We start from the raw sequence: 144179 nt of genomic DNA, 5'->3' as shown, positions 1-144179 counted from the left end.
GGCACAGGGTTCCTTAGAACAGCTGATTCAGTTATCCGTGCCTGTGAGAGTCAAAGTCAGAAACTAGCTTGAGGTTGTGGATATACTCTGCAGCTCAGAACGGGGCTCCTCTGTCTCACCAGACATACCCCAAGCCCTGTTCCAGCTCTGCCCTAGCCACTCCTGGTGGGCAGGAGCTAGAGGCTCACTGGGTGCCAGAGACGGGCATTCCTGAGATTCTGGGGGAATGGAGAGCTTCAGCATGAAGAGTTCTGGGAGAATAAAGAACAAAGACATGGCGAAGCCCTCCATTCCAAAACTAGCCCTATACTCTGCCCCAGCTCTGGCATCCACTTGACTACACCTAACCTCTTTTTCTTTCCTTGTCTACTGAAAATACTGCCTTGTTTTTCCTCTTCAATGGCTAGAAGGGCTTTTTAGCCCCTGGTTGACAATGTAGAGGACAAAGTTGGACTTGCAAGGAAGTGTTTGTGTGCTTGTATGCAGGACTATGCAGCAGGAAGCAGGCAGCTGGATAATGGGGACCCTGTGGGAGGAAAGCCAGGCCCCTGTTTTTCTGCACCTTGGTCCTTTTGGGCCATACCACTAATTGGAACTTGCAGTCCCATTAATGAGCATTCCCTCCAGAGATCCTTATGACCATTTTGCCTCTGAGTCCCTGCCTAATGGACTATTGAACAACAGAGAACCTCATGGCTTTTGTCCCTATTGGACATGCAACAGTCCCCAATTAACCCAGGGCTTAAAACCAGGGCAGTGCAGCAACCCCAGACCAGCCCTGGGGAAAGGCATGATGTCATTCCTTTCCATCCCAGAAAAAGGCCAGCGTGGTTACCATCTGAGCAGTGGACACCAGGCTCCTTGGTGACCAAGAATCAATTTCTACCCTCACAGTGTTGTGGCTCCATTTGAAGTCATTAGGAGTCTGTCCTTGACCCCAGTGGGTTAGGCCCTTGGGACCCACTCTTCCCCTTGACTGACTGAAAAATGGGGTCCATCATAAAATCCAGCCCATAGAAAAGGTTAGCCCCTGGGAATAGCCCAAAGGGAAAGGCAAGAATGGATCATTCCCACCTGGATTACAGCCACCAAGATTCAGAACATGTGACAGTTTAATTAAAGGCAGATTAAAAAAAAAAAAAAAAAAACCCGCAGTCCATCCCTGCTCACAATCCCTTAGTGGCTCTCTATTGCCCTGGAGTAAAATAAGCTCCTGGAGTGGGACACGAGGCCTCAGTGTGCATCTGGGTCCCTCTCCTCACATGTCTTCCCAAATGATATCTCTGGAAATCCCATCACATGTGGTGTCCAGACAGTCTTGTCTTTTCACACCCCAGGCCTTGGCTCCCACTGAGTCCACTCCCCAATGTCCTGATCAGTTCTGTCTTTCTTCCAAGTCTCACTGCAAGTTCGTGCCCTTGAGGACAATGTCCATTGAGGCCTTCCTTATCTGACTCACCGCTCTTCAGGTCTGTCTCTCACTTGCTGTTCCCACAACAGCCTCTACCAACTAGAGGCCCCATACTCACTGCTGACTCGTAAAACCAGGCGCTGTAGTGTCCTTCTCTGACTAGACCAGCACTCCCCAACTCAGCTCTAGTGACATGTGGGGGCTACTGTGCCTCGTGACAATGAAGAAGGTCTCCAGGTATCACCAGACATCCTGTGGGGAGAGAACAGCTCCCCTAGTTGACCACTGAGACAGAAGAGGAAGCTTTAGGGATACAGAGAACAGCATGGAGGGAAGTGTCTCCTCTCCCTGGATGGGGACAACAACACACAGCTTGCAGGCTATAGAGATTAAGTGCATGGTTGATGCAGGCAAGTAACAGGCATTCCTCTCCTGCTCACCACTGTCAGTGTTAGGCTGAGAGTCACCTGACCATGCTGCATTTGCCAAGCAGATAGACACCTTCACACATGCCACCCACTGTGTTCCCACCTTGACTACGATTTGGGGCCAGAGGCTCACCCCAGAACTGAGTCTTTACCTTGCCAGTGGACCATTGGAGCCACCCTCTGCCTCTAGGTCAGCTGGTGTTTCTTTCCAGAACCTGACAGGTATCCTCCCCACTGCTACCCATCCTCAATTCCCAGCTCATGCCAGTTTCTTGGCACCTGTGTTCCCCATTACAGCTCCATCCCACAACCCCAGTGAGCTAGAACCCCTGGGAGAGCTGAGAGGAGCAGAAAGGTCACCTCTTTCTCCAGCGTCTGGCTTAGCACTGACACTCACTCTATGGTGGGGGGTGGGATGGATGGATAGAATACGGACATATGGATGGATAGAATTTGGACATATAGATGGATAGAATTCGGACATATGGATGGATGAATGATGGATGGATGGATGGATGGATGGATGGATGGATGGATGGACAGATGGACGGAAGATAGATAAATGCATGTGAGGTGCTCAGTAGAAGTGTAGAAGCGGGGAAGGGAAGGAACACTATTTGCATCAGGGCTTGTGTTGGAATGTCCCAGCACGGAGTTTGGGAACTGGCTACGAGTTTCTCTAAGTCCCCTCACATGGCTCTACAATCATCCAGCTGCCTCTTCAGATAGCTCTGCATCTCTCCCCAAGTTTCCCCAGAGAGAGAACACTCCCAGGAATTCTGAGCAGCTCACCCAGTCACAATCCTCTCCATCAAGCCAACAAACAGATTCCAGTCCCAATCACACCAAGCTCCAGCAGGGCACTCCCTGACAGAGCTAGTCTACATCCACTTGCCCCAGACCATCCTTTCTCCCAGGATAAATGCAGGCTCAGCTAGCACCTTGTCTCCTCTCATCCCCAAGAGAAGCAGAGAAGAGGGATGAGTGGATCCATGGGAACCTTGCACCTTGCGTCTCGGGTTCATCTTCACAAAAAGAAGCTGTGTTTGCTAGGAAATATTGTACAAAAGGATCTCTTCCCACAGGCGGAAAAAAATGTAATCATCTCTTTAGTGGGAAAAAAAATGCAGTTCCTTAAAAACACAGCCATCGCCTGCATATGGCCTGTTTAAATGCATTTTATTAAGATTTATACCACTTAATGGTGGCTCAAAGAATGGTTACATAAACAATATCATTTCGGTGTGGGAGGACTGGAAATAACTCCTCAATGGAGCCAGTAAAAACTCAGAACTTGAGCATGCTGGTGTGGTAGCGTTCAATTAATGTCAGGCCTTATGGGTTTCAATCTGGCTGGAAATATATTTAAACAAATGAATAGATACAAATGTTGGCTCTTTGGCCAGCCAGAGCTTTAAAAAAAATCCATTTTCCATCCCATTTATAATAAGAACTAATTTGAATGTAATTTATCTAAAGCACGACATTCCCTAATTTTTACACACAACCATTACTTACAGCTTAAGTAATAGTTATATCCGTGGATCTCAGTGCACTTAATTGAAAATAGATGCTATTAAAATGCAAGACTTAATCCGTCAAAAAATAAAAAGCATTATCCTAAAGAATAATTGAATACTCAGGCTCAGACCAAGAGGGAAGACGGGGAAAAGGGCTTTTTTTTTTTTTAAGAGAAAAAAAATACCTCCCCTTTAAATACAGTACTTCTCTCTCTTTACATGGTATTAGAATTATGTCAGAGTGAAATTAGCCACTCTCGACCCGCTATTTCAATTCCGATTACAGTCGCCTCTCATCCGAGCGTCAGACTTGGCACAGGAGTCAAATCCGTCTGCCGAGAAGTGACATGTCAAGGGTGACAGTGACAAATTGTCACTAAGTGAGGAAGAACACATGACAGGGCATGTGTCCGTAATGAGGCATATGCACGCCAGCCAGCCCCGGGACGCGCAAGGCTGAGGGCGGAATGCTGGAAGCGTTCTGGGTGCCGCGGGTTCTCATTAGGGCTCTGTGCCTCCCTGGATGGGGGGCTTCCATCATTAAAATAAATAAATAATAAATGTGTGCCTAAATGAACAACACACAGACAAAGCCCGATTCTGCACTGCTAGTGGATCTCGTTTTGGAGGGAAACGCATATGGATAAAATGAAGCCCTTCTTGCAGACCTCTCCCTCCAGCCTCATGATGGTTTTTTTCATGTCCCCCTTCCACATCACCAAGATCAAGGAAAGGGGAAGGGCGGGAAGAAATGCCCCCACGTGCATTCACAATATCCCTGTGAGCACCTGGAGGAGCATCCCGTCTACTACATGGATCTGCTTCACAGAAGCAAGGAAGGGGGTTTCTAGCTGTCCTCGGGTGTAAATAACCTTGTTTTCACCCCCAAACAGATCGCAAACAAGGGGAGGGGACAGCCAAAGCAGGTAGGAGATGTCATCATAAAAAATTAACTCAAGAGACTACAAAAGCAGGAAAAAGTGAGAATGGTTGCTAGGTCTCTGCTGCTTTGTTTCATTTCATTCTGTTGTCTTTAATTTCCCACAGGAGCTCTCTGAGGCTGTGGACTCTCCCCATAAAAGGCATTTTTATATGCTAGCCATGTGGATGGATAAAGGTCTGCTGGATTTTATTGGATGGGTGGATGGATGGATGGATGGGTGGGTGGGTGGGTGGGTGGATGGATGGATGGATGGATGGATGGATGGATGGATGGATGGACAGATGGACAAATGGATGATAGGTAGATGGGGAAGTGAGAGGGGATAGGTAGTTGGGTGGGAGAAGGAAAAGAAGATGAACACAGAATGGATAGCTGAATGGGCAGGTGAGGGATAGGTAGATGGACAAGGAATGGATAAGGGATAGATAGGTGGATGGATGGGAGATGTATAAGGGATGAATGGGTTGTAGATAAGGGATAGATGGATGGCTGATAGATGGACAGGTGGATGGGTAGATGGACAGGTGAATGGATGAGGAAGGGGTAAGTGGATAGAATAAGGGATGGATAGGTGGATGGATGGGAGATGGATGGATAGAGCATGGATAAGTAGATGGGTGAGGATGGATAAGGGGATGGAAGATGGATAGGTAGATGAATGGAAGATAGATTAGGCCTGGACAGGTGTGTGGATGGGAGAAAAGTAAGTGTGTGGACATGGGATGGGTAGGTGGACGAGTAGGAAACAGATAGAGGGATGAAGGAAGGATAGAAGGAAAGGATCTGGATAAGTGAATGAATGGGGACTATATTAGTAGATGAGTGGTGGGAAGATGGATGTGTGTTTGGATGGATGGATGAACTCAGGGATATGTCAGGAAATGGCTGACAAGTATGGCTGGGACCCATCCTTAGGGAGCCAGCTATCACATCAAGAACTTAGACTGTCAAGGTTAGGGGTCTGAAGTCAGAAGTGGCATAGTCCGACCTGTGTGCAGAAAGATGGCCTAGCTTCAGTGTGGTTGTGAGTGGACAGATGAGGCAGAAGCTGGGTGACCAGAGAGAAGTCTTCAACCAGTGACCAGTGGCAACTTGTTAGCTGGCTGGCTTACCAAGGGGAAGGAGCTCTGCTTCGGTCTCAGGTTTCCTAGCCAACAGGTCAAGGCAGCAGAGCAGATGGAAGTGGGTAAAAGGGGACAATGCACTGAGCACACAACGGTGTTGAAATCCTAGGAGGACTCTGGATTTGGGAGCACTTGGGTAGAATTGGAACCAAAAGGGCAGAAGTAAACTGTGATCAGGGCAAAACTGGAGAGGATGCAAGGGGCCGTGTCTGTCCATCACACAGCAGACACATCCTGCCTGACCATCTCTGGTGTAAAGGGGGTCATGCTTTAAACATCACTTCATATAGCTGCATTTCCCTCCTAAGAAAAATGTCATGGGCATTTTCTTTTGTCCTTTTTCCCATGATATCATTGGAGACACCCTCAGTTTCCACTGATGGGAACTTAATAACACCATGCCCACCAATAGGACACATTTTAATTAAGCAATGATACTACTTATTAAGAGGTCTGGGGTTCATATCCTGTTGCCCCCTGACATGCTTACCTAGCTAAAACCTTTGAGCTCAATCCAGGTTCTATATGGTGGAGAAGAAAAATGCCTCCCAAAGTTGTCTTCTGACTTCCTCATGCATGTTGTGGAGTGTGCGTGCACACACACTCATCACATACTCTGGGAGTACACCCCAGTATGTCTGCTAGGTACCATATTTAAAACGCCATCATCTCTGTGCCACCAGGAGCCTGAAAAGGTGGCACTCCTGCAAAGAGCCTTTCTGAAGATGCCCCCTGCTCACAGCATTTGCCACTGCTTTGGGTTCCAGTGGGAAAAGCAAAGGATGGCTTTAAGATGATGTGCAGCCCCTCAGGGGAGCATCCAGTACAACACAGTGCTTACCCACCTGCTGCTGGACTCTGAAATCTTGGAAGCTAATGGATCCTACAGAACATTACCTGTGCCACACAGCCCCAGCTGGGAAAGCACATCCAAGTCCAAGCCCACTACTGTCCTGGGAGCCCAGAGAGCAGTGAAGTTAATGGGAAGAAGCAGCTTCTTTGCTGGCACTTCCTGTCTCCCTGCAGGATGGCTTGGCAGAGGCACTTCCCACCCCCTGTGGTTGTAACCTTGACCTCTGGTCCCAGACAGCCAGAAGCACCAGAATGGCTGGTTCAACATGGTGGGTGTGCAAGGACATAAAAATGTCTGTGCAGTGTGCCAGCAAACTCCCTGAAAAGGCCAAGGTGGGAGGGAGATCCTGTGCCAAGCTCAGTGCTGGCAGGGGTGAGCCTCCAGCAGAGAGGGAGGCACAGGAAGGCTTCGGTCCACCTAATTAATTTCAAGTGTTTGGGGAAATCAGAGAAAATTTGCTGAAGACAAATCCCAGGCCTCCAATTGGACCATGGCTCCCCTTGCTCTTCCCCCCATCAAGTCTAGTTCTCATGCAAATGTGTCCCCAGCCAACCCCTCTTCTGTCATGGTCCCTCCCTGCCACCAGATTTTGCAAGCGGGGGCTACCCCTCCCTCACAGGGGTCCTCAGACTTTACAATCCTGGCAACCAGGCTACCAGCCCTCGCCTAGGCAACAAGTGAGACCTTCATGCTTACAGATTTGGGCCTGTGACTGGTCACTGGCTGTAGGGGTCCCCCACCTGGGGATGCCCTCTCAGGGACACAGGCAAACACTCACTACACCCTGACTGTTGTTCTGGATGGTCTCTGTGTCTTGGAACTAAAGGAACTCATGAAGCAGGCAAACTCATACATCACAGAAAATGCCTGAGGGAGGCTGTCGGAGCTGGAGAGGGCAGTAGGAACACTCTCCTGAGGCAATGATGGAGGGCAGAGGGCAGGAGAGGAGGAGGAACGTGAGTAGGGGTGGGTAACATCTGGGCCAAGACAGCAAGCAGCGTGGTTTACATGAGCCACACAGGAAAGTGAGCTAGCTATGTTCTAGAAACTGGAAAAGGGCAGACTGCCAGCAAAAGAGGAATCCACAGAGGAAAGGGGCTGATCGACAGCCTAGGGGTATCCAGGGTGCAATTATGTCGGAAGCTGTGGGAGGGGTCTCCAAGTGTGGAGAGAAGGGGCACACAGGCGCTTAGATCTGCCACTGCTCATCCTCAATCGGAAAGGACGAACCCCAGGGCTCAGCAGGGCTCAGCAGTCCTCTGCATCCACAGGCTCCACGTGGGTGGGTTCACCTTGCTGAGGATGGACAATACTGGTTTTCTTTCATCATTTCCCCTTAGATCTACCTCATGGTTACTATAGTTCTAGAGGTGAGTTAGGATGCAGACAGATGTGAGGAGTGACATGCAAACACCATACATACACCCTTTTACAAAGAGTCTCAGCAGCCATGGACTACAATTCACTTAAATCCTAGGACCACTCTTCACCGGATAGTGTATGTGGCTTCTTTAAAAAAAAAAAAAATATTTACTTAATTTGTATGAGTGTTTTGCCTGGGTGTATGTATACCATGTGCATGCACTTCCCATGAAGGCCAAAAGAGGGCAATGTATTCCCTGGAACTGGAGTTATAGAGTCACCATGTGGATGCTGGGAACTAAACCGGAGTCCTCTGAAAGATACCCACAAGCAATAACTCCAACCCATAGCTTTTCTTAAAAATATTTATTTCTTAATTATGTGTGAGTGCTATGTGGATATGGGCATGTGAGTGCAGGTGTCCATGGAGGGCAGGGGCATCGGATTCCTCCAGAGATGGAGTTTAAAGCAGTTGGGAGCCTTTTAATATGGGTGCTGGAAACCAAACTCAAGTCCTCTGTAGGAGTAGAATGTGCACTTAACCCCAGAGCCATCTCTCCAGGCCATTAGCCTCTTATAGAGCTGCTGGGAAAGAAAACCAGCAGACATGGAAACAACATGAAGCAATGAGGAGGAGACAGGAGGTAGTCGGCAGGACAGGCAGGAAAGACATCTATCAGGCTTTTCGTAGAAGGAGCACCAATAAGCTCATGGGTACAAAAAGACGCTCGTGAAAATAGCTGGGATTCTGGAGGCACAGCTCAGTGATAAAATGTCTGCTTAGCACGTGCAAGGCCTTGGGTTCAATCCCTAACACAAACACACACACACACACACACACACACACACACACACACACACACACACACATACACACACAGAGAGAGAGAGAGAGAGAGAGAGAGAGAGAGAGAGAGAAACGAATTTGTGTCTTGTGGGTTTGAGGCAGTGTAGAGGCTCAGTGGGGTCTCTCAGTCCACTATGAACCAATTGTGGTTACTGGGGAATAAAATGAAAATATATTTCAATATATAAGGGGGGACCTTTCAAATGGCTACTAAGTCACCACAATACAACAGAGTATATTTGGGGTTCTGATATTTAGTAAACACAGCTGTTGGCTACTTTTTTTTATTGGAAGTACATGAGAAAGCTTGGACACATTAAGGAGCCAGACCTGAGGACATTTAGGGAACTAACTACTTATAGGTCACAGAAGGTAGGACAGTCCCGGGGTGAAGCCATGAGACTACTGAACGTAACTACAGAGCTCTGGAGAGGGCAGAACCAGGTAAGCCAGGAGCAGCGCTCTGCTGGGAACAGTGACAGAATGGGCTGTCCCCTGAGGCTGTCAAGACTCTCACCCTCACTGGCTTCTGTGTCAGGAGAGGCTCAACACGGCTGGTAGCTGGTGAGGTTCAGAGGAAACGGCCCAGACAATGTACAGTGAGTGGATTGAATTGCTCTCGAAAGGGTATGTCTAAGCCGGAGCCCTACAGCTTGCTATAGAAATTTCTGGGAAATGAGGAATCTGTTCACGCTGTTCTAGAGAGAATTGCCACATAAGGTCCTGCTGGATTGAGAGTAAGCTCTGACCCATGACCATGAGCCTTCTGGAAAAGTGGACAGTTGAAGATTTGAGACGGAGAGAGAACCAAGGAGAAGCCTGTGAGGTGAAGACAGAATTAGAAACAGAGAGCTGCTACTGTGAGCAGGGGCTGGGCCCTGTCAGAATTCCATTTGTAGCTGCCCCAGCTGGGCTGAAAGCCAGAGTGAGTTCTGCCATGAGCGTGGGCCTTGAGACAGCAGCGTCCTGGTGAGGGGTCAGCGTCTTCTCCGGGACCAGAGGTTTACCTGAGGGAAGTGACAGACGCTTGCATGCCCTTTAGTCAGGCAGGACAACAAGACAGGAGAGATAGCTGCATTGGGGTCTGGCTCCGGCTCCCCTGCTTGAGGCTGTGTGCTTTGGGGCCTGTCATTCCCCTCTCTGGGAAGCCAGGGCCCATGTGTAACTGGCCTTGTTGAGAAATGTGTCAGCAGTTGGACCTTAGGAACCATGAGTGGGGGACCCTACCGTGTGATTACTGACCTGAGATGGCTCAGAGGCAGTCACCACAGTGGTGTCATTTTATCCTTTGGGGGGCCTGGGACAGAGTAGCTTCCAGGATGCACTGGGAAGAAGAAATAGTACAGTAAAAACAACCCAAATCCATGCTCTCCCAGCTCTGGAGCTGCAAGAGAAAAACAAGATCTCAAGCAGGCTGGTTTCCTGGTTTCTTCCGGGAGTCAGAGGCAGGACCTGTGGGCCCCCATTTCTCCGTATCTCCATATCACACCCCAGTCCTGATAGATGAGCCCCCTCTATGTCCTCATTTTATCACCTGTGAAGTCTGTGAAGATGCATCTCTAAACAAAAGTCATGTTCCTAGAAACTGGGGGATTTAACCATACCTTTGGGCAGAGGATGGGGGTCTGTAATGCAACACTCAAAGCTGGAACCCAAACATATGACAAACAGCTCTTTGTTCTATTTTACCCAGGGGAGTGCCTAGACCTTTCTAGAACTCAGCCCACCTCCATTTCCTGGGGAGGTGAATAAAAAGACCCAAGGGTGGAGACGTGTGGTAAGAAGGTGAAAGGGTGGGGAAGGCAGACGCACAAGCCTGTGAGCTCACAAAGCTTTTACAGGCTCTGAAAGCCCACTTGTTACGGTTTGAACAGAAAACGTCCCCCACAGGCTCACTTGTTTGCACACTCCGTTTCCAGGTGGCGGTGCTGCTCCAGGAAGTCACAGAAGTTTTAGGAAGTGGAGATTTGCTGAAAGAAATGGACACTTAAGGTTGACTGAATGGCCTGGCCTCACTGGCAGTCCTCTCTCTGCTTCCTGACTGCAGAGGCAATGTGATCCACTCCCTCACACCCCACGATGGACGCTGTCCCCTGAAACTGGGACCCCAAACAAAGCCTTCTTCCCTTAGCTGACTTCTTGTCAGGTGTCTGGACACAAGCAAGAGACCACTGAACCCTCGCTGCACTTGCTCATGGAGAAACAGATGCCCCTGGTGATGTGGAAAGGTTGCCAGTGCTGTGGTTGGTTCCCATCAGCAAATCCTCCACAGGAAAAGGTGGGTTCGCGGCTGCTCCCACCCACCGACTGGCAAACGTTTTATACTTATTTACAAGGCAGCGCAATTATGTGTAATTATTCCATAATGCAAACACATTACGAATACTTACAGCGCCATTTCCCCCTCCTCCTAAGGAATCTGGCTGAACTCGGGGTTAAAGATATTTTGTGTGATTGAAATTTGGAGCAGGTGTGAGAAGGGAAAGAGAGCCTTCCTGACTGAGGTTAAGGAAATTGCAATGAGTGTTCTTTTTTAAAACCGGAAAGCTATTTATTCCAAAAGAACATTCTTCGGGGGCGAACACAGCGCACTGATAAACCAGGAACTCTACTGGAGACACACCACAGCCACAGCCCTACAGTGGCGCTCTTGTCCATTTTTATAACCGTGTGTGTGTGTGTGTGTGTGTGTGTGTGTGTGTGTGTGTGTGCGTGTGCACACGTGCGCCACAGCACAAGGATAACTAGTGGGCAGACATTTTCTCCTTCCACCATGTGAGTTCCAGGCATGGAACCCAGGTCTCCAGCCCTGGTGGCAAGTCCCTTTACCTGGGTAGTAAGTTCTTTTGCTTGTACCCCCACCCCACCCCCACGCCTGGTGCCCAGCACTCCTGACATTTTTATTATCCTGCCTCCCTGACTCAAAGGAGAGGCCTGACACCCATAGCACACAGCAGAGTGCCGAGGACACGGTGGGCATGCGGCGAATGCCTATTTAATAAGCAGGTATGGGCCAGTGAGATGGCACAGTGGGTGGAAGCATTTGCCGGGCGAGCTTGAGGATCTGAGTGCAAGGCCCCAAACGCACGTCTGAACAGCCAGATACGGCGGCTTGCACTTTGCGCCTACTCGGAGACCAGAGGAGGACACAGGAGAATCAGCAGCAGCTCATACACTCGGTACAGCGTAACAAACTACACGAGAGACCCTGCCTCTGAAACGGGGTAGGCAGAAAAAAGCCTTGGAGAGAGTTCCTCTGACCTCACAACGCCTGCTGTGTCATACGTGTACCGTGTCCCACGTGTGCCTGTGTGCATGCACACACATACACAGATGAATAAATAAGCTTTAAAAATAAGCAAGTATATAAATATTCAAGTCCTTCCTGAGGGGAAGGGGGGGGATTAACATTTATGTGAGCACTTGCTGATCTATGCCAGTCACACAATTCTGTGTAATCCTCGAATATACTCTCAGGGTGTGCAGTTTCATCCCTAGTGCGCAGAGGAGGAAACTGAGGCTCCAAATGTCATGCAGTTTGTCCAGGATCCCAGAGATGCAACACTGTAGTGGTAAGTGTTTTCCCCGGGGTTCAGCCCTCTCACCCTGCAAGCCTTCTGTGTTCAACCTAGAGTATCCTCGGAGCATGGTTCTGTTCCTGCACTCTGCCATCGCCTTGAAGTAATCACACAGCTGAGCGGCCCCACTGTCACCAAGGAGCCACCAGACACAAGCAGTGTTTACAAGGAGGATGGAGTGGCAGAGGGAGGCTATTGTTGGGGAGCTCATTTTCCTGACATCTGGATGGAAACTCCAACTACAGTCTCCCAGTCTGAACTTGCCCTTGGCCCGACGCCATATCAAGTCACAACAGACAGACAGCCATCTGCCCTGGGCCGAGCCCTCTGAGGGCCTCAGAGATCTGATCTCCCTCACCTTGGCCTCAGCACATGCCTTAGCCTGTTCTTACTTGAGAAACAATAACTCCCTGTGTTCCACTGCCCTCACAGACAGCTGGACAGCAGCCTGCCTGTCACTGCCGCTCTGTCAATGGAAGGCAGGCAGTGATGCCCTGACTGTCAAGATGAAGCTGATCGGCCTTCATGGACAGAATACTTTCCTTAGAAAGCCGACACCTAGGTGTCTTTGTCCTTAGTGATCACCTGCAGGAGCACAGAGGTGAGGGTCAGGGGGAACAGGCTGTGATTAGGTCCTGGCTACATATTTTTCTTTCTTAGACCAGCTTCCTAGTATACATCCGGAAGGCTCCACACAGAGGCTGAAAGACTTAAGGAATGAAATGGGAAAGTAGGCCAAAACCAGTCAGGGAGGCAGTGATAAAAGTCGGGGGGAAGGCAGAGCCCCAAATCCTGAGGCTCTCCTCCTGAGTTCCCCATTGCTAAACACGCTGTATCAGTGACTACCACTGTGTAACAAGTAACTCTGAGGCACAACAGCTTGGGGCCTGGAGAGATGGCTCAGCTGGGAAAGTGCTTGCCTTGCAAGCATGAGAACTGAGTTCATTACCCAGAACCCACATAAAAAAGCCAAGCATGTTAGCCACATGCTTTGCAATCCTGATGCTGGGGGGGGGGGGGGAAGAACTAGGCAGATCCCTGGAGCAAGCTGGCCAGCCAGAGTACCATGTTCAGTGAGAGACTGTGTGTCAAAAAGCAAGGTGGGTGGATCCCGAGAAATGACTCCGGAGGCTGACTTCCAAGTTCCATACTAAGCCAGTCTCCCTGCCACGCCACATGCTCTTGCTCCCTCTGTGGGCTTCCCTGGTGCCCCGTGCCCCAGGGACGCCAGTACTACTGGGTTAGAGCCACCCTGTGCCAAAGTCTCCAAACCCAGGCCACCATTCTCAGCCCAGCTCCAGTGAATCATACTCCAGAAGTCATGGGGAAGTTCTGGAAACGGCCTTCTGCAAAGCAAGCATCACAGGTTCAGCTCCAGCACTTTCTACAGAGATAGGAAAGAGACAGGGGTTTAGACGTTTGGCTGTGGGCAGCCACCCTTGCTGATAAGCCTGCCCTTCTGCAGGGAGTCTGGTGCCCTGGAGTCACCCATACAGGGCAGAAAACTGAGGCACCATCCCACCATATCCACCTGGACTTGTTCCCTTTCTCTTTAACATACCCCCCTCATCACGCGTGCGCATGTGCGCGTGTACACACACACACACACACACACACACACACACACTTACTTTGCCACTTGATGAAACACAACCCACTACTTTCCCCCAGAAAGAAAGCTATGGTATCAGTATTACACGGCGCTCCAGTCTGAACTCAACTTGTGACCACAGCCAAGGACCACTCTGCTTGGAGTCAGTATTCTATGGGCTGTTCTTCATTCCCAGTTACATGGTGTCCATCAACATGCATTTTCTGTGACTCTTTAATATGAATGAATTTCTGACTTGAGCATACAGCACACACACTGAACTCAGGCAGACCCTTGACTTGGGAAAGGAAAAACAAAATGAAATTAAATTGACTTTTTTACCTGGGCCTGACCACAGGATGGGGGGTGGCAATTTGTCCCACTCCTCACCTGGTAAGGAGACTCCACAGGCCTGAACAGCAAGGAATGTCTGTGGATGCCCCCAGCTTCTGCATATTTGGGTTTGGGAAGCAGGGGGTTTGTGACTCTGGACCCAGCCCCAGCAATTTCATGCTCTGTCTTGACACCATTAGAACCTATCGGTCGAGAGCTTACGTGCTGGAAACTTGGTTCTTGGTTAGAGATGGTAGGAGATGGAGAGATCTTTAAGGGACTGGGCCCAGTAGGAGGTAACTGGGTCCTGGGGGCTGCTGTACCAAGAAGGGATTAAGGATCTTAGGACCTGCATTGGTTCTTACCAGAGTGAGTAGTAAAGATGTGTGTCTGCACCACCACGCCAGCCCTGCCCACCACCCCAGCCCTGCCTACTTTCCTGTCTCACCATGTGATCTCTAACTTCTGGTGCCACCACTATAACACCATCCACATTACAGAAGTCCTTTGATGGGACTGCCCACTTAATACTCAGCTTCCTAAACTGTGAATTAAATAACTCTCTTTTCTTTGTAAGTTGTCCAGCCTCAGGCACTCCATTGTAGTAATAGAAAATGGATATATACTCACCTCTTAGCCCACTTAGCCAAGAGGCAGCTGCCAGGGGTAAAGGGGGAGGTACTCTAGGTGCAGAGTCAGGGACAGGGAGGGTCATTTCTTGACCTCAGGAGCTCCATTGAGCCTTGGGGAGCCCCAGTGAGTCTCATGACTTCCCTCCTACCAGCAAAGTTCTGCCCCTGCCATTTTCTTCAGGAAGCCTTCGTCACCCTCCATGGCCCATGCCTGGAGTGGCCCTCTGTTGCTTCCCCACAATGAGCATGTGTTAGTCACCAGTGTGTGGGTCTGTGTGCTTCTGCTGTGCTTGGGCGCCCCCATTTACTCAGAGCTTAATGTCTCTTCCAAGCCTAGAGAGTACTAACAGGCATGATGGAGACACCAGAATCAGCAGGGGCCGGACAAACCACAACTCTAAGTTAAACAGCCCTGGCCTCCAGGTCAGCAACTGTGAGTTGAAAGCAAGTCCCCGTCCCCACACAGTGTGAGCATTCTCAATATGCACCTCTGTGATGAACTGCTTTAGAGGAAGGCGAGGATCGCTGAGGGGCCAGGTCGTGGCAGAGAGACCGCCCGGCAATGTTAAACTTGAGAAATTAAATTAACAAGCTAAGAGGCACATGGCAAACAAACAGCTCTAGGGGACGGAACTCCAGAGGACAGCAAGCACAGAGTTGAAACGTCGAAGGCCCGGTAATGGCTTAGTCGGTAAGTGCCTGCCATGAAATCCTAAGGACCTGAGTTCAATGTCCATGGAAGAAAGCCAGGCATGGCAGGGCATGCTTGTAACCCCAGCACTAGGAGGCAGAAACAAGGAGATCCCTGGAGCTTGCTGGCCAGCCACTGAGCCTAACAAACAAGTTCCAGAAGAGTGAGAGGTCCTGTCTCAAGAAAAGAAAGTGGATGGTGCCTGAATGTAAGTTCATCCTCTAACCGACTCTCTCTCTCTCTCTCTCTCTCTCTCTCTCTCTCTCTCTCTCTCTCTCTCTCAGCCGGCAATGGATTATATCTAGAATGTTCAAGAAACTCCCACAAGTGGAAAAGAAAGAGTCCAGACCTAATAGAAAAACTGGCAAAAAAAAAAAAAAGTACAAGTAACAGAAGAACTAAGAGCCGCATATAAATGCTCATGTGTCATTAATCAGAAAACAAGCATCATGAAGCAATGACCAGCAAACATCAGCAGAGTACCATGGTTAGCTTTATCAACTTGACACAACCCAGGACCATGGAGAAGAGTCTCAGTGAGGGAGTGTCTACATTGGTTTAGACTGTGTGCATGTTTGCAAGGGATTGTCTTAATTGATGTGGGAAGACCCAGCCTACTGTGGGTGGCACTATTCCCTAGGCAGGGATCCCAAACTGTTTGAGAGGAGAAACCGAGCTGAGCACTAGCAAGTGAAGCCCACATGCATCCATTTCTCTCTGCTCTTGACAGTGGATGTCATGTGACCAGCTGTTTGATATCAATGCCTCAACTTCCCCACAATGATAGAATGTAACCTGTAGTTGCAAGCCAAATAAATCCTTTCTCTCCTAAGCTGCTTTTTGTATTTGATCATGGGAGTGTTAGTGAAATTAAAACATAGAACCATGCTGTATTGGTGACCACTTGGTCACTGTAGACACCTTCTGCCACGAGCAAGCTTACGAGTGGGCTCATAGCCAAAAGAATTCCCACACTGGCCCAGAGGGAACGCGTATGCACTACCAACTCAGCATTATTATATTCTATTGATACCACAGCTCATTCCACCATAACTCCTACCTGTATTTTATAATTTATACTAAGAAAGGAATTAAGGGCCAAAAGTTTCACATCATTTTGAGTTTTTTATCTTCATTAAAGGACTCTCTCATCCTGGTTTAATCTTTGGATCTACTCTGGAGCAGATATAAAGGCAGACACAGGTACTAGACTCCATTCTGTCATTGCCACCTCAGAGCTTTCTGAGTCACCTTCTGACACAGAGTTGTGTCTCAGACACTCAGAGTCACAGAGAATCTGGTGTCCCTTTAATGCATAGTTTATTGTTCACACATCACGCTTCAGTGAAAGAGAGACACAGAAAAAGCGTCTAACAACTGAACAATCCAACTCTGAGTGACGCCGCTGACATCTGGAGACAGGACTTTACTCATGGATAGTGGGTAGGGCTGGCACAAGCAGGTCTGACTGCCTAGTGCACAGTAAGCCACCATGCCCATGTCCACATCCATGGGCGGGAAAGGAACAGTGAAAGGAAGGATGCTGTCTCTGCAGCAGATGCTCTTTGGGAGGGAGGTTCCTGGTGGGTGATGGAGGCTAGCTGGCCATGGCCTCAGTTGTACTTAGCCAGGCCAGAGACAGGAGATCCTGGTTGGAGATGTGGTTACTGGAAGGGTCCCTTGTTGCCAACATATGTGCTCATGTATGTTGGAGACCATGTATGCTGAGCCGCCTGGAGCCTGGGATTATATGACCCTTCCGAGTCCTTCAAAGGTTTATCTTGGTCTTGAAGACTTTTTGGTTCCTGCTCCTCCTGGATGCAGGCAGCCGCCTCCCAGGATTTTCCTGGTTACACCCAAGTGCTCACTTCCAATGTCGGCACATTCTGATGTAAGGACACTGGGTAGGAGTGCCTCCATCTTTGTTTTTGTTTCCAAGTTTGTGTTCTAAGTGTTCATGTCCAAACTGTCAATGCCATCTTGTTCCACACAGCAGCAGCATTACAAGTATGAATCATAAAGAGTGTGAACAACCTTGTAATCCCAGCTCCATAGTGGACACACACACACACACACACACACACACACACACACACACTTGAATCGTCCTCCACTACCATCCTCCAATCCCCCAACACTCTCCTAAGCTACAGTTGCCATTTGCTGCCCTTCTGGCCCTGGAGAGATGAGGCAGTGCTTTTGTGGAGGTCAGAGGGGTAATGCATCATAACCCACACAGCAAGCATAAGAGGTTGAGCAGATGCAGTTGTTAAGATACCCCAAAGGTACATCGTGAGCTCTCCAAGGCATACTATTTGTGGGTGGAACTGGTGGGCATCTGGGCACAATGAAGGAGCTGACACAGAAATGCGCCACAGATCACCATGCCGGAGATGCTAACCACACATGGGCAAGCCAAGGCAATGTGGCCCAGGAAACATTAGAACCTTCCTTTGCGGGGAGAGCAATGAGGGAGAGGAGTAACAGACTGAGCCCGCACTTAACCAAGAAAACCACAGTGGAGGCTTCTCAAAAACCTTGAGAGGTCAACTGTTCACTCGATGCAATCCTCCTGATTCCTCCCCAACACTGGAGAAACTGAGGCTCTGAAAGAGTGAGATGCGAGGCAGGCACATATCCACAATTAAAATAGTTAAAAATGATCAATTTAATCAATAACTAAAAATACAAACTTTAAAGCCTCATCAGGAGCTGGAGAGATGGCTCAGTAAGTGAGAAAACTGGCTCCTTGAGCATAAGATCCTGAGTTCAAGTCCCCAGTACTGACATAGGACAAGCTGGGCCTGGCTGTATGCAGCCCTGAGGGGAACAGACATGAGGGTCTCGGGAGGTCTCTGGCCAGCCAGCCTAAGGGAAACGGTGAGTTTCAGGTTCGGTGACAAAGGTCAGGGGACTAAGGCAGAGAGGCCATGGAAGACAACCGGCATACAAACACATAAACAAATGAGAGTCAACAAGGGCAAACGAAAGGGAAGCCTGATCCTCAATTACTCAGTACGGCAAGTCTGGGGAGAACGGCAAAGCACTGTCAGTTAAAAATAATCCCAGAAGTGTCTTCAACAGAGAAGCACAATTTGGAAGCTAGACTGGTGACAGTGACTAAGAGCCCATTCCTAAGCCAGCTAGTCACAGGCTTCTCCTTCCATGCACAGCGCACCTGTCTTCATGCAGAAGGAAACCCACCACCCCGCCACACTGCCACCCCCACCTGCCCAGAGGCATCACCCAAGGAGGAAACTAGTTCTCAGAATTACACGCTGTGAACTATTGAGAGGAAAGTCGCAGAGCCACCCAGGGCATCCCAGTAGAGCCCTGGCATTTCTGGGCTGGGAATCGCAGATTGAGTTGCCTTGGTGAGGTCCTGGGCCTCTGCTCCCAAGGGCACCTGGGGTAGCAGGAGCTGGCGAACAGTGTGACACCGTCACTCACCAGGAAAAGTCACTTCCCAAAATACCACATGCTGCAGGTAAGTGGGAAAAAGGTCAGAGTGGTGGAGGTGTGCATGTTCTCACCCACCTCGTACATAAGAATTGCCTAATTACTGGGAAGATACTGGAAAGCGGAGAGCATTCCTCTGAGCAGCTCACCCTCAAGGCTGGGTATGGCAGAGCAATCTCAGAGCAGGCTAAACTCATCAGAGCCCAGGCTGCCCCCAGCCCTGCCCACACTTACATATAAATCAGCCTTAGGAATCAGTAGGAACATGCTGTAAGTATCTAAATCTTTGTGTTCATTTCATACTTAACTGACGTGACTAATCTTGGGTTTTTTCCCTTGCCCTTGAATTTTCATGACAGAGCCTCAAAAGGCATACATTCTACCCATTAGCTTCAGAGGCATATAACACGTACTACTTGGATAAATTAAATTTTGTTGACTTCTCACTATTCAGCCAAATTTTAAAATATAATAGAACGGTACTGTGTCCTCCATCCATAGTTAAAAGATCAAACCCGTTTTAAAGCAATACAATTCTTTTAAAAAACACTTTAGAATTCCTTCACCCAGTTCTATTGTGTTCTAGGCACTGGGCATCAGGGATGAAGGTGGGAAACAATGCTTTCCCCGGTTTCTGAAACAATGCTTTCTCGTGTTTCCACAGACCTGCTGAAAAGGAAGATGCATAGTTCCAAAAAGAAGCTGTTGGCACAAGCAAAGCAGGAGCTGGATTGGTGAGCTCAGGGAAGGCTTCCCAGACTGAAAGAAGCAGGACACTTAGAGAATAACAGAAACTGGGCAGGGATCAAAGAAAGGCTTTGGGGTCATGAGGAGGCCCCTGCAAAGACAGGGGGCAACTCTAGGGAAGGGCGGTTTATTTGGGATGCCTGGGAAGTATCTGCTTCTCCAGCAAGCCCTCTGCTTCTCACTGGGTGTTTGTGCAGCAGAGGGGGGAGTTCCTTCCATCATCCCTTTCCAGAACCTTCAGGGTACAGTTGTGAATGAGGTCACCGAATGTCCCCATCTGCTCTAGAAAATAGGCAATCGTGGGGTGGGGGGGAGCTACAGCCAAGGAGGCAAGTTTCTAAATGTAAAACTCCTGAGGGAGTGAGGAGGCTCTGTGATAAAGAGGAGGATTCTCTCTAGAGGTCAGAGGTCACGGGAAGTGACTTTGATCATCACAAGAGAAGGTTGTGCTAGTTTCCAGTTCAAGCAGCATTTTTTAAAGTTTATTTATTTATTATGTACACAGAAGAGGGCGCCAGATCTCATTACAGATGGTTGTGAGCCACCATGTGGTTGCTGGGAATTGAACTCAGGACCTCTGGAAGAATAGTCGGTGCTCTTAACATCTGAGCCATCTCTCCAGCCCCTCAAGCAGCATTTGTAATGTGTCACAGCAGAGCTTTATGGGGGGGGGTCCCCAAACATAGGGTGCTTGGGCTCAAGGACAAACCTCAGAGTCCCACTGGAGAATGGAGATCGCACAGAAAAAGAGTGCAAAGCAGCAAGTGGCCAGGAGGCTGAGCCACACACACCGGACAGAACCCAGTCATGCACTGGCTGGCAGAAGTGACTGTGTGCACTGACCGACATAGAGGTCATGATGGAACACCGCAACAGAGCAAGGGGCAAACTCTACACACCAAAACCCCACACCCACTCTGAGGAGTGGCTAAGCATTGGCCAGCACACCCATCTGCAGCTGTCCATCCGAAGGGCCTCCTCAGCAATTTCCTGACTGCCAGACACACCTTTCTAAGTCAGGGTCAGGGAGAATCCCAGGGACCTAACTTAAAAGTACAAGGTGACATTAGGTGGGGTACTTCTGCAAACAACATCCACTGTGACCTTGGACATTTCAGCTGCCACTCATCCCATTTCCTCAGGTCAAAGCGTGAGGCCTCACCCAGATCTAGTAAGGATAAGGAAACTTTTAGTTCCAGGAGGGAAAAGGAGGAGTTTTATTTTTAAAATAGCAAACAGTATCACAGTCCACCAAAGTAGCAGAGGTCCCTGATGGAAACAAGGTAGCCACAGAGACTCCATTCATCTAAAGACACACAGCTGCTGAGAAGTGGACATGGGAAAGCCAATAGCTCATTGACCACAAGAAAGAACTCAACATCTAAGTTTATAAAACAACAGATACAATAAATATCTAGGATGCAACATCAACCCATGGATGCACACATTAACCCCACAGAGACATACACATATAGACCAAATACATACACACACAATACATTTAGACACGGATCGCAGATCTCTCTCACACACCCCTCAGTTTTTACTTTATTTCATACTGAGGTACACTATTACCAGGCTAGCCTTGAACTCACGATCTTCCTGCCTCAGCCTCTAGAACACTAGGACTGCAGACATGAGCCACCATATTCAGCTGCAATTACGCATATATATTATTTATTCTTTATGTAACAATGATCTGTGGAAGTTGAATTTTTTTTTGAAATACTACTTATAAAAATTAAGAAAATGAAATAATTAAGTGTATACTTAATAAAGCGCAAGATTGGTTACTTAAATTTTAAAAATACAAGTGAAAGAAATCAAAGAAGCTGTAACTAAATGGACAGATATATTAGGTGGTCAGGCATATCTGAGAAGACTCAACCCCTCCTTCATGGGCCAGTTAATTTTTATGCCGTTCCTATCACAATCTCCGGGGCTTTGTAGACACAATCAAACCTAGTCTAAAACATGAAAAGCAAACATTCTCAAGCAGCTATCGCCAGCTTAAAAAGGACAGAATGGGAGGAATGCTAAAGTATACTGCTTAGGAAATGTGTGCTGTACATGTGTGTGTGTGCATGTGCACACATGAGGATCAAGCGTCATTCCTCGGAAGCTGCCCACTTTTTTTTTTTTTTTTTTTTTGAGACAGGATCTCTCATGAGGCTCACCCATTAGGCTGGATTGGCTGGCCAGAAAGCTCCACAGATCCACCTGTCCACCTCAGTGCTAGAATCCTAAGTGTACACCACCACACCTGGCCTTTTACAGTTATTGGGGGTCAAATGCAGGTTCTAATGATGGAGCAGCAAATACTTCACTGACTGGCATACTACCCCAGCCCCAGATAAAGTGATTTTTAAATAACAGTAGCAGAGGAAGGATACAGAATTCAGTAAAAGCAAAGAGAAATCCCAGAACAGGCTCATTCATGTCAAAATGATTTTGAGTCAGCAGCAGAAGTTCCTTGCAAACTGTCCTGCAGAGACCTCCCACCCACAAGCAGAGAGCTGAGCTCTGCTAGAAAGCCAGGAAGTCTTCTCCAGGGAAATGACTGGGTTCACTGTCCCAGGAGACAAGGGGAGGGAGGCAGCCCTTCAAACCTTGCCATCCCTGCCCGGGTGCAAGGACCAAGCCCATAGTTTCCCTGACGTCCTGAGTCTGGCTGCCAGCCCTCTCCTTCCTTCTCTCAGGGTGGCTGGCACACCTGCCAGGAACCGTGTGCCTCCCTTGGTGCAGCTCACAGTGGAGGGCTACCGGTCCCCAAGGCTAGCTCGTGAGATGCACTTTGGAGAAGCCCAAGAGCCAGCCAGGTGCTCTCAGCTGTGGTCTGCTGAGTGACTGGCCTTTGCCCATCCTCACAGTAGCCCTCTCTTTGCACTGAGACCACATGCAGAAGCCATCTGCACTGCATGGAGACCTGCATGTCAGGCTCAGCTTCCTGGAGACCGCCGGCTGGATGAAGAAAATGACAGCTCCAAACACCACCCCTCACAGAGACTCCAGATCCCAGTCACGTGACCCGGCTGAAGGCTCACTCCTGCATAGCCACGGAGCACCTGAGAAAGCCACCCAGTGAAAGACAAGCGAGGTAAATGACATCCCTGGAAGAAGCACATTCGGGACTGGAGAGATGGCTCAGTGTGTAAAGGGACTTGTCACTAAGGCCTGAGAACTTAAAGTCCATCACTAGGGTCTACATGCTGTAGGGAAAGAACCAACACCTGCAAGCATACACACACACACACACACACACACACACACACACACACACACACACAAACAAAAAAAAAACATAAAATAATAATAACAATAATAATAATAATAAAAGAACTATGTGGAGGGGCTGGAGAAAAGGCTCAGCAGTTAAGAGCACTCACCGACTGCTCTTCCAGAGGACCTGGGTTCAATTCCCAGCACCCACATGGTAGCTCACAACTGTCTGTAACTCCAGTTCCAGGGAGATCTGACACCCATGGCAAAACACCAATGCACATAAATAAAAATTAAAAAAAAAAAAAAGAACAATGTGGAGACAGGAAGCATTTATGTACTATAATTAGTATCTTTGGAGATGTAAAAGCCTGCAGCTTCAAACTAAGACCAGGACCACATTTTTGAAATTAATTAAGAAAACACAGAAGAACTCCTGGAAATTAGGAACATAATAGATTTTTCCCCCATTCTGAAGATTTGGAAGAGAACACTAAGATCTCCCTGGCAATACAGCAAATGAGAGGAGACAATGAATGTTCTGGAACTTCACGAGAGAACAGAGGAAGTGGAAAGGAGAAACTGTCAAAAGATATTTCAACAAAAGTTCCAGGACACACCCAGGAAACAGACCCACACCATCTCATTTTATGAAAATGAAGACAATTAGGGAAAGAAAGCCCTCTGTAAGGTAGGGTGGGAAATGTCACACCCAGAAGAGAAATTAGAGCCATTCTGAGTGTGCCAAACAACAGTCATGGAGCCAGCAAAGTTCTGAAGAAAAATTAACTCCTATCTATAATCCGCAATGAGTCAGACTATCAGTCAAGAGGAAAGGTAGAACAAAGACATCTTACATCAGCAAGTCGTTTACCTCCCACATATCCGTTCCTCAGGCAACTGTGCCGTGCCCCACGGGATGACAGGTAAGCCGAGGCAGATCACACTGCTCAGGAAACGGGACCCAACGGTGGAGGCCTGGGCAGGCTCGGGTTGGGTTGAGCCCAGCAGCCTGGGGCACTGTGGCCACTGGAGCAGGTCACTGGGGGCCTGAGTGGACTCCAGGAGGCCAATGGCCACCTTCCTCTGGTGAGAGGCTAAGTCACAGGCGAGGGTGGGCAACTTGGCAGTGACCACCCCCAGGCGCACAGTCCACTGATCTGCTGTCAGGCTCGTGCGGCCACAGCATGGACATAGTTACATGTGGTTTGGGTCAGGAATTCTCCCCCTTTCTTAGGGCAATAAGCAGCATCTTCCTCTATCTGGGTTCTTACAGGTTTGGAATTCCTGCTGCTCACCTTAGTCCTCCATCTTTCCACCATGCACCCCTGGGAGAAAAAGCTCCCAAGGTTAGGTGAGGTGAGGGCTATGGCATGCTGAGCCCACCAGGGGCCAGTCAACAGGAACCCTGTCTTGTTTGGCATAGGAGCCATCCCACCTGACCTCCCAGGAGAGGGTGGCCTGATTTTTTGTTTGTATTTTAGAGACAAGGCCTCTATTATGTAGCTCTGGCTATCCTGGAACTCACTATGCAGGCCAGGCTAGCCTTGAGATCCACCTGCCTATGCCTCCTAAAAGCTGGGACTAAAGGCATGCACCATATGCCTGGCAAGAGAGAGAGAGAGAGAGAGAGAGAGAGAGAGAGAGAGAGAGAGAGAGAGAGGGAGGAGGGGGAGGGGGAGGGAGAGGGGGAGGGAGAGGGGGGGAGAGAGGGGGAGGGAGAGGGGGGGAGAGAGAGGAGGAGGAGGAGGAAAGGAAGAGAGGAAGAGAGGGAGGGAGGGAGGGTGGGAGGGAGGGAGGGAGGAAAGGAGGGAGGGAGGAAGAACATCCCACATTCTTGTTTTTATCCAGGGTACTTTCAAAATGAAAAGAATTTGTTTTTGTTTTGTAACCATGGCTCCATTGGGGCTCAAACCCAGGACCTTTTGCATGTAAAGCAGACAGGATAACTGCTACACTCTACACCCTTCACTAGCCTCACTTTCCAAGCCAGTTCTACTTTATTCAAGGCCGATTCATGTTTCACACACATTCTCATTGTGCTGGCTTCGCTGCATTGCTCTGTATGAATGAAACAGCCCCCTTCCCCTTTTCTACCAGCTTCTGGTACAGTGCAAAGGTCGGCAGAGAGCCCTGCAGCGCTGGCGGTCCCGTACTAACAGGGAGACATCTCTTACCCACTTGCCTCAGCCCTCAGGCAAAGGCTGTGAAAGGGGATGGATGAAAACACAGGGACCCCAGCACCACATGGAGGGGCGGGCATGAAAACGCACTGGGGACTTCTCTAGAGCCATCCCATGGCTGTCTGTCAAGTGGCCTCCACACCACAGAAGTGGACCCGGGGCAGGGACAGCAGTGCTAACTTTAGGAGTACAGAGATGGAAGCACTCTGAGCAAACCCGTCTGCTTCAAAAGCAGTGTGGCACAGCCCCTAGAACCTTCTGCGTGGAGGATAATGCTTGCACTTAGAGTTGGGTTTTTCATTTGTCTATTTTTGAGGCAGAAAACATGACCGTGGCAAAATGGGGCAGCTTGAGGGGGGAATGCATCTGTTCCTGGCTTCTCCCTGAATCTTCATTCCCAGGGTCACAGTGATTAAGAAATGTAAACCCAACACACTCCAGTTCGTTTAATTTCTTTTGATAGTCTGTAGCACAAGTGATAAAAATCTGTGAAACTAAGTGTCTTTGAGAGGGGAAACTAAAGGAAGGTTACACATTGGAGGAAGGACTCATGGAGCGAGGTGCCGGGTGGGAATGCTCGACCAGCCTTCTGACTCTAACCAGGGCAACAACGGGTCTGTCGATTAGGCACTGGTGCTCTGTGCCTATGTGCTGGCTCCACTACAGGTCTTTTTTCTTTTTTCAGTGTCTGCCAGAATGTTTCACAAAGCGAACCCAGCAAGACTACACTCCTACCAGAAGGTGCCTCAGATGGTTTTGTTAATCATTTTGATCAGCTGAAAGGAGAAAAAAAAAAACATCATTTCAATTATTCACTTTTCAAAAACTGTCCATTTCAATTTGGAGGATTCAGTGTGTCTTTCTTTCTCCCTCCTTCACTTCCCAGCAAACAACCCAAACCTGAAAAGCAGCCTCGCCCAGAAGAAAAGGGACTAGGCAGGGCATACCCACACACGAAACATCTTGTTGACCATCTTCTTCCCTGGGGAGGCAGAGTCCAGCCCACACAGAACTTTGTTGGAAGGGAGCACATTCCTTTAGGCTGCAACTGCTACTGTGAAGATACAAGCATGAGCCACCACACATTGGCTTTGGTTTTAATAGCCTTTTAACCAACTTTGTTAATGGACTTGAATGCAATTTAGATATGGAACTTGGCTAAAACACAGCTTCAATTGGCTATTAAAATTTAAGAGCCAACTAAGATAGCTAATTACAAAATTTAAAAAAAAAAAAAAAAAAACGCCCCAGTGATGATGCTAAGCAGAATTAGGAACAGCAAATGACAGTCTGTCTAGTCGTATCCCATAGGGAAAGAGAGAGACTCTTAACTGAGAAGTCAACCAGACACCGCACAGCAAACCTAATTGCATTCCTGGTATTACGGCATACAAATCTGGCAGCTCGCTGCCATCAGACAGGGAGGAAGGCCTGTGGAACTTCAGTCTGAAGGCAGCTGACCTCTCTCAAAACAGGTTACAGCCCATTTCAGGAAAGCTTCCTTTTGTGGAGCAAATGCTGTGCCTGAGGAAAGAGCCTGCAAAACTCAAGGGGGCGAAGGAATGAGAAACTGAAACAGCCCCTCCAAAGTGCTTGGTGCAAAAGGAAGAATTCCTTCACCTGCACAGAGTATTAGGTCCAAATAAAGGCAACAATAAATACTTGACTGCTCCTTTGCTTCATTACAGAACCCCTCGTTAAGGCATCAGCGGAGCACCGCCCAGCTCTCCTATGAAGATTTATCATGTATGTGGTGGCCACTTTGAATGGAGGCACTGGAGTCTTTAACATTCCCTAGTCAAGTGTCTCCCTGCTGTGCCTGTAAATGTCAGTCCAGTTTTTTCACGGCTGTGCGCACAGATTAGAAACAGCGGGAGAGCCGGGTAGTATGACTACAGTGCCAGGAAGGACACTTGTCTTGTGGCACAGCTCAAGTGATTCTTGGGATGCAGGACCCTGCTGTTTTCTAATATTTACACACAACTGGAGTCATCAAGAGCAGTAAATGCAGCCCAACCAAGACAGCTCGCTTCTTTTGTGCTCACAACTTTACATTCAAATAGGACTATCAACAATAACACCAAAAAAGACACCCATCTTAAAGTTTCCTATTTCCCCTCCATTTTGCTACACTAACAGACAACTGGGTATTCCTGCAGCTGCTCACTTAGCCTGACCCCTCCAATACTGTGTGTATTGCACGGTTCCCTGGGAAGAGCAGGTATTAGGATTCCTGACCTCAAATTGTGTTTCTGCAGACTGGAGTTTCTCTGACCTCTACAGGGACAGGGCCCTGGTTGCCATTTTGATGTAATTTCAGCCACCTGATTTTTTTTTTTTTTAAATGCTTTGCACTGCATATTGAAGGCACATCTTTGGGACTGCAGTACCTGGATCACATGAGCTTTTCAAAACCCCAGTTTGGGAATTTATGGAAGTGGGGGCAGGGGTCCTGAACCAAAACTATGTACATCTTAAGAAGTGTTTTAATGGCTCTTCAAATAATGCTGTATTTTCATAAGCTTCTACTACCTGCCAAGGATTTCTGTACTCACAATGCGCATGTGCTGGGAGGCACACAGGAGCCAGATCATACACCCTGGAACTACAATACCAACTGGTCTAGGTTATGTACCTCTCCAGCTGAATGGAATCCATATTCTGTTAGTCACTGAAGACAGAACATCAGAGTGTTTTGTTTTACACTCTTGGAAGGGAAGGATGTTGTAAAGTGCTCAGAACACATCAAGTATTTAAAAACGCTTTATTGTTGGTATGCATGTGTATGAGGGCACATTCACATGGGTGCATTTGTGCAAGAGGGTGTGTGTTCACATGTGTGTACAAGTCAACGGGCAACTTTAAAGTTCAGCTCTCTCCTTCCACCATGAGTTCTAGTACAAATTTCAGTTGTCAGGCATCCATGGCCAAATGCCTTTAACCTGCCTAGCCACCTTGTTTTCCCAGCTTGCTACCTTACAAACACAGTCCTCAGGCATGTAATGGAGGTAGCAGATAGACAGCTCTCTGGAGCTGCTGCACACCAATGCTAGAATGCACTCCTCCCAGGCAAGTCCTCCACTCCTCCCAGGCAAGTCCTCCACTCCTCCCAGACTAGTCCTCCTCTCCTCCCAGACTAGTCCTCCACTCCTCCCAGGCAAGTCCTCCTCTCCTCCTAGGCAGTGCTCCACTCCTCCCAGGCATGGTCCTCCTCTCTTCCCAGGCAGTCGAACAGAACCACTGTGCATTTCTCAGCGGCACCCCCTGCCAACAGACTGCTCCAAGACCTTGCAGTCCTCAGATTAGCAGTGCTCAGGTGCCCTGACACTTTAGGCCTACAGGGCACTGGCCCGAGATGGGGAAAGTATAAGGACACCTGCAGATTTGAGAATTATGAGATGGGCCACCCTAAATTCTGTACTGACTTTCACCAAGGTCAGAAAGTTAAACTGTGCATTTTTCTAAGTTCCTATTTTCATATTTATGAATGTTTTGCCTGTATGTATGTCTATGCACTACGTATGTCGGGTAGCCAAGGAGACCAGAAGAGGGCATCGGATCCCCTGGAACTGGAGTTAAAGCACACAACACTACAAAGTTAATGCTGTCAAAAGGCGTTGACACACACATCCGGTCCGGCCTACCGGTGGCAGTACATGAGGCACACCTTGACTTTGCTATGTCTGCCACACTTAGCAGCGCTTGAGCATCCCTAAATTTGGAGTGTAGCTTGAGAAGTAGTAGCACCTCTGCTCCGAGCAAACTCAGCTGTTAGCAATCACTGAAAATAACCACAGACAATTCTTCCCTCTGTGCGCACGCACGCGTGCATGTGTGGGGCGCAGGTCTCAGTCAGCCAGGCATCCTCCTAAGCTGGAGTCTCTCGCTGGACCTGGAGCTGTGCCTGGACTTGACAGGCAGGAGAGCCCCAGAGATATCTCCAGCCCCCACACTGGGGGACGAACTCAACCACTACAGCTGGCTTTGACTGAGTGTTGAGGGACAAACTCAGGCTTGCACACACAGCTCTTTCCCTCTTTCCTCTTCCCAACTTAGCAAAGTGGAGTGTCTGCTGGAACTTTGTTCTGCAGTCTCAGAGGTGTATAAGGTAAAGTTCCTGCCTAGGCTTGAGGCAGCCACAGCTTTGGGTGGGAAGATGCAAACAGGAACTTGGGGTCTGCTTCCATTCTTGGATGAAAGCCCATATAAGGGATCACTTTCATACAACAAATGCCTACATCACCGGGGTAACAGTTTCTTTAAAAATAATAAAATTGTGGGCTAGAGAGATGGCTCAGCAATGCCAACTGCTCTTCCAAGGAACCCAAGGAGAGCAGCAGAGGAGAGAGAGAGGGGGGCGGGGGAGGGAGTTAGTTACACAATGACCCTGTCAACCTTTAAACGCTAAAACCCAGTCTCCACGTGACTGTTGTATTTAAGTGGTACACCTGCATGAAACAGACGAAGAATGGCCCAGTCAAAGGTAAGAGTTGGAGATTTAAGACTTTACCATTGGGGGAGGGGTAGATGTGCCAGGTATGCGTGTGTGGCAATGAGAAGACAATTTTGTGGAGTCAGTTCTCTCCATGAGTTCTGGGCATCAAACGCAGGTCACCAGGCTTGCTCAGGAAGAAACTCAACCACTGAGCTATATCTCACTGGCCCAAGAGTTTGGCTCTTTCTCCAAGTGGTGGTAAAAATAAGCTAATGTTTCTCCACTTTTATCTCTGTTAACATAATTTGGACACTGAATAAGAACCCGCATGCCGGGGGCACTCACCATCGGTGTGATGCTGGCCTCAGAACCCACCTGTGGAAGCAAACCGAGTCAGAGACAGACCTGAGATGAGAACTTGATCCGGAGGACGAGGAAAGCAGGAGGGGCTACTACACAGACACTCCGAGAGTACCAGTGAGCCTCCTCACCCAACGGCACGCGTGCACACAACAAACCCACTTCCGCTGCAAAGTCAGAAACGTTACAACCAGAGTCATGCTGAGTATTTCTGATTTCCGGTTACAAGGTATTTTTATATAGTGGCGGAAATGACAATGGGGTGCAACAGACTAACGCCATACAAATACATCCTTACGGAAATCCGAAAGTAATTAGAAACAAACAACAAAACCCACGGCGAATGGCTCTGCTCATTCTTCTATTAGCAATATACACAAACACCACACGGAACAGAAGACACAACAGCCAGTTTACAAAAGAACTCCTGAGCTAGCAACAACTCCATCTGACCAAGAACAACAAGCACGTCTTGGCTGAGGCTTAAACAACAGGCATCAGGTCAAAGGCCAAGGTGTAGATGCTGTTCCTGGGAAGCTATCCACAGGAAAGAGACCACATCTTCTGCCTCCTCTCACAGGCAACAGTACTTATATCACTCAGCAGACCCCACCCTGGTGACCCCATTACTTTCCTAAATCCCCTTTCCAACGCTCACACCTGAGATCAGACCACAACGTATGGTAGGGGATAGAGTGGCTAAGGCAGAAGGCAGATGGGACACAAACATTCTGCCCACAGCATTAGATGCCATCAAGATGGAGACCAGGCAAACCAGGGCAATGTGCTAACGGACAGGCCTTGACAAAACAACATGAGAGCACACACCAGTTCAGCAACTCTCACAGTCTTCGGCCTGGTGTTCACTTTTTAAATCTAGGAAATTGGTCACAGATGTTGACAACGATTTCCACCCAATTTTGTTCAAGAACATTGTTTATAATGTGAAACGCTGGCAAGAATTTAAAGTCCAATATTAAAGTTATAAAAAGTCAAAATAAAGTGTGACTATGGACGGTGAGTGTCTGAGAGTGGTAGTTAAGACATTTTTCTGTATATTTTAAATCTTCTACAATGGCTGAGTAGTATTAAAACCCTCCAATAACTGCAAAATACAACATAAAAAAGACATATAATACTCTATAGCACATACCCAGATACACAAAGACAAACCACACCCCCACACTGAGGCAGTGCTGTACAACTCTGTATAGGCACAGGCAATGATCCTCAAGGGCCAGACACTACCCCATCACCGAGGACAGGACAAAGTGTAATAAAAACAGCACATACCAAGTGCACAGGGTAAGAGTGTGGATGTTGGGCTGTGAGGGGAAAAGAGAGACTGTAAAACCCACTCCCTCAGGAACTAGCAAGTTGATAAAACTCAAGGAATCAACATGGGCAGATAAAAGCAACAACTGTAGGCGCTGACGTGACTCAGCCTGCGGAGAAGAACCGTACTCCATAGGGAGTGAAGACGCGGAAGGGCAAGGGACCCAGCTAGCTGATGACAATCAATCGGGCTACTGCTGGCTAGTAGCTCTTCACTAATTTATGTAGCCCTGCCAATATAGTAACATTTGAGAAAATGTCAGCACTTGTTTAAAACAATATGTGAGGAAATATTTGTTTTCTTAATATTTAACCAACAGGTTGTGTTTTGTGTTTAAAAAAAAAAAAAGACCACGGCACACAGACAAAAACACATCACACACATTTTATCCTATTTTAAGCATCAATGTGTTTAAAACAGAACTTGGGAGTCAATTTAGGTGTTACAAATAGACTTAGGACCAACACACTGCTCGGTATTACAATCCTATGTTCTAAGGAAAGCAGCAGTCTCTGCCCCAAATGAATTCCTTTCTCCTAGACCTGCAGCTCTAACTTCAGAGCACTGAGTTACAAGCCTCTGGGAGCTGCAGCTCCCCTCTGCACCTTTGACAACACCTGTCCCAATGATGACCATGTCATGTTACAACCCAACAGTCCACGGAGCCAGTCACAGTTTACTCAGTACTGTCTTCAAGGTAATTCAGTCTTAACTGAGATAACGACTTTAGGATTGTTCTAGGTTGTACCAGTTATACCGAGCATACACCACAGCTGCCCCCACTACCAAACACACTACACATGTGTAAATAAGCCAACTGATTTACCCATTACAATTTTTGAAGAATGTCTCTTGAAATTGTTCATAAATATGCTAAATTTTCCAGCTTTATTCCTCTAAGAACTTGGAAAACTCTACATTTTAAATTTTCCAATCACAAAAATCTTGCATTTTATGGGAGTACACACCTATAATCCCTGCAGCTAGTGTGGGGTGCACAGCTGTAACCCCTGCAGCTAGTGTGAGCTGCACAGCTGTAACCCCTGCAGCTAGAGTGGGCTGCACAACTGTAACCTCTGCAGCTATCATGGGGTGCACAGCTGTAATCCCTGCAGCTAGTGTGAGGTGCACAGCTGTAATCCCTGCAGCTAGTTGGGGTACACAGCTGTAATCCCTGCAGCTAGTGTGAGGTGCACAGCTGTAATCCCTGCAGCTAGTGTGGGCTGCACAGCTGTAACCCCTGCAGCTATCATGGGGTGCACACTGTAATCCCTGCAGCTAGCTAGTGTGAGATGCACAGCCGTAACCCCTGTAGCTAGAGTGGGCTGTACAGCCGTAATCCTTGCAACTAGTGTGAGGTACACAGCCGTTATCCCTGCAGCTAGTATGGGCTGCACAGCCATAATCCCTGCAGCTAGTGTGGGCTGCACAGCTGTAACCCCTGCAACTATTGTGAGGTACATGACTGCATTCTTTGCAACTACTGTAGGGCAGGCGCACACCAATATATCTAGCTTTTGGGAGGTAGAGTTTGAGGCAGGTCAGGAGTTTGAGGACAAATGGACTATGTAAGTCAGACTCAGAAAACCAGAAAAACAAATCCACAAAAACCTCTAGAGAACTTGGTTTATTTCTACAAAAATGAAACTTGTAAGAAAAACAATCTAAGTGGGGGAGTCAGGGTTTCTATTGCTGTGAAGAGACACTATGACCATAGCCACTCATAAAGGAAACATTTCATTGAGGCTGGCTTATAGTTTCAGAGGTTCAGCCCATCATCTTCATGGCAGCAGACATGCAGACATGTGCAGGCAGACATGGTGCTGCAGAAAGCTGAGAGTTCTCCATCTTGATCTGCAGGCAGCAACAGGAGTCTGTTTCCCACGCTGGGCGCAGCTTGAGCATCTGAGACCTCAAAGCCCATTTCCACACATACACACTTTCCCAACAAGGCCACATCTCCTAACAATGCCATTCCCTATGGGCCAAGCATTCAAACACACGAGTCTATGGGGACCATAACTATTCAGACCAAAACTGGGAGGTTCTAACACCCTGCTCACAGGACTTTCTTGAAGGGCGCCAGATGCTTACCATCTTTGGTCCTGCCACCACTGGGTGACTGATTACTATCCGCTGTTCTCCTACCACTTATCTTCCATTTTATCCTTACAGGATCTGACTTTACCATCTGTGTGTTTCTCACAGATACATTGTATTTACTGCACTTTCTTTGTGCATACAGCAGGTATTCAATTAATGCTTGTGGAAAATTCATGTAGACCAAACTTTATTATGATAACAAACTACATGCTTACATCGAGCAAAAGAGACCTTTATTTGGAGTTCCGCACCTTCCTAAAAGCAAGGAGCCTGCCAAGCACTCCACCCACTCCGGGGAGTGCATGGCAGGCAGAGCCACACACACTCCCAAGCCCCAAAACCACATAGGCTGTAATGACTAAAGACTCGGGGATTTTAGAAATTATCCTTCAATAAAGTACACAAAACATTCATTTTAATAAAGTTTGTTTTTCAAAAAATAGCCATTTAATTATTACTACAACACCACAAGACTCACATGACAATAAAACATAAAATAAAAAAAGAGAAAAATGTCAAATGAATAGGCAGAAAAGTTGGATCCTGGCATCTCATTTACTTCTGGGCTTTCTTTCTGGTTCTTGAACCTTGAAAAGGAATCAGAGAAAGTCACATCAGTAATCATTACCTCACAAAAGCAAGGGGTCAGAAACACAAATCTCTTCTTCATGTGTGACTGACTGAGCTCTGTGGAGATGAACTCGACCCACAAGGGCCTAACTATAGCTGGGAAGTCTAGGAATTGTCAGTTTACTTTCTGTCTTAGCCACCAGTGAACACATCCCAGTATTTCTCCCCACCATGCACCATATACAATCCGAAACATTCACTTCCGAGTCTCCCTTGGGGGGGGGGGGGGGCGCGGGTATCCTGGGGTTACACAGGGCACACAAAAGAAGAGGGTTTGCCTTTTACAACCTACTCCCCATGCTCAGGGCTGGAGGACATGAGCTGGGCTAACGGGACAGTCCTCCCTGCTGGCACTCACAGCGAATCCTGCTCTAAGGCCCAGAACGGCTCCTATCCACCTCCCAGAGGGTTCTTCTCCCAGCCTGACCACACTGCCCAGCACTGGCCTTGTGTTCTTCCCCAGCCTCAAGCTCTCTGGGCCAGAATGACCTACAACACTGGAATGAGGACATCCTGGTAGTCAATAGTTAATCAACTTCTTTTTGGAGAAGAACAGAATTTTCTTTGAATTTGAGACAAAATCTCTAATCCCACACAAGTAATTATAGTTTCTAAAGGTATTCTGATTATGGGCGGTTTTAGTGACTTAGCTGGAAAACCAGTTTTAAAATTAAATTTTTTCTGTTAGTTTCTGTTCACCCGTCGTTCAGTTCAGTCACAGCAAACTTTAATAAGACTTTTGTGAGCACCATCCCATCACTCACACAGCCGGGACACTAAGCTGACTAACAATCTGGGTGATTCTTAACTGTAATACAGTGGTAGCTAGAGGGGCTCACAAAGCCCAGCCCCTCTGAGTATACACAGGCAGTAATGGTCGCTGGGGTGGTGGTAAGGACCCCTGCTCCTCTAAGTAACCCCACTACCAGGCCCCCGAAGGAACCCTAATGAAATTCCCTGGGTAGTGACTACTAACCAGGGAAGTAAACAAATGAAACCGTGGAAGAGCAAGAGGGAGTAGGTGGGAAGAGGAAAGGCATACGTGGAAGTGTGGGGAACAAACCCATATGAGTACCACAACAAACCATTATCACCAACAATTAACCTACACTAATAAAATAAGCTAAAAAGCCTGAACCAGGATGAAATTAAAAGCTCTGATATCGGAAAAAAAAAATTCCATGGTATAGTTTGAGGCTCTTATTTATAGCATTTTAAAGACAACAAAAAATGCTGTAACCGTGAGGCTGTCCTGACGGCCATCTCAAAATCCACACCACCAAACAGCTCACTCTGCTGAGCTGGAGTCGGAAGACACAGGTAGACACTGCGGTAAATTCATTCTTAAGCTAAATATCGCTGCTTATACCTCTGTGGTCTAGACTTAGCATTTCTTGCTGCAATTCAGAATGTTGCTGTCTCCTTGGAATCTGAAGCCGCAGAACTGACCGTCACCCAGGAGTCAGTCTCTGCTGCACAAGGCAATTCAGATCAGTTCTGCTATACTCAGGTCTCTTTAAAATACAACCATGTTCACAACACAGCACCTCTGACAACAGATCTAATCATAAAACCAACGTGTAAAATCTGATAGTTGAAAAGTAAGGTACGTGAGTTTGGGGAAGCCCTTCTACTGTTTTAGAACGAGCTGAGCGGGGAGTGGGGAGCCTCCCAGGAGGGTTTTCCTGGAGACAGCTGGGACCTGACTGTTTGGTATGGTCCCAGTACTTCACAACTAAATCCCCTCGGAAGACCAGTCCCCACTGTCCAACAGGGACAAGCACACAAGCCATAAGGATCATGGCCGCATCAACTAAATTTTAGTACACTTCTGAAATATTGGCATGGTTTTAAAATACGAGAATATACACGGTTTTTAAGGCTTATCATTTTGTAAGGGGAAAAATTACTTGCAGCAAATAACCAAATTTCCTCAATTGGTAAAAATTATGCCTTGCATAAAAATAAAGGGATTAGAGGCCGCTGTTCTTCCTGGGCACCGCCCGTCACCCTCTCTTTCTCTCACAGCCTGCACAATAACACACAGAAAGCTTTCAGAGTGTGTTCCCACACAATAGACCCCCAACTATTCAAAATGAGCTTAGGTGTATCAAGAAAATTACACACAGTTTTCAAATGGTCTAAATAGATATTAAAGGAAAGTTGCTCCCATTTTGCAAGGCACAGCATTCTAAAAGAGCACACGGTGAGAAAAGTCTCTTACCACATTGTAAACCATAAACTCTGTTTGAAAATAAAATTGTTAATGAAGAAACTGACATTTCTAAAGCTGCCGTTAAAGGCAGTCATTCTTGAAACACATTTATGACACAAAATCCTAAAGCCCCAAACCACAAAATTCATGGAATTTATCATATTTCTCAAAATATTAAAAACTCAAAGACAGCAATATGCCCTCTCCATCAAGTGACTTAAACTGATAAATATAAATGTATACATTTACATTACCCTTGGCCTGTTTTCTTTCTTTCCTTTTTTTTTTTCCTCTCTCTAGAATCAGTAACATTTACCAACCACCTCAGGCAATACTTCTCTCTATGAATATTCTGACAATAAAATAACTACCCTTGTACTCTGGTAGGGGGAATGGCCTACAACAAGAAAACAAAACAAAAAACATTTAAGCAAATGTTGGGCAGAGTGGGTATACTCCTTTAATCCCAACTATGGGGGGTGGGACAGAGACAAGTGGATCTCTGAATTCAAGGTCACCCAAGGCTACTTAGAGTTACAGGCCTGCCAGGGATACATAGTAAGACCCTCTCAAAGGAGAAAAAAACAAAAGCAAAATAATTCTGAGTCTGCATGAATATAGAGGAATCTGATTATTCTTAAAAAGTTACAGCAGCCAGGCATGGTTGTGAATGCCTTTAATCAGGAAGCAGAGGCAGGTGGATCTCTGAGTTCTAGGCCAGCCTGGTTTAGGGCTGTGACACAGAGAAACCCTGTCTTTAAAAAAAAAAACAAAAAACAAAAAACATTACAGCAAAGCCATCCGAGCAGTCCTAAATCAGGAGTCCCCTGTAAGCTCAGTGACACGTTACATATAAGACTGCCAGTTACAGTTACTACAATCTTACACCAAAACTGCCAGCACCAAGAAGGGTTCACAGTTAAACGCAGACTTTGGAGTCACACACTCTCAAAAACGATGACCTCTGTGTTCATCAAGCAGCATGCAGACTTCCAAGGACCCCCGGGCAGCTAAGAGAGCCCATCTGACTAAAGCACACCGGGACCTTCCTGGACCGAGTCCTGGTCCGGCCTACAACACGGGATTGCATCAGCTGTGATGACAAGGCTGCTTTACAGCTTGAGGGTGTGTTCAAAGGTAAGACAGAACGTCTTCATCAGAGCTACTTGGTTCATTCCCACTCACTGTCAGAGCTGCTGCAGCTCGCCTCTGGCTCAGACATGCTTCCATGTACTGCTCCTTGGGACTCCTCACTTCCTAGTAACAAAATGAACAAGACAGGGAAGGAGGCAGTAAAAACAAACAGTAGCAGATGGGAGACGGCAGCATTAGAAGGAAGCGAACTACTACAGAGCGTTGGCCTCCGTAGTGAACGGACACACTCCTGGTATCCCAGGGACTCTGAGTAAATGCAGATGAACCCAACCATGTTGGATTCATACTATAGAGGAGAAAATGCTAATAAAAATCAGGATAAAGGTGGCTGTCTTTCAAAAGTTGCTTTCTACCATCTACCAGAGCCATTGTCAAAATATGGTGCTGGCCTAAGTCAACGGGGCATTTATGCTACCATGACATTTTTTCCCAAAACAAGGCTATTCATCAAAAATTAAGAAATGCCCAAGGACCAACAAATAATAAGCAAAATGCTGAGAAAGAAGAAAGAAATCTTCAAAAAGCACTCAGTTCAGGAAAGCGCCACAGGGACATCAACACACAGAAAGTCCAGGCTTAGCTGGCCTGTACACATGCACGCTGCCTTTGCCGACACCATTTCTAACTGTTGCTGTACAGGCATGGCTTCAGCACCAGCCTCGAACTAGAAATGACTTCAGATGTTTTTGTATCAACTGCTTTAAACAGTGAAGCTTCCAAGCTTGACTCCCTCACCTCCTAACTGGCTGGGGTGAGCAGCAGAGAAGTGGACTGTGGCTTGAGCATGCCATGAGCTTTGTAGCTTGGTGTAAGGGGGTGGAAAGCTGTGGGCCTGACAGGCAGTTCTGCTCTCTACCACCCAAGTCCCAGTGATGACTGCTGTGGAGAATAAGCGACATAGTGTGTGTATGAAACCACTCTAATACATACTATGCAATACAATCGTACCCACAAAGTAGTTTATGATCAAATCGAAACATTATGACTCACATGGTTAGCCTGTCATGAGAGGAAGGGCAACTTGTATTAAGAAAGGATAAGCAAGGTTCCTCACTTACGAGTCTGCATGGCCTCTTCCACCTGGGTATCTGCGCACTCCATGTCTTCCACACTGCACACGGTGCTTTCTTCCACCTCTTTCCTCCGCTTCTTACACATGAAAGAAAGTTGAAAGAGGGAGAGAGATATAGTCTGGTGCTCACATACACACATACACATAAGTTAGCAGATGTAAGTGTGAGAGTCTCAAACATACACAAGAACCTATGGGAAGGATTAGGAGCATGAGGCCTCCAGCCCCAGTCCCTGGGTGAGGAGGGTCTTTTCTCCCACCACCTCTGCCTTCCCATGCTTTAGTCTGCCACTACGTCCCGCTTCAGCAAGAAGAAACTCTTTCAGGACCTGAAATGTTTACCAACGTGCTGCCGCCTTCACAGGCCATGACACTCATTCTTCTGTGTGCATGGATGGAGGAAGATGCAGAGGCTGTGAGCCTGAGAAACAGAAAGATACACACCTCACCTCACACCCGCAATCTAAATTTGGTGTCAAATTCTTCCCATGAACCAGTTTTTCTTTAGAATGCTTCTTAGCAAATACTGGAGTCCATCAACATTGCTGTGAGTGACCTTATTCACACAAAGTTCTCCCGACTGTCTGGGAGCCGTTCAAATTCTCCATCTTCTATGCTCCTGGCTGTGTTATCTGGAGAATGTGCTTGTACTCCTTGGCCCTCCCCTCTTCACAAACACTCTACAAGACTGAGCTAATCCAACTCTGTGCTGAGTCATTTAATGAGCTAACATTTCTTTATTAGGTGTATTTATAGACGGATGTTGGCAACAAATATAAAACAGTTTTCATGTAGCCTTATCCTATGTTAGGTCCAAAGTTAAACGTGTAGCAGTCCGAATTCCAATTCAAAGCCTCTCTAAGTTCCCTGAAGTAATTCTGGATCATTTAGGAATGTATCTGACGTGTCCCAGACTCCACACCATGATGTATCAGGACGTCCTCACTTGCACTGTCTAGCAATTAAGTTCAACTTCATCTCAGAGTGTTCCTTGCTGCAGGCCATTTTGTGTCCGCTGCAGAAGATAATATTCACTGACAGCACAGCATTCTTTCTACTGGTAACCGAAGGTTCTGCCCTTGATAGAAAAAGCCGACCTGTGCAAGCTACCACGTTCCTGTCCAGTACTTAGAAGCGCTGTAGGTTCACCACCATCAACCCCACTGTTTTAAGTCATGTATAAGGTGGTTGTACAAGGTCAGAACTCAGAGGAACCTAGTCGGTCGGTACCTGACAAAAAGAGCTCACACACACAGAAACAACACGAATAAACCTTAAGGAACTTGCCATGGCATCCACTTAAGAGATTTGTGTAAGAAGGTATTGCTTCTCAAACACAGCCATGAGAATGGCTCTAACTTCACACAGCTGATGAGGGAAGGGGAGAATGCCTTACATCTTTCTTTTCCAAAGTGTTGCTTCATGATTACCATCTAAACCCTGCTGGGCTGAACAGATTGGCTCGATAATTACATACAATAACTGCAGTGGGCAGGTAACCCTCAGCTGGCACGGGCAGCTCCCCTGTGAGAGCTTCCATATGCAAGTGCACTGATGGAGTGCGTTAGGTACGTCTTTCCTGCCGGTTCACAGGCCTGATTAACGGCAGCCAAGACTCCAAGGTTAGTGTGTCAGCAGACTTGTGATGCATTAGGCAGGGATAAACACAGACACTTTTGTTCGTTCAGACCAAAATTAAGGAGGACTATTTCAGCACTGTTCTGTATTCCATACAGGACAGGAAGCAGTTTCCAGATTTTAGAGGGTACTTTTTAAATGCTCATTATAAAGGGAGCTAGCCAGTATTTCCTACCGAAGAGCCTAGCATATTCATTCTGCTTTGACGCTTACTTAACAAAACTGAGCTTTCTTAATCTCCATACAGGTGAATTACAAAGAACGAAAATCAGACAGCATTCAGCCGAGGAAAGGAACACCTGTGCACCAGGGAAAGTGGTGGGTCACATTCATCCTCACACCAACCAGGGAGCCCCTCCCCAACCTTCCTGACAGCACATGCCACCGAGGGAGACAGGGCCTGTGGTCTAAAGATCATCAGTTAGCAAAATAAAATGAAGCCAGCCTAGCTTAACAGTGTGTCAGGACGGCACGTGGTTCATATGGCAACACACAAAATCCCAAACAGCAAGCTGCTGGGCTCTCCTCTCAGCATTTCTGTCAGTGTCCTTAGGCTTTGGGTGTGCGGATGTGGGTTCCCTTCGAAATGAAAAGCTTCCCAAGTGGCTGTGCCAATCTCTGATTCTGTAACAGTCTACATACACCATGTCTCGCAGGTACCTTTATTTGCATTTATAAATGAAACCAAGATACTGTATGACACACAGGGGCAACTTACAAAATACACATGGGATACAGTTTGCTTTTAATTCAACATAGAAAAAGGTCTTGAAAAATAGGTTTACTTCAAAGGACATCAGTGTATATATACTACACATATTTTTAAAGTGTTCAGATATGCTAGGTTAAAATTCAGTTAATTAGCTACTTCTCACTTCCAATTTAGAAACAGGAAGACAAATCAGCTGGATGTATTGGACTGATAATTTACTAATAGTCTAAACACTGACTGGAGACCAAGAGAGCTATTTCAACAAAAAAGACAACAAAAATCTTCAGCGGCAAAAACACAGACCTATTCTCTGCTCAGGTCAAGCCCTAGAAGACCAAGTCCAAGAGCATCTGACAGCCTCTAGGAAACACCAGCTAGGCCCGTGGCCATCTCCAAAGAAACAAGTGATGCTCTCAGGGTGCCCTTCCTCTCGCTACAGACATCATTTTTACTTTTAAAAACAAAGAACTAACAGCCTAAAATTCCCAGTCACAGATCTCCAGGCACAAATACGCACAAACCAGCTCATCTTAGTCGTCAGAGCCCAGTGAAGTCACCATACAAACGCACACACTTCAGACTGCTCTACTCTCTAGCAGTAAGCACACAGGATATTAGCTACTAACAGTAACTGGAGAGTGCGACATGAGGGAACAGCAAACATGGTGTGCCACAGAACCTGCAGCTTACAAGACTCAGTTAAGAAGTACTAGATGGAAAAAATGAAGACAGGACATAAGAAAGCCAAAGAGAATGTGCTCCTTGTTTCTCAGCTCAGGGAGACAAGGAGACTAAAACCCGGAGTTCCTTACTCCCACTGCAGCCCTCTGGCAGAAGTATGTCTCCCCTTATGTGACTTGTGAGCATGGAGTGGCCATTGCTAACCACTGTGCACCTTTTCAAGGAGGAAGGACGCACAGGTCTGTGTCCTTGCCAGAGCTGCTTTCACATCTGTTTCCTTGTGTCTGCTCTCCCAGGGAAGGGACTCAGTCTTGCCTTTAGTTCATCACAGTCCATGGATCTGCACATACAGCAGCTGGTCAACACTGCAACCATGGCAGAGTAGTTCAGTCTTCCCCAGGTCTGCCAAATGTTATTAGACTATGTGAGTGGAAACAGTTAAGATCCATTTGAAGAAAACATCAGAAAGGATCATCCATAATTAGAAGGAGAAATTAAAACATGGGCAGTAGACTAGGAAATGAACAAAAGATGCTTTTAAGAAAGACGGTGGACTTGAAAACTCACCCAACACTGTAGAATACAGTAAAATGCTTACTGTTGGGGGTGGGGGAGCAGTGAAGACTGTTGCAAGAGCAAGGGACACTGTGAAGTCTCCCCAGAGCACCAGCCCCCACCCAAATGAAAACAGTGCCTACTGGGTGGCTGGCACGGTGACTGGCTTCTTCTGAACATTATGAAGACAACTAAAATAGATTAAAACAGCCTGACATGGTGGCACACACCTTTAGCCCCAGTACTCAAAGAGGGCAAAGCAGGCAGATCCCTGTGAGTGGGAGGCCAACCTGGTCTACATAATGAGTTCCAGTCAGTGAGGGCTGGCTATACAGTAAGACAGTCTCCCCATGGGGGGGGGGGGGGGGGCTTAAAGTAGATAAGTACTACAGCTCTTATGAAAGTATTAAACACACACATGTTCAGTCTATACACCTGTCTGCCTTTTCATACACTGTGTATGAAAATCCTTTCCATGGTCCACAAATGAATGCTCCACATAATCCTACATACATGGAACTTCATTCTATGAAGGATCCAGTCTTAAACAGGTATAACATAAACATGCCTTCACGGTCAACTCCCAATTTTAGTTACTTGTCTAAATTTAGATATTTGTCTAAATTTAATTTTCCTACTAACAATTTGAATCTGGTCTGGGCTAGGAAGAAGAAATACAATTCAAGTAATTTTGCTAACTATTAACAACTCTGGGGAGAAGAGTTTATTAAAAACACAGCGTTTGTTCCTAGTTCACATAGGACCGAAGGGTTTACTGTGAACACCTGAAAGGTACACCAGAAATCACCAGCAATCATTTAACTGTGCAGCAACCACTGATGCATTTATCTGTGCTGTACATCACAGAGCAGGCATCCTCTTTACCATCTACCTGTCCATTGTGGAGCATATCTGTGTCCCCTTTGGCTCAACTTTTGAGGACCCAGAGAAAACAACTGTTTATAAGTGTCTTCATACTCATTTTATTAGGAAAAACCAGTCAATGACCAGGTGAGCAGAAACACCTAGCCAGAGCCTCTTGGCACACTACTTGCACAGGTTTCCTAGTAAAGCATCAACTTAGACCCAGAAGGCTCCAACTACACACTGGAGGGCTCACATGTGTGAGCTCTGCAGCAAGGGCTCTCCTGACTAACTTCAGCACAAGCAACCCTGAGAGTCACTTAAACTAAAGGTGTTTCTGGAGTTAATGGCCTGAGCTCTAGAACTGACGCTGTATTCTCCACCGTGCTGGAGTTAATGTGATGCTCTATCACTCACGCCCTCCTCCGAGGGCCCCATCACTGTGCCATTAATGTCAAAAAGTTAGGATGTTTTAAGGACAGTTCATGGGGAAAGGCAAAAATAGGCAGCTAGTTATGCCTTAATTATAATAGTTTATGACTAAAATCACTAGGAGATTTTTAAGTGCCTTGAGCTTCTCTGAGGAAAACTACATTACAGCTTTGTAATGCTGGCTGCATGATCCTAAGCAACTTAGTCTGTCTTTTCTGAGACCCCCCCTACACACACATACACACACACACACACACACACACACACACACACACACACGGACTTTAGTGACTGCAGGATTGGTGCATATGGATATGTGCATGTGCAGCCAGGGAACACCTGGAAGCCAGAACACAACCCCATGGAACTGGTGCTTTCCTCCCCTTCCAGTTCGTGGACTCTGGAGATCAAGCCTAGGTCATTGGACCTGCAAGGCCAGCAGGGAAGAGACCTCAGAGCTGCCAGTCTTAAGTTGTAACACACTGTCTCACATGAATGCTGCAATGACTATATGAAGGTTGACTATATGAAGGTAGAAGGCCTAAAGCTTGAAGAGTTACTTATTAGCAGTGTCAGGTCCTCTGCAGACTCTCAAGGAAGAAGACCCCCTAAGGCAGATGTGATCCATGGTCACACTACGGCTGTCCCTCTCCATGATGAGCAGTAAAAACCAACCAAACCCTTTCACATGGAGGCAGGAACCACCTCAGGCCTTGTGAGGACAAATTCCTACACTTTAAATTACTAAGAACCAAACTGCCTGATGTTTTCTGCAACCACTGCTCATTAAACACACCAACAGCAAACAGCAAACACAAGAGCCAGGAGTCCTCTGCTTATGTCAACCTACCACCCATATCAATCAACAGCTTCAAAGGAAAACATACCACAAACGCAATAATGTGCTGTACGTGTTTTTAAAAACACATTACAGGACCTCACTTTGTAGTCTTTATTTCATGCTAATTACCCTCCTGTCTTTTGCTATAAATCAACTTTTAGCAAGCCAGGACCATTTAAAATCTACCACACATACGTTCATCAAGTAAAATCTAACCAGACTTCATTCTTATCTAATACCCTAAAATTGAACTGCATTTCAAGGCTGTACCCAGTTCTAAAAATGGTGGCAAGACATTCAAATGAAAATACCACTGTTTTCTTGAATCAGGAAACCAGAGAAGTTAAGTCATAGGTGAAAATAGCACTAATACCTGTGGGGTCACAACCCCAGGAGCCACAGGCCCAGCCCAGGCCTGAATCAGGTCCCATCCTACCAAGTGCACTAATACCTGTGGGTCACAACCAACCAGGAGCCACAGGCCCAGCCCAGGCCTGAATCAGGTCCCATCCTACCAAGTGCTGCCCAAGGTCTCTAGTTCTGGGCACGGAAGGAAAGGCAACAGCTCCCCATCATTCCTTATGACTGGGGCAGGCAGGACTCAACCAAGTGTCACCTGTGACCCCACCCAGAGCCCTGGCACTGGACAGATGGTCATCACTGCGGTGAGAGAATACAGGGTGGGGAGGTGGAAGAGGGAGAGGCGGAAGAGATGGAGAGGTGCAATGGTTCATGGACTGGGAAGAAGTGGATCTGGAGAGGTGAGGGTGGTGAGGAACAGGCTGACATGAATGGCCAGCTGGCCACAAGAGTCCAGGGAGATGTCTCGGCTTGGGCTATGACCAAGGGCCAGGTCTTGATCCAGGACCTGTGTTGATGTCTGTTGTTCCTGTAATCACTGGGGGCTGTACAGGGACCTGTGTTCTGGGCCACCTCAGGAGTAGGGTCAGTAGTAGCACACTAGAGCTGATCCTGTGGCTGGTGACAAAGACACAAGTGAGCCAACCCTGACGGCATGAGGGAGGCGGGAATGCCAATCTGGGTGGCCTGCACAGTCACATGGGGCCATAGTAACAATCTGGTCCAGGCTGCTGCCAAGGACTCTGTCTGGGTCTGTGGTCCTACCTCAGCCGGGATCTATGTTGATGCCCTGACCCATAATGTCACCAGGGCCCATGGTGTGGATGCTTGGGGTCCATGGCCTACAGCAGCCAGGGTCTGAGTTGATGTGTGGGGCTCCTGTTGTCACTGAGGGCCGTTTGGATGACCAGGGTTTGGTCAGCCCTCTTAAACCATGTCGTGTCCAAGGACCATGCTGTATCCAGGGCCATGCTTATCTGGGTGGCCAGTGATGCCACCTGGAGCCATGAAGACATCTGGGCCTGGGCTGCTGCCTAGGACCATGTCTGGGTCCATGACCCTGCAGAGGCTGGGGTGGCATCCGTGTGGCTCTAGTTGCCACCAAGGGTTCTGCAGATGCCCGGAGTCTAACCAGCCACTAGGGACCATGTTGATGCCCAGGGGCCATGCTGCTGCCAGAGCTGTGCTGGTCTGAGGGGCCTGTGCTGCCACTGGTGTCTTGGAGGTGTCTGGGCCCAACCTGCTACAGCTGGGTCTGTGGTGATGTCCATGGCCTGTGTTAGCATAGGGGTCATTAGAAGCTAGGTTGAGTTGGCCACCACCCTTCTCTGGCCCTGGGATGGCTGACACTGCCCCTCGCTGGATACTGCAGCAGACGAGCTGGCCCTACTCCTGAGGAGACAGCTGGCACCCGCACTCGGGAAGGATAGCCCCACACCTCACCGTAGGTGTGCACCTCACCTGGGAAGCACACTAGAGCTAATCCTGTGTTTGGTGACAAAGACACAAGTGAGCCAACTTTGACAGCATGAGGGCAGGTGAGCTGACCCCGTCCCACCTCATCTGCCATGTAGTGGTATGGGTAAGGGAAAGAAGCCATCCCTCCTCCACCCCCTGCTACCTGTGGCAGGAGAGAGAGCTGGCCCTGGGGTCACAGGAGTGAGAGAATTAGCCCTGCCCTACACCATCAACAGCATACAGGAGAGTGGGCCCTGCACCCCACCTGGGGACCACACTACAGCTAACCCTTTTGTCAGAGGCCTGACAGCATGAGAGCAAATAAGCTGACCCCACCCCACTTCATATGCCCCCAACAGCAATCAGGAAAGAGCCCTTGCCTGAGCAAAACAGTAGAGCTGGCCCTGGTGATGTGAGTGAAGGGGACCTAGACCTGAGGACCTGAGAGCAGGAGAGCCGGCCCTGCACCTTACTGTAGGCTTCCAGGTAGTGATGATGATAGCAAGTTGATGAGCTGACCTACCCAGCTACCACCCAGGCCCAGAAACAGGGCTATGAATTGTCCCATCCCAACATCCACTTCATCTATGAACTGTAGGAGCATGTGAAGAGGACAAACCTACAGATCCAAAACAGCAAGATTTCCTTGACACAGGACAACAACAGGATATCCAAGAGGAGCCCCAGTGAGAGCCCATTATTAGTGGTGTAGCAGAAACCAGAGTAAGACCCACGAACACTTGCAAGTAAAGATAACAGACTAAAGGGTAAACTGTGTGTCTCAACAGGCCACACTACAGCTTCCACAACATCACAACGATGACGGTGATGGTGATGGTGATGATAGTGATGATGGTGGTGATAGTGATGGTGATGGTGATGGTGATGGTGATGATTTTGGTTTGGTTTTCTGGTTTTTCTTTTAAATTTGGTTTTGTTTTTTGTTTTTTTTTGGGGGGGGGGTTGTAAGGGCAGAGGACAGATGCAAGGGGACAGGGAGATAAGTATGATCAGAATGTATGATGTGAAATTCACAAAGAATCAATGAAAGTAAAAACAAAACAAAAACCAAACACTAGCACTCCAGCTCTTATCCACTGTTTGCATGTGTCAGCCACAGCTCTGAGCACCCACACTTCTCTTTTATCACCTTGTGTGGAGCTTATAAGCAACAAAGAATGCAATATTATTACCACAGAAAATTTGTTTTTAAATTCAACCCTTATTAAAACTGCAATGGCATGCATGCTTGGCATTCTCTAAAACTTGATCATAATTAGAGAAAACTCAATCACCTACCCTTGAGGACATCTTACAAGATGCCTGTTGTTGCTTCAACAGATCAATTCTTTCAAGGCACTAATACTGTACCAAATAGTCTCCTGTATCTCACAGCCAGACGCACATGTACACCAAGATCAAAACAGGGCATGTAGGCACCATTGCCATACATAAAAACTGGTTGTGGAGCTGAAAAATCTACTTAAATGCCCACTATTAGATATGCCTATCTACAAAGAGGCTATTGTCTAAATAGGTCTTAGAATTTATATTTGATTTGTGGCTGTTCTCAACTGCATTTGTGTGACGGAAGCATCTAAAAGGCCTTTGAGCTTTCCTGAGGCCTGGATCCCATCCCTATAGTTTAGTACTGGTTGAACTGATATGAGCAGTATAGTCCAGGAGTGCAAAGTGTCAGAGCTTCCAGGTGATCAACATGCAGATCAGGACAGTTTTATAAAACCTGCAGGAATGGCCTGAAGTTTTTGTATTAAAGGAACCTTCACTTCAGACTAGATGGAGGAAATGGAGAAGCAAGGAGTCCTGACACCAGAAATTCTCATATGGCCACCAATCTCTCTCATTCTCTCATATCACCAGCAGTATACACTGTAAGAAAAACCTTCAACAGGTAAATGGGCAACTGGGGTGAGGAACAAAATCTAAGGGAAGTTACAGAACCAAAAAAGAAGGACACTAAACCCAAACTGCACACAGAGTGTCTATGCTCAGAGTCATTAAAAAATAGCAATTCCTATCCATAGAGAGACATAAGAGGGAACTCCCAGAGCGTCTTCCAGCGGGAGCTGTACGGCTCCTTACCATGGGGACATTTCATCTCTTTCGAAAGCCGCAGAGATAGATCCTTTTTTGGAAAGTTACTACAGGAATTTAGACTTGTAGCAGCCGACCGCAGGTCCTGGAAGATACTTCTCTTTGGTGCAGTCAACGTGCTAGGCACTGGCTTCCTGCTCACGTGGTGCAGCTCTACCAACAGTATAGCTTTAACTGCTTATACTTACCTGACCATTTCTGGTCTTTTTAGTTTAATAACATGTTTAATAAGTACTGGGTAATGATGAGGAAACCCAGCCCTGCCTATTCATTTGGGTTTGAGAGATTAGAAGTCCTGACTGTGTTTGCTTCTACCGTCTTGGCACAGTTGGAAGCCCTCTTTATACTCAAAGAAAGTGCAGAATGCTTTTTGGAGCAGCCTGAGATATACACGGGAAGATTATTAGTTGGTACTTTTGTGGCTCTTTCTTTCAACCTGTTCACGATGCTTTCTATTTGGAATAAACCTTTTGCTTATGTCTCTGAAGCTGTTAGTACGAGCTGGCTTCAAGAGCCCGTGTCAGACCTTAGTCGAAGCTTGTGTGGGATTATCCCAGGACTCAGCAGTGTCTTCTTGCCCCACATGAATCCATTTGTCCTGATTGACCTTGCTGGGGCATTTGCTCTCTGTATAACATACATGCCGATTGAAATTAATAATCACTTTGCTGTAGATACTGCATCTGCAATTGCCATTGCCCTGATGACAGTTGGCACCATGTATCCCATGAGTGTGTACAGTGGGAAAGTTCTTCTCCAGACAACACCACCTCATGTTATTGGTCAGTTGGACAAGCTGATCAGAGAGGTGTCTACCTTGGATGGAGTCTTAGAAGTCCGAAATGAACACTTTGGACCCTCGGATTTGGCTCATTGGCTGGATCAGTACATGCAAGAATTTGACGAGATGCCAATGAACAGATGGTTCTTGCTCACGTGACCAGCAGGCTGTACACACTTGTGTCCACTCTGACTGTTTAGATTTCAAGGATGATTGGATTAGACCTGCCTTACTGTCTGGGCCTATTGCCCACAACGTCCTGCACTTCTCAGACCATCACATAATCCCTATGCCTCTTTTGAAGCATACTGATGACGCGACCCCCCATCACATCAACACCATCCAAACCTACCAGCCCACCTCCGGAGTTTGCATTTAATACCCTGGGAAAAACATGAGCCCAGTTATTCTGAACACACAGACGAGGCCGTTTGGTTTAGGTCTTAATCATGGATACACGCCATACAGCAGTGTGCTCAGCCAAGGACTGGCAGTTCCTGGAATTGGTGCAGGCCAGGGGTTGAGGCCCACCTTTCCACATATACCCAGTAGGTATGGGAACAACAGGACAGGGCAGCCAAGACCTTGAAGGACTACCTTATTTTTATGGGGAATGTCGACTCCTTGGCTTCACGTGTATTTAGTAATCCAACTTGCATCGACTTTTCAACCAAGTGTCAGATTATTGCAGGTTTGTTCATATTTCATGAAACCTATAAATACTATTTTGTAAAATGTTCTTGTGGCACTGGGGTCTTTGACAATGCCATGGGTGTTAAGTAGACTTCCTTCAAAAAGCCCAAGTCTCTCAGCTTGAATATCAGCTGTTTTGTAGCCGCCCACAGTGTGGTGTGACCCCACCTATAATGGGAAAGCCAAGTGGGGAGTGCATCCCCACTTCACCAACAGTACTTCCTTCCTCCAGAGCTTCATGTGTGCAGCCCATTTCAGGAAATGGAACCTAAGTAACCATTTGAAAAGTCCAAGTCTCTTTTGTAGCTTTTCTAAGCTTAATTGCTACCTTTTTTTTTTTTTGAGGTCCTCCTGAACCATATCTTGTTAAATAAAAAGTAAACGTTTTTATTGGAAATTATGAAACATATTCTACTACCTAGAACACTTTAATTCTTATTACTAGACTGTTGAAGCAGGGTCCTGCTGTATAGACTAGGCTGGCTTCAAACCTATAATCCTCCTCCTTCCTCAGTCTTCCAAGTGCTGGGGTTGTAGGTTTTGAGCCACCAAACATTAAAAATTTAGGTATAGTCTAAATTTTTGTTTGTTTCTTTTCGTTTTGTTTTTTGAGACAGGGTTTCTCTGTGTAGCTTTGGAGCCTGTCCTGGAACTCACTCTGTAGCCCAGGCAGGCCTCGAACTCACAGTCCGCCTGCCTCTGCCTCCTGAGTGCTGAGATTAAAGGTGTGCGCCATCACCGCCTGGCTAGTCTAAATTTTTAAGTAACAGGTTTTAAATAAATTTTTTTCATTTACAAAGAAAAAAAAAAAAGGAGACATAAAAGGCTGTCCCACAGTAAAACAATCAGTCATGGGTGGGAGAGAGGCTCCTGGGGCCTTACCCATCCCTGCTGATCTACTGGCTGCCAACAAATTCTGGGAGAAGGGACGTCACTGTCCTCAGCTGTACTCCAACTGGTGACCCACCAGGCCCCACCAGGCTCCAGAACCCATGGTCACACAGACTGCCCTGGTTAAACTCAGTGGGTCACAATGTAGAGGACAGTAATATGAGAGAGAGTATCTGAAGGAAGGAAGAAGACAGGACAGCTGGGATGAGAGGCCAGCATGAATTATGTACATATGTGCAAGGGTTAAAGAACAAACTTAATTAATGGAAAGGATAGAGAGACACAAAGAACATCACTAATCCCCTAAACCATGACTGAAAAGTCAATCAATGAGATGAGTGAGCTGCAAGTACACAGCTCAGTTTCATGAAGAGAAGAAATGTATAAGAGTCAGATGTGCAAAAGGAAAGCTAGATTCCAGCTCTCCCAGCCATCAGCAAAGATCTTGAGGGGGAGAGGAAAAAGGAAATACATGCTTACAAAGATTCATTTCTCAAGTTCCAAGATGAGTGTTACATCTTTACACAAGGGTTCACCAAGTACCAACCGTACATGAGGTTTAAACTAACACACACACACACACACACACACACACACACACACTCACGTTCTGTGGTGAAAAGCAGGAGGATGGAGTAAAATGAAAAAGCAAGAGGCCTCAAATGTAGGGAAATCTCGTAACAAACAGAATTAACCAAACTGGAAGCTGAGGGCTAACACAGCAGTGTCTCTGGCCAAATTACTCTTTCAGTGGAACAAATAGCACCATTTTTGGAAATTGTGGATTCATAAAGTTTACCATTTATAACTCTCTTCAGTCTCTCAAAAAAAAACCGAAACAAAACAAAACCTTACTTGAGCACATACTCTAAAAAAATGAATCCAAGAGAAAGGACAAAGTAGCAATAAAAAATAGTAACAGAAATACAAAACTCAAGAACTCCACAGCACCAAGGACACAGAGTACACAGAGAACCAACAAGAGACATGGGCTGGAGGAGGGAGACATTCCTCTTGTGGGGGAATGGATACAGATTCTAATGAAATCTCAACATTCACACACAAACAAGTGAAATGTGTTAGAAAATAAGAGTGGGGATATTTAGGAGACAAGAATTCACAGCTTCTTCCTGACTAAAGCCTGAAGAAGTGAGCCCAAACAACCATTTAGAAGCAGTGTGCAGCAAGCAGGATGGCACAAGACAGCACTTCCCAAACAGCTGCTGAAAGCAGTGACCAAGAAGAGCCAAGGCACACCCAGGAAGTGAGGTGTGGTCCTACTCCCCCGCTGATCCACACTGGGGAACACCTTTCTAAAATCAGAAAGTGCATCCCGGTGGTGGTGGCACTCAAAGGCAGAGGCCAGCAGATCTCCAAGTTCGAGGCCAGCCTGATCTACAGAGTGAGTTCCAGGACGGCCTGGACTATACAGAGAAACCCTGTCTCAAAAAACCAAAATGAGAAAAATAAAAGAAAGTGCTGGCCAGGTGGGGAAAATGGGGGTGGAGTGAGGGGCAGGCTGTGCATTTAAAACCCCTTTGAAGAGAGACACACCACCTACGGTGGCCCACCAAGAGCAAGGCCTGACGGCAGAAGAATCAAATTCATTCATTACTTATGAGTCACCAAAACAGATGTCCAAAAACAACCATAAGAGACACACAGAGCAAAAGCCAGAGACCAGGAGTCTCGTTTTCATGGTAGATTTACCAAGACCCAAGCAATGACTCAAGAGCTCCACCCCTTTAACTAGGGAGAGAACTGAGGCACCCAGGGAGGAAGAACAGGCCTGATGGCCACAGGGTCTCCAAGAGGTAAAGTGTTAACAATACAGAGCTCAAATCCCAAACTATGAGGAAAAGAAAAACAGCTTTGTAAGATGTAAAAGTCAGATTCACAGACACAATAATCCAGCAAATCCAGGCAGAGCTTTTTCCACTCAATGTAAATGCAATTAAGAGAAAAGTCACACCAGCAAGTTAAACACCAAAGACAAAAGGAGAAAATAAAAGAGGTTGAAGAGATGGTTCAGTGGTTAAGAACACATACAAAAACTTATAAATCTATTCGAAGCTTAAAAGGGGATTTTAAAAGCTGATGGGAAGTCTTTACAAATTTATTTTTTTTTTTTTAGTTTTATGAATACACACACACACACACACACACACACACACACACACACACACACGCACACACGCACACGAGCAGGTTTCCACAGAGGCTGGAGGCCCTGCATGCTCCTGGAGCTGGAGTTATGGACATTTATGAGCTGTCAAGCATAAGTTCTGGGAAATAAATAAACCTGGGGCCTCTGCTTAAGCAGGTGCTCTTAACCACTGAGTCATCTCTCTAACCCCAACGAAACTGGTTTTAAAAGCAAAAGCAATGTGTTAGCCGGGCGGTGGTGGCGCACACCTTTAATCCCAGCACTCAGGAGGCAGAGCCAGGTGGATCTCTGGTGAGTTTGAGGCCAGCCTGGGCTACCAAGTGAGTTCCAGGAAAGGCGCAAAGCTACACAGAGAAACCCTGTCTCAAAAAACAACAACAACAACAACAACAACAACAACAACAACAAAAGCAATTTGTTATGGTAGTGCACGCTTATAATCTCAGGATGTAGGGGGCTGAGGCAGGAAAAGCCAGAGTTTGAACCCAACCTGGACTATATAAGGAGAATGAATCAAAAGAGGGAAATGGAGGAAAGAGAGAAAAAAAAAAGTAGACAAATAGAACAACCACCATCAGAGTATTTACGTATTAGAAACAGCAAAATCCAGAAGACAACTGAATGGCATGAAGGGAAGGTTTGGGATTATTACAGACAACAAAAGACACAAAGAAACAAATTATAAATGGAAGATGTGTATGGTCTCCACAACAGAAAACCACAAAGGGCACGTGGAAGGGAACCAGTGAGCTGGCTTGAGGGTAAAGGCACTTGCCACCAAACCTGATAATCCACGTCCAGTTGCCAGAATATGATGGACAATGAACAAAACTGCCCTCTTAACCTGCACAGAGTACGCAAACATATACACACACTTATCCATTTACACACTCTCCGTGTGCGTGTGCGTGTGCGTGTGCGTGTGTGTGTGTGTACACAACTGAGGCAGGGTGAAAGAACACCTAAGGGAAGCTAGGGTAAGCCCCGTTCATGGTAAAGAATACTGTAAAGACAGCCATTCTTCCAAAACTGACCAGCACATCCATGTAATCTCAATCAAAACCTCACAACTATTCTGTGGAAATAATCTAACTCTAACATTCACTTTCAAGTGGGCCCCAACCAGCAGTCAGTTCTAAAGAGTGATGTCAAAGAACCCTCATTATCAGATGTAATCATGAAGCCAGCATCAGCAAGAGAACTAGGCAGGCACTCACTGGACAGCAAGCTTCCAGAACAGACAAGCCATGGTGACCTGAGAGCCACAGCAACACTGAGGGGACCCAAGTCTTTTCAGTAAGTGCAGATCAACATGCAGTCCACTAGGGGAGACACCATCTGCAATTATAACACTCGATAGGCTGAGGCAGGGGACTCCAAAATTAAAGCCAACCTGGACTGCAGAGTGAACCCAGGCCAGCCGCAGCAGTTAGTGAAAGCCTCTATGGAAAAATCAACAGTGATGAGGTACCTGGGGATACAGTTCAGTGGGAGTATGTACATAACGGACATGAAACCCTAGGTCCACTCTCCAGGGAAGGGTGACAAAGCAAACAAAACTCTCCTGGTCTGTTCCACTCACTTTACAAACCAAAAGATGAAAATCCTGCCAAACTAAGAACTTATTTCAGTTATCTAACTACCAAGCAGCTTCATCATCTTGCCATAGGCCAATCTTAGTGTTTTGTAATTTCCTTTTACTACAAAGAATAGCCATGTGTCGGTGAGTATAAGAAAGTCCCCAAGCAGATGAAATAAAGTTCCCAGAGTTCAATATTCTAACATCCTCTTTCCTGCCTTCAGTGAAGCTTTCAACATGTAAGTTATGCAACATGAAGTCTCCAGCCTTAAGAACCATGAGGACACAATAAAACTGTAAGGTCAGTTACTCTCTGCAGCTAATTAACCCACACTCAGCCGTGAAGTCCACTGCCTAAGACACCAAGCTTTCTCCTCCAAGGAGGTTTAAAGTACAGGAATCTACAAAGGAAGGAGGTGTTGCACGGGGTACTCCCTCATTGCAGACAATCACTTTTTAATCAGCAAAATTTAGAGAAAACCACTGTGGAAGCTAGCTCTAAACACTACTTACTGCAAAAAACAAACCTCTGTGAGCAGAAAGACATGCCAGCGTAGGGCACTAACAGACCTCCACTTAAGCCTCACTTCCAACCTGGGCCTGGCATTGGGGACAAATACAGACACAAAGAAGAGCAGATGCAGTTAAGGCAGACCTTGTGAAAGGAAGATATTCATCTGCAGATGGGTGTGTGAGTCCAAGCTCTCCAGAAAAACTATCCAAAGACCAGTGCTTTCCAAAGAAAGTAAATCCATCCCCACCTTTAAAACATCCGCCTTCTCTGTCGGTTAAAGATGAAGAAAAAATTCTCCATGGGTAGCTTCTGGCTTTCAAGGGGAAAATTTGGTTTTCATATCTTTTTCTCACGGTTTGGATACTAGAGAGCCAAAGAAATCTAGTGGACTTTACAGTTACCAGCTAAACTAAGTATTTACTTCAGTTATATGCCTACAAAGAGCTTCACAATCTTAGAGTGTGTCAGCATGTGTCTTTCTGCTCACAGATTTCTTTGCATTAGTATTTAAAGCTAGCTTCCACAGTAATTCTCTCTAGACTTTGCTAACTGAAAAATGAGCATCTGCACTAAGGGTGCACTGAGCAACCTCCCTGCTTCCTTTGCAGATTCCCACGGTTTGGACCTACTTGGAGTAAGAAGCACAGTTTGGCTAGCAAGAAACATTGTTCTAAACAATTTCTCTCCAATGCTCAACCACCATAGCTTATTAAATTTCATACACTGAAGCTGGGCATGGTGACTCACGCCTTTAATTCCAGCACTTGGGAGGCAGAGGCAGGAAGATTTCTGAGTTCAAGGCCAGCCTGGTCTACATAGGAGTTCCAGGACAACCAGGGTTACACAGAGAAACCTTGTCTCAAAAAGCCAAAAAAAAGTGTTTGATACATTTCAAACATTAAAACAACAAGTTCCTCAACAGTTATCAAGAGTAACTAGTAGATAACTAACAGTGCATAGCTATAAAATCTAACATCTAAAGGCATCAGCAGCTCTTTACACATGTACAGTACTTCCACCAAACTGGACATTACTTCTTCATATTTCTCTGCTAACAACTGAGTTCCTTAAATGCAGATAAACCCAACATTCCTTTAAAGATTCTGTTCATGCATGGTGCCAAGCCATATGCCAACTTTCACACAGAAAAATTTTCACCATATCCATAAAAAAGAGAAACTGAGGCAAGACTCAAGGTGACTCAGCAGACAAGGACTCCTAAATTCAAACTTCAGTGCCCCATCCACACCTGATCTGAGATCACAAGTGAGGTCCTTCAGACATTCAGACCTGCTCAGACGTGAGAACTCCAAATACCCCTGCCCCCGTCCTCTACACGCTCTGCTGTCAGCCTGCCCTCCACGTGCCACAGGTCCTTAAGCACCAACCACCCGTACTTTCTGGCTGAGCTAAGGCTTCATGCCTACAGTGCCCGTTAAGTTGAACCCAAAAAAAGCCTAGAGGGTCATTCCACACCCAGATTCACCTTTGAGGCCGGTTTGGTCTTCACACCTCCGTTCTCCACAGCACTAAAGTCCAGTTTGCCATCATCTTTACTTCCTATAGCTTTCAGTCCTTGTGAAAGAATGTCACGTAAATTTTGATAAAGAGGCTTTTCAGTGTAGTCCAGTAATTTCACAGTTTCCATGTACTTAGCAATTTCACCTAAAACAATAACACAATCATTTTATTACTTTTAGTCACAAACCCAATATGTCTATCTCATTCCTAAGAAAACAGTCCATGGTCAATGTAATATTACAATACAAGTGGGCAACATGTTAAAATAGAAACCTTGTTCTCAATCAGAGCTCCATGCTTTTAAGTCCAAAAATTATCAGGTAAGTAAAACAACATACTTTGAGATACAATGTAAGACATTTCTGCAACCATAAAAGAGAACAGAGAACACATTCAAACAGACATAAAATGTAAATATAAAAGGAATTCAGAAAGTAGTTTGTTCTGAGCTGCAGTGACTCTAGAAGCCATCAGTCCTGCAAACAGAAAGCTGCAAGTTGTGAGGTGAGAAAGAGAACCCAGAAAGCAGATTCAAGAACCAGCAAGACAGGTCCAGAGAGGTCAAGGCCTCCTGGCCACTGAGGCAGTGCCCTGCAGGAAAAGAAACACCCGCCCACCCCACCCCCGGCAGGACTGGTCCCTCACAAAGGGCCACTGCTTCTTCTTCATCAGGTCCTTGATTACACAACCATTACCACAAACCCCTACTCCTGACCAAGCCCCAAACTGTTCCCCATGAATCTCCCTGGTCTGTCACTGGAAATTCTACCCTCGAAGCTCAAGCCAACATCTCTTCAGTCTCTCCTCTATTCCACATTAACACATGATGTTCTTTTCCACAGCAGTATCCATCCACAGATGCACATATAACCACTAGTTTAATTATTTAAGTGCCACTGTATGCCAGGCTCTAGTCTGAACAGTTGAGATACAGCAGGGTCTCAAATCCCCACTATCTTAACCAGAAAAAAAGGAATCTGAAACCTCCAAGGCAGTATGATCAAAACACACTGTAAAAAGACACAAAGTATCCAAAAATTAATAAAAGGGTATTTTTAAAAACTCCTGAAACAAACATCAGTGTGTCTGGAAAAACAACAGGAAACTTTTGTTTTATCGGAGAGAGTGGATTCCACCATCACCACCCTCTATACAGAACAGAAGAGCCAAGTTGGCTTTAGTTAGCGTTGACCAAGCTAGCTTACACAAAACATAAGCTACTCGCCATGAAGAAACCAGGATGCTATGAAGGTGTGTTCTATAAGAACCGGGACGTAGAAAACAAAGCTGCACAGAGGTGAGCTGTGGGAACCCTAAAGTCCAATTATCCCTGAAGGGCAGGGGCATGCACAAGGGTCTTACTCAACTATAGAGTAAGTCACAGGGCATCAGAGTGTCTAGGACAAAATGCTCTTGGTATGCAAACTTGTAACCCTAGCTTTCAGGACGCTGAGGCAGGAGGGGTCCCCAAGTTCAAGACCAGCCAGGGCTACACAGAGAAACCAAGCAGTGGCACAAAGGGATGGAAGCAGAGAGAAAGGAGACAACAAAATTCCTGCAGAGTCTGCAAAGCTGCTGAGACTAATAGGCAGATAGAGCACAGGGTAAAAAGACATAAAAATCTGCCCTATTTTTAGATACTGTTAAAACCTGGAAATCAAATGTTCAAACCCGAATACTTAATACAGAAGAAAAAGGCATCAGTTACCCAATGTGACTGTAATGACAGCAAGATTTCTGCAGAGACCAAAATACAATGGGAAATTAAGGAGGGATTTAATGAAGAGCTGCCACAGTGGGTTGGAAGAGGTGGGATTACAAAGTTGTGGTTCTCCAAATCAAACTAGAATCATTCCAACCTCAAAGCCCAGCAAACATGAGGGATCATGTATGTGGAACTGCAGTGATGCTAAAACTTCAACAGAAATGCAGTCAGAACTAAGTCAAGGGGCTGGAGAGATGCCTCAGCAGTTAAGAGCACTGTTCCATTCCCAACACCCACGTGGTGACTCACAACCATCTGTAACTCCAGTTCCAGGAGATCTGATGCCCTCTACTGGCCTCTGCAGGCACTAGGCATGCATGTGGTATTTAGACAGGGAAAAAACCCAAACACACATTTTTTTTTTCTTTTTCCAGATAGGGTTTCTCTTTGTATACCTGGCTGTCCTGGATCTCACTCATTTTAGACCAGGCTGGCCTCAAACTCAGAGATTCGCCTGCCTCTGCCTCCCAAGTGCTGGGACTAAAAGCGTGTGTCACTACTCCCCATTGAAAAAAATTCTTTAAAAAAGAAAAAGTCAGGTTTAAAAAAAACAACAACAATACTTGAGTACTCAAACCACCAGATACTGCCAGCCAGCAAGATTGAAGAAAAAGTTGCAATTCTGAGGCAGTAGGAATCAGGAATAGACAAAAAAGAACAAAGAACAGAGTCCACAGAGATCTGACAAAGAAAACACCAAAAGATAAAGGAAGTCTTGAAGATAGGCTGCTAGGTCAACTGAATGTGGCACATACAGTCAAAGTGAACTGCAGGCAGTCTGGATGGGAAACCACCATGTGCAGCGAGCAGACAAGATCCAGAAATGCAGTAGAACACATAAATAATGGAATGCAGATGTAGCAGAGCACCACAGACACACACACAGACGTCTTGGTGCACTCGGCCCAGGACTGGGAACAGAGATGGATGATAACGAAGAGCACACTGCCGGGTACTCCCCAATCATACCCTCCGCAGTCTTCCCTCGACCAAGACTAGAGGCCGGTCATGACTCTAGAAGAGAGGTTCTCAACCTGTGGGTCATGACCCCGGGGAGTGCCAAACAGCTTTCATAGGGATCACCTAAGACCACCCTGCATATCAGCTACTTACATTACAATTCATTTCAGTAGCAAAATTAGAGTTATGAAGCAGCACCGAAATTAACTTTATGGTTAAGGGTCATCACAGCATGAGTAACTGTATCAAAGGGTCACAGCATGGGAAGGCTGAGAACCAGTGTTCTAGAAAATAAGGCCATTGGCATCCTTTCTATTTCAAGCTGTAGACTCTTGATCAAAGTAAAAACCAATGACCTCATGATGTTCAAAAGGGACACAATTCTTACACCCTCTAGCATAGTCTTCCACCCTCCACAGCTACTTCATCACCTTCCCTACAAATGCTCCAGTGCCCCCTCCACAAGGCTGTCCTTGGCCACCCTGCTCAAAGTGTAAACTCTTCCTGCTCTCTGTGCCACCTCTACATTCCCAATTCCATTTCCTGTTTTCTTCTTCTCCAGAGGACTAACAACACAGTGTGCTAGCAAAAATCACGGTTATGTACTCATCCGCAGCTCCCAGCGTTGAGGGCCAGCATCCTGAGAGCGGGGTAAGATGCAGCCCGCATGGACAGCAGTCTCTGATACCTAATACAACCTCCAGAAACACCAGCTAAGAAAACAAAACATGCCTCCCTGCTGAAAGCAAAGGGCAACTGTGGGAGGCTCCACAGCTCACCGACCAGCTCACTGTGCAGAGTTTGCTTCTGGGAAATGGGTGTACCTCCAACGATGGTAAATCCTAAAATGTTGTGGGCTTTTTCTTCCCAGAAAACAAAAGCTCTGTGAAAGTCTATGGAAGTCTTCCCTACCTGGCTTGTTTTTCTCAGGAAAGCACTTCTCCATCAAAGCTGCAACATTGTCCCTGTATCTGTGGAGGAAGGAAGGAGTCCTTGGTTACAAGTGCAATAAGAGCTCAGCTCCTAAGAGGACAGACAGCAGGCAGTGCTTCTGAGGAAAACAGCCAAGTGCAAAGAGCCTTGCTGTCTAACTCTCCTCATCTTTTACTTAAGCATCACTGAGCCAGGGGTGGTGACTGTGACAAGCCTACAACAGCAACACTCAAGAGGCTCAGGCAGGAGGGCTACTCAGGATAAAAGCATTGCCTATAAAAATAAAACAAGCCAGGCAGTGCACACCTTTAATCCCAGCACTCGGGAGGCAGAGGCTGGCGGATCTCTGTGAGTTCGAGGCCAGCCTGGGCTACAGAGTGAGTTCCAGGAAAGGTGCCAAAGCTACACAGAGGAAACTCTGTCTTGAAACGCCCCCACCCCCAAAAAATCTAGAAAACAAAATCCCATAGATCCTATCAAGAAATTCTGACTAAAATCCTTTGCCCTATCACCAACCAACCAAAAATAACGTAAGTTGTCTCTTACCTAATTTTAGAATCTCTAACATAGTTAGGATCTCTCAAGTTATCCTCCCAAGGAAGACAGCCACTGAGCCACTGGATCATGCAATAACCAAGTATTTCCAGATCGCCACGTCGTGATGGGGCTACAAACACAGGAGAAGATCAAGTACAACAGCATTCTAGAACCACTCAAGTCTACCATGTGGCAGAAGCATCTGCCTGCACGTAATGAAAGCACTGAACACTGGGCTATATAAAAGACGTCTTTATCTCCAACTAAGAATGTACTAACACCCAAACTGGGAAACCTTAGGGTTTCAAACAGATACTACTGTCTAGGAAATAAAACACCTCCATTCACTTGAAGTTCCTAAAATGGTGACCCTCTCAACACTGTCAGGTCCACCACAGCAAAGGGCACAGAGGACGGACCAAGCTACCTTACACAAAATATAAGCTACTCGCCATGAAGAAACCAGGATGCTGTGAAGGTGTGTTCTATAAGAACCAGGACATAGAAAACGAAGCTGCACAGAGGTGAGCTGTGGGAACCCTAAAGTCCAATTATCCCTGAAGGGCAGGGGTATGCACAAGGGTCTTACTCAACTATAGGAGCTAAAGATTTGCCCTCTTTCTCACCCTACTCTGCTTCTTCCAGTATTCTTCATCAGTCTACTTATTTACTTAGCATAATTAAGGGCAGAAATTCAGACGGAAACATCAGCATAGGCCACCATGGACACACCAGGCCACTCGTAGACACAACAAGCTACTGTAGACGACACAACAGGACATACCCACGCCATTGTGCGCATCGATGCTGGTGAACTCTAGTGTGCCATCGTGGCATCTTTTGGGATCTTCTTTATACTCTTTATGGACACCATCCGGGCAGTACCGATAAGCAAGTCCATAGTCTACCAAGTACACCTATAAATTTCCAAGCACCAAATTAAAGACAAAAATCAGCCCACATGTATTACTTAAAAGTACAGAAATAAAATACAATCACTTGGGGGTAGATTCACCTACAAGGGCAAACAGCAGCTCTCCAACAAGTCAAATTTAAAATGAACACTGTAGCAAGTACTGAACAACCACCACCCCCTCCTCTGGAATGCTGGGAACTGCACCTAAAGCTTCATAAATGCTAACCACGAGCTTTGCCACTGAGCTGTATCTCTGAGTAATTCTTACTTTTAAGAAATCTTATTTTGTTTGCAGTATTGAGTCTAACTCAGGACCTTCCTCTACCACAGAACTAACCAACCCTCTCATCCAATAATTTTTACTTTTAATAAATGTTAAATGACCATGAAGCTACAGTCCTTTCAATACTATCTCACCTTGCATACTTTCTTAGAAAAGTATGTGCTAAACTTCTAACTAACCATGTCTTCATGGGCAAGATGTTAAGTTCTTATAGAATCGAGAACAGACTATCACACAGAGCAAACTTTCAAGACTCCACAAAGAAAAGCAGGATGAACAGTGTCAGCACACTGTTGTCTTCTACTCCCGACTCTTTACTGATAGGCCTAGGTACTTCATAAAAATGGTTCAAAGGCTCTAACAATATTCAAAACTCTTAGATGAGGCCTTTACCTCCATCTTAAATACAGAGTCGAGCCTTCCAGATTAAAGCTAATTTGGAATACTGATAGAGGAATTCCATGGCATAGTCTATTGTTCTGACTAACATACAACATTAGCACATGTGGCTTCCATCTGATAGCTACATATTACACCTGACTCTCCGCCACAAATGCATGTGCCCGTATGCATGTGAGCACAAAGACAAACTTAGTACTGAGAGTCACCCCATCCACACACGTCTGAAAGGTAGGAGAGGTGCACATGGCTGCCATGTGAACAAAAGCTGCTCACGATAGTCAAGTGCAAACTCATGGAAGTCCAATGTTGAGTAGTACTATGCAAGTCCCTCCTCCTCCAGCTAAAGGGACCTCTACTGTTCCAGTTCCTGCTGTGTTCAAGGAAACAGCTCAGCTGAGATGGCTGGAGAGAAGGGAGCTGACCCTGGGGTGCCTCACAGAGCACTCCAGCCCAGCAGCTTGCTTTCTCTTGGTGTACTACACAGATCCCTCATGCTCTCCATAGCTTACAGAGGGGAGGCAGACACACTGTGGTAAAAAGGAGGCAACCAAAAGAAGGTGGCTGCAGACAAGGAGGTCTAGGAGAACGAGCCAAGTGCACAGACCACACTGCCCCAAACCAAGCACTCACAACTTCCTTCCTTCTACACAAGATCAAGAAGTACCACTTTAGCAGTGTCAACCACACCTTCTTGGCACAAATCACAGAAAGGGCTACAAGCATCCTGGATTGTCACTGACCCCAGCATGGATGCACAACAGAACTTTCACCTCTTAGACAGCTACAGAGGGAATGAAGCAGACTAAAAACGCACATCTGCCCGGCAAGCACTAAGGACGGACAAATCCAGACTGCTCTGGCAGGCTGTACACAAATGACTTCAATAATCCACATTAAGACCAAACTTTCCAAGTCACAGGCACTTCTTACATCTGATGGAGTTCTTGAACAAAGGAAATAAGAAAAGTGACAGAGCAGACAGGAAAATCTAAATCTAATTCATTGGTGCACTATGTAATTTTAAGCTTCCACCCCCAACTAGCTATTTGAAATTCATTTTGTATCAAGCACATCTTCTGAATATTATTTAGGGCAGACCAGCCAACTTGATAAAGCGCCAGAAAACTGCAACAAAATGCAGAATGGCAACTATATAAAGGTATCTGAAGAAACAGTATTGTTAGTGTATCTACTTCAAAAAAAGCAGAGCTTGGGGGGGGCGGCGGGAGGTGTCAGTCCAGAGTACCCTACTTGCTCACACAGCATGTTCTACAACAGTAAAAACTGAAGTTCTAAGGACCTGGTCAGGGTTCTTGTAGCTCAGAAGAAGGTTGGAAGCCTTGATGTCCCCGTGTACATACTCATGCTCGTGGATGTATTCCAGGATATCCAGCTATGGAGAATATGGAGGTAAATTAATGCAGTACCTAACACGGCCAGCAGAGGACTGAGCTGCGACAGAAACCAGCCCTTACTGTATTCACAAGGAGCATAGCTCACATACAATTCTTAAGCTTAGCTGCAAGACAGTTTTCCGAGAAAACCTTTTGGCATTTGCTTCATATATTTTCTGAAGGTCACTCCCAAAGCGGTCCATTATCATAAACCTGTAACTGAAGACAAACAAGAAAAGTCAGTGAGGGAAATAACTAGGAACATGGACTTGCAATGAATATTCTTCCTTCAGATTATGTCAAGTTAATGCTTAATAAGGCAGGGTTATAAAAGAGGAGGAAAGGGGCATGAACAGACACCGTGAAGAATTTCTCCCAACTAGATAGAAATCTTAAGAATTCAGAAGGCTGTACTGTCCTGTCTCCAGGGCCTCTTCCTGGTCTAAGCTAGGTTTACAGGAGACAAGATTCAACCTAAGACAACGCTCACACACTCGAGCAGACACATCTACAGTGAAACACATCCACTTGGCTTTGAGTGAGGGCACTGATTCTTCTCTTGAAGTTAAATACTGTTATAAACAGGAGCGACCTTCTGTGACTGTGTCTCCATTTTTAAGGCACATTTCAACAATATATGTTCTGTTAAATCTAGGCTGTCAAGAGATGGCTTAAAAACTACATTCAGTAAAGCTGTCCAAACAGTATAAAGCAATAATTTATTAAATACTCAGCGGTCAAGATTTGGAAAAGAAATACGCAGCAGAAATGATGAATTTTGGTTTTACCATCAACCTGCCATGTCACCTTGCCCAAGTGATATTACTTCTGTAGGACATCAAGTCTGGAGAGGTAAAATGAGGAGGTGGGCTGCATCCTCCCTAGGGATTCGAACTCTTAGAGTGCACGCTGAGATGCCTGTAATGACATGCTCAGCTCCTCTGCATGTCACTCTCACCTTCAACAGTTGTCCAAAATCTACTGTGTCTATTGAAACCCTTAAAACAGATAAACAAGACAAACTCCTCCCCGGATGAGCTCACAGCCACGCAATCAGCCGGTGCACCACGGCACTCGCCAGGCAGGCACTCTATCGTCCTATTTTACAGAAGAAAACTGTCCGTAACCTCCCCTCAAATGAGGTGGGCCTATGATTTAAAACACTCTCCTCCCCACACTGAAATAACAAACACCGTAAACACAAAAGTCGTGCTTACATAATGTAGGCTTTTATGACAATAAAATACAGTGAGTTACAGCCAACTAATACTAAAAGACAGTGTAATAATATAAAATATAGTCTTGCACCCACATGGCAGCTCACAACTGTCTGTAACTCCAGTTCCAAGGGACCCGACACCCATAGCAAAACACCAATGCACATAAAATAAAAATAAAATTAAAATTAAATTTAAAAAAAAGTTCTTGTTAAAAAATATATATATAGGGTCCTATCCATTTCTGAATCAGAAGAATTAGAGACTCTGTCTATATATCTTTTAATAAGATAGTAATATTTTAGGAGGTGAAGTATATGTCAAAGTTATACTATCAAGTAGGGGCAAACAAAATATATCCATTTGTGACAACATTCCTGCTACCCTGACCTCTAACATAATAGAGAACAGTCATGTGACTTCCCAATATCCTAGGTATGACAAGTTTTGCAAAGCTGAGAGAGAAGAGCAGGATATAAATGTCTGCCTTTACCAAAGATTAGCCTGTGTGATCACTACAATACTCTGAACACCCAAATGTAACCTTTGCCAACAATAGTCTGTGTCTTAGGGTCACTACAGCTGTGATGAACACCATGACTCACACTTCCACATCACTGTTCGTCATCAAAGGGAACCAGGACAGGAACTCAAACACGGCAGGCACCTGGAGGCAGGAGCTGATGCAGAGGCCATGGAAGGCTGCTGCTTACTGGCTTGCTCTCCATGGCTTGCTCAACCTGCTTTCTTACAGAACCCAGAACCACCACCAGCCCAAGGATGGCTCCACCCACAATGGGCTGGGCCCTCCCCCATCAATCACTAAAGAAGCAACTGCTCTACATGCTGGCCAATCTTATGGAAGCATTTTCTCAATCAAGGTTTCCTTCTTTCAGATAACTCTAGCTTGTGTTAAGCTGACGTAAAACTAGCCAGCAGAGTCTGGAAGAGGGTAAACACTGTCTGACTCAACACAGGGTCCTCTACTAAAGCAGATTAATCAGATCTTTGTTTTTATGCACAAATTACCGTCGCTAACTCTGAATGGCCCCTAAAATCCCCTCACCATTCCTCAATTATAAACAAATGACACACACAACTGTCAGCATGCATGTTCTCCTGAGAGAGCGCTAGGGCTGAATATTAAGAGAAGGCTCCTTCTGAACATGTAGATAAGGCCTCTGATGCTTTCTTTTTCAGGGACTTGGTTAAGTACTTCCAGTAATAAGACAGTATCAAACAATTCTGAAATGGTAATGGAAGGTTTTTCACAATTTTCACACTGCCCTAATCACTCCCTACTACTTCCAAACAAGCTAAAGGAAAAGTAAGGATGTCTGTCTGGCAGGGGAGAAGGCTGGAAGAAGAATCCTATTTTTTTGTTTCTTCACTTCTAAAAAACTTACGGGATTATGTTACTGCTTCAACCTAACAGTCAACACTTCATCCACTGAGGAAGGTCTAGCCACCTCAGTTTCAGGAAGGAATGGTCATCACTAACAATAAACGAGACACGAGCTGGAGACTTGCTCAACGGCAGTCACCCACTCTGACTCCTCTGCAGCCCCCGCCAGGCACCCTTTGAACATAGCCAGCCTTCTATCCACTACCTCTCTGGCACACTGTTCCCAGTAAAACCTCATGTAACAAAACGACACTAGATTCCAGGGAGCCCCCGACTCCCCGTGATGCACAGTTCTCTTCCCCGAGATGCACGGTTCTCTAGTAAATAAAACTGGTAGGTTTACACAATGGCTGCCCCATTCTCAAGTCTTTGCTAACACAGCACCAATTTGGTTTGGGCATTCCCTACCCTTCCACGTAGCAGTGTCTTTCACCAAGAAACTTGTGTGACCTGGTTGACTACTTGAATCTTGCCCATGGCAGGTTTAAGCATAAGAATTATAAAACCATGACCAAGAAAATGAACAAGGAAGTCTCCCAGGACTCCAAGAAAGGGTACTTGGTAGGAAAGGGAAACTCCTAAGACACTGGCAGTAATTTCTGACACTGGTGCTGTGTCTGCATGTGAGGTCCAGAAATGGAGCAGCCTTCCCAATAACACAAAAGGAACACTAACAGAGAGCAAAGCCACACTGAGGGTAACTGTACAAGGCAAGCAAAAACGTACCCACAATGCCAGCACTCAGGAGGATCAGGCCAGAGGACTGAAAGCTCACCACCAGCGGGCTCTGCAGTGGGGTAACGCTAAGTCTAGAAAGCTAAGTTCAAGAAAGTGCAAGGCATGGAAACAGGCCTTTGGTGACTACGTAAAACAGTGGATTCACAGAGGTTCTCCCCACTCACTGCAATCACCATCGAACTAGTGGGCCTCCAGTTTCTAACCAGGCCTGGCCTTCATGGTCTCCTACAAGCTTTGAAAGCAGCAGACTGCACAAAGGTGTTAGGGGCTTTCTCCAACTCCATATCCTAAGCCATCTAAGAGGAAAGGTTACATGAGCTGGCACCTAGCTTTTCTCCCATGTTTCACAAATGCTGTCACTGAAGTTTGTCACATCTAACCAGCTAGACTGAAGCTCTCATAAAGAACAAAGACTCGGGGGCTGGAGAGATGGCTCAGAGGTTAAGAGCACTGACTGTTCTTCCAGAGGTCCTAAGTTCAATTCCCAGCAACCACATGGTGGCTCACAACCATCTATAATGAGATCTGGCGCCCTATTCTGTATACATAATAAATAAATAAATCTTGGGGGAAAAAAAAAAAAAAAAGAACAAAGACTCTAGTCTCCATGGATGATTGGGCACTCAATATGAGATCTCAAACAGGATCCTGGGAGAGGCAGGGCGCACTCTTCAGGCTTTGTTCCTGTCAATGGGGTTCTAGCCACTTGACATTGCTCCATACAAGTCTACAGGTTAGACTGGCACCCCCACAGAGCTAAGATCTTACTCCCCACCTCTGCTGCCCCACAGTCCAGATGCACACCTACAGTTATTGTGGGTGCTCAGCAAATAACTCTCAACTGAACCAACTCAACAGGAAATACTCAAAATGTAGAGCTTACCTTTTTCCATTTTTATTATGTAGACCAGATCCCCAATACTTAGGAACACCAAGGTACTTCAATTTGTGTGTATGAATCCATTTCTGAACTAGAAGTTGAAAGAGAGGTCAGTGATTTCAACTGCTATAACAGTTATTTCAAAACACATTACTAAGAGCAGAGCATACTTCTATGTGCAACAACAACACCACCTCTACTCATAACAGGAGGAAAAGAGCACAGTGTAACACAAAGTGTAATAAAAATTTTACCAACCTGCAAAAATAGGGTCCTGCCTTTTCCTTGTCTTGAAACTGTCCCCTGTGAAACCATTTCTGAAGTGCAAGGCAATAGCACCACCTCTTTAGTCACTAGTTATCTAGCTCGCTTGCTTCTCCAGCAAGACTGACCTCAGCCCCATCTCTAGAAACATGGGACTGTCTCCTTCAATATGTCCATCTCTTCCTCACCTTGCAAATCAAGATACAGGAGACACGAGGTGTGCACCTGCTCCCTTACAGCAGGAATGGGGCCTCAGATGAAACAGACTGTTCTCTGCACTAGGTCTCAGCAACCCCAACGCCCACCCAGCTCATGGGCTTCAGGTTTTAGCAAAATCCTCAAAAGAGTTAGAGACCGTGTACTCACACTTGTCAATTAGGGTAATTCATATATTTCCTAGGTCACATACCATTGATTATTTCACATGTCAACAAACCATACAGCAAATACATCAATACATCAGAATGACTTCATGCAAGTATCATCTGAATGGGATTTGTGTATAAAGCCAATGAAAACAGAGCAACAGGTGACATGACACTTTAACCTCAGCTTATGTGAAAAAAAGCCGGTAAACTGCTGATTTTTAAATGTTTAAACCTTTAACAAAACAATTTTAAGCATGTTTATTGTTTCTTACTTTGCTCTGGTTTAGCAGCACGCTGGTAGAACTTTAATTCAGTGAAAAGAGGTCCATTGTCACTGGGTTCCTTAGAATACAAGAGTCAATTAAAATTACTGAATTATTTTCACTGAGCCTTCAATGCCAGAGTAAATCTAATTTTTCCTACAACACAATATAATTTTGATATTTAAATTTATAAATTATTTAAAAATTAAAATTTAACTCCTTAGAAATATTTTACATGTTCTCACAATAATCTTTCTCTTAGTCGAGCAGTGGTGGTACATGCCTTTAATCCCAGCACTTGGGAGGCAGAGCCAGGCAAATCTCTGTGAGTTCAAGAACAACCTGGTCTACATAGCGAGATCCTCCCTGTCTCGAAAAACCAAAAAAAAAATAATAATAATAATCATAATCATAATCATCATCATCATCATCATCTTTCTCTTTAGCTCAACTTCCATAGGTGATTAATTATACACAATCAAAAATATAGTTCAGTCTTTGCAGAAGTTTAAGGCAAATGTTTAAACTAATTTTCATCTTTATTAAGCAAAGGCCAGCAACCATGCTAAATGGATCACCACCAAGGGGTTACAAGACATTTCTGAGGTTTAATAAAATTCCAACACCTGACTTAACCAATTAATGGTAGAATCCCATTCCTTTCCCTCACCTATCATGCATCTGGATCTCCAGAGCAAGCAACACTGTGCCCTTTTCTTTCTAACACTGATTCCTATGTTTCTCAGACCAAAGAAACCTACAACGTTTGTAAAGTCAAAAGGAGACTGCAGCTAAATAACAGTGTTCTCCAACTTTCCTAGGTAGTATCTACTTCCCATTTCAAGGGATATTAACCACCTGAATTATTTGTAAAGAGGCAAACATTTACAAAAAGATATTTTACACAAGAGATAACAGCCCATGATGAGTTTCATGTTGTTTAATAAATATGATAAGAAATAGCTTATAATTTTGTTGGCTTTTTAAATAGTGAGTTTTGTCTGGCTGGTTGATATAAAGTAGTATTTACTTAATGTTTGGTATTTTTTACTGATTTTAAAGGAATGACAATTTCAACTACAAAAACAAACATTGGGGTTGGGGATTTAGCTCAGTGGTAGAGCGCTAGCCTAGCAAGCACAAGGCCCTGGGTTTGATCCTCAGCTCTGGCAAAAAAAAAAAAAGCAAACATTTCTAAACTAAGCTGGCAAAGTATTTTGGAAAGAACCTCTGCACGGCTGGAGTTAAGATGCAGAGCTCATTAGAACTGGCGAAGCCCTGAGCTACAGCATGACAGGGTGTTCTTATCCACCTCAGAGACATCTGCTCCAAACACTGAAAATCAGGACATATACTTTTTCTTCATTGAGGAAACCATCAATTACTACAGAAGTTCATTTTAGTCCTTGAAGTGTCAATAAAAATCTTGATTATATTGACTGTTCTCTCAGCTCACAAGTCTCCAGGTAATGTGTTTACAGGACTCTGCTCATCTGCAATCAAGCAGTTCCTAGCCGCAGAGGGCATGTAAGCCACAAATGGACAACACTAGAATCAGAAAGAACCTAAACAGTTTGACATCCTTGTTATAGCTCGGCCTCAGAAGAGCAGTGTTCAAAGCTTTCACATGTCACCACACCCTGACACAGGATCAGGTCCATATACTCAAGTGTGAATGTCAAGACTCTGACTGATGTGCTAAGAAAGAAACCCCCATACCTGTGGCCGCTTCCCAGTAGCAACAGGAGCCAGAAACATGAGCAAATGTTTTAAGTCAATGACTGAGCAAGTCACAGAATAAGTGTAAAAAAAATGAAGAAAGTGAAATTAAAGAAAAGGAATTTTGGTTAACTTTCAGAATGACTCATTAATAAAACTTGGGCTTAAAGGACACTTTCCCAAGACCACTCCTGGCTTATTACCAACAGTATAAGATTTTTGATTTATTCAGTTTCAACCTACATCATATTAACTTTAATTTTCAAGTTTCCTTCAAGCAATAATTTATTAAACTTATAATGTGAATCAACCATATAAATCAGGACACTATAATGCAGGCTTTCTGAGCACTTTCCTACATTAGCTATCCAACAGGCTTCCATTATGACAAAGGAAAGGAACCACTTTTTGGCACTGTGCTCTAGCTGAAGCGAGCTATCTGTGGAGAAAATACCTTATCTCAGAACTAAAATTGTATTAACATATTTCAAATCTAAAATACTTTGCCAACTCTATAATAGCCAAGATTTAGAAAAGAAATTGGGACTGACATTTTAACTAGAATATCACTAAACGTTTCCTTAAGACTTCTAAGTGTCAAAATGACGATGACAACAGAAAAAATTAAAATGTGATATATTTCAATGGCACCATCCAAAAGCAACTGGCTGCCATTTAAAAATGAAGCTGTACAAACTTTCTCCTTCTTACCAAAAAAATTAAGATATCTGAATTGAAAATTCAGAACACTCATCATAACATCAGGCAAAGCCCTTCCCAGGAGGCTGTGAGATAGAGACCCCAGTGGTTCTCCAAGAAAGGACCACCATGTGCCTGCTCCTAGGTGGCACAAACTGGAAGACTATCGGCAGGCTTCCAACCCTGTTCCCACAAAGGTAAGAGTACTCAAAGAACTAGTTTCCTAATAAGTCTTAGGTCTGTTGGGGGAGGGAGGAATTAGAAAAAAATCTACTTGTATTACCCAGCTTACTTATTTACTACTTCTTCCTGGCCATCTAATTTCATACAGACACGCATGTGCACACACACAGAACCTCTGAAAGCAAACATAAGCTAACTGTTCTGGTGACACAGAAGCATTATCCTACAGCTGCCTGCATCAGTCAAGGATGAAGAAGCCCTCAACAGAAACAGGGCACCCCTGGGCAGGAGGAAGAGTGTAAGAGATGCTGAGATACCTAACTTGCATGTGTATCTTATGTTCACACCAATGCCAAATGCAGGCACTGTGTGTAAGTCTACAGAGCTCAGTCACAAAGCAGGCATGTCAGAAGTAGCCAGGTTTGGGGTGGAGACTCAGAGCAGAAGCATGGGAAGGATCTCAGAATGAAGGTGTAGGTCTGCAGACACGATCCCATCTGACACGGTTATAGTGTACGAGGCGGCAGGTTAGTCTCCGGGTCTCCACCTGGATACAAAGGAGCGCTTGACAGACTTATCAAGGACACCAATGACCAGGCCCTGTGCAGTCTCATGACAACATACAAGGCCTGGAAAGCACTGCTTGGCATGTGATTACCTAACTTTACAGTTAAAACCACCTTAGCTGAATTTCTTAAATAACTTGCCCATTTTTGTTCTAAAAAGAAAAAGGCATGCTCGTTCTTACAATGCACAAGTGCCGTAGTGATTTCTTCCTAGGCCGTGTTATAGAGAACCTTTACATACTAAGCTTCACATGTTGCTGTTCTGGTACCATGCCCCGTTCGTCGTCCATGTTCTCTGAAAACAGGAGTCACAGAAACCTGCCCAGCAGCCAGCAGGCTTTGCAACCATCTCCAGCACCACACACACAAGCACCTGTCACAACCCTCATGTTAATGTTTGAACGTCAACTGTTCTGATTTACTGCAGAAAAGAATATTAATCACTGTGCATGTTTGTATTGGGTATCTACTTCCACTCTGAAGACTGCAATGCTGTAAGAAGGAAATGATGAGCCAGCCTAGTCCCAATAGAGAAAAGTGGACAGCATCAAAATGGTAAAAGTAAATGAATGGAAAAGAAGGTAAAAGGGACAGAAAATTATGCCTTAAAAATATTAAAAATCAATCAATAAATAAAACAGGGATGTAAAGACTGCATAACTAAAGGACATTTGAAAAACAAGGTTATTATCAAGTAACTTAAAATCTACTTATATTTTAGAGAAATAAACATAATTTTTTTTAAACTAGTATCATGAGAAGGATATTAGAAGTGAAATTGTATAATAAAAGACAATACAGTGACTGACGCAGGAATGTAAAGGAGCCAAAGACTTCAGACATCAAGGGAACAGCAGCCAGCTGTGGCTGGAGTCCCCTCTGAGGGCTGGGCAGCTGCTCTTCCAGGACCACAAACCACACTGCAGAAGAGCTCCTAAGACACGAAGCACAGAGTATCTGCCACCATCTCTACTACAGAGAAGAACAACGGACGACTCAAGACATGAAATACTGGACTGTCTGAAAAAGAGACATCCTTACAACTCAGAAAGTCACTGTGTTCAGATCAAATAACAGGAAATAGCTACCCTACCCATTTCCCCTCAGCTAGATAAGTGAAGCTCATTCCACTTCCAATGAAGATCACAGTTCTATGATAAAACCTCACCTGCCAGAAGTTCAGCTTATCCAGAACAAAGCAAAAATGGTCACTTAGCACTTCCCTTCCAAGACTTGCAGACAAGTATGCAAACTAGCCAGCTGCAGAGGGGTCTGAACGCCTGGACCAGTAGGAAGCTTACTTTCTTCTCAATGGAACCCTAATCTTACCCCATAGGTGTCATGTTTCCATGGGGACAGAAGACAGGTACAGATAACTCCCCACAAGTCTATGCCTGGCAGTAACCCCAGTGGTTCAGAGGGAATGCCAGTCCATGAGAAAGAAAGCTCCAAATGGAGAGGTCAGAAGACAAGGGAAGGAATGGCAGGAGACACAGACACTAATTCAACATGCCATGCAGGAAGAAGGGCAGTGGCTTCCCACTATAAACAAAGGCTGTGGACGCACTAGGCTCACAAACTCCACAAAGGCGCTCAAGACCTGCCTGCACTCTAGACGAAACATGAAGTGCTTACCCAGAGGCCCTTGGGATAAGGAGCCAGTGGAGCCCCTGGCGATCAAACAGGCAGTGCAGCTGACACCAAAGTCAGTCAGACTCCAAGTGTCTAACATAGAAATACTTCTGGTTGCTGGGCGGTGGTGGCGCACGCCTTTAATCCCAGCACTCGGGAGGCAGAGCCAAGTGGATCTCTGTGAGTTCGAGGCCAGCCTGGTCTACAGAGTGAGTTCCAGGAAAGGTGCAAAGCTACACAGAGAAACCCTGCCTCAAAAAAACCACCAGAGAGAGAGAGAGAGAGAGAGAGAGAGAGAGAGAGAGAGAGAGAGAGAGAGAAAAGAAATACTTCTGAAAAAACATGATGCCTTATGAATAAAGACTCAAGTCCTCAGGAAAGCAGTTCCAGAGCTATATAAGAAGCCTACCTCAGCCTGCCTAAATGAGGTTTAGTTCAATATAAGAAGCCATATTAACCAAACAAGGGAGAAAAATCTAATGAGCCAGCTAAAAGATATATAAGAGCATTTACAAATGAACAGGTAAACTATAAACTAGAAGGAAATAGTTATAACACACATTCTGAAAATAAAATTCATCCACAATAACTCGCCCCCTCAATTTTAAAAGGCAAAAAACAACTCAGTTATTAAAAATAATTCTTTTCTCTTTTTTTATTTGTTTGTTTGTTTGTTTTTCAAGACAGGGTTTCTCTGTGTAGCTTTGGAGCCTGTTCTAGAACTCACTCTGTAGCCCAGGCTGGCCCTATACTCACAGAGATCCGCCTGCCTCTGCCTCCCAAGTGCTGGGATTAAAGGCGTGCTACCACGCCCAGCCTCAAAAATAATTTTCTTAAGGAGAAAAGAAGAGACCAAAGAAGCACTTATCACACAAAACCACACGAACAGTAGATACACACAAGGAAAAGGGGCTCAGTGGTGTTCAGGCCTCCGGGAAGAGCTGGGAAGCAAGCAAGCTCACAAAGCTGGGCACACCCACTGTGGGCAAGCACTGGAGCATACAGAGCATCGGCAACCACCAGCAATGTGAAAACCAGCAAGCCACTTCAGAAATGTGTCTAGAACTTTTAAAAGATGTAAATGTGTATCCTCCCTATAGAGAAGCAATTCAGCTTCCAAGAGAAAGAAACAAAAGCCTATCCCCATCAGAACACCACTCCAACAATCTCCATGGAAGGTCTGTTCACAGAAGACCAAACCGTAAACAGCCCAAATGCCTTCAACATGTCAATAAAATGCAGTAAATGACTGATATGCTAAAAATACAGGTGACTCTTTCAAATATCATGCTGAACACACAGCATTTATCCCCTAGTACCTATAGGTAATGCTCTAGACAGGGGAAATAACTGGGGATGTGGGGTGGGTGAGGTATCAAATATTAGACACAAGAGCTCTCTAGAGGCTGCAGAGATAGTGTCTACAGAGGACAAGAGTGACACACTTACACATGCCTCTCACATGTCTTCAAACACTGATTTATTAGCTATATATTTTACTGCAAAATTACACTTCTTAATAAATGTTTTTTAAAAGCTCACTAAAACAAGGGCTAGGAATAGCTCAGCGGTTAAGAGCAGTGGCTGCTCTTTCAGAGGACCTGGGTTGGATTCCCAGGACCCACGTGGCAGCTCACAACCATCTATAACCCCAGCTTTAGAGGATCCAATGCCCTCTTCAGCCTTCAGGGCACCAGGCATGCACATGGTGCATAGACACAGATGTATGGAAAACACACACCAAATAAATAAATTAGGGGGGAAACAAAACAAAACAAAACCAAAAAACTTCAATTCTGGTCAAAGATACCTGGTTCCTAGGGAGTCCAATATACTTCTACTTGAATATAATAAAGTGAACCAACAAACTGAGGCACCTCTAACTCCCAGGTTCTATAACCTTTAGGGAAAAAAAGGGGGGGGGGGATAGGGAATGGGCATTAACCTCTCCAACAACCCACTCTTCCAGCTCTTCTATTTAACAAGGGTCTACACATCTATCAAATATGGGATGGGCAGAGCGACAAGCTCTACTAAGCAAAACAATGTGTAAGTGCAGATGATTAAATATAAAGATGCCTTAGTCCTGCTGTCTGTACCTGGCCTAGTTACTCAGTGTGCTTCTGTCCACTGGGGTGCTGCCAATCCTACTCATGGGGAACTAACTGCTACGTGAGCACAGCAAAGAAGGCTCTACGACCACAGGGGAGACCCACGGCTTCTTCAAAGGAACAGGGAAGGGAATAAAACCGACAGCAGGCAAAGAAATAGACAGACGGGCGGACGGACGGACAAACAAACATCCAAAACAAGATGTACAATAAAAATCGGCTTAGCATGCTGTTCCAGGATCCAAATATAAAATGCACCTGCCTGGTGACAACAGCTAAAACAGGTACTCCCATCCCTGCAGACCTCTGTGGTTTCCTAGACACCCTCCAACTGTGCCACTCTAATTCAGGAAAGCTGAAGACTCTGAGTTCCAGGTTACTTAAAAACTATAAAGCCATTTGTGTGCCTCATTAAATAGTCAGGAGACATCATTAACAATGCAATACCTTATGGTTGAACTAATTCTAGTCATCAAAAAAGATGCTTTACAAAATAAATACCAACTTACATTGATAAAAGAAAAAAATGAGCAGTATTTTCTTACCACTTTCACAACACAGGGTGCGTCACTGCCAACCGGTTTGGAAGAATTTGTGTCCGCTGTTTAAAGAATGAGACATTCATATCAGAACAAGCAGTGTTGCCTCAGACAGCATATGACAGGCACACAGCCCTGCATCCCAGTTCCCAAATGGCATTTCAGGACCGTTCCAACAGTGCACCTAGTCTAAGACTTTCTCCTGTGTAGAATATGCCTAGCAATTGTTGGTTTCTTCTATCTGATCAGCTGTTACAGGAAGCTCTTGTGCAAAGTGAAGACTATTCTTTCATTCAGAAGTCTTCTGGTCATTGGCATGCCGATGTACTGGCAATTCGGGAACTGGAGAACCCCAGGGTCTAACAAACAAGCTGTAAAGCCTTCTAGGGTAAAACATCCGGAAGCAGAGGAGCTGACCCCAGACACCGGTTAGTGCAGAGCAACAGTTTTGGCACTGCCATGCAGAGGGGAAGTCTTTCCAAACTCATCAACAAGTATGCCATTTTCTAAAAACTGGAAATTTGCAGCTGGGAAGTGATGGCACACGTCTTTAATCCCAGCACTCGGGAGATAGAAGCAGAAGGATCTCTGTGAGTTTGAGGCCAGTCTGGTCTACACAGTGAGTTCTAGGACAACCAGAGCTACATAGAGAAACCCTATCTCAGAGAGAGAGAGAGAGAGAGAGAGAGAGAGAGAGAGAGAGAGAGAGAGAAGGGAGGGAGGGAGGGAGGGAGGGAGGGAGGGAGGGAGGGGAAGGGAAGGGAAGGAAGGAGAAGGGAAGGAGAAGGGAAGGAGAAGGGAAGGGAAGGGAAGGGAAGGGAAGGGAAGGGAAGGGAAGGGAAGGGAAGGGAAGAGAAGAGAAGAGAAGAGAAGAGAAGAGAAGAGAAGAGAAGAGAAGAGAAGAGAAGAGAAGAGAAGAGAAGAGAAGAGAAGAAACGGGAATTTGCAAGTGGACAGAAAAAACAATCCTTTCACTTCTGGCTGCCACTTGAGCAGTAAAATGCAGACATCACATTAAGATATAAAGTGTGTTTGATGCAACAGGAGAAATGGTGGGGCAGTTTCAACAGTGAAGGGGAGGCAGGGCTGCAGTGCGTTAAGAAGAGCCTGGGGTACCAGAAACCATCAAACAGTTTAAGTCATGGGAATTCACAGAAACAGCATTCCACATGGACTAGCACCAAAGGCCCCAATATGGGAGCGTCACAAGCATTTGTAAAGCCAGGAGACCAATGCACAGAGAAAACCATGATACAGAAAGTGAGGAAGAGCCATTAGAGAAGCCGCAGGGAAGAAACATGAAGGGCTTAACAGACAACGTCAAGGTTAGGACTGCTGCTGTAACTGAGACAGGAAACCTCCAAGATTTTGCCAAAAGGACTAGCATGATCCAACTTTGATGGGGCTCCTTGGAGGAACTGTGTACAGGCCAAGAACAGAAGCAGGCAGAGCAGTGAGGGGAGTCTCCAAGTCTACCGGGTGGGGCAGAGCGTGGCCTGACAGCTGTATGGGCACCAAGGTGAACATAGACAAAGTGGTGCTAGCAGACTGTGGTCAAAGACTCAAAGGACAGCTAACGGGACCTCGGTGGACTGGATGTGGATGGAAGATGAGGCACTTCTAGGGTCTGGGCAGAAAACTGCACAAACGCTGCAAAGGAAGAAATGTAGGAGAAAGTGCTTTGGGGTATCTTGTTTGAGATGCTTGCTGAACACCCAAGTTCAGATGTTGTTATCGTTTGAATATGAATTGTCCCCAGACTTGTATGTGGAACACTTATTCTCATCTGTGCACCCTGAACAGGTGCAGCCTAAGTGGAGGCTGAAGACCTGACGGTTGCAGTCCACCCCTAGTTCTGACCAACACATCTTGGTCTGCTGCACTGAGGCTTGCTTTCCTCCACCACACACCCCTGCCCCACCAGGTTCCCCTCATGTGTAAACTGCACCTCTAGGCTCATAAGCCAAAGTAAATCTTCCTCCTTGGGGTGGCTGGCCACAGCAACACAACGCTGCTGATGCGGATCTTAACCACTGCTGCATACACAATTTCAAACCTGCACGTGATGAACTGAGAAATGTTAACTATCGAGTTGAGGACCTAGTTCAGTGGAACAGCACATGCACGCCCTGCACAGGTGAGGTCTAGGTTCAGTCTCCAGCACAGTTCAAGGGAAAAGACTATTTATTACAGCCTCACATTGGAAGAAATCTCCTCAGGAACAAACAGAGAGAGAACAGAAATGCCAGGGCTGATCACAAAGGCTGTTCCCACCTTGGAACAGAAGCCAGGCAGATCAGGAGAACGGGCAACAGAAACCAAGGAAGGAAACCAAAGAAGCGTTGTGGCCAAAGCACTCCAGACAAGACAAGCAGCAGCTTCTAGAGACAGTCACTCAGCCAAGGAAGAGCTCTGGGCTCCAGAGGAAGAGCCCCAGGGAGCAGCACTAGATACTACTGAAGTAGTAATAAAGTAGTTCAGAATCTTCAACAAAACATGAAGATGAAGAGAGCATCCCACTAATACTGCACACTCCAATGAGAAGAAACACAATGACTTCTCCACAACACATGCATGTACTATGCCAGACATAAAGAAGACAAGAGCTAGGCCTCGTCAACAAGTGCATGTTTACCCCTGGAACTGAGAAAAGTATTCAAGTGTGGAAGGTATCATGAATAAAGGGAATAAGCATGTGCATGTCCTGCCCTAAACTCAGCTTTGGAAAAGAAAAGCAACAAGCACTATGTAAAACCAAACTGGAGAGAGAGAGACAGACAGACAGACAGGCAGACAGACAGGCACACTCAACACTTCTGAGGTCAGACATTATACACAGCTGCCGCCACCAATCTCACACAGAGCAGCTTCACTACCAGTGCACACAGCAATGAAGGCATCGGTCTTGAAGCGAATACTCCTTCTCCCCACAGAGAGCAAAGTCCTAACTCACACATTGTTCGCTAGGTATTAAAAATACTTACTAGTCAACGCACCATCTAATGACAGAAATAAAACATCCAGCACACACACAAAGCAAGTTCCAAATGTACAAAAGGTCACTTACAATGAAGTCAAGGCAATTCTATGCATTAACCAGAGTGGCAGGGTGGCTCAAGTAGAGTTTCGGGAGAGAAAATGAACATCCTACTTAGCAACAAGTTCCTGTTAATGAACTCAGTCCTTCAGTGACCAGAGCACCTCCCTAAATCACAAGCTCGAAATACACATTCGGCTGCTATAACTAACGCTCCCCATGCAAGGCTGCAGCATACGCAGCCGATGGTACTATTGGGGTAAGTTCCAGAAACTTTAGGAGGTAGGGCACAGCTGGAGAAGATCACTGGGTAGTGGAAGCCAGCAGGGGCATCTTGCCCTGGAGCCTTCCTCTACTCCCTGTGTACCAGAGGTGACTCTCCTGTCACATGCACCTGCCATCATGACACTCTGCCCAAACACAGGGTGTGGGGCCAAACAGCATGGACTGAACCCTCTAGAATCAGGAACCATAAATAATGGTGGTGTCTGTTGCCACCCTTCCTCACCCCGCCACCTCCCCACCCCCAGTGGGTTATTTTATCATAACTATGTGAACATTTCATGAACAGCTACTTTCTCATGGTTTATGGAGACTTTGACTTTACATAAATATACCCTGCTTCATTAGGACAGCCCTGGCTCTAAACCAAACCAGAGAAGCGGCATGTGCTTTCCCAAAGGCAAGAACAATCTCCACCAGGAGCTCCTGTGCAAAGCACTGTGTTTCAGGACATGCAAGTGAAGCAGGGCTGACCCAGTGAGAACAGCTGCTCTTCTCTTGCGGCTCTCAAATCCCAGGATGCACCTGGTCACTTAAAAGAGCGTGTTCTAACAGCACTGTGGGCCTCCCCTATGGTTTCTGAGTCATGAGTAGCATGGGGTACAAGAATGGCAATTCCAACAAGTTTCCAGATGATGTTAACCTCCACTGTAATATTAACACTCCCAGTCAGATGTTGCTTGAAAGGAAAAAACAATTTAAGTTTTCATTTTATAGTAACTACTTGAAGAAAAAAGTAGTTTCATGTTATAGATCTTGACAGCTGTGAGTTTTTTAAGAATGTCGATACGTTTCATTTTCTGTGAACTGTTAAACACAGACTTTGAAACTTCCATGGCTAGAGTGATGGTTCAATCGTCAGAAGTACTGGTTGCTGATCCAGAGGACTGGAACTCAATTCCTACCATCCACATGGTGGTTCACAATCATCTGAAATTCCAATCCCTTCTTCTAGCCTGTGCCAAAAATAAATAAGTTTTAAAAGTTGTGCCAGGCATAATGGCATATGCTTTTATTCCAGCACTTGGGGCACAGAGGCAGGAGAATCTCTGTGAATCCAAGGTTAGTTTGAGCCTCACAGGCACATAGTGAGACCATGTCTCAAAAAAGAGAAAAGGAAACATTCATTAAGAAATTAAGTAACTAGTTAACTAATTAAATCAAGATTAGAGGTAGAAGTACAGAAATGGCCTACCTCAGCTGAATAAAGCCTTAAAAACCAAAATTTACAAAAGAAAATTAAGAGTAGGGTAAAATCATAGAACGCAAAGACCAGAGAAAGGCCCAAAGCAAAACAGGATCTGTAGCATATTCTCACCAGTATTCTTGGGGAAGGAGACAGTTGTACATGCAATCAAGGTTTTTGTTTTTCATTCTGTTTTATTGTTTTGGTACAAGGTCTCAGTATGTAATAGCTGGCCTGGAAACCACAGAAATCCGCCTGCCTCAGTCAATGCTGGGATTAAAAGCCTGCAGCACCACAGCCAGCTAGGTAAACCTTTGTTGTTATTGTTGTTGTTGTTGTTGTTGTTGTTTGAGACAGGGTTTCTCTGTGTAACTAACACCCCTGGCTGTCCGGGAACTTGCTCTGTAGACCAGGCTGTCCTCAAATTCAGAGATCTGCCTGCCTCTGCCTCCCAAGTGCTGGGATTAAAGGCATGTGCCGCCACCACCCAGCAGGTTAACCATTCTTTTTAACTTACTTATTTTTATTTTATGTACATTGTTATTTTGCCATGGTTGTCAGGTTTCCAGTAAGTGGAGTTACAGACAGTTATTAGCTGCGATGTGGGTACTGAGAATTGAACCAGGGTCCTCTAGAAGAGCAGTCAGTGCTCTTAACCACTGAGCCATCTCTCCAGCCTCCAGGTAAAACATTTTTAATGTTGATAATTCAGTATGCATGCTAACTAATATAACTAACATACATCAAGACTAATATGAAGTTCAGACATTTTTAAAAACCCACAGCTATAAAAATATAAAATGAGCTAAACACAGAGCTAGAATAAATTGTACCTGGCTGAGGTGAAGGAAAAAGGATGGGTACATCTTTCTTTCCGTCTCAGAAGAGAGCTTAATTAGACTGAGTAGAAATGTTAAGACTCTAAGGATACTGAGCTTACCAATGACATTATAGTATTTTTTCTATAATAAAATAAGCCATCATCTACACATATGTCAAAGATGAACTTATCAACCACACCATCTTAATACATATTATCAACAGCACCTTGCAATAGCTTAAATGGGAAACTATTTCATAAGAAACATTTGGGTCTTTACACTGATGACTAGAAGTCACCATACACTTACCAAGATATATGCAGCCAAAGCCACCTTGGCCAATAGGCAATCCTAATTTCCATTCCTTTTTAGACATGTCAGTTATGACCTCCCCAGCAGCAAATTGCTCTGCAAGGCGCCTCTTTGCAGGACCCTGTCTTCCAGCCTGAGCTGCTTTTACACGTGGCATTTTTCTCTGTAATACAAGACAAAGCAATTTTGTTCACAATTATAACCTTGGAAGTGTTCAAAACATTCCCCCTACAGAAGGCTTCTACTCAGCAATGGCTGTTCAAGACTGAAGAGAAGAATGTCTACTAATTCTGCTCTGTAACAGCTAGGATCCTATTTGGTTGTCGCTAAGCTTTGAAGAGGAGACCATAAATATAATGATCTATGCAATTATGGAAAGCACTTTAAGTCCCAGTGGCATATCATCTATGACTAAAATACTATTTAGTAACAACAAAACCAGAACTGTTCTGTGCAACTGAGGAAAAGCATGCAATTAGAATGCACACTACCTAGTAATGCAGCCAAGAGATCCTAAGTAATACGGATGCACTACGTCCAAGCACAAAGACTACAATCCCAATTAGGTATGTACAAGGGGGAAGGACAAGGACATTTGGGGCACAAGAGTAGGTACTGAGTAGGAAGGCTGCACCAGCACCATGTACAAACCAGGACATGGGCTCAGCAGAGAAGTGGTACACACCACCAGCTATTTCCACAATGTCTCGGCCATCCAATGTGTCCCTTCTGTCTGGGCATCCTAGAAAAGCATCTCATTCACTTTTCTCACCAGCACAAGTGTAACAGAATGTTCTGGGAAAACTATTTTACTGGGGAAGAGCAGGACTGGAATCAAAAGCTTTGGACCCCAAGTAAATAACTGGCTAGCTGGGAAATCTTGATCAAAGCACATCTCTCTAAGCTTCAAATGCACTCAGGTATAACTCACTGAATGTGTATAATTTTATGTACATACATAAAAGTAAGCTACATGATTTCAAATTCTTTCTATAAATACTAACCCAAATGATTTCCTTAAGATTCTACAGTTCCCTAAAAACAGCAGAAGACATAAAGTAGAGAGAAGGGTGCAAATGGAAACAGCCCGGCCTACAACACTTAGAATGCTATTTCAAATAGGAGTCTGTATAATATTAGCGGGACCAGCCTCAATATTATACATCCCGGGGGCTCAGGAGAGGGAACTACTAACGTCGAGGACTATTCTCGGGAAATAGAATCTCAGCACACTGAGCTCTTTAGTCCACTTGCTTTAAATTCCTCTGGCATAACATCCTATCTACACAGCTCCAGTTCTGTTCTCGTGCCTAGCTCCTTTCTTGCCTGATTTCTCTCTATACTTATCTACTGCTCCCTCTAAGTTCTATCTTAATTCTCTCGTCTCAATTCTGCCTCATCTAGGTCCTTTTTATCTTGTTCTTACCCAGCTAGTACTTCCCCAGCTAGCTCTTCCTCATCTTCCATCTCATTCCTCTAGTACTCTCTTCTAGTCCTTCAATCTAGTTCTTCCCCATCTCAGTTTGTTCCTCTCAAGTTCTTCTCCATCTAGTTCTTCCATTCTCTTTTCTCTTCTCCGTCCTCCTGTGCCCTGAGAGTCCTGGTATAGATACACTTACAAGCAGTATTCCCTTAGCAGTGCAAAGCCAGGCTTCCAGGGCCAAACGGAGGGGTGATAAGAATCACATAGAGAGGCAATAACTGTTAATTATCACTTGAAACCCAAAAGGGAAGTGACTAATGGGGAAATGAATTGACTAAAGGGTAAATTTGGGTAATATCTAAAAAGAGGGCTCTTATGTGCTCAACTATAATCTTAAACGTGATTGGTAGAAAATGTTAAGAATGTATAAATTGCTAGGTCAATGGGAGAAAATAAAACTGTCTTCTTTTTTTCCTGTGGCTCCTCCTATCTGTCCAAGCTATCTGCTGTTTTTTTGCATGGTGGGAGAAAAGTGTGCTCGGTCGCTAGGCAACCTGTGTACAGCTAGATGCCTCTTGGTGATAAAGGGAGATCTGTCTGGAGCTAGAGGTAAGATTTGGGAAAGGAAGAAGTTAAGCTTAATTGAATTGGCACATCCGCCAGGCTTTCTCAAACAGGTAGTCTGGACACTTAAGTCTGTCCTTAGAGAGTACAGAGATCTCTCTGAAAAGGTATTTTCCTCCTTCTGGGGACGGTCCTAGTCAGATGCTGCCAATGACAATAATTACAGGGAGGCTTGACCTGGGGTTCTGGCTGTGCATAGCTGTCAGTGCAGAAGGTTATCTAAATATTCCTCTAGTAGAGGGGAAATGGTGCCCAGCAAATGATGGAAAAGCTACAATAGCACACAAGAAACTCATAGCAGGAAACGGCTGATAATCCAAAGCCAAATATCACCAAGGCTCCTTGAACTTAGCTTGACCTCTGGAAGGCCCTTGGCTTCTTCCAGGTATTAGCTTTGTTATAATCAGCTGAAATCCTACTTTGTATATTTTTGCGGCTTGCAGCAAGCCTGGCCTACAACACTTAGAATGCTATTTCAAATAGGCATCTGTTAAGATGTGACATTCTGAACCCAGATATACTAAACACATCTTATTAAAAGATTTTCTTGAGAGTGGAGAGGTGACTCAGTGGTTAAGAGCACTGGCTGCTCTTCAGAGGTCCCAGGTTCAATTACCAGCACGCACATGGTAACTCACAACTATCTGTAACTCTAGTTCCAGGGGATCCCATGCCCTCTTTTGGACTCCTCAGGCACCAGGCATGCACATGGTGTAGATATGTGGGCAAAATGCCCATATACAAAAAATAAAAATACTAAAAAAATTAGTGCTTTATTTTGTTTTTTAGATCATGTATAGAATGGGTGTGGCTATCTGAGGAGGCCAGGAGTATGGGATCCCTGGAGCTGGATTTACAGGTGGTTATAAGCCACCTGACATGGGTGCTAGAAGTCGAACTCAGGTCCTTTGTAAGAACAGTATGTGCTCTTAACTGCTAGACTATCTCTCTAACCGTCGCCCCTACCCCCCAAAACACACCCACACGCAGAGTATTAGACTGGACATTTCAGCAAAAACCCTCCAATCATCACTACATATGCATGAATGCCATATATGCGAATAGAGCTACTGGGATAGTTAATTTGGTTATCAACTTGACTACCTCTAGAATCAAGTAAAATCAAGGAGCTTAACTGGGCACACTATGAAGGAAGGGCTCTTCTTGACTGGATCATTTGAGTTGGGGAGACCTACTCTAGGTCTGAGCCACACCTTCTGTGGCAGCCCATGTAAAAGGACAGGGAAGAAGGAAGCTTTTGCCTCTCTCACTGCTTCCAGTAGCATCACTGGCAAGTGCATCTACTCTGTTGCTGAGGCATTCCTTCGCTGGTATTAGAACCTTCTTGAGGATTCCAACTTCGATAAAGAGCAGCAGCTCTCAAGGACTACCCTGGAACTCCAGCTCTAGTCTGGGAGGGACTGTTGAGATATCTAATCTTCTCTTTCCATCAGGAGACAGCCACGCTAATAAATCTCCTTTTAATATACACATTCATTCTATCACCCTGTTCCTTTAGAGGTCCTTTATTAACTGATGGGGAAATCTTTAAATCTAAATTTTACCTAAAAAACACTTTGTGCATGTTCCCAATTTCAAGCTTCTCTGAGGTGAAAATCACCTTCAAAGCAATGGAACTCGGGGCTGGCACTTCCTCAGATCAGTTCTCTCAAGATGCTTTTAATCTGTGCTGAAATCTTGCCCAGCAAAATCTTGGTGACAGCCATGGCAACCAGGACTCCAAACATTGAGGAAAGATTAACTTCTGCACCTCAGTGGCAACTCCACTAGAAGAATGAACTCGAACACACAGCAGTCCCCAGCACTAACAAAATTTCTTCTAAACTTCATCCAGCTTGATGAAATCACAGCAGTCCCTATTTGATTATTTCCTTAGAGTTGTCAGAACAGTTTTAAATGACTTTAAAACATGTCTTTCTATAACTCAAGTGTCTGAACAAATGGTTTTCTCTAGAATTCCTTTCCATGTGCAATAAAAATACCATACTGTAAATTAAATCTGCCTCAGCATTATTTCGTATAAATTTGTGGTAAATAAAGTGGTGTGTGTGTGTGTGTGTGTGTGTGTGTGTGTGTGTGTGTGTGTGTTTCTCCAAATAAAACTCTTGGCTGTTATTTTGAGTTTTACTCTTGGGTCCAGCTATTTGGAGCTTACAGTAATAATTAAGATCAGGAATGTCATTCCTAAAACTACTTCTAGGGAGCCTCCCTGTCTCCCTTCCCCTTCACACCCCAAACCATACAGGAAAGCACTAGAGCAAAACTCAGAACCCTAGGATAGCATCCACAGCAAAACTGCAAAACAGTTTCCTGTCTCCACAACACAATGTAAGTGGATACCGACAAGACTGGTATATATAAAACTTCAGAGCAGTGTACACTGTGTAGACACCAGGCTCAAGAAGATGCTGCAGCCTAGATCCAAGTGAGCTTCACAAGACTGGGTTTGTGAAAACACAAGGAGGTGGGGGGATGATATAGACACAACACACACACACACACACACACACACACACACACACACACACACATCCCTTCAGAAAAATATTTCCTTACCCTGCCCCATCCCACCCCACCCCCCATCCCACCCAAAAAAAACCAGCTATGGCTATTTCAAAATAAAATAGATGTGCCAGCTGAGTGTGGTGGTTCTGCTAACCACGAATACCATGTATAAATATGGAATAGCACACAGGAGAAAAATAATCTCTCTCACTAATTCCTCCACAGATTATCCATGTTATCCATGGTCAAACAAGGTCCAAAAATTCTAAATGCGATACTCCAGAAAGAAACAGTTTACAAAGTCTAGTGCTGTGCACCGTTCTAAGTACTGGATGCATCCAGAGCCATCACTCCGCCCAGCCCTCTGTGTGGGCACCCCCTTGGCCTGTGCATCCGCACTATGGAGACTGCCCTTCCATAGTTATAGGAGCCATCTCAGTTACTAAAGTGACTGTGAGATCAGTGATTGAGTTTAAATGGCACAGGCTAGGGCTCTCCACTACCTCCCAATGCTTGGTCATTCACCTCATTTATCTCATTAAGGAGGCAATGTTCCCATCTCACAAGAACAGTGAGTTCAGGACACAAATGTCTGAGATACGGAAACCACAGGCACCTCACTTATCGAACACTCTGCTGACTGCTTTGACCTTGGCTACATTACTTTTACTCCACTCACCTTATAAATTAATGTAGGATCTGTATTATATGCACTGCTCAGCAGTGTGTATAGGCACCACACCAGCCATGGTTTCCGGGATCCACTGGGATCTTGGAATGACTCCCCTGGTTTAACAGAGGACTGCTATAATTAAGTGACATCTTTAATCTATTATTCCTTTGTTCCTTAAATTCACAAATGTGAAAGGAAGGAAGAAGTGAGAAGTACAGTCTAAAATGCTATACTTGAACTAGACACAGGTGTCTGATGACTAGTGACAGAGTCAAAAGCAAAAGGATCAAGAGTTCAGAGCCTGCCTAGGCTACAAAGACAGATCCTGTCTAAAAAACCTAACTACATAAAATTACCTTTTATGGAAAGCATACACATACATACACAAGCCTTCATAATTAGCAGCCCCACTCACAAAAAAGTGTAAAAATAATAACCAATCCAGTAATTTAATACATGCATTCCCTAGCATATGAGCTATATTCTTGAAATACTATTTCCATTAAAAGAATCCAGCCTCAGGCTAAGAGCTCACCCAGTAACATACTTGGCACAAAAGCATGAGACCCTAAACTGAAACCCCAGGATGCAGTGGAAAGGCTGGCTGCTGTGGCATACACTGGTAATCCCCACATAGAGGAGGTAGACAAGTGGACCCCTCCCTGGGGCTCAACAGCCAGCTAACCTAGCCTAATCCCAGTTAGAGACCCTGCCTCAAAGAAGAAGAGGCATAGCTCCTGAGGAATAACACCCAACATGGACCTCTGACCTCACACACCAGCCCACAAAGCCTCTTCCTGCCATCACAAATGTCCCTTTCCTAGTATGTACTTCAGGAAGCACAACTACCTTTGGTGAGCGCTATTGTACCAGTTCTGTCTGAGATCTAAGACCTTCACCATGCTTCCATGTCCCGGCTTGACCGACATCACTGCACTGGAAACCCCTCTTAATTTCTTTCTTTCTTTCTTTCTTTCTTTTTTTTTTTTTTTTTTTTTTTTTTTTTTTTTGGTTTTTCGAGAGAAGGTTTTTCTATGTAGCTTTGGTGCCTGTCCTGGAACTCACTCTGGAGCCCAGGCTGGCCTGGAACTCACAGAGATCCACCTGCCTCTGCCTCCTGAGTGCTGGGATTAAAGGCGTGCACCACCACTACTGCCCGGCCCCCTCTTATTTTCTAGTTTAGAGTAATAGGAAAGTTCCTAGTTTCTGAGAACAGGGAAGCTGGGTGTGTCAACCTACTGCTACTTTGCAGGCAATTTCTTAAACCAGGAACCCATACTCACAAAAATATATAACCACAGTCCTTGTCTCAGTGAGTTCTCTGAAGAACTGCGCACACAACTCCATAAGTACATTAGAGGCATCTTCTAATAATGAAACCAACCCCAGCACTGAGGTTTCCACTAAAGAACTGCAGACACAATTTCAATTAACCAACTCCATAAGTACATTAGCGGTATCTTCTAATAATGAAACCAACCCCAGCACTGAGATGTCTACAAAGGAATGTAACAAAGTTTCAGTCTGTGTGATTCCAGTTCACTCAGCTCAAGCCTACTGTAGTAACAGCCTCTGCAACAGAGGGAAGTTGGTTCATCATCACAAGATGGTTACATAATCTGACCATTTCTTTTCCCTTTGATTCTAAATGAAATGCAGATGTAACTGAAAAGCACATCAAGATGCAAATCCACACTGCCCTTTGCTGAAATCACCCACTGTTACATTCTATATTAGCATATTCACCAAAATTTAATTGTAAACAGAGTGATTATAGTACTAAAGTTATTAAATACACAAAGCAAGCTTGGAACCATACATATTCAAATAGAGTTTCAGCGGCAGATCAACTTTTATTTCTGAAACAATACCCTAATTAATAGTCAGTTCTGATGATAAAATGGTCCTCAGTTTTTCAGATAACAGTCCAAAAAAGTTCCCTATGAATATTAAAATAAAGTTTTGTAAATAGATCTAAAATCTCAATGGCTATATTTATCACAATACGATACTGTATTTAGATAACTGGCATTTTTTCAAGACCTGGATTCAAATTTGGTGGGGGGTTTTTTGGGGGGGGTTGTTTGTTTTTTGTTTTTAAGCTGGAGAGTGGGTAAAAAGCTTGAATGAATCTTAAACAATGACACTTACACTCATTAAACTCTACAAATTCACAGCCACACTGGGAAATCACAGGACAGTGTGATGTTCACTACATACTGGATGACTACTTATAAATTTTCCCTAAAATAGGTATGTGTAAGCTCCTTTAGGGGTTACAGATTTTCATGAAATTTTCTTTAAAGCCATAAACTTTTCTGATGTGTTTCAGAAGCACATTTGATGCATAACTTAAAGCCTTTCCATTATCATGGTACCAATATCTCTGCACTAGCCCTTCTCCCACATACTTCCTGAACACATTTACTAAAACTGTCTCCCTTTTCGGAAGTGGTTAGTGAAATAGAAACTGTGCCTCTCACGGCACATGGTAAATCCTCCCTGTGTATAAGCTCCCGGATGCAGAAACTGTCTTCTCTACAGTACACTGTACCCTGCAGAAACTAACCAAATTTCTACAGAGAGCAAATGTTCCAGTTGTTTTTCACATGCAAATACCTGATGTCCAGCTTTCAGCTCACTGCACACAGCTCACTTGCGGTGGGTACCAGCAAGCCTTTCAAAGGCTCAGCAACTGCTCTCTAAAATGATTATATCAAACCTTTGTTTTCCTCAGAAATCCCAATTCCCCTTCCTAAACTGTAATTCTCAGCAAATGATGCAATAGCCTAGTTTACAAGGAGAACACAAGTTTCAGAAAGAAACTCCCTTATCTTTCTAAGATACAAGCATACAAACTACTTAACTCACCTCACATCCAACTTACTGTCCAGACCTAGCCTCCTCTCCTGTCACAACGGATGAAGCCCTTTCATTCCCTTCAGCTCCCCTTCCTCCCTGTAACCTTCTCAGCATGCATGCTATAAGATTCTTCCATAGGTGCTTTCACTGAACAGGATGTGTGAGATGACCAGAGCTGGAGAGAGGTGGTGGGCTGTGTTCACAAGGTGCCTGGCAGCAGTGCTGTGTGCTTAGGAACAACATGTCATGAGAGATGATGGAAAGGCACATTTGGATCTTGGGATGTGGAGGTTAATGACCAACTTAGCAAAAGTGGAACAGTTCTCTGAATACCTGGGTCAGAAAGAACCTTCTCACTTGCCTAGTTCTTAGCACATTTTTCAATGTTCTGTTGTCTTTTTGCTAATTTGTATCAATTTCTTTTCAATATATATTCCATCTATAAAATGAATACAAACAATCTTGAACCCAAAGTCATAGAGGCTCTGTAGTGCCACTGTCACAAGTCACACTGAGGTGGGAATGAGTTTACAAGGGATCAAATTCCACTCCTAAAAAGCAGCAGGCAGGACGAGGCCCTGCCTCCTTTAAAAAAGCCTCCGCCTGTAACTGGACAGCATCACTACAACGATGAAGTTTTGACAGTGCACACCCATCTGAAGTGAAAATGAAGGCGGCGGCTGCTGCTGCTGTTCTGCCCCTTGTCTGAGAGGTCTTGGGTCACCGCTGTCCTTGCTGCAGCACTGACAGCACACTGTGCCAGGAAACAAACCTAACTTACAACTCAAGTGCCAGGCATGCTAATTTGTGTTCACTGCTGTTCTTACATGGGAGCCAGGAACTGGAAACAGCCTAGGTGTGTCAGTGGATGAATGGATAAAGGAAATGTAGAACATTTACACAGTGGAATCTTACTCAGCTGTTAAAAAAAGACAAAAACATGAAATTCACAGGTAAATGGGCAGAGCTAGGGAAAAAAATCATCCTGAGTAAGGTAACCCAGACCCCAAAAGGCAAACATAATTTGTGTTAGCTGATATGTGAATGTTAGCTTTGAAGTGTGTGATAAGCAAATAACCACAGAAGTTAGATAGAGTAAGGGACCAAGGGGGGGGGGGGTGTCTCCCAAGGAAGGAGAAATAGATCGTGGAGGGATGGATAGGTAAGGAGGCACTGGAACAGGAGGATTAAACAGAAAGGGGAAGAGAAGAGGGAAGGAAGGGAGGGAATATGGGGAGGACAGCTACACCAAGGGCCATTTGAGGGGTTGTAGGGAAACCCACAATAGAAGCTTCTTGAAATACACACATACATTGAAGAAATTCAAATGGAATCACTACATAACTGGGGAGAGAAAGCCTCAATTAGACATCTCTCACCACCAAGTGAAACCTCCAGTGGCAGGAATGGGTTACATCTAATGGAGTTGCTGGCCAAAGGGGCCCCGTGGAAACCCTCAAACAACCCAAGCTATTGCCAAAGCACAAACTGATAGTAAGGCCGTATAGTTGAAGACAAAACCTATACAACTCATCAAACATGGAGAAGTCAAGCTGGTACCTACCTAGAGCCATCACCCCTACTGGAAGGTACTCTGCAAGATACCAGAAGAGAAATGTAAAGACCAACCATCATCAGAGAAGGTTGAGACCCGAACCTGGAAAATGGGCAGAGTGAGAGAGCTCAGAACACTCAGTTCTAAGTGTCTTCATCAAATCCCTCCCCTCAGGGCAGGCTACTTTGTGGAAGATGGGGAGAAAGAATGTAAAAGCAGGGATGGAGGACACCAAGGAAACAAAGTCTTCCAGACACAACAGGACTGACACACATCTGAATGCACAGAGACAGCGGCAGCATGCACAGGCCTGCACAGGTCTAAGCCAAATGGGGCTCCAGTGCTGAGAGGGAGTGGACACAAGGCCCGTCCCTACAACCACTCACAAAGGAAACCTTAGTGTTCTCCAACAGTCTCTCTGGATATACAAACCAAACTTAAGGGCAGGCCTCACGCCCAGAAGGAGGTGGCCAACACAAAACTACTCAGTGGTGTTTTTGGAGGGGCTTTTTTGTCTCATAACGCTTTGCCTGGGCATTACATCATAGTTTCTGCTTTTGTGTTTGTATGGGATTTCTGTGTGTACGAGTGTGGGTCTCTGCATCTGTATGTCTTTCTTGTGCTTTTAGTTTGACTTCCCCCTGTTGTGTCCCATTCCTATTCTGGTGTGTTTGCTTTAGTTGTCTGTTTCTAATGACAGGGAGGAGAATGAATGAATTTAGGTGGATGAGAAGGTGGGAGGATCTGGGAGAAGTTGGGGGAGGGGAACCATCAGACTATATTGCTGGGGATGAAACTTAATGGATAGAGCACCGCCCAGCAAACCAGAAGCCCTAGGTTGATTCCCAGCATAACGTAAAATGAGATGGTGAGACACAGAGAGGCCTGTAATGTAATCCCAGCCACCTCAGAGGTGAGAGGAGGGTTTCAAGTTCATCCTTGGCCGCAGCCAGCTCCAGGCCCATCCGGGCTCCATTAAACCCTGCCTCAAAACCACAAGAGAAAACTTAGATGCCTTCTCCTGGGCTGGAGAGACGCTCGGTGGGCAAAGGCAGTTGATGGCCACACAAGGCCAGCAGCCTGAGTTTAATCTCTGGTGCCCACACAAAGGTAGAGAACTGACTCCACTAAGTCATCCTCTGACTTCAGTATGCATGCTAAGGCATATGTATTGACATGTACACGTCATGCATGTATAGGTATACATACTCTAACAACAATCAATTTTAAAATATTTAAATTAAAATGCCATCTATCCAAGGGTAGTCAGAACAAAGGCAGGAAGCAAGGAGAGTAGGGAGAGAATGGAACTTAAAACATGGTCTGCTGACTGCACAAGAAAGTGACATTTAAGCAAAGGAATGAAGTGAGGGGCAATGAGCCACACAGATGCTGTAGAGACAGTATCCCACACTGAGGCAGATGCACGTGCCAAGGTATAACGTGGGAGATGTCGAGTTTGTGCTTGCAAACAGTGGCGCCATGGCTGAAAAAGAACTGGTCAGGAGAGAGGTTGAGGGCAGGTGCAAACAGGCAAATCTCACATTAGGGCCATGGTAAGGACTTTATCTGTGAGTGATATGGGACTGGAAGGTCTTGAACTGACATGATTTGCTAGCTTGCATGTCAACAGGACCACTGAGCTGCAGCATTCAAAGCAGCCTGCGAGGGGGCAAGGCAAGAACAGCTACCAGTTGCTACAAGGGCACTGCTAATGGAATAATCAATGAGCACATTCATCTTTATTGAATAATGAGAATGTCAATTCAAAACAGTTAATCGCACCAACTTTTAGCAGCTAAACAGAAGTACAAAATAACTTGATTTTTTTAACAGAATAAGTTGGAGTTTTTTGTTTTAACTCTATACAAGCTACCCTCCATTTAAAAGACAAGTCTGAAGCACCAAGTAGGAGCAGGGCATGCCCATCACCTCTTACTCTGGGTGTCTAAGCTCTATTAGGAAAGCAAATCAGTTGACTAAGAAACACCAAATGAGCCCATGGATTCCAAAGCATGGGAAACCGAAAGGTTAGAAAGCCAAAACTAAACAGAACGCAACCTCTGGCCTCAGTAAGCTATGATTAGCTTCATGCAGACATGAGTGAGGAATCAGTACCATTCCCCAGCTGCAGGGAACAGTCAAGAGTCTTCCAGGTAAGAAATATTTCTAAACCTTTACAGACTGTTTATTAAAGACAACAAGCAGCTGTAGACAGCTGTGAGATCAAATCTTGCTCAGGGCATGGAGGAAAGTGGTACATCTCCCCATGATGCAAGTTCTCAGAAGCTGCAGCTGTGAGACGGTCTGCTGTGCCTCACTTTGCTCAGAAAGCAGTTCAGCTTTAGTGCACTGCTCTGGTACCCACAAGTGACTATACCAGAAGGCTTTAATAAAAGCCCCCTTGGGGATGGACGGATGACTCAGTGGTTAAGAGCACTGGCTGCTCTCACAGAGAACCTTGGTTCTATTCCCAGCACCTACATGGCAGCTCACCATTGTCTGTAACTCCAGCTCTAGGGGTTCTGACACCTTCACACAAACACACATGTAGGCAAAACACCAATGCATATGAAATAAAACTAAATAAATAATTTTTGGAAGAACTTAAAAATAAAATAAATTTTAAAGATGTAGTGAAAACTCCCTCTGTGGCATCTTAGAAACTAGTTTAAAATCTATATAAGTCACTAAATGAATGATTCAGTTCAAACCAAAACCATGTTTTTCTACCTCCTCATATCCACAGCCCTGACTGGCTCCTCTGCACTCTTAACTTACTGGGGATTAAGTAATTACTTGTTCCAGTACAAACAGTTTCCTGCCAAACTATAATTAAGTCAGCAAAGAACTTCCTCACTTCTCCTGCTAAACTTCATCAGGAAAAATCTGAAAGCAATATATCTAGACACAACTCTCTCACAATTAAGTAAGCTAATCAGAAGCTGATGGATGCCTCTGAGCAGTGCTCAGGAAGCATGTGAAAGTCATATACAGAGACCAAGTCCGTAGAGCCACATGCCACCCATTGATCCCACAAATGTACAAGTGAGACAAACCTGTAAGAATCATCAGTAAAGCTGGGCATGGTGGCCCACACCTTTAATCCCAGCACTCGGGAGGCAGAAACAGAAAAATCTCTGAGTTTGAGCCCAGCCTGGTTTACAGAACAAGTTCCAGAACAGCCAGAACTACACAGAAAAACCTGGTCTCAAAACCCCCCACTATCCCCTCAAAAAAGAAATTGTCAGTAATAACCAATACTGTCTAACATAAGAACCCACAGTACAGGCAAGCGCTGGGATCCCCCTGGGGCACCAGACAGTGTTCTGGTTTCAGAGGAGATCCACTATCAAACAAAGCACAGCAAGTGCCCATGGGTAGATGGCACCTTCTGTAACATGAACCCAGTGAGTATCAAACTGAGAATACAGAAGGCAGTCTGGAGCTGACAACCCCAGAACTCCATCGATTTCTTCCTGAAAGCACTAAGCTGAGCAAACGTGATGGGTCTTCAAGACTGTCACACCTACAGTGCTTCACACCTAAGCTGGAAAGAGCTAGGCGACACTCACACTGCAAAGTCTGGGAAAGGGAGGAGGGTATGTGCAGAAGAAAAAAATGTTTTCTGTCCCATCTCTCACTTGTATTAGAAAATTAACATTTGACTATAAAGATCTTGTAGGGTAAAATATTGAAAACACAGTATATGTACTTCTCTAGCTCACTTCTAAAAGGGCTGCATTAACAGCAGAACTCATGTGTAACTGAGAACACACAGCATGGAATTCAAGCCACTCCTTGCAACCACCTTCCCCTCAGAAGGGAGGGTTCTGCCAGGCCTCTAGGCTCACTTCTCCTTCTAACTTGATGTGGACAGGAGATAATCTACCCCAAGGTTCCTACAGGTCTCCCAGAACCAATTCCCCAGCAAGGAGCCCATTGCAGAAACACAACCGCCCACTACACTCTATTCTTCCCAGGTCAGAGTGGGAGAGAGCAAGCTTGAGATGCTGCCTCTAGGGAGGAGCCCCACTCCTCACCTTAACGCAAGGGGAATGCTGACATCTTTCTTTGGGGAAACAAATGCTAAAACCCTCTCGACAATTAGCAACTCAAGTATATTACTAATATCTCACACAGTAGATTTTTAAAAGAATTTAGACATGCTACACCTTTCCAAAAACCACCTGTAAACTCTGTCCATGGTTATTAGTCTTCTGGGGAATCCTAGTTAAATCTATCAATATCTTCCCAGAACAGCTACTGAGTATTGGTCCATATCCATCCTTGAGGCCCAGCTCTAAGGAGGAGCTCCCCAAATATGCTAGGCAGATGATAACTATAGAATGGAAAATGCATCAGTAGTGTGCCGTAGTCATTTAAAAAATCATGAAAGAACTTTTCACTCTATAAAAACAGCTTTGTATAAGAAACACACAAAACACTTAAGCCATAAAAAAAAGTGGTAAACTGACAAAATAAAAATGGAAATTCAAGCACGTTATAAAAAAAAAACAAAAAGAGAAGCACCATGAACTCAAAAGACAAATTAAAACTATCTGCAAAACACGACAAAAGGTTTGTTTTGCATTATTCAAAGAACTCTTTAAATTATAAGGACAACTAGACAAAAGCCAACAGGAAAAGAAAGGAAGTGACAAGGACGGACAATTCACAGCAGCAGCACACCTGGCTTTAACAGCAGCTCCTACAGGATTTCAGAACTGATGAGCACAGTGACACCGGACGGGACGCAGCCACACAGCACTCACCCCTCAACAGCTGCCAACGCGGGGTCCACTCCTCCAGCTCCTCCTAAATTTAGCCATCTTAAAGGAAGCTGCAGACATCATAGCCCTTCACAGGGAAACATCCTCCATCTATCATTACCTAACAAAATCAATCATTTCTCAACAACATCGAAGGGCCCCACTGTCTCCAAATCTTTTTACATGGTGACTCTGAAATTCAGGGCCCAAAAGCTAATCCTGATCTGAGTGCCACCCCCCTATGCCTGCCTTCCTTCACCCTGTCGTCTGTCCTGTAAAAAGGCATGAATTTGAATTTGTTGAATGTGGCCCTATAATGTTCCTGTAGCTTTCTGTTTCGGATACTGGACTTAAATTGTGCTTCTTCTGGTACTGTCATTCACTGCCAAAGGCTGTCATGAACACACTGCAGTTAAAGTAAGTTACTGCTCTTGCAGGGAGGGGCACAGGGAGCACAGTCAGAAGTTACTGGAGGCTCAGGACTCAGCATTGGTTTGCTAACTGGGGCCAGAAGATACTCTGCACTGGCTGCTGTCAGCAGAAATGGATCAGCTTCACCACTATGGATCTGCAGTGTGCAAAGCAGTAGCCACGCCCTTGGCTGGGGATTCAGTAGGCAGCAGCAACCATGGTTTTGTCTCCCCGTAAGTGCAAGCATGCTCCAGAAGTTCAGAAATGTTCTTTCCTTTTTACCACGTTCAACCTGTAGCCTGCGGTTCACATGCACCTAGGGTAGCTATGAATGTGACCCAAAACACAATCACAAACTTCCTTAAAACATGAGATTTATTTGTAACTCAACTACAGAACTCAACTACAGTGTCTCAATACAAAGTGTGACACACCTGCTAAACTATAAAAGCCCTTCAAATTGGTCACCACGCCCTTCTGATACAAGGCCCAGAAGCCTTGGAGAAAGATGTTCCAGGGTCCCCCTCCCCATTCCTGTTCTAAACCTCAGCTACACTCCTACAGGGAACCTTGTTTCTTTAGTTGAAAATGACTATTTGGAAGTCCATGCCTCCTAAGACTGTCACTGCCCTTGATGTTAGACATAATGTCGTCACAATAATGCCACACTACTGTCATAACACTGTTTAATACGATCACTTCCAGGTCTTTTGAGCAGAGAGCTACAAATTGATTTTAAAGGAAAAGCACATCCAAAGTTCACAGTGGCACTTCCTGTTCACATTTAAGACCAGAATGTTCTCAGCTCCTCAGACTGCACGAGCCTCACTTTTTCTCTTCCGTTATAATCTTGGTTCCTAACTATTTTTACCTAACTCTAATGGGTATGTTTTTCTCTTTGAATTTTCAAAATTCTACACAACGTTTAGGAGGCCAAGGACATAGGCCAAGCAAGGTAAAGGAGGTTCGGGGGAAGCCTGTCTCTCTGTCTCTGTCTCTCTCCTCACAGAACACACTATTCAGCATCACTGCTAGGGAACAGGTAGAGTGTTCTTATCTGCTGCTTCACATGACTTCTTTCATTACCAATACATCCTGAACATTTGCAGCAAACAAGCTCATACAAATACAAATTAAAATTATTGTCAAGTTGATGGCTTCAGCTACAGATTACTCAAATTCAAAGTCAGAAAATACACTGGGTTGCTAGGAGTATAAGAAAAAGGGTACATCGACTTGGCATTATCTATCAAATCTGTAAATCATAACATCTTTGGTACCTCAAGTTCACGTCTAGCAATCATCCTATCTGTTCAAATGCAGCAGCATAACAAAAGAACAGAAACACCCTCAGCTTACAGTACAGGGAATTTAGCAATGGAACATCTTTTTTTTTTTTGAGACAGGATCTCACTATGTAGCCTCAAACTCACAGAGCCTACCTGCCTCTACTTCCACAGTGCTGGGATTAAAGGAATGCACCGACCACCACTCCTGGGCAGAAAACAATTTTGCAAATCAGGTGGCTCTATGTAAACAGCCAGAGTGACTGAAGAGAAGCTCTAAGTGAGAAGTACCAGAGTGTCTTTGAGCACCCTCCTCACAGAAAGCAGACCGCCAACCAGAGCGCCAGATACTGACTGGGAAGTGGGAGACGGGCACCTCCAGGAGCTCTGAATAACTGTCAATGTGTGCACATATAACGGACTAATAACAGAATGCCTTAGAGGTAGGAAGGTTAGTCTTCATTCTTTAAACATTCATAACTCACCTTATTGTGTACCTGTATTAATTTTTAAAGTAAGCTAATTTTAAAGAATTCTTCATGAAAAGTAAATCTTATTAATGTCCACTGCAGCTTTTCAGTGCTCTTAATCTGAACTTGCCAATGCTTCTGTACAGCAGAACCTGACGAATCAGCCCTGCACATAGCCCCAAATTACATCACAACCAACGCATCAACTGTAGAAAAAAAACTCAGCACCTCCCCCCCAAAAAAACACGATCATACCTTCATACTTTGATAATAACGCCTAAGTCACTCTTTACAGAACAATACTGACTCCAGCTTGAAAACAGTCATATATCTCTTGAAGACTAGCAACTGAAATTGAACATTGACATAATGTTCCTACATTAGTATCATCAGTTATTTTTGCTCAATTAATCCTAAATGAGTAAAAATATGAATGAATGATTGAGTCTATAGTGCGAAGACTCAATTAACCATTAATTACAACACACAGCTCTTACATACAAATGAATGTAACTAAAACCATCACTGTTAAGCGACTACATAGCAGGCTCTATGTTGAGTGACTTAAACACATTATCTCTGATTTTATAACAGCCACAGAATGTAAGTACTACAATAAGTGTACATACAGGGAAAATGCTTTAGTGAAATGAAATAATTTGCCCATGGCCTCAGAATTAAGTAGCAAAGCAAACTACCTATACAAAGTGTTCACTGTTGCAAAAGCTACCTTGCTGACCCTTAAAGAGTATATACTGCAGAACATGTCTTTTGCAAAAATTACTCTAAAGGTGATAAAATATTCCCTTTAATGGCTAACAATATACCTATACACTTAAATACCCTAAAACTACTTGGGCACACAAGAGCATGCGCCACACTGCTGCAAGTTCACTTCTATGAACTGATTGCAGAGTGGTGGTTGGGGGGGGGGGGGGGGTGAACATGGCAGCAAAAGCAGGTGATATAATCAGAAAGATGCCACTTTAGAATCACACTATTACCAGGCACAGACACACTTTACCAGGTGTGGGAAAGTTAAAATAGAGGAATTACATAGGCCAGGAAGTGTGAGGTCAGCCTCAGCAACAAGAAAATCTTATGTGTCAGTGTATGTATCCATGTGTCCATGTATGCGTGAATATACTGACAGAAATTTTGTTGGCATAATACTACACAGGATATAAAGTAAAGAAAACAATTCATCAATCAACATGGTGTCTTAAGACTGTACTCCAGAGTCAGATTCTTCAGCAACCCACCATGGAAATGACATCATTTTATTTTAACATCTAAAAAGCCCTAACGAAACTAAGAGTCACATCAGCTTACCTACTAAGAAAGCAGTGTTGCCAGGCGTGGTGCATGGGCAGAGTCAGGAGAGCCTCTATGAGTTCATGGTCTACATAGCAAGTTCTAGGCCAGCTAGAGCTACGCAGTGAGACTCTGTCTGAAAAGACAAAGAGAGAAAGAGCAAGAGAGAGAAAAAGAATAAGAATGCTCACAAACATGTGAGCACATTGCATGTGTCAATCTTAAAGCTGGGAACCCCATCTTACTGAAGAAGCCCTTGAGTTTAGTAAATGAACCTACTGACAAGAAACCAACAGATACTTCTAAGAATGTGCTGATGCATCATCCCCGGTTCTCCCCCACCACCCCCACCAACACCCCCATGAGCTCAGTCAACAGTCCACTTCTCCAGTTGAATGAGCAACTTGAAATAGAGTCTAAGCTAGGTGTTCTACCTCTTGTCTGAAGAAGGAATGGCAGTTTGTTCTAGAAGCAGTTGTGAACCACAGAGGTGCTATCGAAATGACCAGCAGGTGCACATTTCTGATCTGAGATACTCAGGGTTGGCCCCAGAGGACCGTTGGTCTAATCTGTGGGCCCAGGCCTGTGTGCTACCATTAGAGAGCATCAAAAGCATGCACTCAGCCGAAGAGTTCTCTTAACTGCCTGCCACTACAGAATGAACACTCCCTGAACAGAGTGGAAGGAATACAAAAAGGGAAATGGTTTTGGATTGAAAATAAATCAGTGGTGGCACACTCCTTTAATCCCAGCTTGTGGGAGGCAGAGGCAGGCAGATCTCTATGAGTTCAAGGCCAGCCTGGGATACAGACTGAGTTTCAGGACAGTCCAGGCTATAACACAGAGAAACTCTGTCTCAAAAACAGGAGAGAGGGAAAAAGAGGGAGAGAAAGAGGGAGAAGGAAAGGGAGAGGGAGAAGGAGAGGGAGAGAGAATAAATCAATGTGAACACATTAAAAAACTCAATAAAAAAATGAAAAGTGGGCAAAGGATTTGAATCAATATTTCTTGATCATAGACAAGCAGGTGGCCTAACAAGCACAAAAAAAGGAACATAGCAGATCATCACCAGGGGATGAAAACAAAGGGTACAACCTACTTCTCCGCTACCACTGGACTGGCTTATACAGACGGAGCTATGCTCAGCAGAGACACTCCGTGGTTCTGCGTCTGCACTGGCAAGCTCCATTCCTACTGCACAACACACAAAAATATTTCTGAGGCACCCAGGTCTAAGTGTGAAAGGAATCAGTGAGGATTCCAATTTGGACACAGGAGAGTTATCTCCCAGAGTACCTTTGGGACCACAAGGTAGCAAAAAACCAACAGAAGAGGACACACAGAGCACTGACTAGCAGACAGGAAGTGACTAGAGTTTCAGTTCACCCAAAACTGGTCCAAGACTGAAGAGGCAAGCCACACTCAGAATGTATAAAACTCCAGCATTTCAGTGAGACAACTCATTAAAATGGAAGAAAGACCATTTCTTTATTCATCTGTTAAGTGTTTAGCTGCTTGGGCACAGTGGCTGAAGCAGGAGGGTTGCTGCAAGGTTCAGGCCAGCTTCAGCCATAAGGTGATACCTTGTTCAAACGATCAAGAAAAGTATTTAGCTAACTGCAGCATGTGGAGGCAGAAGTGACTGGTGAGTGGAATTCACATATGCTAGTAGGAAGGTTAGTTGGTACAACCACTTTGGAAAACTGGCAATATGCTAGGATCTATTAAAGGTATCACACATTATAATCACCTATTCTAGATATACACCCAAATAAAATAAGTGTGCCAAAACATAAAAGCATGTGTATTTATCATTATAAATGGTTATTATACTCTAAAAGACAATCATTGAGCTAAGAAAGATGTACAGATTTACTGGCTTTGCCTCTGTTGTTGGAAGCTTACTTAGTCTGGCTGTGGGATTAATTAAGATTTCTTGTTTTGGGAGACAAGAAGATTATCACTCCTGCAAAAAGGACTCTGTAAAGGAAAACTGTCCAAGGCCAAGGCTTCTGTCCTTCCAGGGATCTTTGAAGAAAATCTGACTCAGAACTAATAGTTTCTTTTAAAGAGTCCTCCTTTGGTTCTAAAGAGCTCCTTCTGGTCCAAAGGGCAGATCACATTAGGGCTGGGAATGTAGCTCTATGGTGGAGGGTTTGCCTACCATACACAAGGCCCCATGTTAGATCCCCAGCACCACAGCGGGAAAGGCATCAATACTCTAGCAGGTTGCCATTTTTGCAACAAACTTAATCACATTGAACCTCTTTCTGTTTAAGACTGGTTATAGGTCAGATGGCAGATTACTGGTAGATGTCTGAGAAAACCATACGCCACCCTTCCAATAACTGCAGCTTGAGTCCTCTCACCACCCAGCCAAGGAAGACCCCAACTTACCAGGGCTTCCCTTGTAATGACTAGACACCTTCATCTGCTTCCGAAGAACTTACAATCCTGGAGTAGTCTATACTTCCCGGGCTCTTTAGGCCTTAATGGTCTGTCTGTCTCCATAACGAAACTATTACAAAGGCACTTTACTACAGTCATGCACTCTCTGTTCCAACGTTACAGTTAAAGCAGAACGCAGCACCATGCCCTCTGTTCTAAGTCAAGAACCCACTACAGGACTGAGCAGTCTGGCAGCTTACAAACTATCTACATCTCATCCTCTTTCCATTACTGTCATTCCTGGTCTCCTGGGTACCTCTCTGTCCAGCTGCCTGTTCACGTTAGGACTCCCCAGGCCTCTCTCCTCAATCCTCTCAATCTGCAGGCGTGTGTGCATATGCTTTTTTCTTGTATTTCCAAGTCTCAGCTGACAGTATTATCACATACTTAGGCATTATCACATACTTAAGAATGAAACATCCAATCTGACCAAGAGTTGGGATTCTAAAATATCTAAAAATGTCAAAGTTAGCTAAGTTCAATAAAAGTAAATTTAACAGAATTAAACATAAGCTCCCACATTTGCTGCCCAAAACTAATTCAGAACCACAGTGAAGAGCCAACTGGGTATAAAGGAGACTTACTGAGCTCTAGGCTGTATGCACACTATTGTGAGGAGGCAGCAAATATTAACCAGTGTGGTACATGGGGAAAGCCAACAACCACTCCTGACCCAATTAAGGGGCTACATCTACAAGACATGCAACTCCAGGTCCTTGGCACCAAGCCACGCCTGGAGAGTTGATTGCACTTGGGACACTCCAGCTTAAAAACAGGAAAAGCCACTGGTGAACAGACATGGGCCAGGCCATGTAACAAAGACTTCCAAACTGGAGGTGTTTCCATTCAAAATGACGGAGAACACCCGATCCTGTTTAAAGAGGGGTTATGCTGGTTCTGCATAGCTCCAAAAAACAGAACAGTGTAGGTTTCCACAGATGATAAGAATTTTCTTACAGTTCAAATTTAAAGTACTGTAGGCTGTCTCTAGAGTAGAGGTTCCTAACTAAGGATGACTTTGTCCCTCTGGCTGCCACACATCCTACAATACAAAGAGCCCCAACCAAAGAATGAACCATCTAAACAGTTAACAACCCAGGGTTGAGAAGCACTACGCTGGATGTGACAAGCTTGCTGTCACTGGAGTTCCCTATAATGCACAACAGAAAATGTCTAGGGAAGGTCAAAGATAGAAAGAACTGAGTTGAAAAATATATACACTGTTTCCATGACTTAAAAGATAAAAACTCCCTTCCAGTGTACTCAAATGATAATGGAGTCAGACTCATGTTCACATTTTATAGGTAATTCTCACATCCAAGTGTAATCAGAACCACTTGATCTTGAGATGATGTTCAATGAGGTTGTCCTAAAGTCATAATCAGGGTCAATACTTGATCTAATTTCATAGATGTAGGTGTGTACACATATATGAACAAATTACTCTGGAAGCTTTCGTGCTCCAGGAAACAAAGCCACATTCACTCCAGAAGTATCAGGACAGTTTCTAAACAGGTTTACCCTCATTACACACCTCTCTGGCAAGGAGAAAGAGGAAAGGATTATTTGAAGTCTTCCTGTGATGAAGGAGACACAGTTATCCTGACTGTCCCCAGTCGCCTACTTCTGTGAGAGCCAGGGAGCTCCTACAAACCCATACAATCTCAGTCAGAGCGGGGATTAATGATGACATCCCTTTATCCACAGGCGTGAAAGCTCAGGATGGACAGACGTTTGAACATCCCAACTGGGAATCCTGCCCTTAACAAATACACTAGATGCAGATACATGGTTTCTTGGCTGCCTGTACTCACACCCATCTGTCAGGATGGCAGTGTGCCTGCTCACATGTTGGTCAAACTGTCACTAGGGCATAGGTGCCAAGCAATGATAGTTTTAAATGGGCAGCTTGCACAGCACTGTAAGAGCCTGCTCTTCTGGAGGGGAAATTCTGTGACAGTACTACGGAAGAGTCGCAATCAGGAGTGTAACACTCTTAGCAGTCTCCGCATAGCAGCAGATGGATGTGGACTATAGAAGGGAAGCCGACGAAGTCAGTCAGCAGAAAGGCACTGTGAGCACAGGTGAGCAGATGCAGAGCTCCGCCGTGCCCACCCTGCACCCGTGCCCACCCTGCACCTGTACACACCATCCTGTCTCTTATGCAATAAAAGCCTTTATTCAACAAGTCATCACTTTTAAAACAATGGAATGCTCTGTTTTCCATTCTAAATAAAGCAAAAACTGCACTGTTTTCTAACATTACGTAAGTTCTGTTTGTTAGCTGGTCACTTTTAAAGTGACAGAGTCTGATGTATATATTCAACTTGACCTTTTAAATGCAGGAAACAAATGAGACTCCTACTGGTGAGCAGGAAGGGACAAGGTATAATTTGTATGAGAAAAGAAATCAAGAATTTTAGTGGGTGAGACACAGGAGGCAAGCAGTTTAAGTCAAACACTGAAAACTTAGGATTGCTCCCTATCACACCCGACCAGGAGCAAAGTGCCCTAACCCAGTTACCCTCCGACTGGTAAAGATCTTTCAGATGAAAGCATCTTCCTAAGACCAAGTCACATCACAACACTGGGAGCCAGTGTTCTTCACTTGGTCCTCACAATCTGAAAGAGCAGCTGAGCATCACCACCCTCTGAACCGGTCAGGACACACTGACAGAACCCCTGAGGCCCTTCTCCGTCACCACAAGTAAATCTAGTCCCATCAACGTTTCTCAGTGGATCTATTTACCATTCTTTTATCACCTTGGTGAGTCAACTCTTGGAGCCTCTTCAGACTCAGTCCAAAAGCCATCTACAACAGCAAGCCAAGGCAATCTACTGTTCTTCCTATGTACAATTTGCGAAAGGTAGCACTGAGGAGTCTGAAAGTCCAGATTTGTCAACACCTATCACTGAAGACAACAAGAGTCTAAAGTGTACCATTAGCCTTTGTTATATCCTGGATAACTGCCCCTCCAAAGCCCTGAGGTACCAGCTTGGGCACCAGTCCATGGCAATGCTGAGAGGTGCTGAGACCATCAGGAGGAGGGATCTAAAAAAGGTCACTGAAAGTGTGACCTGAAAAGTGATACTGTCAGGGTTGGGGATTTAGCTCGGTGATAGGGCGCTTGCCAAGGCCCTGGGTTCAATCCTCAGCTCAAAAAAAAAAAAAAAAAAAAAAAAAAGTGATACCGTCCCCTCCCTGTTTTTCTCTGTTCCCTGAACACTAGGAGATGAGATGAGCCACTTCCTCCATCACACACTCTTGCCATGATGTTCTCTGTCATGATCCCAAAGTAACACGCCAACCAACAATGAGCTAGCACCTCTGTGAGCCAAAGTAACCTTTCCTTCCTGTAAGCTGAGTATTCTGTCCCCATGAGAGAAAGCTAACACACTCCTAGGAAGTACTACAGATTAACAACATTATGAAACAGCATCTCTTAGCTTTCTAGTGGACGTCTGTCACACAAAGTGGTAAATCAAGAGTCATGGTCATTCCTGGTCCCCCTTTACATGGCCCTAAAAGACTTCTCTTAGTATCATTTCCTGCTCAAACTCCACCTAGTCAGCTGTCTCCACTCACCAACTAACCTCCAGCCTTAAACTGCACCTCCTTCACTCCTCACTCCAGAGTACCCAGTTCCTCCCTGAGACATGCGTGACTCTGCTCTACACAAAGTCCCATTTCTGTCAAGACTTGGGCCATTTTCTATCTATATACATCTGTATTCACATTGACTAAACTGCTCATTCATTTCCTCCCGTCTTCATTTTGATATTCAGTTTATGATCGATGGCCAACTGACTATTTTGCAAAGATTTTAAAAAGCCATTCTATAGAGGAAGAGGAGTCTTCAACAGATGGTTTGGGAGTTAAGTGGACATCCACAGATGAAGCAAAAAGAACCAAGATTTAAACCTCACATCATGTACAAAACACTAGCCCCAAACAGATGACAGAAATGAGAAACAAGAACATAAAATTGTGAAACACCTAGAAGAAAATACACCACATCCTCCCGATCAAGGGCTAAGCACAGAATTCTGACCCCCCAGGGCACAATCCACAAAGTAATGAACTATACCTCTTCAAAGGGAGGGATGAGCTGTGAAAGACAAGCCCAGGAACTGAAAGAATACACTCACAAGCCCTGAATTTGGCAAAGATGGGTCTAGAACATATTTTAAGAGCTCTAAGAAAACAAACAATCCAATTATAAAGTGGGCAAAAGACTAGAGGAGTCAAGTCCTCAGAGAAGATGTGAGAGGCAAATCAGCCCAGGGGAAGATTAGCCCTTCGGGAAGTGCGAATGAGTGAGAGCTGGATCTCTCGGTGATGGCAGGACTGAGACAGTGCAGTTACACTGGCAAAGTCTGGCAATCCCTTAAGCTGAGCACACACCACACAACCCGGCAGTTACTCCTGGGCATTTATCCTAGAAAAAAATGGAAGCTTTACACTCACACAAGAACCTGAAAATGAACACTCATAGCAGCTTTATTTATAATTACCACACCCTTCAATGGCTACATAAAATGACAGCTATATAATGGATAAGCAATTACTAAAACTAGCAAACTGACTAGTAGCTAACTCATCCAAACTTCAGCTTTCATACTGTGTTTCTACACTTCATTGTGTTCAAACATCTACATAATGACCACAACTGAAACACAGGACTGTCCCTTCATCCAAAGAAACAGCCCTAACCTAAACAAAAACTAGCCTGCCTTCCATTTCTACACTATTGTCATTGAGAATGCTACAGAAAACAGCACTGGCTGGCCACTCTGTAAGTCTGAACACATTTGGAGGAAGGAAGCAGCTGCTCCTCTGAAAAGACTAGGACAGTGGAGCCAGGAGATGGCTCGGCTGATAGGTGAGTTCAATCCCCAGGACCCACATGGTACAGGGAAAGAATCAGCTCCCACAAGCTGTACCCTGACCATGCCATGTAGACCCATACTCACATAGTAAGTAACTCAACGTAAAAACCTCAAGGTTGTTCCCCTTTTGTTTCATCTAAGGTTCTTAATGAAAACTTCCAAGAAACCCAAGCCTCACTCTGTCTCTTTCAGGTGAACAAGGGTGACTGTCGGTGTGTGCTGGGAGCTGTTCACAGCTGAGTGTTCAAGGGTGATCACTCTCAAACTGAACATGTCCATGGATGCACCACCTGCATACATGACGGCATCTTCCCCGTCATGCTGTGCAAGCTTCCTTCACATGAAAGCCCTTGCTTTATTTGGAGAGAATGAGGCTTTGCAAACTAACTGCAGTGCACTGTTCCTTGCACAGAAGCCTCTTTCCAGCCCTTTAGAGTCTCCTGGCTGTGCTCATGATCCTGGCCTTCAGTTAGATGTTTACACTTAGCACAAAGCCTGTGAGCTCCATGCAAACTGTTGTATGCACCAACAGCTACTCCTTTTGTTGGTGCCTGGTGTTCCACTGTATGGCCATGCCACAGTTTTCTTCTCTGTCATCCTGAGGATAGGGGGTTCTTTCTGGTTTGGGACTATTATAAAGTGTCTATAAGTATTAATGAAAAAGCTTTTGTACAAATGCAAGTTTTTATTAATCTAGGAAAATGTCCGAGAGTGCAACTGTGGGATCTTATGTTAAGCCTATGTTTAAATTTTGAGAAACTGCCAGATTAATTTCAGAGTGTCTGGAATATAGACACATTTTACAGACCCACTAGCAAGTTCTAAGAAGATAAACTTCCAAGTCATGACTTCTGAAATATATTCTGCAGGCCTGAAAAAAAAAATAAAATAAGACTAAATCTCCTAAGTATTATAACCTGAATTGAGTTTTTACAAAACACAATTTAAAAGCTTTTCTGATGTCTAAGACTTTTTCTCATTACCTCTAGCAGAGAATTAACTATAGAGAATCTGCCCATTGATGGCCACTGCCATATGAAACAATAAACTGCAGAGGCTAGGGGGGCACTGACGTCTACAGCAAAAATAGTAACACTCAGTACCTTGAGACAGGCCCACAATACAGCAAGACAAAGTAAGGGCCAGAAGATGGTACTTGTTCAGCACATACTTGGTAAAATAACTTGAGAAATGCAACCCCAAGTAAAGCTGTCATTGTTCTGGTTATAACACTTCAAACTCCGTATTTTTTAATCTTACATAAAATTGAGCTATATAATGTGGTCTCTCTGAGGTTCTTAAAACAAGAAGCTAAGTCTAGAGATGTAGCTGCTCACCCACCAACCGCAGCCAGCTAATTCGCTGAGAAATCTGATGCACAGACAGCAATTACAAGGTCCTCGTTTTTAGTCCCCTCTGTCCTCAGACTAAGCTATGTAAGGTGCACTTTCTTCAGGTGTCGGTGTGACAGCTGCTTTAAAAGGACATGGCGAAGCATTTGAAAATTTCAAACCAACTACTCTGCCATTTAATTACGACTTCCATTTAGTGTTTCTACTTAATGCATGTGGCATACTGATATATTCATTTTCATATACATGTTTAGTACTACTCTAAATATATGTCCATCTTAATTTTTAAATCCTGGAGCACAGGTTCCCATCCTTTGGTTTAGACACCCATAGAAAGACAGGAGTTGATGCAGACTCATCAAAATGCAGTCATTAGCCACCTACCTAACAGCCTGTCAGTCAATGACTGAGTGCAGAGAAGTCCCATAAAATGACGTCACCCAGTGACACTGATGGCAGTCAATCTGTATAAGTGTACTGTGATGTCTGCAGTAAATTCATGTAAGCATACTCTGTGATGTCTGCAGTCAACTTGTACAAGCATACCTTTTTGTTGTTGTTGATTTTGATAGGTTCTCACTGGGTAGCTCTAGCTGGTCTGGAACTATGTAGACCAGGATGGCTCAAACTCACAGAGATCTACCTGCCTCTGCCTCCCTAGTGCTGGGATTAAAGGCTTATAAGGATACTCTTACAGTTCCACACAGTCCATCGGTATAATCATACTTTTAAAGTTCCACACAATCCATCTGTATAACCATACTGAGATAGCCACTCAGTCCATCTGCATAAACATACTGAGATAGCCACACAGAGAAATTGGTTCTTTTTTCAAATCAAATCCTATTCATATCATGTCTATTACAGATGTCTTTGGGGGGGGGGGGAGTCAAAAGTTAAATCTTTTGTCTTTTCTAGACATCTGGGACACTCATTTATCATTATTTCATGTTAGTTCTCAAAGTTAAGAAAAGCTGGCCTATTTCCTGTAAGAAATTTAATTTTAGGGCCTGTCAACATTTTAAATGCACTGCTGTTATTTTTAAAATATACACATGCATACTTGAATAAGACTCAGCATAAGCTTTCCACATAACCATTCCCTGGGCACTAGATAACTTATTAGATGCCAGGCTCCCTACTTAACACATCAACTCCATCATCTCATTTGTTTAACAAATAGACTCTCATCATTTCTGCAATGCCAAGCATACGCAGCAGTCATTACAGTTATCAAACTGATTTCTGTACTGGATACTAGCGCTGTACCGAATCACTAATGCCTAACACACACTTGTTATCCAACTCAACCCATGTTCCTGTGTTAGCATAGACACCATCAGCAAAGCTGAGTCGCAGTGAATGCCATCTGTGGCACAAGAAAAGCCATTATTAAAGTGATGTCAACTTGCATTCCTTTCTACAGGTAGATAAGCATTATCTTAACTGACCAGAAATTTAATTCCCATCACAATTGTAAATTAAATCTCCTCAAACATGATGATCAGCATGTCACAAAAAAAGTGAGATGCCTCTCTCTCCCTCTCCCTCTCTCTTTTTCTCTTTTTTTTGGTTTTTCAAGACAGGGTTGCTCTGTGTAGCTTTGCGCCTTTTCTGGAACTCACTCTGTAACCCAGGCTGGCCTCGAACTCACAGAGATCCGCCCGCCTCTGCCTCCTGAGTGCTGGGATTAAAGGCGTGTGCCACCACCGCCCTTTGAGATGCCTTGCTCTTGAACTCTCAAAAATAAGTGCTGTTCTACATTTTTTTTTTTTTACTGTTTTGAATTCCAGACTTAACAGATGGGCAATTCCAGTTTGAGAGAGAGAGAGAGAGAGAGAGAGAGAGAGAATATGAAAGAGAGGAAAGAATTAATGAAGAAGCTCTTCAACGATCCCAAGTTTAACCACCACCTTCCCAATAGCAAAATAGTCTTTACAAATTGTTCCAAGACCACTGGGGAAGGGAAAAGAAGAATACATACATACATAAAGAATGGATGACTTCAAAGACAACAGGAAAACAAACAAACAAAAACAAAACGGGTAACCTCCTCCTCAGGACTCTAGCGTGTAGGTAGGTCTCTCTGCCCATATCTCAAAAGACTGGAGCAGTTTTACACCTGAGGCTATTTGGACTGGAAAGGGTCTAAAACAAAGTTTGACGCTGGAGGAAACCTAAGTTTGCCTTTGAAGACGCTGTACCGGGAAACAGGGCACCTACGGCGGAGACCACAAAAGCAGAGACAGGGAGGAGGCGAGAAGCCCGCGGCCCGCGGGGTGCACCCCGAGGCATCACCGCAGCGCTATTAAGGAAGAGGCGGGCTCAGGCCGGGTCCAGGTCCCTGTCACCCCTGGTCCACCACCCTGCCCCAAGCCCCGTTTCGGGCATCCTTCTAGAACCGGGCTTTCGGCAGCTCCGCGGGTAGGCTAAGAAGCGAGAGGTCCTGGGCAGGCCCGACCCAGCCGCCCAAGGCCTGGACGAGCGGGTGACGCTGTGAAGCGACACCGCAGCCACAGTCCCACCGCCACCCCGCAGCTCCCTACCCAGAGTCGCCAACCCGCGGTCCACAGCGTAGTACGAACTTCCCGCCGCTTCCCTCGGCTCGCAACTTGTCTACGGCGCTGTCCCCGCCATACCGCGCAATACTGAGCATTCCCATTGGCTGAGAGCGGTGGGAGAGGCGGGGCAAGAGGAAGGCTACGCTTCCGGGCCACCACTGAGGATACGCCGGGAGTTGTGGTCCTTACTCTCACTCCATGCTGGGAATTGTAGTCTTTGAGCCGCGAAGACTGTCGGGGGCGTGGGGGGGGGGGTAGAGGGAAGGGGATTAGGGGGCTGGAGGGGGGGGGGCGTCTTAAGAGCCCGAGGGCTTCTGGGAAATGTGGTTTAAGATTGCTCTCTTGACCAAATACTGTAGCTCTCAAAGCCCAAATAAGCCTGGCGGTGCTGGCGCTCAGGAGGCAGAGCCAGGCAGATCTCTGTGAGTTCCAGGCCAGCCTGGTCTACAGATTGAGATCCAGGACAGGCACCAAAACTACACAGAGAAACCCTGTCTCGAAAAACCAAAAGAAAAGAAAAAAAAAAAAAAAAGCTGAAATAAATATTACCAGAGCTCACTGAAGCTTGATTAATTCAATGCGTAGACAAAAAAGACTTATTTCAAATTTCGAGGAGCAGGAAGCATAGGCTTAAAGCCTCAGTTTGGATCTGAGTCTTCTGAAGTCCTGGGAAAGGCTTTGGTTTTAAGGGTGATGTTATTGTTACTGCTATTGTTTTACCAATTTTAAGATAGGGGGTGGGCTTTTTGTTATGTGTTTTCTTTTTTCTTTCTTTTTTTTCTTTCCTTTGAGACAGGGTCTCACTATATATCGCTAGCTGTCCTGGAACTTACTAAGTAGACCAGTCTGTCCTGGAACTCACAGAGATCCACCTGCCTCAGTCTCCTAAGTGATAAGTTAAAAGTATATGCCACCGCACCTGGCCTATGTTGTTTTCTTAAAGTGGACCCTAAAAGAAAATTGTATGAGCTTTAGCCTCCACAAAATCTGCGCCGTTGCCCAGTGTGCAGTGTAGCATTGATCTTCACATCTTGAATTCGCTGACCCAGGTACACCCATCTACTCCAGCTTCTTCCCTATCTTGTCTTCTGCTCCATAGCTGACCCATTATGCCGAGCAGTGGTGGCAAACGCCTGTAATCCCAGCACTCGGGAGGCAGAGGCAGGCGGATCTCTGTGAGTTCGAGGCCAGTCTGGTCTACAGAGGTAGTCCAGAACTGGCTCCAAAGCTACAGAGAAAGCCTGTCTCGGAAAAAAAAAAAAAAAAAAAAAAAACGAATTGCATTGCATGTCCCCCACTGTTCCCAGGCTTCTGTTGAGTTTGCTCTGTGGGGGACCTTGAGAACTGAAAGAAAAAAAAAGTCAGCTAAAGAAGGTGATGTTTCTTCTGATTTCTCCCCAACAAGAACATACACAGGCAGAGAAGTACCTTAGCTGAAGGTCACTGCTCCCTGGGCCTCCCACAAGTATGCAATGAGAACAGACCTCTGTGATTGTGTCAGGGCTGGGACTGATAACATAATGGCTGCCTCTGAGCCACAAGTTACAGCTCCATCCTGTGTGGCTTCGACCCCACACCTTTCTCAACAGCCTCACCAAATACAAACCCTTCTCCACAAATCCTCTAGTAACATCTGCTTTCTGTATACACCCTGATGGAAATGCAGGCACAAGGTGAGCTCTTGATGAATATTTGTCAGCAAAAGAGGTCTCAATATTCACACATCTCATGAGTGTGAAGTCCCACAGCAAGGCTCTGTGGTCAGAAGGCTCTGAGTGAAAGACACTCTGCACGTACAAACGAGTACACACATCCGTGCTTGGAAGGGGATTTACTTGTTACTGTGTCATCTTCTTCCCCTAACCTCACCACAGATATGCAGAAGAAAGGGCCCGGCTTCTACACTGGCTTGACAATTGGCTGACCTTCAAGCACAGTTACGTCAGCAACAGTGCATGGTCTGTCCCGAGGTGGGAATAGCTCTCGGTTCTGGCACTTTGTCGATGGCTCTCAGTTAAGGGCTTCTTTGCTGCGGCTATGTTCCAAGGCTGTTGCCAACACCTCCAACACCACCCACACGTGCTGAGAAGTCCTGCCAGTGCAGAGCGTGGCAGGAGACCAGTCCAAGCAGCCGTCATTGTGACAGCATGTCTGAAATACCACCAGTTAGGGTGTGACTCCTGGGACATAGGAGATCTTCAGCACATTCTAGTTGATGGGTTGGTGTGAAAGCCAGGAATGGACAGACCAGTGATCGGTCACAACCTGACACTGAGCTCTTGAAACTAAGAGTTGAGCTCAGGAGGAAAGGCTTGAGAGTAAAATCCTGCCATATATTCTGAAATACCTCTACAGCTGGGCTTGCTGGCAAACTCCTTTAATCCCGGCACTCCTGAAACAGAGGGAGATGAATATCTGTGAGTTCAAAGCCAGTATGGTCTACATAGTGAATTCCAGGACAGCCAGAGCCATGTAGTGAGACCCTGCCTCAAAAAAAAATCAAAACAAAACAAAAAATCAACCTCTACAATCCTAACAAATATTTTCAAACATTTACTGTGAACCAGGGGTTAGAGTATGCACAAAAGATGCTCTTGTACTATAATTAATACCTAAGGAAGCCCTAGGCATACATTTTTACTTAAGGGATTCATGTTCCCTGAATCTGCTTTGGAATGCTCTTCTCTCCACCACTTTATACATGGCTTCAGAACATAGAGGCAATTCCTGTAAAGCAATCCTTTCAGCCTGGTGACAGAGATGTGAACAGAACAGGGTCATATCTAAGTCATGAGACTCCTAGTTCAGGGGCCATGGAGGATCAAGCAGGTGACTCATAGGAAGGTCAGAAGGTATAAACAACAGGTTTTCAGTGAGGAAGACTAACTACAATTTGGTGTGTAGAATCTGAATTGGCTTGCCCCAGAGCCAGGCCCCAGGCTGTCCCTTTTCAGTTTGGAGAGTCACTGGACTCCTGGTAACCCTATACAGAGACATGAAGAAGTCAACAGCAGGAGACCCTTTGGGGAAAGAGTGGAGGTGGGTGCTGCTTTCCCTCATGGTGGAAACTCCATTTGGGAAACCCAAGCAACCAAGAGAGTCATTAGGAAGAAACCTGCCTTGGCAGGCTGCCACCAGCCTGGCTCCACCCAAGAGTCAGTTCTTGAGTTCTTGTCCTTGTTTTTATCTGTGGAGTGGGAACAGTCATCCTAGGCTAACTAGCAATTTGCCTCTCCCAGACCCATGGGAGAAAATGAGGTTAAGCTTGAGAAGGGCTTTGATCCCTCTGGAACAAAGCCACTGGGTGCCCTTGTTAATTACAGTAACGCAGGGAAATACTGCCTCTGGTAAGGAGGGGGAAAGAAAGGAGTAAGGAGCAGAATATGTAGGTTTCTCCAGCCCTGGTTTGTTCTTACCCAGGCCCTTGCCTTTTGAGCATCTCCTCTTTGTCAAGTCTAGTGTCCCAGTATATTTAAGATGTAGTCCCAGAGCCAGGTGCATGCACAAACTCCAATAAACAGGATGTTATTAAAATCTATTACTTCCTGAGAAAATGATCTCATAACCCTACAAGGCTGATAAGACAGGACCCCAGTGTATAGATAAGCAGACAAAGCCCCAAAGCCACCATGATGGTAAATCTCAATTGTCTACTTGAAAAGATCTAGAATCTCCTGGGAGGGGTGGGGGGCTCAGGACAAGGATGGCCTTGATAATCTTTACTGAGGTAGGAAGACCCATCCACTATGGGTGGCACTATTTCCTGGCTGGGATCCCAGCCTGTGTAAATGGGGGAAAGGAGTTGAGCAGCAGCACACATTCATTGCTCCCTGCTTCCTGATTGTGGATCTGATGTGAACAGGTGCTTCCATCTTCAAGGCCTCCTTCCCCCACCTAGAGGGACTTGAGTGTGAACTATGAGCCAGAATAAACCTTTTCTGCTTCAAGTTTCCTTTGTCAGGGTATTTGATCACAGCAACAGAAGTAACTAAGATGATCGTGAGCTGCCCTTGATCTGCTCAAGGACACTGTGAGGGCTAAAGTTATGTTTTACATTTAAAGGACATGCTTAAGAGATCTATAAAAGAAAAATGCCTCTAACCTGTGAACTCCACTTGCTCAAGGACAACTTCCAGGAATTCTGGGGGCTGTTATTTTTGTAAGGTAACAAACCACATTTTCACTTCTGTAAACAAGCTCAGTGGCCCCACAAGCAGGATGTCTTTGATCACAGGTAGACAGGAGGTACCTAGGCAGGAAGTACACCAGGATGTATACTTGCCCCTGGTTGGACGAAAGCAGGTAGTACATAGCCTTGTGGGTTTTTCTTTATGAGCCTCTAACTAATGTAATTTGGTGCCATACTCTGGGAATCCCAGGTATGGGCCTGGCCAGTGTGTCGTCCTAGCTAGTATTTAATTGTCTTGGTTAAGGTTTCTATTGCTGTGAAAAGACCATGACTACTCAACTCTTATAAGGGAAACATTTAATTGGGGCTTGCTTACAGTTTCAGAAGTTCAGTCCACTATCAACCTGGTGGGGAGCATGGTGGCATGCAGGCAGACATGGTGCTGGCTACATCTTGATCAGAAGGCAACCGGAAGTGTCTGTGACACTAAGTGAAGCTTAAGCAAAAGAGACTTCAAAGTCCTCCCCCACAGTGACACACCACCTTCAACAAGGCCACACCCACTCAACAAGGCCACGCCTCCCAATAGTGCCACTCCCCATGAGCCTATGGGGGCAATGACATTTAAACTACCACATTAAGGGGAAGAAAGATGGCTCAGTGGTTAAGAGCACTGACTTAGGTTCTAGAAGACCCAGGTTCAATTCCCAGGCCATCTGATGTCTGATCATGCCAGGATTAAAATGAACAAACAAACAAATAAATGAATGAATGAATGAATGAACTTCTACCACATTAATAAAGCTTGCTTCAAATTAGGCTCAAAAATTGTGGTGGTTGTGGTCTTAATTTCACCCGGTATGGATTAACCATACTGAGCTGACTTTTCCAAAATCCTTACAGATGTGGATTACACCTTCCAATGTTGGAAAACATAATGAGGTCAGAGCCACTCTGGATTGTGTGGACATCCACAGCACCAGCCAATACGTGCTAGCCCAGCCTATCAGTGATGTCAATGTTACTTAACTCCCCATGTTAAGTTTCTTTGTCCTTAAAATATCTATCATGATTTCTATGTCCCATGGTCAACTTTGTTACTGGAGAGAAGCTGGCCCCACAAATGCAATCTCTCACCAATTACTTTTTCAATCTTAATTATGTTATTTAATTAATTAATATTAACTTCATTTGTTTATTTGTGTGAGTTTGAGCGCATGCCACAGGCACATGGGGGTCAAAGAACAGTCTGCAGGAGTCTCTTTCCATCATGTGGGTCTCTGGCATCAAACTCAAATTTTCAGGCTTGGCGACAAGAGCCTTTACCCACTGAGCCATGTCACCTGCCCTCTGTCATCAGTCCTAAGATGTATGCTCTTCACATTTTTAACCTCTGAAATTGGGAGGCCTCTTGTAATCTGTACCTAATGCAATCAACAGTGGTCTTATTTCTCGATTAAGTAGTGCATAGGATAAAGTAGAATTTTATAATGATGAGGATTTAGATCTCATGAAATGCTAAGGTGCCTGCTACTTCGTTTTCCTCCTTGGAAATGCTCTCTGGGGCATTTTGACTCTTCATTCTATTACCCACACTGTATTTTCATGCCTCAGATCTTACACTCCCCGAGTCTTACTCAGGTGGACCTTTCTCCCTGCTTCATGTTGTTTTGAAGGCCAAGACCAAGGTCTCTAGAAAGAGAGAATTAGAATGCCAATGGGAGCCAGTGTGGGTCTATGAATAAGGAAGTGCTCAGGATGGACCCCTCCTCTGTTACTTGTATAAATGATTATCTTCACCAAACCTGCCATCTCGCCCCCACACACCCCATCTTCATCTATCACATCAACTAATGAGAGCGCATATGTAAAATTCTTGACCTGATGGATAGGAAAAGCAGACACCCCTAGTCACCCCTTCCACTTAACCCTCTTAATTCCTCCTTCTGAGCAGTGTGGGGTCCTTTTCTCTCAACCTTCCATCTCCAGAACCAAGCTACAAGCAGCTATCAGTATGTGTCCTTCACAGCTAGACTGGGGTCATATACAGACGCATGCTCACATCCAGCTGCCAAGTTGCAAACTGGGAAGGGGAGGCAAGCTTGTTCAAAAACAAAAGCAAATTGTCGCTTTTCTTTCTGCAACCATCCAATTCTTGTCATGTTTGGATTTCAGAGCTGCTCCAAGATTCTGAGACAAAAGACACTATATATAAGCATGATTGTGGGACTTAGGAGACTCTGAGCAAAACAAAGTCCTTTTATTGCTGGAGAATTTGAGAGACTTGTTGCTAAATATAGTTACTCCATGGAAATTCATTTTTTTCCCTTTTTTTGTTTTTTGCCCATCATTACCACCACCTAGACCCTATCAGTAATCTGTTCAGAATGTTTCTATATGATTTTGTAGCCCACAGGTATAGGATGTGGTCATAAGCACCTCATCAAGTCTTTATAGTTCTTTGGGGTGAGGCACCATTCCTGGCCCATCTTACCATTATGAAAAATGAGTCTTGGGGATTTCTGCCACTTACCCAAAACCACAGAGGCAGGATTTGAGCTGTCTATATAATATCAATAATGAATGTTCCCTTTGTGTCGAGGGAAGCATAGGATGGCATCACAAATAAGGCAGAATGCTCCCTGATCTCAGGTAGCAGTCACCTGGCCACCAAGGCAAGTGTCAAGTCAGTGGTCCAACAGTGACTCTTTTGGTGGTTCAGGGGTGGGGATATCTTGGCTGACCAGGGTTCTCTGAGAGTTCAGGGCTCGGGGCTCTACTTGGCTCATATGAACCAGGGTGTCCCTCCTCATTTCTCTAAGATATGCCCAGACCCTGTGGCTTCCTAGAAGTTCAGTAAGAAGGGCATCCCAGCTGGAAGCTCCAGAGAAAGAATGCCATAAAAGAAAATACAGGGATAACACTTCTCAGCTTTGAAATTTGGAAACACACTGTATCTTTTTTTTTTTTTTTTTTTATAATTACTCTTTGACGATGTCATACATTTGAAACTCTCAGCAGAAGTGATAGACTTTCTTAAGCTTGTATGGTAAAGGGCTAACTTAGTGTACTTCCTATTGTTGTAATAAAGACAGTGACCAAAAGCAGCTCAGGGAGGAAAGGGTTCATTTGGCTAACACTTTCATGTCACAGTCCATCATTGCTGGAACTCAGGGCAGGAACGCAAACAGGAACCAGAAGACAGGAACTGAAGCAGAGACTATGGAGAAGTGCTGCTTACTACCTTGCTCAGCCTGCTTTCTAATACACCCCAGGACCACCTGTCCAGGGACAGCATCACCCACATGAGCTGGTTCCTCCCACATCAATCTTCAATCCAGAAAATGTCCCACAGACTTGCCTCCAGGCCAGCATGATAGGGGCATTTTCCCAGCTATTGTTCTCTCTTCCAAAATGACTCTAGATTGTGTCAAGTTGACAAAAAACTAATCAGGACAAGGGCAGAAGGTCAAGTGTGGTGGTACTGTGTTCCCCAAAATATTGTGCACTCTAATAAACTTATCTGGGGTCAGAGAACAGAACAGCCATAATATTAAACATAGAGGTTAGGCAGTGGTAGCACACACCTTTAATCCTAGCATTTCAGAGGTAGAGATCTGCCTGGATCTCTGTGAGTTCAAGGCCACACTGGAAACAGCCAAGCATGGTGACTCACGCATTTAATCCCAGGAAGTAATGGCAGGAAGCAGAAAGGTATATAAGGCATGAGGACGAGGAACTATAGCCTGGTTAAGCTTTTAGGCTTTTGAGCAACAGTTCAGCTGAGATCTATTTGGATGAAGACTCTGAGGCTTCTAGTCTGAGGAAAGGGGATCAGCTGAGGAATTGGCGAGGTGAGGTAGTTTTGGCTTATTCTGCTTCTCTGATCTTCCAGCATTCACCCCAATACCTGGCTCAGGTTTGTTCTTATTAATAAGACCATTAAGATTCGTGTTACAGTCAAGGCCCTGGAAGAAAGACTAGACTGTAGCAGGACTCCCAGGAGTCCACTGTCAGGGCTAACACCAGGTTTCCTTAAAAATGAGGACAGGCTGGGAAAGAGGGGAAGAAAGCATGGCAGTGCTGAGGAGTCCCCAGAAAGGGCCAGGTGTGTGAGCTCGCCACTCTCCCACATACAGAGCAAGTCCCAGTAGTAGAGCGAGAACCCTGAATAGAACATATCAGCATGTCTCAGAGATTGAGGTCTCTGTCTCAGCCTGTCTCCTGGACTCCAGATCACTTGCTGGTCTTCCAGCACCAATTCTGTGGTTTCTTAGACCCAGTCATGTTCTTTTTCTCCAAAGTCATGTGCTGAGGTCTGTTGTTTGTTTTTCACTCTTTTTGGGGGGCCCACCACCCAGCTCCCCAATAAATCACACACAGAGGCTTATTCTTAATTATGAATGTCTGGCCTTAGCTTGGCTTGTTTCTTGCCAGCTTTCCTTAACTTTAAATTAGACAGTCTACCTTTTGCCTCTGGGTTTTTCCTTCTCTATTTCTTTATACCTTTCTTTGTTTCTTACTCTGTGGCTTGCTGGGTAGCTGGGTGGCTGGCCCCTGGGTCCTCCTCCTTCTTTGGCTACTTCTTTTCTTTCCTCCCAGATTTCTCCTTCTATTTTATCCTCTCTGCCTGCCAGCCCCACCTATTTCTCTCTCCTACCTCACTATTGGCCATTCAGTTCTTTATTAGACCATCAGGTGTTTTAGATAGGCACAGTAACACAGATTCAGAGTTAAACAAACGCAACATAAATGACAGTAACACCCCTTAAAGTAATATTCCACTACAGAGGCCCTGACCCCCAGGATCTTAGAGTGGCAGTGTTCAGAGGCAGAGTCTTTGAAGAGGTGACTGGGTTAAGATGAGGTCTGATGTCTTTATGTGAAGAGGAGAGCAGAACAGAGACCTACGCGGAGGGGAGACCACACTGAAGCCATGAAGAAGACATCATTGGTAAATTAAAGAAGGAGCAACCCAGCCAACAACGTAATCTTGAACTTCTGCTTCCATTCCTGTGAGGAAATGGGTCCCCACTGTTTATGCCGCACAGCCTGGGATATTTTATAATGACCATCCTGTCAAACTAATAAACATGGGACCAAAACTCAGAGTCACAGAGCTTCTTGGGCCTGCCAGGAGGCTGTGTCTGTGGCCCCAGGAGCTGTTCCCACACCTCGCTCAGCTCAGCAGTCCATCTCTCCCTGGCATCAATGTCTCCTAGCAACCCATTTGTGACCCAGATCAGGAATCGTTTCTTCTTCTCTTGGGATGGAAGGAGCATTCATGAAGCCAGACATGTGAACTGAGGGAGACATGGGTACACCTCTACTTCAGACAGCTAAACACACTGACAGAATTCCTAGGGAGACATCAAAAAGGTCAGGGATGAAAGTGTTGAATTTACACAGTACATGAGTACATTGACTTACTTCATGATCATCCCAGAAAGACAGTATGATTAGTAGAGCCTCCTAGGGAAGAAATGGGTTTGACCTGAGGTTCTGGTAAGGGCTTGGTGTGGTTCACTATTCCAAGGTTCGCTGGTCTGTGTGGCAGTATTAAAAGATGGCGAAGGCCAGGCAAAGAAGTAGATGTCTTTGATCCCAGCATTTGGAGAGCTGAGGCAGTAAGATCTCAAGTTCAAGGCCAGAATAGGCAATAGGCTCCTGTGAGCCAGTGGAGAGAGAACAAGAAAACATTTTAAGCAGCAGATCTAGTGGTAGGTCCTTGGGTCATTGGGCACTGCCCTTAGAATCAACTGGTGAGATTAACATTCTTCCCACAGGTGTCTACCATCACAGCATTGTCTGTCATGGGCTGATGTGGCCTTGGCGCCCACCCGAGTACCATGCTGCTTGCTCTGGTGGCCTCCTAGACAGAGGACTGACAAGCTTCATTTCTGTTCAAGTCACCCAGCTGTAGGTATTCCATTCAAAGAAAAGAAAATGGACAAATACAGCGTCGGGTTTTTATAGCCTCGACAGTGTGCCTCTAACATGGCAATAACAGCACACTGCCTCCTTAGACGGGATAAGTGGCCACTTCCCTTCTCTCTGCACAAATGTCCCTTGCCTGATACCTGGAGAGAGGAAGAATGATCAGCAAGCTGATAAAGTCTCCTCATGTCACGCAAACAAGCCGATTGGTATTTTGCCTCTCACAGGTATGTCTTGATTGCAGACCATTAGTGACCATTAATAAAGAGAAGCCTGGGCGGCAATTGATGCGGATGTTTGAATTTCCCGAGGCTTGCACTTCACACTGGGAAGCTGAGCTTAGGCAGTATTTTCACACTCTGACACCTGCAGCAGAAGCATAAAGCATGATTTAACAAAGGTAACATTTTTTCCACTGGGAATTTAAATATAAACCCAAGGATAATTTGTCAACATGATCACTGTTGGCCCTAGGTCACCACAGAGATAAGCCCCAAAGGTCTTGGAAATCAGTTAAGCTGTCTAGGGAGGTTCTGGGCACATTGCAGAGCCCCTTGGTGCCTTCCCTGGTCCACCCTAAAGCTTATTCATTCGCTATGAAACAAACACTGGCTGAGCACCAATCTAGCCTGACTTCAGGCTCTCAGGACAGGGATGAATGAGACTAGACCGATGCCTGAGGGGTGAACGGACATAAACTGACAGACAGTTACAGAGCAGAGGATGGCCACATCATGAAGGGATTGATGCTCCCACATTTCAGTTTCCATGAGGAAAATTCTTTCCCAGCCAACAGGGGAAGCTATTGGAAAGGAATTCCAGCTCCTTTCCCACAAACCTCTCTGAGAAAGAACTCAACAATGAGTTCTCTCTCTCTCTCTCTCTCTCTCTCTCTCTCTCTCTCTCTCCCTCCCTCCCTCCCTTCTTCCCTCCCTCCCTCCCTCTCTCATCATATTGGAGGGGAGGGAAGATGGGGGATAGGGAGAGATAAGGGGAGGGGAGGGAAAGGGAGATGAGGGAAGGGGAAGGAAAAGGGAGTGGAGGTGAGATGGGGGGGGGGGAGGCCTGACGAGCTAGCATTAGGTGCTATGGACTGTCTGACAATAGATCAGAGAGATAAAGCACTGAGGAGATAGCTCAGTTAGGAAAGCAAGTGCTGTACAAGCTTGAGGACCCGGGTTCATGCCTGAGATCCCACATGAAAATGCTGGGCATGGAGGGGTGAGCTTGCAATGCCGCACTGAAGAGACTGACCAGCCCGCAGAGTCTCACTGGCACACTTCAGGCCAATAAGAGAACCTTATGGAAGGAGGTGAAGGAGGCGGACGGCATTCTGAAGTTGACACTGAAAACTGTCTTCCAGCCTCTACAACACCCAGGAAAACTCGTGAATTAATTGAAATTAAAAAGCTCGAGTGAAAATAAAGATGATGCTAACCACCGGCACCCGCCTTGGAGCCTGAGAGACCCGGGGAGGCTCTGAGGGGTGACATGGCAGGGGCGAAGGAGTCTGCAGGGCCCACGGGAGCTCCAGAACAACTAAAAAGGAAGAAAAAGGCAAGTGTTAGGGGAAGATGCTTTTAACAAGCGGATTCATGAAACTGGAAAGAAAGATGATGGAACAGAGCCGCGTGCAGCAGAGGATGACAAATGTATGCCCTTTGCAAGCACAAAGGTTGTGCCTGATGAGCTGTGAGGCTGCAGGCACCAAGGACAGGAGATGTGCGGCTCCCTAGAACTCCCGCAGAAGCTGGTCAGTACTGAATAGGGCCCGTCCCAGGCTCTGCAGCCTGTGCTGCTTGCTCCGCTGGGAGATGGAGACTGTGGGGCAGCAGCACTACCCACAGCCTACAAACACAACAGTCATGCCCCTCAGCCAGCGCAGTGTGCAGTGGCCTGACGCTCCCAAGGAAACACGTCATTACTGGCCCCCAACATGGAGTCACTGCAGCTGTACCCTGTGCTGCTTGACCTGCTGGGAGACAGAGAGCACAGGGCAACAGTGCTGCCCTAGGGCTACAAAGGAAGAGCCCAGGAGCCTCTGGGCAGCAGTCACTGAGGGTGGGGAGGTGTGCAGCAGCCAGATGATCGCACAGAGCCTGCCCCCTGACACCCTGCCTAGCTGAAACATCACCCTGACTCCCGGCAACAGCAGAATATCTGAGACAAGTATCAGCAATGGTCCAGGATTTACAGGGCTTCAGAAACCAGAAACCTTGAACCAGACCAATGATATGTTGCAATGAATATTTGCATGTAAAGCTGTTGGGGCAATTATATGTACTGTGTGACACACTGCAGTTTCCAGTGCCACTGTGACTAACGAATATGCAATGGAGAGGTGGGAAAGATGGAGGAACGGAGCAGTGAGTGAGCAATGGAGAGAGGCAGCGCTAGAGACAGGACTGTGGTGACAGGTGTATGAGAAGGTTGCAGTGGACAGGAAACATGTCCTTGCTAAGTAGGGCTGACAGGATGGTGTGCATCAGCCTGGAGCTTGCACACTAAAACTTGTGCACACACACAGCCTAGACTCAGCTCCTGAACACGCTGCCAGCTGCAGAATCACCTGGTTCTGAGCAATCATGGGAAGTCTGAGATGAAGAAGGGCTCCTTTTCTAGATCGGACCTCTGTTGTCCTTGTTGCCCCTGGAGGCCACATTGGCATACATGATCCACTGCCCCAGGCCTTGTTGAAGCCCAAGGTCCATGTGGATATCTGTGGTCCTGAAGGACCACTATGCTCTTCTGAGGAGTTGGAGGATAGAACTCTGACCACCAGCACAGCTGGAAAAGGGGGAGCAAGGGTATATAACAGAATGGAGGGACTCATGGGGAATGGCCCTAAGTCCTCCATATAGCCCATCTGAAACCCTGGCGCATTAGTGAATCATACTCGTTGGAACAAGGTCTCCAGAGCCTGAACAGGGAAACAGCGGTTGGAAGGCTAGTGAACCAGCCTGGGTGCCAGCCACTGCCCACTGCAGGGAACAGACCTGAAGTTTGTGTGAGTGCCTTTAAGAATCATCTGAGGTACAGCTTGGTAGTAGGGAGCTAGCTCTGGGTGCTAACCCGCTTTCTGTTGCTGTGATAGAATGCCTGGCCAAGAGCAATGTGGGAAGGGCCGGCTTACTCGGCTGCTAGGTCACAATTACAATCCATCATGAGGCGAAGCCAGGGAGGGAACTCGAGGCAGGAACCCGGAGGCAGGAAGTGAAGCAGAATTTGTGGAAGGACAATGGTGACTGGCTTGTTCCTCGTGGCTCACTCGGCCTACTTTCTTTTTTCTTTTCTTTTTGGTTTTCGAGACAGGGTTTCTCTGCGTAGCTTTGTGCCTATCCTGGAACTCACTCTGTAGACCAGGCTGGCCTCAAACTCACTGAGATCCGCCTGGCTCTGCCTCCCGGAGTGCTGGGATTAAAGGTGTGTGCCACCACCGCCCGGCTCAGCCTGCTTTCTTATACAACCCGGGACCACCTGCCCAGGGTGGCACCACCCAAAATGGACTAGGCCCTCTCACACCAATCATTAACCAAGAAAACTGCCTACAAACCTGCCTATAGGCCAATCAGAAGAAGGCAAACCTTCATTCAAGAGGCAGTTAAGGGGCTGGAGAGATGGCTCAGTGGTTAAAAGCACTGGCTGCTCTTCCAGAGGTCCTGAGTTCAATTCCCAGCAACCACATGGTGGCTCACAGCCATCTGTCTGACTCCCTCTTCTGTCACACATGCAAATAGAGCACTCGCATACATAAATAAATAAATCTTTAAAAAAAATAAATAAAGGCCGGGCGGTGGTGGTGCACGCCTGTAATCCCAGCACTCAGGAGGCAGAGGCAGGCGGATCTCTTGTGAGTTTGAGGCCAACCTGGTCTACAAATCAAGTTCCAGGACAGCCTCCAAAGCTACAGAGAAACCTTGTTTTGAAAACAAACAAACAAATAAATAAGTAAGTAAGTAAATAAATAAATAAATAAATAAATAAATAAATAAAAGAGGCAGTTCAGGTTCCCCTTCCCAGATAATTCCAGTTTCTATCTAGTTGGGAAAACAAAAGAAAACAAAACAAAACAAAAAAAGCCCTAGGTTCCATCCCTGGGACTGCAAAAAACTATACACACACACACACACACACACACACACACACACACACACACACACACACACATTTAGGCTATCCACTGAAACTCAGGAGGAGGAAGAGGAAGAGAAACTCTCTCTACCACCTACAGAACAGAACTCAGTGGTGTTCAGTAGCTCATCTTACTTCCAGGCAGGGTTAGGATTTGAAACCTTTTGGTCTAGCCCCAAAGCCCACGCCCTCCACATCTATAATCCATGACTGCTCTCAGCCAGCTGCATCCTTCTTCAACAACTTGTCACTGTCTTCAAAGTCCAAACGAACATGGCATGCGCAGTTGCCTGTCCCCTGTGCCAGACTTCACCCCAGGGCAGAGTGCTTTGCATGGCGTCTGGCACACAGTCCATACCAAGTGTCTCTTGAATGAAAAAATGCATCGTTTGGTATGGCTCACTTACTAAAGCCCGAGCGTGTATAATGTGTGTTATCTTCCCTATTAGTTAGAAACATATCATTAAAAACCCATTCCTGCCGAACGATTTCACCCTCCTCATGATCCCAGAGTGAATTGAATCACCGATAATCACTCCGTGTGTCGCCCGGTCTATTTGTACATATCTGTTACTGACTATTTTTAAGCCCGATCTTGAGTAAGTGTGATATGAATGGCTTGGTATTTTGATTAATCAGCTCAGTAGGGGAAATTTCCATGGGTAATCAGACTGAACATCAAGATGGGGTACATGCTGGGAGTGAACGGAGGGAGAGGAGAAAGAGAGAGAGAAGAGAGAGGAGATAAGAAACCCTCTGTAAACAGAAAGTCAGTCTGGGCCTGCCACAGGACCCAGCAAGCCATCACTTTGTTCTGAAGTTAGGCAGCCCTTCTGGTCATTTCCCAGAGCTGTCTCCACAAATTACCTCGGACTCTGTGACCTTTCCTGGAAATCCTGCCACAGGTCTGGAGGAAATAAGATAGCAGTGGCAGAGCTGTGTTCCCTGGAACGCCTAGAGGAGAGGAGCCTTCCCGCCTCCCCCAGCTTCTGGCAACTCCTGGCAGCCCTTGGCTTGGGGCCACTCTAATTTCTGCCTCTGTCTTCCCATGACCGTGTTCTCTGTGTGTCTTAAAGCTCCCTTTGTTTTCGTCCCAGATCTGTAGGGGTACACCGTCAATCTAGGGTGCTTTCATAGCATGAACCCAGCAACAAGCTTACCTTTCCATTAAAGCCTTGTGAACTGAGGTTCCCAGGGGGAAAAGCTGCATGTGCATTATTAGCATTCTCCAAGGCTCATTGGCTGATTAAACATCAGTAATTGTATAGAGCATTGGAATGATGCGAATTCAGAGCCAAACTGTCCTGGGCCTAGCTCCCTAAATATTAATGTATTGCTCAGCTTTGTGGCCTAACATCCTTGTGACCATCAGGTAAATCCTTTCAGAGTGTACACACCGACACCCTAGATTCAGCACCCAAAGGCTCGGGATGTCATCAGACAGCATTTGAGGCCTACAGCAGGAACTTCTTCACTTTGCTGTGACCGACCAACTTGATGTTCCCACCAATACATTTGGAAAGTGTCTTGACTTATTTCTTTGTTACTATAAAAACTTCCAGAGTCTCCAGAAGCTGGGGTCAAAAGGCTAATCTGAGGCGCCTATTTAACATATCAAAGAGGACTCCAGTCTCTCCCTACTCCCAATCCTTCTCTTCCTCTCTCGCTAACTGCCCCCCACCTCGGCCCAGTTCAGTCTGCTGACCGGTCTAGTCTGGACTCTCTGACTGTTCTGCCTCATGTCTACAATAAACCTTCTCCTCAGACCTAGGAGCAGCCATGTCCTCATTTTTCATTCACATTGGAATATGGTATTTGTGTTCCCAGGCCATGGTCACTCATAGGTGGCTCTAGAATAAACCATCTCTTATTCCCTCTGAGACGAGAACTGTTTTGTTTTTTTGTGGCAGGGACGGTTGGTGTCAGTGCCGTAGTCCTCTCTAATGGGACTAAAGAAGGCCATAGCACAGTCTGCTTTCCAAGTTCCGGGGTGTCAATGTGCACCCCTCCTGCAGTGACCTGCTTCCCCAAAATGGACTCTGCTCTGACCTCAGCTCAGCACTGAGTGTCCTCATGACCATTCTACAATGGAAGTTTGAATCATCTGCACAAAGTATGCCACCAGGCACCCCCTACCCATGAGATTCTGGGTACCAAACTCAAGTCTTCACACTTGCCTGGCAAGTACTTCACCAACAAGCTACCTTCCCGGCCCCCAGAAGTTTTTATACAAAGGTAAATTTACAAATCAGGAAGGTAGCATTCAGAGAGGTGAAATGTCTTGGCCAAGTGTACACAGAAAATCCATGTTGGGGTCAGAAATCAGCCTGGAGCCCCGACTTTGCGGAAGGAGACTTGGAAAAGATCGGCTAACAAAAGCAGGCTCAAACGGCAAAACTGTGGCCAGGTTTTGTCAGGAGAATCCTTGGCGCCACCCTCCCAGAAAGGCCTTCCAAGCTGAGTAGTCCGGAGGAGAGTTGGAGAGCATGTGTTGGATTGAATCATCTCAAAAGTGCCAACACATATGCCCTAGGACTTTCTCAAGCCTCACTTGCTCAGTGTGGTGGTTTGAAAGCAAATGGCCTCTTAGGGGGTATGGCCTCTTAGGGGGTGTGGCCTCTTAGGGGGTGTGGCCTTGTTGGAGTAGGTGTAGTCATGTTGGAGGAAGTATCTTACTACGGAGGTGAGCTTTGAGGTCTCATATATGCTCAAGCCATGCCCAGTGAGATAGTTCACTTCTTGTTGTCTTTGGATCAAGATATAGAATTCTCTAGCACCATGTCTGCCTACACGCTGCCATACTCCCAACTGCCATGCTCCCTACCATGATGATAGTGGACTAAACCCGTGAAACTGTAAGCTACCACCTCAATTAAATGTTTTCCTTTATAAGAGTTGCCATGGTCATGGTGTCTCCTCACAGCAATAGAAACCCTAAAACGCTCAGAAAGACAGAAGGTAACCCAAAGCCCATGATTCCACTGCCTCTATTTTTCCTTCTTCCCTCTTTCCTGTAGTGTTGAGGGGCAGGGGAAGGAAAGGAAGACACCGTTATCTAAGACCATCTTAGTTAGAAATTCTGTTTCTGTGATGGAACTTCAAAACAGCATGGGAAGGAAAGGGTTTATGCTGTTTACATCTCCATATCACAGTTCATTTCATTTTCAAAGGCAATCAGAGCAGGAACTCAAACTGGGCAGGGACCTGGAGGCAGGAGCTGATGCAGCAGCCATGGAGAAGGATTGCTGCTTACTGGCTTCCCTGCGCCCCTGGCATGGTCAGTCTGCTTTGTTATACACCCCAAGACCACCCGCCTAGGGGGTGTCCCAGCCCCACCCCCATCAATTTCTAATTAAGAAAATTCCCCACAGGCTTGCCTGCCTACAGCCCAATCTTACAGAGCTATTTCCTCAGTTGAGGTTCCCTCCTCATAGATGATGGCAGCTTATGACAAGCTGACATAAAACTAGCCAGCACTATGACTTTGGCCTATGACTGAGCGTGTGACCAAGGGTCAGCCAATCAATACAGTTGGCACCCCAAAGATGGTGATTTGTTCAGGGACAAGAAGGACACATGACCCCATCTAAGCCAATGACATTTGGCCTGGGAGCTTTTGAAAAAATGGGGAGAAAGCAGCCCTCTTCTGCTAGTACTGCAGGACAGGGAGGACACCACTGTGGGAGGCCAGATAGGGTAGCAGGAAGGATGGCCTAGATGACTAACCTTGGAGCAGAGGAAACCTAGCCCTGATAATGCTGGGGTTGCTGGAACACCAACTGTGACCTTCGCAGAGGTCATTTCCTCACACAGCACGATCCTCTCTGCTCCATTCCCCCTTCACGTAAGCTGCTCAAGGTCAAGGGTCCAACCCAAAAGTTTCTTGATTCCAAAGCCCTCATTTTAGGATGAGAAAATGGATGCCCAGAGTAGAGACAAAACTTTATCATGTAAACACCTGAAGTCCACTGAGTCCAATCCTCATGAAGAAACTAGCACTCACAGATGAGACATGACTTGTTATGTGTAATTAACAGGCATGCTCACACACGCACGCGCACACACACACAGCCTATGAGTCCCTTATTTTAATACGGAGAAACTGTTTGTCATCAAACATTTCACACATCCTATTTACACGTGAGAGAATTATTCTCTAGGCTGGCACAGGAGAAAGCTTTTTCCCATAATGGAATCTTACTCTGGCAGTATATTTGGGTATTAAAAGGCTCCACTTTACAATGTCGATGGTTCAATCTGTGATCTAAAAGGCACTTAAACGCTTTGAAGAAGAGGCATAAAAGGCTTTTACTGAAAAAGCCTTGCTGGATCTACCCCTTCTGCCATTGATCCCCCTTTCCCAGAAGGCTGCTCTGGAAGGCAGCCATGCAGGAACAAATCCCGTGGCAAGACCAGATCCCCAGTGGGGTGAGTGAGACGCATGTCAGTGGGCTGTGCTTTCTGGGGCCCATTTGTAGACACCAAAATGTTCTGAACAGAGCATCGACAGTGTCTTCAGCACGGCACTCTAGGCAAAGCTTGTGGAGCTTGGTCCGAACTTCCCCCACTATCCCAGTGCAAAGCCTTGGTCTGATCACCTTCCCTATAAGTTTGTTCAAAATACACCAGCTCCTCGTGTTCCAGGAGGCAAGAGTCAATAGTGGGGAACTGACCTGACACCTGTGGGTTCTTAGTGCTCAGTGACTGTCTGCAGTTCCTTGTTTCTGGTCGACATTCTCCTTCTTGACTAAAGGTTCAGGTCCCATGGAGAACACTGTCATAACACAAAGACCCACACTGAGTCAGGTGACCACTCTTCCCCAGGCTTCCCTGGGGAGTTCATTCTATTCTTTGATCTCAGCTTCCTCCTTCCAAAGGAACGTTGGAATTCATCGTAGAATTCGTCACCATTGCCTCTGCTATACATGGACTGAAATACCTGATGGCAACTCCAGTTCCATGTGCCATTCAGCGCAGCCACCTGTCATGGAAGAAAGAACGCCGTGAACCCCTTTGCTAGTTGCTGAGGAATGTGTGGTGCATTGCTTGGTCAGTAGGGCACACAGAAGGAATGTCTTATGTAAGAGTCTATGACCTAGCAGCGAAATCAAGAGTGATGAGCCAGCACCCCCTAGAGAATGTCCTCTGCACCAGTGGTCTTGCCTGCAAGCACTGGACTTTCTGCATCTGCACTTTCTGCAAAGATCTTAAATGTCCATCCCTACAAAGAGGAAACACAGCTTTTGATTAACCTCAGACTTCCTTAACATATTTCACCAAAGAACATCCTTCCCTCAAGCAACATCCATTTCCATTTCACAGCCCCAAGGAAAGGCAGAGCACATCTGAGGGAATAGGACTAGAAGATTCCGGAAGCTCCAACAGAAACTCTGACGTATTTCTTACCTCGGCTATGCCCAGTGATGCTTCTTACACTTTCGTATGGGTATTCCAATGTGAAGCCATTCTTTAGACCACACACCCGCTGTTCTCGGGACATTCACACATACAGGCATGGAATACCCATTAACTAAAGGTACTCCATTTCCCTGCACCCTTCCAGGCAAGAAGGACCCTGCAAATACGTAGCTCCTAGCTGAAAAGACTTGATTATCTGGAAGGGAAGAGAGGTATATGAAAACACAAGAATAAAAAATGTCTATGAGGCAAAGTACATTTTGTGGATCTGGGGGTGGTGAGTCGGGGGAGGCAGGTACAGGGAAGCCTCCCATGAAAGAGGGTTTTAAGGAGCAATCGGAAATAGGAAACCTACAGTGCTGTAAGGAAGCTCCCCCTAGCCACATGGAGAAGTGTGTATGGAGACAGCTGTCCAGCAAGCCTGCTGCCCTAACTGTCCCAGTCCCATCCTCAGACACAGTGCGGTTTCCATCTTGGATAACTCAATCCTAATGAATGTAGAATGGGAAGAATCAAGGAGTCAGCTGACCACCGGGACCCTGGCAGTACAACCCCTGCAGAGATAGCTAGGCAGCTCCAGTCACTCAAGTGGCCCTCAGTGGGGCCCAGCCCTTGTGAACCAGAGACTAGCTCTCCTGTGTCCTGTCCCAATTCCTAGCCCAAAGAACTGTGTGTATCATAAACTGGAGCTGCTGTTTGGTGTCACTCACCCCTTGGGTGGTTCGTCACACAGAGAGAGACCAACAGAACACTGGAGAAGGCTGGACACCAGATCTAACCGCAATGAGTTACTGTTTAATAACTGAAGAGCTACAGCTTGGGAAGAAAGAGGTTCTGAAGTCGGAAGGTGGCGGTGGCCCCACAACAATGTGACTGCACTTTAAAGCTACTGTAACCCATACTTTAAAATGACCACTGGAAGGCCGAGCGTTGGTGGTGCACGCCTTTAATCCCAGCACTCGGGAGGCAGAGCCAGGCGGATCTCTGTGAGTTCGAGGCCAGCCTGGTCTACCAAGTGAGTTCCAGGAAAGGCGCAAAGCTACACAGAGAAACCCTGTCTCGAAAAACCAAAAAAACAAACAAACAAACAAAAAAAAAAAAAATGACCACTGGAACCCATTTTGTGTCACATGTATTTTACACATGTGAAAATCCTGTGAAGAGAGGGACAGCATGCACACACGTTTCTCAGCTGCACATTCCATATTTCGTAGTATGCTATCATCCTGTCCTCCATCCCAGTACATGTCACTTGATACCCACAATTCTGAAATTGTGGGGGGGTGCCCCTGGAGAAAGGGCACAACATCGACAGGAAAGGCCTGACTAGCAGATGGGCACCCTCCACTCTAGCATGATTCCAGGAGCCATGCAGCAAGGCAAGCCTGTGGATGGTTCGGTCCCACAGCAGGCCTATGTCTACCAAGGTTTCTTATATTCCTGGGTCAGGTCAGATTCAAACGTCTGCTGTAAATGCAAGCAACATCTCCTTTGAGGGGAAGTATTCCTTTCTCTGTAATGTTCTGAGCCAGGCTTGAGTAGCAAAGGCAAAGCACAGCCTGGAATCTACCTTCTGCATCAGAGGTGCTAGAATCCAGAGAGGCCTTGGGAAAGGGGTCCCTTCTGCTGGAAGGAGAAGGAGATTCAGGAGGAGGTGAGTGAGCATCCTCATTAGGCCACTGTATCCTCCTGAACCTTGCTCTGGGATTGCACCTGTTTCCAGACCTTGGCTCTGAGCCATTCAGTCTCTGTAACAGGGTATTACAGGGCCCAGAAGGTAACCTTCAAACTGTCCACCAAGTCTAGAAGGAGCCTTGAGCCTGACCTAAAGGTTCCCTACAGATTACACAGTGTTTCCCTGGGTTCATGCAGAGGTCCTAACCACCATGGCTTGTTTGTAGCTTGGGTCACTGTGTTAGTTCAGAGGAGGAGTTGGGTTGACCCTTCATCCAGTGTGACTGATGTCCTTCTCCAAAGGGGGCATCTGGAAGACAGTGACGGGAAGGCCACCACATAAACACCAGTTCTACTGAAACAAACCAGGACAAACCAGAAGCCTGAAGAGAGGCCTGGAAGACATCCTTCCCTAAACCTTCAGAGAGAGCTTGGCCTGACATCACCTTGATCTCAGACCTCCAGGCTCCAGATCCGTGAGAGTGCATGTGTCCCTTACTGGAGCATCCCAGGCCTAGAAACCAATACACACTTGCTCCCAGCCCCAGAGACACAATTCCAGGAAGTCCAGGCAGGAACTACCAGGTCATATTCCTCCTATATCCCAGACCCCTACTCAGGGCCAAGTCAGAGAGTTTCTCCTGTGCCCAGGCCTTCCTAAAGCAGAAACTCCCACCCCCGTTCCTCATCCATATACTGAAGTCCTTACCAGCAGTGCTTTGGCATGTGACTCTGCTTACTGATATATTGGTTAATTTTCTTGTTCTGCAACAGAATACTTTGCTTATGAAACTGAAATGTGAGCAGTACTAGACCCAGCCCAGCCCATTCCTGGTGTCATGGGTCCCAAAGATGGATTTCAGCATTTATAAAATTTTTTGTAGACAATTATGACCTCTACAGACACACAGACACACACAGACACACACAGACACACACACACACACACACACACACACACACACACACCCCTGCCTCCTTGCATTTGGGTATAATCTACTCACCAAGTCTGAACATCTGCAAACAGTGCCAAGGGCCAGGGGTGCAGTGGAATTGGGCATTTGACCCAAGTAGACCGAATAAATCTCTTCACCTGAATATTTTTAATGAAGAGGCAGAGAAAAGATCATGAAAAAGATAGCTAAGATGGAATGAACCAACCCCTGATAGACACATACACACTCACAAACCGATATACACCGGATTCCCACTCCACACACACACACACACACACACACACACGCACACGGCTCAAGCCAGCTAAGTTCACCTTTCCAATTGAAGATCTTTCTGTCCCTGCCTGGTCCACAGAAGAACCCTACAGATGCCGACCACCAGGTGCCTCTGTGGGGTGTTTTACACTGACACAATGGAAACTAAGTGAAATCTTGGCAAATTTTAAAGGAAACACAGCTAATTGCCACTGGCATTCTCTCTAGTTGCACAAGCAAGCTCTGGGTCTAATGACATGCATTATTGTAATCGGCCTGCCAATCACACTGAAATATTTCATTTTTGACATAATTACAGTCGAATACCCACAACCCATCAATACTAGGATAAGGCAAGATTGATACTGTGTTTCCAAATGGGACCTGACAGATCCACCATAGCTTTTGTTCGGGAAGACAGACGGGAGGGGCCAGGTGTCCCCCAGGCTTGGAGATGGGGAGAGAGGCTGTCTGGAATGTTACTCATGGGAGGCAGGGAACCCACCCCACGCGTGGAACCACAATGAGGCATTTTCAATTATGCGAGTCTCAGGTTATTCTTAGGGTACCACAAACCCAGAATGAAAGCCATAACTCGGGGCCTTTGTACTCTGTGGTACTGTGGGAAGGGGCCTATTATGAGTGGTTCCTTATGTTAATTTACCTCATTTTACTTGTTAGCGCCTTGCTGTAGATCCATTTTATCCACACGCACTAGCCTCACAAGGAAACCTGCCAAAGGAAACCGGACAATTTGGACTTCCAGCTTCTCCAGATGGTGCATCCCCTCCCGTACCCCCAAACCCCACCTTTTGTCTCTTTCTAGTAGAGCTTTGGTGAATGCCTCATCGCAGGAGTTGGGATCCCCAGACAAATCCTCAAACAGGCTGTCTTTTTTTGTAGGTGGAATCCTTTCTGTGGACCTCCCCTCCCTCACTTAGTAGGTGCTGATCTTGGAGAGGAAAGAGGAAGCCAGCTGTGTCTGTCTTTCCCCCAGTCCTCCTTCTAGAATCTAGTGAAGATGTTGTGTTCAGCATGCTTGACCGTGGAGGAGCTCAGTTCAAAAGCAAACCCTGACAGAGGGTCTAGGGTGGAGGAGAATGAGGAGCAGCTGTGAGGATCAGAAGCTGCCAGACCTAAAAGGGGGCCACATAGTACAGAGCACCTACTCTCTTCCCCACAAAGGTCACCAAAATCTCCACTGGCTCATGGGGCAGACATCATCACATGGGCAGCACAGAAACAGGCCCACGGTACCCTCTAGAGCCCATGGAAATACTTCTCTTTCTTTTAGTTTCTAGAAAATGGTTTTAGACATAATATTAACGTATGTCTTTATACTAAAAATCACCATTAAGTAGAATTTTCTAACATTTAAAAATAGTACGTGGCTTGGGGAGAGAGTTCAGTTGGTAAAGTTGATTGCACAAACATGAGGGTCTGAGTTCAGATTCCCCAGAACCTCCATAAAATGTTAGGTGTGGTGGTGCACACTCATAATCCCAGCACGAGAGAGGAGGGGCAGGCAGATGGCTGGAACTCGCTGAATCAGCCTAGCCTGTGAGAGGGTTCCAGGTCTGGGAGAGGCCCTGCCTTCAATCATTGAGGCAGACAGTACCCGAGGAGTGAAGCCCAAGGCTGACCTCTGCTCTCCACACGTGTATACACATTTCCCTGTACACACTTGAACACACACACCTGATATATTAAAATATGTGCAGCATGAAATGTACCATCATAAGCACCTCTAAATAAGTTCTGTGATGTTAACTCTATATGAGTGTGACTGGACTGGCTGGCTGGTGAGTCCCTGAGTTCACCTGTCTCCACAGTCCCCATTACCCAGTGCTGGGATTACAGACAGGCAAGCACCCTGCACCTTACTGAGGCAGTTCCCATCAGCCCCAAGTTAGTCCCCCGTGGCCACTGTAGCAAATGAGGACAAGCTGGATTGTAAAGCCGCAGTTCACGCTCCCGCTGCGCTAGAGGCTGTAACTCCGGAAGTCCGCAGCACCGTGTGGAAACAAAGGCTCTGTGATAAAACTGCTTTGTCACACTTACCACAGTTCTCCTAAGTAGCATCCAGTTTTCCTTGGCTTTTGATCAGATCCCTTTAGTTTTTGCTTCCATAGCTCCACTGCTTCCCCTTCTAATGTGTGTCAAACCTTCCCTGCCTGTTAGGGCTCACTGAACAATTGAGAGCAATAAGCTTCCTATTTTAAGAGAATTTATCACATCTGCTAAGGTACAATCCCCCCCCCCCCCCCCCACCCCCCCCCACCCCCCCTCTCTCTCTCTCTCTCTCTCTCTCTCACACACACACACACACACACACACACACACACACACACACTCACACGTTACTAGGCAGTCAACACAGGCACCCAAGTGTGTCTTGCAGGCCTCCTTCCCTAGCTGTGACCATGCTAGTCAGCACTGGGGGTCTCCCAGGTACCTCCTGTACTGTGGCTACATAGTGGAGATGATGAGAGAGGAAGGAAGGGGAGACCGGAGAAGGCCTCACCTCCAGGCCTCCTTGTGTGGACTCTCCTCTCAGATTATAATCACCACACTCTCACCTCACTTACTCTTAGAGGTCTGTAGGTGCCTTCCTACTTGGGATCCTTCTAGAAGGCTTTTTTTTTTCTTTTTCTTTTTTTTTTTTTTTTTTTTTGGTTTTTCGAGACAGGGTTTCTCTGTGTAGTTTTGCGCCTGTCCTGGATCTCGCTCTATAGACCAGGCTGGCCTCGAACTCACAAAGGTCCGCCTGTCTCTGCCTCCCGAGTGCTGGGATTAAAGGCGTGCACCACCACTGCCCGGCTAGAAGGCCTCTTGAGAGCCATGGGTAAGTTCTAGACCCCAGGATGAGACTGCTGCTTTGCTTCCTGGCTTCCAACTTCCTCTGTCAGTCACTAACCTCTGTCCCTTTCAGCCTCTCATCTACACACCGCAGCTCCGTCCTCACCTTGGCCAAATCCTCAGTCATGTTAGAATCAACTTCTTCTCTTCTTTCTTTAAAAAAAAAAGTGGGGGTGGTATATTTTATCTTAAAATGATGCGCATGTAGCCGGGCGGTGGGAGCACACTCCTTTAATCCCAGCACTCGGAAGGCAGAGGCAGGTAGATCTCTGTGAGTTCAAGGCCAGCCTGGTCTACAGAGGGAGTTCCAGGACAGCCAAGGCTACATACACAGAGAAACACTGTCTCGAAAAACAAAACAAAACAAAATAAAAAATGATGTGCATGTATATGTGTTTATGTGCAGATATATGCACCACACGCATCTAAGCCACCAAGGAGGCCAGCAGAGGGTATTGGATCCCTGGAGCTGGTGTTACAGGTGGTTGTGAACCACTGATGTGGGTTCTGGGAACTGAATTTAGGTCTTTTGAAAGTGCAGTGCATGCTCTTAACTGCTGAGCTACGTCTGCAGCTCTCCGTTTTTCTTTCTTTCTTTCTTTCTTTTTTTTTGTTTTGTTTTGTTTTGTTTTGTTTTGTTTTTCGAGACAGGGTTTCCCTGTGTAGCTTTGCGCCTTTCCTGGAACTCACTTGGTAGCCTAGGCTGGCCTTGAACTCACAGAGATCCGCCTGCCTCTGCCTCCCAAGTGCTGGGATTAAAGGCGTGCGCCGCCCAGCCAGTTTTTCTTTCTTAATTACATTCTTTATGATTTGTGGGTGAAGGGCAGAGAGTAAGCTTCTTGAGCTTTGGGACCCAGACAGTATCCAGTACAAACCAGTTGTCACTGAGCATCCATGTGGGGCCATTTTCCAGAATCTCTGGATACTCACAGCCCTTACTTAAAGAGGCATGCCACCTACGCACATTCTCCTACAAACTCACACCCACAGCACCTCACACAATATCAAAACCATGTTAGTAGTTATTATCTATGCTGTTCAGGGACTCATAAGCACAATTTAAAAGACTACACCTGTTCAATAAAGACACAATGGTATTATTTTCCACATATTTTTCCATCCATAGGTGTGACACTCAAGGATACAATGTTGTCCTTACTCCACTCAGCTGTGGGACTGAGAAAGGGCCAGATCCAAGAGGCGGAAGACTGGGCATGGCTGGTCTCGGTAAAAACGTCTTAACAAAACCAGGGCACCAGATCACAGGTGGAAGCTTGCAAATCCCTGCACTATAATTTAGTCTGTTGTTTTCTACATTTGTCATACAATTTCTCCTGTGAAGGATTGGGAGTTCGAGGTCATCCTTGGTTAGATAGGTAGTTTGAGCCCAATGTGGGCTGTAGGAGACCTTGTCTCAAAGGATGAGAAAGAGAAAGAATCGCCCTTGCTCTGGTCTGGCTATGCTGGGCTGCTCTCATCCCAGACCATGTGTTGAAAATCCCAATATAATGAAGCTGGATGTAGAGCCTTGGGAGGGGCTTAGATCAGGAGGGCAGAGTCCTTATGAATGGGATTAATGTCCTTGTAGAAGGGGTAACAGAGAGCCTCTTTGTCCCTCTACCCTGTAAGAGCACAACGTTCATTCATCCAAGAACCAGAAAGTGGGTCCTCATAGGACACTGGCTCCCTCCCTTGACGATCTCCCCGCTGCCATACAAGGCACCACAACTGAGGAGTGACAGGCCATCAAGTCTACAGATCAGTCTTGGAACTCTATCGACTGCCAATGGCAAGATATCTATGCCGGGGAGGCTCTGGGGACATACAAATTGGCAATTGCTCTTGTCTGTGCAGAATAAAAATATTCATCCTAGATGACAATGGGAAGACAGGCTTAAATGATGTTCCAGGAGGGGTAAATGATAATGCCTCTGAAAGAGAATTAGAACTTCTAGATCAAAGCCGAGAGAGAGTCACCAAAGGCCAGAGGGGACACCGGGAAGCAGGGTGGCTGGACAATTCCTAGCAAGATTAGAGGAAAAATAAATGTGAATGCATTAGATTCTTTTATTAGCACCCAGGGCCTGAGAGTGTCTCCAGACATCCTGATGTATGTTCTTTCATGGTGGAGGAGCTGTAAAGCGAGAAGCCTGGACATTGAGGCATGAGTGAAGACGGGGTGGGGGGATGGTTAGCAGAAGGAAGCTGTGTGACCGAGTTAACATAGCCCAAATGGGAAGTAGAGAAACATCTCACTCTGATGTAATCATCGGGAAATGGTGGCGTCTGCAAATAATGATTCAAAAATTTTAATAGGAATGGGAGTAAAGCAGGAGATTTCATGTGAAATTAGAAGAGTAGTCTTTTTTAATATTTATTGTTTTCAAACGAATGCATCAAGGACAGAGAAAAGTGGAGGGAGACTTCCATGCTCCATGTTGATAGAAAATTACATGTCCACACGGTTGGGCTTGCCCGGTGGACCGCCTAATTATTTCCGGTTCAGAATAGCCATCTCCGGGTCAGACATCTCTCGGGACGGGGACTCTGTGGCTTTACGTGGTTGCATAAAGCGCGCGCAGCCATGTAATCTACACGCATGTGTGGAGTACCCACACGAGTTCCTGTACGCATGCTCGGCCCAACCTTTATAAAGCTGGTGCCATCTTCCATGAGCCCCCTTTATCTCCTCACCCACGTGTGTTTCACACAGGCCTGTTACTTCTATCCTCTTTAATAAAAACTCTTCTGTGGTCTTGTCGTGTTCGGGACGTGTTCCTCGCGAGGTAAAAGCGCCACTTAATAATTAACACATGTAAACAGGTGCACAGAAATCTAATTTTGAGATTGTCTTTTCTGAGGCTCATTTACACTCGCCACAGATTGCTCACAAGATCCCATCATGGGACAGACCACGAAATATCTTTAAAAAACAACAACAAGGAAAACCAAGAGGCACAGCAGTGCAAAGCTGCGTTTCTGACTGCAATTCATTAAAAGCGGGAGATGACGGCAACACTGGAGACACTGAAATAACGTCTACCCGCCTCGAAAGAGTCAGCTGTCTTCCAAATACTCACAGGTCACAGAGAAAAACAAACTGAAATTAAAAACTATTTACATGTGAACAATAAAGGGAGTGAGGTGTACTGAGCAAACGTTTTCCAGGCAAAATCAGACCCTGAGGAGAACCGGTAGTCATAAACCCTCTAGTTGAAATAAGAAAGATGGAAACGAAATCAAGCATTTAGCTCTGGGGAGCGGAGGAGTAGGAGGAACAGGAAGCCAGACGGACAATGAGAGATGAGTAACAAAAGCAGAAGTGATAAAACAGGAAACAAGTGACAGTCAGTAAAGGGGGAAGCCTGGGCCTCAGAAAGCACTCAGCCTTTTGGAGTGCATGCTTCGTCAACTCATGGAAGAATTCTGGAACATCCTCTAGATATCTCAGGTGTGGTTCTGCCCTCATGGAGATGGAAGGAGGAAGTGTAGAGGAGACATTTAAAAAACAAAACAAAACAAACAAACAAAAACAACAACAAAACGGGCAAGTATAATCTTCTTACATCTGATGGCAGTGAGTAGTGTGTGTGTGTGTGTGTGTGTGTGTGTGTGTGTGTGTGTGTGTGTGTGTTAGGCGTGCATGTTATATAAAGTACCCCAGGCTGGGTTAGTTTGCCATCCTGAGGAAGAACATCTGGCCTTTCCCATAGAGGATAGAGTCATGCAGGTACCTGGGAAGAACACCCCAAGCAGAGGAACCAGAAAGTGTGAATGCTCCAGCTTACCTAGGGTGTTTGCAAAAGAGACAAGAAAAGGCTGGAGAGATGGCTCAATGGTTGAGAGCACTGGCTGCTCTTGCGGAGGATCCAGGTTCAATTCCCAGCACCCACAGGACTGCTACCAACCAACCCTCTGTAACTCCAGTTCCAGGGCATCCAATGCCCTCTCCTGGCTTCCTTGGGCTCTGCACAGATGTACAAATAGGCAAGACACATACATAAAATCAAAATAAAGTTATTTTAGAAAGAGGTGAGAGATCTAGGCACTGATGAGGGAGGACCAAGGAGAGAGGGAGGTGAGAGATAGTGGGAAGGGAAAAGTCATGACAGAGATGAAGAGGAAGGTCTGAGGATGGAGCTCAGATTATAGAAGGCTCACTTAGCAAACAGGAAGCCCGGGTGGGCCCATCACCACATAAACTGAAATAGTGTGTTTGCCTGTAATCTTAGCACTTAGGAGAGAGAGGCAGGAGGATTGACATGCGAGGTCATTTTTGTCTATATAGCAAGTTCAAGGCCAGCCTTGGCCATATGAGATCCTATTGAGATGGAAGGAAGGAGAGAGAATGTGAGGGAACTGGAGATAAAACTCCATTTTAGGTTAAAGAAACATTATAACCATACTATCACACATTTAAACTCTAAGGTGAAAAGGGAATTTTCTACAGAAACATATCATCTAAAAAGAGGCACATAGGCCGGGCGGTGGTGGCACATGCCTTTAATCCCAGCACTTGGGAGGCAGAGGCAGGCCGACCTCTGTGAGTTCAAGGCCAGCCTGGTCTACAGAGTCAGATTCAGGACAGGCTCCAAAACTACACAGAGAAACCCTGTCTCAAAAAGAGGCACATCATCTTAGGCTGACAGTTACAGGCATTGTGAACATGTAGCTTATGTCACTATGTATAGTCCCAGAGGTCACAGCAAACCACAGAGGGAGTGGCTCAAAGCAGAGAGAGCTTCCCATCAAGTCACTGTCCAGAGCTGGCACGTGCCAACTCTGCACCTCAGACCCAGGTTCCTTCTGCTTCCTGCATCTGCCAAGCTGACCTGCTTCCAAGCTACCTCCCCACCAGGCCCCCTTCCAGGCAGCAGACTGTGGGGAGAAGAAGAATGTGCCCACATTTCCAGGCCCATGCCAGAGTGGTACCCACACATCCCTGGTCTCTGCAATCCAAGTCCTGAGATCCCTCCCAGCCTGGACTTGGAAACTCAACCACATGTAGCCATCAGAGAAGTGAGTTAGGACAAATGTCTCATTCCAACATTTGTATCCACCTACAAGCCCAGGGCTCCCTGATCACAGAAAGACAACCTGTTAGTGTACAATTAGCACTCTCTGCCACCCTAGCCAAAGCTCTAGCCTTAGAAACAGTCACCATGCCAGATGGCTTCAAGAACAAATACTCCCAACCAAACTCTCAAAAAAGAGTTGCAGATCTAGGAGCTGTGACAGAACTCAGGGAAGGACAGACAGTCCCCAGCTCACTCTTTTAGGTTAGCGCAACCCTGATGTGGAAGATAACAGGAAAACCTGCACGTAGACCCCACTCACACTCGTAGATGCACATCCTAAATAAACCGTGCCCCGAGGTCTGCTAAGACAACCCAGCAGCATGGAGTAGAGTCTACACCCAGAAACAGAATGTTGTTCAGCTACCGAGGTGCCCACTTCATCCACAGATTAGAGAGGAGTCGTGTGGTCACCTCTCAAGACAGTCTGGAAAGAGGGAGCCTGCAGGCTCAGGCTCAAACCAAACCAAACTTCTGTTATTTATTTCTCTCGATGTTATGGACCATCCCTGTCAAAAAGCCATTTAAGAGAGGGAGGATTTATTTTTGACTCTCGATTTAAGGGTGCATGGAGCGGACATGGTGCCACGAGGGGCTTGGGGCTACCTGCCTGAGCTTGCTTGCATCTGGTTGGATCAGGAAGCAGAAGGGAGAAGTGTGGAGGACTAAAGTCTCCACGACTACACCCAGGCACCCACTTCCTCCAGCTAGAGTCTAGGTCAAGGTCACAGAGGGACTCGGCTTGTTACTCGGAGATGGAAGGAAATGAAGTTGATCTTATTGAGTGTGACAGCTGGCTCTAGTTCTCTGACTTACTCCCCCTTCGCTCCTTTTATAACTGGACCTACCCTCCCACCCACTCCCTTTCACCCACTCCCCACTCGCAACCCCAGTGTTTGCTGGCTCTCTGGCCACTGGATTAGAAACTGCTTCTCCAAGCCTCCCTCGTATTTGGAGGTAATCAGGTGATAAAGTTCCAGCCAATGGGCTGTGAGCAGAAGTGACAGCTACAGTAGTCTTGGTTTTATTTCCAGGGGAAGCTGTTGGTTGTAGGCTTCCAGCTGCACAGCCAGCCTTGCTGTTTAGGGAGCTGTCAGTGTGAACTCCTTTTTTTTTTTTTTTTTTTTTCTTTCCGAGACAGGGTTTCTCTGTGGTGTTTTGGTGCCTGTTCTGGAACTCACTCTGTAGACCAGGCTGGCCTAGAACTCACAGAGCTCTGCCTGGCTCTGTCTCCCGAGTGCTGGGATTAAAGGTGTGCGCCACCGCCGCCCAGCAGTGTGCCACCACTGCCCGGCCTGTGCGAACTCTCTCACAGAGAGAAATTAGCTTTCATCCAAGCCAGTATATGTTTTGGAGTCTCTGGTCATCCTGTGTCATCTATGCCCTAACTCTATGCTAATACAGTTGTCACTGGAAGTGGCCATTGACATTGTTTCCTACAGCAAGTCATGAACAGCGCCCCCGGTGAAGGCAGGGGCTGCAAGAACACATGCTTTCCTCTTCATTGGTCAGATGTCCATGATGGAAATGCTCCATCACGTGGCTGGCACCAGAGAAAAACATAAAGGAGGAAGATAGATCGTGACTCCTAATGTCAAGGTTTCAGTTCATGGTTGGCCGCCTCCACGGGGAGAACATTGCGGCCAGGAGCACATGCAAAAACAAAGCTTCTCACCTCATGGTGGCCAGGAAGCACACAGGCCTAGGGGGCCGGAACAAGCTATGTCCTTCAAAGGTACCCCTAGAGACCCAACTCCTCCAACTAGGCCATGGACCGTCTCTCAGTAATACCCTCCAATTATGTCTCTGTCCATGGGTCCATCCACAGAGGAACCTGACCCCTTACTATATAGTCACTTCCAACAAGCCCATCAGCTGGCTACAGAGTCCATGAGCCCTTGGGCACAGCTCAGGTTCAAACTGCAACACTGTCTGTCCTAGCTTGACATAAGGCCAGAGGAGGAACAAAAACCAACCAGTGTACTAAAGAAGTTAATTAAAATTCCATTATGTGTAAGCAATGAGACCATTTGATTTCCTACTGAAAAATAAATAGGAATAAAAGATACCCATGAAGTGGTTGGAATACTCATACATTCACACACACATTCACTCACAAGCACATACATATATACATGCACCACACATACATATACATTCACACATACACACACTCAGACACACACACACACACACACACACACACACACACACACACACACAGAGCTTCCTTATACATACAATGACCAATTAGAAAATACAATAGAGAAAAAATGTTATATTCACCAGAAGCCAAGCAACTGTAACAAACCCATGGACAAACACGTAGAAACAGATACCATGAGAAATGTGTGTGTGATGTTTGAAAAACACTAGACAGTTTTTAGAAGCTGGGCTCTGCTACAGAAAGGCTTGTGTTTCTATACTTAAATACTTAAAATACACGAAGAAATAGGAAACGACTTGTGGGGGGGGGAATTTTGCAGTGGACCTGGTGATGCTTAGTGAAATGGTGTCATACTCAGTAAGTATGCTTGGAACAACTCTTTTCCATTAGAAATAATCCTCGAGCCTTACTGCATATGTTGTCCATTGTTTTCACACCTAGGACAAATACCTGAGATACACAACTAGAGGAGAAGTGTTTATTTTAGTTCATGGTTTTAGAGATTTCCATCCACAGCCCTTGCTCCATAGACTCTGGGGACCTGTGTGTGGAGAGGCAGAAAATGATCATGGAGGAAGTACATGGTAGAGAAAGCAAGATGGACAGTGGCAGACAGGGGTAGGGCAAGATACTGTCCCTAATACATGCCCAAAGTGAGCAATTTCCTCCAATCAGCCTCTACCTCTCATAGTATGGTCTCAGGTTTTTATTTTGTCAGAGGATTAGTTGATCCAATTGAAACATCCTCATAGATCCACCCAGGCATGGGCTTTCCTAATCTGCTAGGTGGTTCTCAATCGAACCAAGTTGGAAACCATGGTCCACCATCATGCATGTGCAATGGATTCTAGTCAAACCTAAGGTCTAATAGTAAAGTTCTGATTAAGGGCTGAGTCTGCAAACCCTTCTATGAGAGATAGAAAATATGGAAGCCATGAGGTGGGCAGTCTCAGCCACTCCTCTGCTCCAG

At 45.7% G+C, this 144179-nt stretch overlaps 1 protein-coding gene and 1 pseudogene across 4 annotated transcripts; one reads left to right on the top strand and one right to left on the bottom strand.

Annotated features, from left to right (window-relative positions):
- Positions 1–33579: 33579 nt before the first annotated feature.
- On the bottom strand, positions 33580–110696 carry Vrk1 (VRK serine/threonine kinase 1). 4 transcript variants are annotated; one of them, XM_036206374.1, is made up of 13 exons: positions 110594–110696; positions 81439–81604; positions 75810–75865; positions 68364–68433; positions 67463–67550; positions 63330–63438; positions 63126–63218; positions 61009–61141; positions 60234–60354; positions 59667–59725; positions 55995–56173; positions 38214–38304; positions 33580–33742 (listed from the first exon to the last, which is right to left on the bottom strand). In XM_036206374.1, the coding sequence occupies exons 2-13, from the start codon at positions 81596–81598 to the stop codon at positions 33711–33713; spliced, it is 1191 nt and encodes a 396-aa protein (XP_036062267.1). In that variant the 5' UTR covers positions 81599–81604; positions 110594–110696; the 3' UTR covers positions 33580–33710. The 4 variants fall into 4 exon arrangements, with proteins under 4 accessions (XP_036062267.1, XP_036062271.1, XP_036062268.1 ...); XM_036206378.1 differs by having other exon boundaries at positions 38214–38301; XM_036206375.1 differs by lacking the exon at positions 110594–110696 and adding an exon at positions 99376–99393.
- On the top strand, positions 48102–49253 carry LOC118595654 (annotated as a pseudogene).
- Positions 110697–144179: the final 33483 nt, after the last annotated feature.

Source organism: Onychomys torridus, chromosome 14 (genome assembly GCF_903995425.1).
Source record: "Onychomys torridus chromosome 14, mOncTor1.1, whole genome shotgun sequence".
Lineage (NCBI taxonomy): Eukaryota > Metazoa > Chordata > Mammalia > Rodentia > Cricetidae > Onychomys > Onychomys torridus.
This window is presented reverse-complemented; position numbering and strand designations above follow the sequence as displayed.

Excerpts from the sequence above, each read along its gene's own strand:
- Vrk1 (XM_036206374.1), bottom strand. The coding sequence starts at position 81,598 with ATGCCACGTGTAAAAGCAGCTCAGGCTGGAAGACAGGGTCCTGCAAAG. Across the intron at positions 67,551-68,363 it reads TGCTGCTAAACCAGAGCAAA|TTCAGAAATGGATTCATACA; the intron begins GTAAGAAACAAT and ends TTCAACTTCTAG. Across the intron at positions 56,174-59,666 it reads TCCTGAGAAAAACAAGCCAG|GTGAAATTGCTAAGTACATG; the intron begins GTAGGGAAGACT and ends TTATTGTTTTAG.